The 132,968-nt window shown below is 42.0% G+C and overlaps 5 protein-coding genes and 1 pseudogene across 6 annotated transcripts; all 6 read left to right on the top strand.

The window, feature by feature from the left end:
• The first annotated feature begins 30,411 nt into the window (after window positions 1–30,411).
• Window positions 30,412–47,302, top strand: LOC106595612 (zinc finger protein OZF-like). 2 transcript variants are annotated; one of them, XR_006757830.1, is made up of 3 exons: window positions 30,412–30,966; window positions 44,892–46,674; window positions 46,795–47,302. XR_006757830.1 is itself a non-coding variant. In XM_045690525.1 (2 exons), exons 1-2 carry the CDS (start codon window positions 30,666–30,668, stop codon window positions 46,223–46,225), a joined length of 1,635 nt encoding a protein of 544 aa, XP_045546481.1. In that variant the 5' UTR covers window positions 30,412–30,665; the 3' UTR covers window positions 46,226–47,302. The 2 variants fall into 2 exon arrangements, 1 of the variants encoding a protein (XP_045546481.1); XM_045690525.1 differs by having other exon boundaries at window positions 44,892–47,302.
• Window positions 47,303–55,840: 8,538 nt separating this feature from the next.
• On the top strand, window positions 55,841–76,567 carry LOC106595703 (zinc finger protein 2-like). The gene is made up of 4 exons (XM_014187066.2): window positions 55,841–56,687; window positions 65,634–66,397; window positions 71,610–72,009; window positions 74,713–76,567. Exons 1-4 carry the CDS (start codon window positions 56,390–56,392, stop codon window positions 75,690–75,692), a joined length of 2,442 nt encoding a protein of 813 aa, XP_014042541.2. The 5' UTR covers window positions 55,841–56,389; the 3' UTR covers window positions 75,693–76,567.
• A 10,196-nt stretch (window positions 76,568–86,763) lies between these two features.
• LOC106595637 (piggyBac transposable element-derived protein 4-like) lies at window positions 86,764–93,420 on the top strand. The gene is made up of 4 exons (XM_045690521.1): window positions 86,764–87,382; window positions 88,066–88,104; window positions 89,450–89,564; window positions 90,503–93,420. The coding sequence occupies exons 1-4, from the start codon at window positions 86,968–86,970 to the stop codon at window positions 92,298–92,300; spliced, it is 2,367 nt and encodes a 788-aa protein (XP_045546477.1). The 5' UTR covers window positions 86,764–86,967; the 3' UTR covers window positions 92,301–93,420.
• Window positions 93,421–108,754: 15,334 nt separating this feature from the next.
• LOC106593092 (gastrula zinc finger protein XlCGF17.1-like) lies at window positions 108,755–111,134 on the top strand (the record flags this gene model as incomplete). The annotated part of the gene is made up of 1 exon (XM_045690524.1): window positions 108,755–111,134. A coding segment is annotated over one exon (912 nt), but the record flags the coding sequence as incomplete, so codon positions are not given.
• A 5,694-nt stretch (window positions 111,135–116,828) lies between these two features.
• On the top strand, window positions 116,829–127,468 carry LOC123725377 (zinc finger protein 239-like). Its single transcript, XM_045690522.1, has 2 exons — window positions 116,829–117,167; window positions 126,231–127,468. Exons 1-2 carry the CDS (start codon window positions 117,020–117,022, stop codon window positions 126,995–126,997), a joined length of 915 nt encoding a protein of 304 aa, XP_045546478.1. The 5' UTR covers window positions 116,829–117,019; the 3' UTR covers window positions 126,998–127,468.
• A 2,577-nt stretch (window positions 127,469–130,045) lies between these two features.
• Window positions 130,046–132,968, top strand: part of LOC106563976 (gastrula zinc finger protein XlCGF26.1-like) — a 6,685-nt pseudogene continuing 3,762 nt past the window's right edge.

Below are 132,968 nucleotides of genomic sequence, written 5' to 3'. Positions count from 1 at the left end.
GTCAGAACATCACTAGAGTTCTTCTGAGTGGGTGAATGGATGGCTGGAAGGTGGACAACACAACATGTCAGTCAGAACATCACTAGAGTTCTTCTGAGTGGGTGAATGGATGGCTGGAAGGTAGACAACACAACATGCCAGTCAGAACATCACTAGAGTTCTTCTGAGTGGGTGAATGGATGGCTGGAAGGTAGACAACACAACATGTCAGTCAGAACATCACTAGAGGTCTTCTGAGTGGGTGAATGGATGGCTGGAAGGTAGACAACACAACATGCCAGTCAGAACATCACTAGAGGTCTTCTGAGTGGGTGAATGGATGGCTGGAAGGTAGACAACACAACATGTCAGTCAGAACATCACTAGAGGTCTTCTGAGTGGGTGAATGGATGGCTGGAAGGTAGACAACACAACATGTCAGTCAGAACATCACTAGAGGTCTTCTGAGTGGGTGATTGGATGGCTGGAAGGTAGACAACACAACATGTCAGTCAGAACATCACTAGAGTTCTTCTGAGTGGGTGAATGGATGGCTGGAAGGTATATAACACAACATGTCAGTCAGAATACCAATCACTTAGATCAGGGTTTCCCAAACTCGGTCCTGTGCCCCCCCCCAACTTCGGTCAATTAGTTCTTTAAAAAAAGGTATTGAACAGACTTTGAGGAATTGTTGGTTTGCTCTGGTTGGTGGGTGTGGCTTGAAGCAATGAGTGACACATTAAGGGCAGCAGTACATTTTGAACCCAATGATTTTTCAACTAGTTGCTCAGTACAGCACCTATTTATGTTAATTGATCGTTCCACTGCTTTTTTTTGTACTGAACGCAGCTCAGTACTGTTACACCGTGTAGGAGCAGTTTGGACCTACTCAGTACTGTTACACCATGTAGGAGCAGTTTGGACCTACTCAGTACTGTTACACCGTGTAGGAGCAGTTTGGACCTACTCAGTACTGTTACACCGTGTAGGAGCAGTTTGGACCTACTCAGTACTGTTACACCGTGTAGGAGCAGTTTGGACCTACTCAGTACTGTTACACCGTGTAGGAGCAGTTTGGACCTACTCATTACTGTTACACCATGTAGGAGCAGTTTGGACCTACTCAGTACTGTTACACCGTGTAGGAGCAGTTTGGACCTACTCATTACTGTTACACCGTGTAGGAGCAGTTTGGACCTACTCAGTACTGTTACACCGTGTAGGAGCAGTTTGGACCTACTCAGTACTGTTACACCGTGTAGGAGCAGTTTGGACCTACTCAGTACTGTTACACCGTGTAGGAGCAGTTTGGACCTACTCAGTACTGTTACATGATGTAGGAGCAGTTTGGACCTACTCAGTACTGTTACACCGTGTAGGAGCAGTTTGGACCTACTCAGTACTGTTACATGATGTAGGAACAGTTTGGACCTACTCAGTACTGTTACACCGTGTAGGAACAGTTTGGACCTACTCAGTACTGTTACACTGTGAAGGAGCAGTTTGGACCTACTCAGTACTGTTACACAGTGTAGAGGCAGTTTAGACCTACTCAGTACTGTTACACAGTGTAGAGGAACAGTTTGGACCTACTCAGTACTGTTACACCGTGTAGGAGCAGTTTGGACCTACTCAGTACTGTTACACCGTGTAGGAGCAGTTTAGACCTACTCAGTACTGTTACACCGTGTAGGAGCAGTTTGGACCTAGCTGCTTATTGGGATATTATCTGTTTGTTTGACTGATTTCCTAAATGCAGATGTGCAGTAGTATAGTACGTTTTTTTTGCGTTCTCAATCATTAAACATTTTTGATTTTATTTAACTAGGCAAGTTAGTTAAGAACAAATTCTTATTTACAATGGCGGCCTACCCCAGCCAAACCCGGACGACACTGGGCCAATTGTGCGCCGCCCTATGGGACTCCCAATCACGGCCGGATGTGATACAGCCTGGATTCGAACCGGGGACTGTAGTGGCGCCTCTTGCACTGAGATGCAGTGCCTTAGACCCGCTGCGCCACTCGGGAGCCCAAATATCTGCACTGATTAACATATGCGTGTCTTTCTACGTTTCCATATAATATGATCATTTATTGATATGAATAAAAACAGAACTTTTTGTCATCAATGTTCGTGTCCAAAGGATCCTCCGCTGTCTTCCTCTTCTTGCCATGGGAGGAGCTGGGTCCTGGGAGATGTGGTGGAGGTTGATGGAGTTGCAGAGGGCACGGGTACACCTGGACATGGGTTGGGTGTTGGTGAGAAGGGACGTTGGGGAGAGGGGCCGGAGAGGTGATGAACCAGGCCCGGGGAGATGATGAATCAAGGGGCGATGAACCACTTGTGGATGGGCCCTCAAAACCCCACCCTCCAGCACCTACAAGAATAATCCTATGATAACACAGGCACTGAATATTTCACACTCACAATTTCTCCCATCCAGAAAAGAGCTGATTTCATGTGATGAACAAAAATAAACGCAACACACAACAATTTCAAAGATTTTACTGAGTTACATTTCATATAAGGAAATCAGTCAATTGAAATAAATTCATTAGGCCCTAATGTATGGATTTCACATGACTGGGAATACAGATATGCATCTGTTGGTCACAGATACCTTAAATAAAAGGTAGGGGTGTGGGTCAGAAAACCAGCCCGTATCTGGTGTGAGCACCATTTGCCTCATGCAGCGTGACACATCTCCTTCACATAGAGTTGATCAGGCTGTTGATTGTGGAATGTTGTCCCACTCCTCTTCATTGCCTGTGTGAAGTTTCTGGATATTGGTGGGAACTAGAACACACTGTTGTACACGTCGATCCAGAGCATCCCAAACGTGCTCAATGCGTGACATGTCTGGTGAGTATGCAGGCCATGGAGGAACTGGGTCATTTTCAGCTTTCAGGAATTACCAATATTTGCGACATGGGACCGTGCATTATCATACTGAAACATGAGGTAATGGCGGCCGATAAATGGCACGACAGTGGGCCTCAGGATCTCATCAGTGTATCTCTGTGCATTCAAATTGCCATTGAAAAAATGCAATTGTTGTCTGTAGCTTATGCCTGCCCATACATACTGCCAAATTCTCTAAAACGATGTTGAAGGTAGCTTATGGTAGAGAAATGGACATTAAATTATCTGGCAAAAGCTCTGGTGGACATTCCTGCAGTTAGCATGCCAATTGCACCCTCCCCCCAGAAATGTGACATCTGTAGCATTGTGTTGAGGGGCCTTTTATTGTTCCCAGAACAAGGTGCACCTGTGTAATGATCATGCTGTTTAATCAGCTTCTTGATATGCCACACCTGTCAGGTAGATGGATGATCTTGGCAAAGGAAAAATGCTCACTAACAACATTCTTCAATAGAACATCAGTTAATTCTTCAATAGAACATCACAATATTCTTCAATAGAACATCACAACATTCTTCAATAGAACAACACAACATTCTTCAATAGAACATCACAACATTCTTCAATAGAACATTACGTGTTGTGTTTATATTTTAGTTTTGTGTAGGTTAGCTAAACATCAGATCACAGTGACTGTACAAAAAGACCCGGCTGCATGATGATTACATACCGTATCTGGCATATTGGTGTCTGTCTGACGATGTTTCACGTAAACACGAAGCCTGACAGTCAGTGGGACACACACACCACTATTCCTCGTCTCCTTTACCCTTTTCGGATTGCAAACATCACCTTTCTCCATGTTTCTTTGATATCAGTATGGGTGTTCAAATGTCATATCTCCCTCCAGCTGTTGTCTTTTCCTTGTCTGAATACGTCCGCATCAAAGGGTTGTAACGGTTCTCGTATTGTCTCACCAGCTCACACAGACGCTCCTCCAAACGGGACATAATTGCGCTTAGCAAATCGCAAAATAAAATGCACAAAAAAGGAAGCTTGCAAGTAGCAGTGGTGTAAAGTACTTAAGTAAAAATACTTTCAAGTACTACTTAAGTCATTTTTTTGGCTACCTGTACCTTACTTTACTATTGATTTTTTGACAACTTTTACTCTACCGCATTCCTAAAGAAAACGATGTACTTTTTACGGCATACATTTTCCCTGACATCCAAAATAATGTACTTTTTACTGCATACATTTTCCCTGACACCCAAAATAATGTACTTTTTACTGCATACTTTTTCCCCAAAAGTACTCGTTACAAGTACTCGTTACATGATGAATGCTTAGCAGCAGGAACATTTTCCAATTCAAGCACATGAAGAGAACATCCCTGGTCATCCCTACTGCCTCTTATCTGGCAGACTCACTAAACAGAGAACATCCCTGGTCATCCCTACTGCCTCTTATCTGGCAGACTACTGATCATCCCTACTGCCTCTTATCTGGCAGACTCACTAAACAGAGAACATCCCTGGTCATCCCTACTGCCTCTTATCTGGCAGACTCACTAAACAGAGAACATCCATGGTCATCCCTACTGCCTCTTATCTGGCAGACTCACTAAACACAAATGCTTCGTTTGTCATTTTACCCCTAGCTATCCGTAAATAAAAAAATACAAAATTAAAATCGTGTTGTCTGGTTTGCTAAATATTAGGAATGTGAAATGATTTATACTTTTATTTTTGAAATTACATTTACTTTTGATACTTAAGTATATTTAAAACAACCTCTTGACGTTACCCTAGGATAGGGGGCGCCACAGCGCATTTTGGAAAAAATTTGTGCCCATTTTCAACGGCCTACTAATCAGACTCAGAAGCTAGGATATGCATATAATTAATACCTGTGGATAGAAAACACCCAAAAGTTTCTAAAACTGTTTTAATGGTGTCTGTGAGTATAACAGAACTCATATGGCAGTCAAAACCCCGAGACCGATTGAAACAGGAAGTGGAATTCTGAATTGTGGACTCAACTTCACGTCGTTGCCTATTATTCACACCGTGAACTATCGTTATTTGAGCACTTCCTATTGCTTCCACAAGATGTCGCCAGTCTTTACAAAGTGTTTTGAGCCTTTTACTGTCGAAACTCAGTGAATGAGACGCGTTGGAAATTGGTCACAGCGGGAGGGCCATCACCATTATGACGCCGGCGGCCCTGTCTACCCCCACCTTTGGAAACGTTTTGAAACACATTGAAATCGTCCCCCTCGAATCTTATTGGCTCTCTTGTTGAAACAGGCCCTGAAGATTTATGTTATACAACGTTTGACATGTTTGAACGAACCTAAATGGGAAAAAATTGTTTTTTTCCGACACGGCTGTCCCGCGGCCGGCAGAGCTTTTGGATACTGCCTTGAGACGCGCTAACAACAGCAAGCTAATGGAACATAAAGGATGGACTTTTTCGACCGAAAATACATCTGTTGTGGACCTGGGATTCCTGGAAGTGCTTTCTGATGAAGACAACTAAAGGTAAGGGATTATTGACAATATTATACAACATTAGATGTGATATGCGATTGTTCCAAGATGGCGCCGAGCTGTATTTACTAGGTCATTTTCTGAGTATCGCATCCCCTTTTATCGCTAAGTGTGATTACCCAGTAAAGTTATTTTTAAATCTGGTATGACAGGTGCTTTCAAGAGATATTCATCTATAAATCTTAGAATGACAATATTACATTTTAAACATGTTTTCGAATAGTAATTCAGTAAATTGTAGCACTGTTTCATCGGATGCTTTTGACGGGAAAATAGTTAGTCAACGTCAGACGCCGATGTAAAATGCTGTTTTCATATATAAATATGAACTTTATTGAACAAAAGAATGCATGCATTGTGTAACATGATGTCCTAGGTGTGTCATCTGATGAAGTTTGTAAAAGGTTAGTGCTGCATTTAGCTGTTTTTTGGTTATTTGTGATGCAAGTGGTTGGTCGGAAAATGGCTATGTTGCTGCTTTTTACGATGGACTCCTCTAACATAATCTAATGATTTGCTTTTCCTGTAAAACCTTTTTGAAATCGGACGACGTGGGTCGATTCAGGAGAGGTGTATCTATAAAACGATCAAATATATTATTTTTTTTGTTTCAAATTATAAAATTTTGTTATGCTAATGGCGATATGATTTTTCGCTGGATTTTGATCCCGCTGACGGGATGAGATGCTGAAGAGGTTTTAAAACAATTATTTTACTCAAGTAGTATTTTACTGGGCGACGTTCACTTTTTCTTGAGTAATTTTCTATTAAGTTATCTTTACTTTTACTCAAGTTTGACAATTGGGTACTTTTCCCACCACTGGCACGTAGTAGAAGCAAAGTAGCACAACGTCCATCTGTGTTTATACCTGAAGGGATAACGGAAAAAAATGGGACGTAGACACGGGCGGATCTTCCGTTGCAAAACTCTCTCAATACTGCCCCGCAATCTTCGCAGTGGAACGGTACGTTGCGTATCAATATCCAGGTAGAAAAAAAACTGCTTTGAATGACGGAGTTTATTACAAGGAGCCGCCCCTTTTGTAACGAAAAACGACATTGCCACACTGCGCTAAGCTCCGTCGGCCCTCTGCGTATTGTCTGTAAACCCTTTTAGTTTACGAACGAGCTCCGTCGGTCGCGGCGCGCATGACCAGAATGGTACAACGATGAACCACCAAAGGCACATCCCATTTCTGTTAGAAAATTGAGAAAGAGGCGGAGTTGGACAGTTTTTTTTGTGCCCAAAGCCAACCTTTAAAGCTACACGAGTGGGCGGGCACCAAAAAAAACGTTACTGGATGAAATACTTCCCATTATATTGTTCTGTAGTGCTTTGTTTAGTCTCTATACTCAACATCCCATGAGAGCAAAATGTGATTTTGAATCTCTGTCATTTGTTTTTAAAATCAAAATGGTGTCTTTACATCCTTCATATTTTAGCTATAAGGTAAGACAGACTGATCTGATTGAAATCTCTATGGTGTTGTTAGCTCCTTCATATTTTAGCTATAAGGTAAGACAGACTGATCTGATTTAAATATCTATGGTGTGATTAGGTCCTTCATATTTTAGCTATAAGGTAAGACAGACTGATCTGATTTAAAATATCTATGATACCACATCATATAACCTGTTATTACCACCAACTCATGTCTGATTTCGACATGAAGACATGAAGACATGGAAGGATCATTTGGATTAAGTGTTCTATAGACACCGGCCCCACAGGTTATTACAGGTTCTATAGACACCGGCCCCACAGGTTATTACAGGTTCTATAGACACCGGCCCCACAGGTTATTACAGGTTCTATAGACACCGGCCCCACAGGTTATTACAGGTTCTATAGACACCGGCCCCACAGGTTATTACAGGTTCTATAGACACAGGCCCCACAGGTTATTACAGGTTATATAGACACCGGCCCCACAGGTTATTACAGGTTCTATAGACACAGGCCCCACAGGTTATTACAGGTTATATAGACACAGGCCCCACAGGTTATTACAGGTTCTATAGACACCGGCCCCACAGGTTATTACAGGTTCTATAGACACAGGCCCCACAGGTTATTACAGGTTATATAGACACCGGCCCCACAGGTTATTACAGGTTCTATAGACACAGGCCCCACAGGTTATTACAGGTTCTATAGACACAGGCCCCACAGGTTATTACAGGTTCTATAGACACAGGCCCCACAGGTTATTACAGGTTCTATAGACACCGGCCCCACAGGTTATTACAGGTTCTATAGACACAGGCCCCACAGGTTATTACAGGTTATATAGACACAGGCCCCACAGGTTATTACAGGTTCTATAGACACAGGCCCCACAGGTTATTACAGGTTATATAGACACAGGCCCCACAGGTTATTACAGGTTCTATAGACACAGGCCCCACAGGTTATTACAGGTTATATAGACACAGGCCCCACAGGTTATTACAGGTTATATAGACACAGGCCCCACAGGTTATTACAGGTTCTATAGACACAGGCCCCACAGGTTATTACAGGTTATATAGACACAGGCCCCACAGGTTATTACAGGTTATATAGACACCGGCCCCACAGGTTATTGAATCAACAAGGCATGAGAACCTGCGGATTATCCTGAAGTGAAAACACAACTAAGTGCTGCAAGCATTTCGCTACACTCGCATTAACATCTGCTAACCATGTGTATGTGACCAATTCAAATTTGATTTGATTTGTTCTGGCATGATACAAAGTGGAGGGAAACAATGGTGTGTTATTCATAATAACTTGGGATTGACTTTCTTATTGCTTTCATAAAATAATGATTATTATATTACAAAGTTGCAGGAGGTCGGAGAGGCAGATAGCAAGGATTATACAACTCCCCTCTGTTCCAAACCAAATGTTAGGCTAGTAGCCATGGGTTAATGATGTCCCTCTGTTCCTAACCAAATGTTAGGCTAGTAGCCATGGGTTAATGATGTCCCTCTGTTCCAAACCAAATGTTAGGCTAGTAGCCATGGGTTAATGATGTCCCTCTGTTCCTAACCAAATGTTAGGCTAGTAGCCATGGGTTAATGATGTCCCTCTGTTACAAACCAAATGTTAGGCTAGTAGCCATGGGTTAATGATGTCCCTCTGTTCCTAACCAAATGTTAGGCTAGTAGCCATGGGTTAATGATGTCCCTCTGTTCCTAACCAAATGTTAGGCTAGTAGCCATGGGTTAATGATGTCCCTCTGTTCCAAACCAAATGTTAGGCTAGTAGCCATGGGTTAATGATGTCCCTCTGTTCCTAACCAAATGTTAGGCTAGTAGCCATGGGTTAATGATGTCCCTCTGTTCCAAACCAAATGTTAGGCTAGTAGCCATGGGTTAATGATGTCCCTCTGTTCCTAACCAAATGTTAGGCTAGTAGCCATGGGTTAATGATGTCCCTCTGTTCCTAACCAAATGTTAGGCTAGTAGCCATGGGTTAATGATGTCCCTCTGTTCCTAACTAAATGTTAGGCTAGTAGCCATGGGTTAATGATGTCCCTCTGTTCCTAACCAAATGTTAGGCTAGTAGCCATGGGTTAATGATGTCCCTCTGTTCCAAACCAAATGTTAGGCTAGTAGCCATGGGTTAATGATGTCCCTCTGTTCCTAACCAAATGTTAGGCTAGTAGCCATGGGTTAATGATGTCCCTCTGTTCTAAACCAAATGTTAGGCTAGTAGCCATGGGTTAATGATGTCCCTCTGTTCCTAACCAAATGTTAGGCTAGTAGCCATGGGTTAATGATGTCCCTCTGTTCCTAACCAAATGTTAGGCTAGTAGCCATGGGTTAATGATGTCCGTCTGTTCCTAACCAAATGTTAGGCTAGTAGCCATGGGTTAATGATGTCCCTCTGTTCCAAACCAAATGTTAGGCTAGTAGCCATGGGTTAATGATGTCCGTCTGTTCCTAACCAAATGTTAGGCTAGTAGCCATGGGTTAATGATGTCCGTCTGTTCCAAACCAAATGTTAGGCTAGTAGCCATGGGTTAATGATGTCCCTCTGTTCCAAACCAAATGTTAGGCTAGTAGCCATGGGTTAATGATGTCCCTCTGTTCCTAACCAAATGTTAGGCTAGTAGCCATGGGTTAATGATGTCCCTCTGTTCCTAACCAAATGTTAGGCTAGTAGCCATGGGTTAATGATGTCCCTCTGTTCCAAACCAAATGTTAGGCTAGTAGCCATGGGTTAATGATGTCCCTCTGTTCCTAACCAAATGTTAGGCTAGTAGCCATGGGTTAATGATGTCCCTCTGTTCCTAACGAAATGTTAGGCTAGTAGCCATGGGTTAATGATGTCCCTCTGTTCCAAACCAAATGTTAGGCTAGTAGCCATGGGTTAATGATGTCCCTCTGTTCCTAACCAAATGTTAGGCTAGTAGCCATGGGTTAATGATGTCCCTCTGTTCCTAACTAAATGTTAGGCTAGTAGCCATGGGTTAATGATGTCCCTCTGTTCCTAACTAAATGTTAGGCTAGTAGCCATGGGTTAATGATGTCCCTCTGTTCCTAACCAAATGTTAGGCTAGTAGCCATGGGTTAATGATGTCCCTCTGTTCCAAACCAAATGTTAGGCTAGTAGCCATGGGTTAATGATGTCCCTCTGTTACAAACCAAATGTTAGGCTAGTAGCCATGGGTTAATGATGTCCCTCTGTTACTAACCAAATGTTAGGCTAGTAGCCATGGGTTAATGATGTCCCTCTGTTACAAACCAAATGTTAGGCTAGTAGCCATGGGTTAATGATGTCCCTCTGTTCCAAACCAAATGTTAGGCTAGTAGCCATGGGTTAATGATGTCCCTCTGTTCCAAACCAAATGTTAGGCTAGTAGCCATGGGTTAATGATGTCCCTCTGTTACAAACCAAATGTTAGGCTAGTAGCCATGGGTTAATGATGTACCTCTGTTCTAAACCAAATGTTAGGCTAGTAGCCATGGGTTAATGATGTACCTCTGTTACAAACCAAATGTTAGGCTAGTAGCCATGGGTTAATGATGTCCCTCTGTTCCAAACCAAATGTTAGGCTAGTAGCCATGGGTTAATGATGTACCTCTGTTCCTAACCAAATGTTAGGCTAGTAGCCATGGGTTAATGATGTCCCTCTGTTCCTAACCAAATGTTAGGCTAGTAGCCATGGGTTAATGATGTCCCTCTGTTACAAACCAAATGTTAGGCTAGTAGCCATGGGTTAATGATGTACCTCTGTTCCTAACCAAATGTTAGGCTAGTAGCCATGGGTTAATGCTGTCCCTCTGTTCCTAACTAAATGTTAGGCTAGTAGCCATGGGTTAATGATGTCCCTCTGTTACAAACCAAATGTTAGGCTAGTAGCCATGGGTTAATGATGTCCCTCTGTTCCTAACCAAATGTTAGGCTAGTAGCCATGGGTTAATGATGTCCCTCTGTTACAAACCAAATGTTAGGCTAGTAGCCATGGGTTAATGATGTCCCTCTGTTCCTAACCAAATGTTAGGCTAGTAGCCATGGGTTAATGATGTCCCTCTGTTCCTAACTAAATGTTAGGCTAGTAGCCATGGGTTAATGATGTCCCTCTGTTACAAACCAAATGTTAGGCTAGTAGCCATGGGTTAATGATGTCCCTCTGTTCCTAACCAAATGTTAGGCTAGTAGCCATGGGTTAATGATGTCCCTCTGTTACAAACCAAATGTTAGGCTAGTAGCCATGGGTTAATGATGTCCCTCTGTTCCTAACCAAATGTTAGGCTAGTAGCCATGGGTTAATGATGTCCCTCTGTTACAAACCAAATGTTAGGCTAGTAGCCATGGGTTAATGATGTCCCTCTGTTCTAAACCAAATGTTAGGCTAGTAGCCATGGGTTAATGATGTCCCTCTGTTCCTAACTAAATGTTAGGCTAGTAGCCATGGGTTAATGATGTCCCTCTGTTCCTAACCAAATGTTAGGCTAGTAGCCATGGGTTAATGATGTCCCTCTGTTCCAAACCAAATGTTAGGCTAGTAGCCATGGGTTAATGATGTCCCTCTGTTACTAACCAAATGTTAAGCTAGTAGCCATGGGTTAATGATGTCCCTCTGTTACTAACCAAATGTTAGGCTAGTAGCCATGGGTTAATGATGTCCCTCTGTTCCAAACCAAATGTTAGGCTAGTAGCCATGGGTTAATGATGTCCCTCTGTTCTAAACCAAATGTTAGGCTAGTAGCCATGGGTTAATGATGTCCCTCTGTTACAAACCAAATGTTAGGCTAGTAGCCATGGGTTAATGATGTCCCTCTGTTACTAACCAAATGTTAGGCTAGTAGCCATGGGTTAATGATGTCCCTCTGTTCCTAACCAAATGTTAGGCTAGTAGCCATGGGTTAATGATGTCCCTCTGTTCCTAACCAAATGTTAGGCTAGTAGCCATGGGTTAATGATGTACCTCTGTTCCTAACCAAATGTTAGGCTAGTAGCCATGGGTTAATGATGTCCCTCTGTTCCAAACCAAATGTTAGGCTAGTAGCCATGGGTTAATGATGTCCCTCTGTTCCTAACCAAATGTTAGGCTAGTAGCCATGGGTTAATGATGTCCCTCTGTTCCAAACCAAATGTTAGGCTAGTAGCCATGGGTTAATGATGTACCTCTGTTACAAACCAAATGTTAGGCTAGTAGCCATGGGTTAATGATGTACCTCTGTTCCTAACCAAATGTTAGGCTAGTAGCCATGGGTTAATGATGTCCCTCTGTTCCTAACTAAATGTTAGGCTAGTAGCCATGGGTTAATGATGTCCCTCTGTTCTAAACCAAATGTTAGGCTAGTAGCCATGGGTTAATGATGTCCCTCTGTTCTAAACCAAATGTTAGGCTAGTAGCCATGGGTTAATGATGTCCGTCTGTTCCTAACCAAATGTTAGGCTAGTAGCCATGGGTTAATGATGTCCGTCTGTTCCTAACCAAATGTTAAGCTAGTAGCCATGGGTTAATGATGTCCCTCTGTTCCTAACCAAATGTTAGGCTAGTAGCCATGGGTTAATGATGTCCCTCTGTTCCAAACCAAATGTTAAGCTAGTAGCCATGGGTTAATGATGTCCCTCTGTTCCTAACTAAATGTTAGGCTAGTAGCCATGGGTTAATGATGTCCCTCTGTTCCTAACCAAATGTTAGGCTAGTAGCCATGGGTTAATGATGTCCCTCTGTTCCTAACCAAATGTTAGGCTAGTAGCCATGGGTTAATGATGTCCCTCTGTTCCTAACCAAATGTTAGGCTAGTAGCCATGGGTTAATGATGTACCTCTGTTACAAACCAAATGTTAGGCTAGTAGCCATGGGTTAATGATGTACCTCTGTTACAAACCAAATGTTAATCTAGTAGCCATGGGTTAATGATGTCCGTATGCTGATATGCTTTTTTTCCAGTGGAGATTATTTTATGAATTGCCTGGCAGGGCTGTGGGACAGTGGAGATTAGTTTATAAATGGCCTGGCAGGGCTGTGGGACAGTGGAGATTAGTTTATAAATGGCCTGGCAGGGCTGTGGGACAGTTGAGATTAGTTTATAAATGGCCTTGCTGGGCTGTGGGACAGCGGATGTTTAGGGATAATTAAAATGGAACTTAACAGGTATTACCAGTGGATTATTGTGAATAACTAACAGCTACCAACCAATCGGCATCCATGATCCAAACTACCCATTTTATAATAAGGGATCTAGACTGGATTAAAGCTCATAGGGAGACAGTTTAAAAATGTGGAGATTTTATTCATGTCTCTCTGTTTAACAAAATACTCTTGTCTTTGACAGGAGAGAGACCAGACTCTCACTCTGACAGCGAGAAGAGTCCTTCAGGGGAACCAGACCCAGAGATGCCCACACCAGCAAAACAACATCACTGCTCTCAGTGTGGAAAGAGATTTATGCAGTCATCGCATCTGAAAGATCATAAGAGAATACACACAGGAGAAAAACCTTTCCAATGCTCTCAGTGTGGAAAGAGTTTTACCCATTTAGGGTATCTGAAATCACATGCGAGGAGGCACCCAGGTGAAAAGCCTTTCCACTGCTCCCAGTGTGGAAAGAGATTCTCCATGTCAAGTAACCTGAAAAAACACGAGAGAATACACTCAGTAGAGAAGCCGTTCCCCTGTTCCCAGTGTGAAAATAGTTTTACACAGTTAGGGCAACTGGAAAAACATAAAAGAATACACACTGGAGAGAAGCCCTTCCTCTGCTCCCACTGTGGTAAGAGTTTTACCCAATCAGGTACCTTCAAATCACATGAGAGAACACACTCTGTAGAGAAGCCTTTCCAATGCTCTCAGTGTGGAAAGGCGTTTGCCCAATCAGGTACCCTGAAATCACATGAGAGAACACACTCTGTCGAAAAGCCTTTCCAATGCGCTCAGTGTGGAAAGGGTTTTACCCAGATGGGGAGCCTGAAAAAGCATGATAGGACACACACAGGGGAGAAGCCTTTCCAATGCTCTCAATGTGGAAAAGGTTTTACCCAGATAGGGAGCCTGAAAGGTCATGAAAGAACACAACACATACAGGGAAGAAGCCTTATCACTGCCCCCAGTGTGAAAATTATTCTAATTTATCCAGTTAGGGCACCTGAAAGAACATAATATAACACACACACGGGAGAAGCCTTTCCAATGCTCCCAGTGTGGGAAGGGTTTTACCCAGAGAGGCTTGCTGAAAAGCCATGAAATACATACAGGGCAGTAGTGACTGGGAAGCGAAGCGTTTCGGTTTTCCAGCCAATCGTGTCAAAAATAGGTACATTACTCAACGCTTTGATCAACACAGTGTACACTATTGGCACCTGCTGGTCAAAATAATTTAGAGCAGGCATATTATTGTAGAGGACGTCCCACGCCCCAAACGTGCGCAGCGTTTTTTGTCTTCTACCAAACCAATCAGGTGGAAACTAAGCTTCAGACTGTTTTTGTTTGTCACATGAAATCAAATTAGTACAAAGCAGGACTCAAATATAAATGTTTTATTTCAAAACATGAGCTGAATATGGAATCAGTTTCAATGTATACACACTGTTAATAAATTGTCATTTTCTAACTCTGGCTCTGTGTTTCCTGTGTGTGTGTCATTCCTCAAAGACTACAGAATATTGAGTGCCGTTTCAACATGATGCATTTGCTCCAATTGCTGGTCCTCTGATGATTTATATCTAACAGAGTGGCTTTAATAGTCTGGTCACATCTAACAGAGTGGCTTTAATAGTCTGGTCACATCTAACAGAGTGGCTTTAATAGTCTGGTCACATCTAACAGAGTGGCTTTAATAGTCTGGTCACATCTAACAGAGTGGCTTTAATAGTCTGGTCACATCTAACAGAGTGGCTTTAATAGTCTGGCTTTAATAGTCTGGTCACATCTAACAGAGTGGCTTTAATAGTCTGGTCACATCTAACAGAGTGGCTTTAATAGTCTGGTCACATCTAACAGAGTGTCTTTAATAGTCTGGTCACATCTAACAGAGTGGCTTTAATAGTCTGGTCACATCTAACAGAGTGTCTTTAATAGTCTGGTCACATCTAACAGAGTGGCTTTAATAGTCTGGTCACATCTAACAGAGTGGCTTTAATAGTCTGGTCACATCTAACAGAGTGGCTTTAATAGTCTGGTCACATCTAACAGAGTGGCTTTAATAGTCTGGTCACATCTAACAGAGTGGCTTTAATAGTCTGGTCACATCTAACAGAGTGGCTTTAATAGTCTGGTCACATCTAACAGAGTGTCTTTAATAGTCTGGTCACATCTAACAGAGTGTCTTTAATAGTCTGGTCACATCTAACAGAGTGGCTTTAATAGTCTGGTCACATCTAACAGAGTGGCTTTAATAGTCTGGTCACATCTAACAGAGTGTCTTTAATAGTCTGGTCACATCTAACAGAGTGTCTTTAATAGTCTGGTCACATCTAACAGAGTGGCTTTAATAGTCTGGTCACATCTAACAGAGTGGCTTTAATAGTCTGGTCACATCTAACAGAGTGGCTTTAATAGTCTGGTCACATCTAACAGAGTGTCTTTAATAGTCTGGTCACATCTAACAGAGTGGCTTTAATAGTCTGGTCACATCTAACAGAGTGTCTTTAATAGTCTGGTCACATCTAACAGAGTGGCTTTAATAGCCTGGTCACATCTAACAGAGTGTCTTTAATAGTCTGGTCACATCTAACAGAGTGTCTTTAATAGTCTGGTCACATCTAACAGAGTGGCTTTAATAGTCTGGTCACATCTAACAGAGTGTCTTTAATAGTCTGGTCACATCTAACAGAGTGTCTTTAATAGTCTGGTCACATCTAACAGAGTGTCTTTAATAGTCTGGTCACATCTAACAGAGTGGCTTTAATAGTCTGGTCACATCTAACAGAGTGGCTTTAATAGTCTGGTCACATCTAACAGAGTGGCTTTAATAGTCTGGTCACATCTAACAGAGTGTCTTTAATAGTCTGGTCACATCTAACAGAGTGGCTTTAATAGTCTGGTCACATCTAACAGAGTGGCTTTAATAGTCTGGTCACATCTAACAGAGTGGCTTTAATAGTCTGGTCACATCTAACAGAGTGTCTTTAATAGTCTGGTCACATCTAACAGAGTGGCTTTAATAGTCTGGTCACATCTAACAGAGTGGCTTTAATAGTCTGGTCACATCTAACAGAGTGGCTTTAATAGTCTGGTCACATCTAACAGAGTGGCTTTAATAGTCTCGTCACATCTAACAGAGTGGCTTTAATAGTCTGGTCACATCTAACAGAGTGGCTTTAATAGTCTGGTCACATCTAACAGAGTGGCTTTAATAGTCTGGTCACATCTAACAGAGTGTCTTTAATAGTCTGGTCACATCTAACAGAGTGGCTTTAATAGTCTGGTCACATCTAACAGAGTGTCTTTAATAGTCTGGTCACATCTAACAGAGTGGCTTTAATAGTCTGGTCACATCTAACAGAGTGGCTTTAATAGTCTGGTCACATCTAACAGAGTGTCTTTAATAGTCTGGTCACATCTAACAGAGTGGCTTTAATAGTCTGGTCACATCTAACAGAGTGTCTTTAATAGTCTGGTCACATCTAACAGAGTGGCTTTAATAGTCTGGTCACATCTAACAGAGTGGCTTTAATAGTCTGGTCACATCTAACAGAGTGGCTTTAATAGTCTGGTCACATCTAACAGAGTGTCTTTAATAGTCTGGTCACATCTAACAGAGTGGCTTTAATAGTCTGGTCACATCTAACAGAGTGGCTTTAATAGTCTGGTCACATCTAACAGAGTGGCTTTAATAGTCTGGTCACATCTAACAGAGTGGCTTTAATAGTCTGGCTTTAATAGTCTGGTCACATCTAACAGAGTGGCTTTAATAGTCTGGTCACATCTGACAGAGTGTCTTTAATAGTCTGGTCACATCTAACAGAGTGGCTTTAATAGTCTGGTCACATCTAACAGAGTGGCTTTAATAGTCTGGCTTTAATAGTCTGGTCGTTAGAAATACACCGGTTCCAACATGACTACAAAGTATCTAATAAGTTACCTTGGTCCAAACATTTCAAACAACGTTCCTAATCCAACCTCAGGTATCCTAAAATGTAAATAATCAATAAAATTTAAGACGGGATAATCTGTTTCCAATACCGAAGAAAAATAACACGAGGTGTGCTCCTGTTCACGCGCAACAAAAGATGGGGGACATTCAGAGTGACACGTACAACGAACAGCACTACTTCTTCTTTTCTCAAAAGAAAAACATCGACCAATTTCTAAGACTGTTGACATCTAGTGGAAGCCATAGGAACTGCAACCAGGTTCCTAATAATTAGGGTATCCCATAGAAAACCATTGGAAAATCCTATGACCTCCATTTTTTTCCCCTAGATGGTTTGTCCTCATGGGTTCGCCTGCCAAATCAGTTCTGTTATATTCAGCCGGTCTTCCCTGTGGCTCAGTTGGTAGAGCATGGTGTTTGCAACGCAAGCATGTTGTGTGCAACGCCAGGGTTGTGGGTTCGAGTCCCACAGGGGGCCAGTACAACAACAAAAAAAATGCATGAAATGTATGTATTCACTACTGTAAGTTGCTCTGGATAAGAGCATCTGCTAAATGACTCAAATGTAAATTCACAGGCATTATTTTAACAGTTTTAGAAACTTTAGAGTGTTTTCTATTCAAATCCTAGCTTCTGGGCCTGAGTAACAGGCAGTTTACTATGGGCCCGCTTTTCATCCAGACATCAAAATACTGACACCTAGCCTTAAGAAGTTTTTAAACCTTAGTCACTGTTCTAACCAGCTATCAGCATTACTGTTGGAGCTAGGAACATCAGCATTGGGTTTTGCAGTTTAAAATAAATCTCAAACATTTTACATTTTTACATTTAAGTCATTTAGCAGACGCTCTTATCCAGAGCGACTTACAAATTGGTGCATTCACCTTATAATATTCAGTGGAACAACCACTATACAATAGTGCATCTAAATCTTTTAAGGGGTGGTTAGAAGGATTACTTTATCCTATCCCAGGTATTCCTTAAAGAGGTGGGGTTTCAGGTGTCTCCGGAAGGTGGTGATTGACTCCGCTGTCCTGGCGTCGTGAGGGAGCTTGTTCCACCATTGGGGTGCCAGAGCAGCGAACAGTTTTGACTGGGCTGAGCGGGAACTGTGCTTCCTCAGAGGTAGGGAGGCGAGCAGGCCAGAGGTGGATGAACGCAGTGCCCTTGTTTGGGTGTAGGGCCTGATCAGAGCCTGAAGGTACGGAGGTGCCGTTCCCCTCACAGCTCCGTAGGCAAGCACCATGGTCTTGTAGCGGATGCGAGCTTCAACTGGAAGCCAGTGGAGAGAGCGGAGGAGCGGGGTGACGTGAGAGAACTCAAAGTGCCATGGTAAAGAGTGTCAATCGATCTCAAACACTGAGCGGAAGCATTCATATATAAAATATCCCCATAGTCTAGTAAAGGCATAAATGTAGCTGATACTAGCCTCCTTCTGGCTTCAAAAGAAAAACAGGCCTTATTCCTAAAATAAAATCCCAATTTCAGTTTAAAATTTTTTGTAAGTTGTTGAATATGCAATTTAAAAGAGAGGCCGTCATCAATTAAAATTACAAGATATTTATATGAGGTTGCAACCTCAATCTCCTTGCCCTGACAGGTAGTAATAGGTGAAAGGTTCAGAGGTCTATTTCTTGCTTTATAAAACACCATTAGCTTAGTTTTGTCAGTATTGAGGATAAGCTTCAATTGACACAAGGTATGTTGAACAGTATAAAAAGCAGTTTGCAAGTTCTGGAAAGCTTTTGTAAGAGACGAGGCACAACAGTAAATAACAGTATCATCAGCATAAAAATGAAATTGTGCATTTTGGACATTTTTGTCTAAATCATTTATATAAATAGTGAATAAGAGAGGACCAAGTACAGAGCCTTGGGGCACACCATTAAAGACAGACAATTTAACAGACATAAGCCCATCAAATTGAGTGCACTGAGTTCTATCAGACAGATAGTTAGCAAACCATGCAACTGCATGCTCTGAAAAACCTACACTCGACAATCTCTGCCTCAGTATAGCATGATCAACTGTATCAAAAGCCTTAGAGAGATCAATAAAAAGTGAGACACAGTGCTGTTTTTTGTCAAGCGCTTCAGTGATATCATTTAAAACCCTCATGGCTGCTTTAATTGTGCTATGCTTCTTCCTGAAGCCTGATTGGTACATTGATAAAATAGAGTTAGTAAATAAAAACTCTTTTAGCTGTTCACTCACAAGGGTTTCAAGTATTTTCACCAGGGGTGACAGCTTTGAGATTGGCCTCTAATTATTTAAAAGAGTTGGATCTCCCCCTTTTAAAAGTGGTAGGACAAATACTGATTTCCAGATCTTTAGAATTTCATTACATTCCAGGGTTAGATTGAACAGATATGTAAGTGGTTCAGCTATGAAATCAGCTGCCAGATTTAAAAAGCAGGGATCCAAAAGATCAGGACCTGCAGGCTTTCTCTTTTCAAAAGAGCAGGACCTGCACTGAGAATGGCAAAAAGCTAAAAGTTTGACCAGCTCTCACTGGTTCATCCACACAGGGTTGTACAGAGACAGAGGACACTGAATCAAACAGCCTACCAGATGATACAAAGTGCTCATTGAAACAATTCAGCATTTCAGTTTTGTCATATACAGCAAGAGTAATAACATACAACACAAGGCAAGGCCAAATCTTCACTGGAGTTGCTTACCAAGAAGCCAGTGAATGTTCCTGAGTAGTCGAGTTACAGTTTTGACTTAAAGGGATACCTGGGGATTTTGACAATGAGGCCCTTTATGTACTTCCCCAGAGTCAGATGAACTTGTGGATACCATTTTTTTGTCCAGTATGAAGGAAGTTAAAGGTAGATTCTCAAGCCAATGCTAACTACCATTAGCGGAATGACTGGAAGTCTATTGGTATCTACTAGCATGCTATCGAGAAAATTGAAATACTGCCAGTTTTAAATTATACTGCCTTTTCTGTCAGCATTCTAGGCTATCTAATGCTAAAGCAGCACATTGTATTCAATGAAAATGTGATGCCTAGCATTGGGGTAGCTTACCGGAAATGTTGTGGAATCCAATGTGTTGCTTTAGCATTAGCTAGCCTAGCATGCTAATGAAAAAGCAATGGCTAGACTAGCATGCTGACGGAAAAAGGGATCTGATTCTGATTAAACCTCATAAAAATATAGTTTTATCATGTGGATGCTTGATAACTAAATACTCTGTCTTTGTCAGGAGAGAGACCAGACTTAGGAACAACAGCCAGAGACATCCAAACCAGTGAGACCAGAACAGCGTTCCCACTGTGGAATGAGTTTGTCGGTTATATGACCTGAAAATACACGAGAGAACGCACATTGGAGAGACCCCTTACCACTGCTCCCAGTGTGGGAAGACTTTTACCCCATTTAGGAAACCAGAAAAAGCACGAGAATACACACAGAAAGGAGGGAGATCTTCCACTGCTCTCAGAGTGGAAAGACATTTACTATGTTATGGTCCCTGAAAATGCATGAGAGAATAAACACAGGAGAGAAGCCTTACCACTGTTCTTGTTGTGACATGAGTTTAATGTGGTTAGGGAGCCTGAAAAAGCATGAGAGGACACACAGAGGACAAAAGCCCTACCAATGCTCCCTGTGCTAAAATAGTTTTACACAGTTGGGAAACCTTAACCATCATGAGAGGACACTAAAAGGGTTAGCGTTAAGGGAAGGGTTTAGCTAACCCTTCCCCTAACCCCTTTAGCTAACCCTTTCCCTAACCCCTTTAGCTAACCCTTCCCCTAACCCCTTTAGCTAACCCTTCCCCTAACCCCTTTAGCTAACCCTTCCCTTAACCCCTTTAGCTAACCCTTCCCTTAACCCCTTTAGCTAACCCTTCCCCTAACCCCTTTAGCTAACCCTTCCCCTAACCCCTTTAGCTAACCCTTCCCTTATCCCTAACCCCTTTAGCTAACCCTTCCCCTAACCCCTTTAGCTAACCCTTCCCTTATAACCCCCTAACTGTGTATTTGTATTTATTATGGATCCCCATTAGCTGCTGCCAAAGCTACTCTTCCTGGGGTCCAGCAAAATTAATGAAGGCAGATTAATACAATTTTAGAAACATTACAATACATTCACAGATTTCGCAACACATTGTGTGCCCTCGGGCCCCTACTCCACCACTACCACATATCTACAGTACTAAATCCATGTGTATGTATAGTGTGTATGTTATCGTGTGTGTGTGTGTGTGTGTGTGTGTGTGTGTTTGTGTGTGTGTGTGTGTGTGTGTATGTGCCTGTGCCAATGTTTGTGTTGCTTCACAGTCCCCGCTGTTTCATAAGGTGTTTTTAATCTGTTTTTAAAATCTAATTTTACTGCTTGCATCAGTTACTTGATGTGGAATAGAGTTCCATGTAGTCATGGCTGTATGCAGTACTGTGCACCTCCCATAGTCTGTTCTGGACTTGGGGACTGTGAAGAGACCTTTGGTGGCATGTCTTGTGGGGTGTGCATGGGTGTCCGAGCTGTGTGCCACTAGTTTAGACAGACAACTCGGTGCATTCAACATGTCAATACCTTTCATAAATAAAAGAAGTGATGAAGTCAATCTCTCCTCCACTTTGAGCCAGGAGAGATTGACATGCATATTATTAATGTTAGCTCTCTGTGTACATTTAAGGGCCGTGCTGCCCTGTTCTGAGCCAATTGCAATTTTCCTAAGTCCCTCTTTGTGCCACCTGACCACACGACTGAACAGTAGTTCAGGTGCCACAAAACTAGGACCTGTAGGACCTGCCTTGTTGAAGCTAACGCTTCCCTTAACCCGTTTAGCTAACCCTTCCCTTAACCCCTTTTGCTAACCCTTCCCTTAACCCCTTTTGCTAACCCTTCCCTTAACCCGTTTAGCTATAGTAGTTGCAAAGTAGCTAATTAGCTAAAATGCTAAAGTTGTGCGTGATGAGATTTGACCTCACAACCTCTGGGTTGCTAGACGTTCGTGTTATAGGGAAATAAACACGGACAGGTTCTTTGTGAGTATCGACTCTACCAAAAGGGACATTTTGGCTTGAAATACAACTGCTAAACATCGGTTTCAGACCGAGGTCAAATTCGTTTTATATTGGATATTCGTTTTTCTCTTATCAGTGGCTATTGAACCAAACATGTCATGTATATTCTGAATCAGGGGGTGGATGGAGAGAAATTCCCCACTTTTTCAAAGTTTTTATAATAACATTTCGTATTTAAATCTTCAATAGCTCTTAAACAATGCGTGCCATGACTATGAAAATGATATATTCTGAATGGGGGGAGGATGGACATTTTTGTTGTTGTTGGGAAATGGTGTTTATTTTTGAGATGCTTTCAATCTTAAAATAGCTCTTACACAAAGCTGACCATACAAAGACATCCAGGGTTATTACAAGTGATGTGATACAGGATTTTATACAGTACAGCATATGAGAAGTACATTACAGTATAAAATGCAAACTTATATGTCTGTTTACAACAGTTATTCTGCAGTGACGACCCTTTGGCCTGAGGATAATGAGGGCAGATGGTTGTTGACCTGAGGTGGACCTCTCAGTGACTCCCCGGTAGGGACTGTTGACCTGAGGTGGACCTCTCAGTGACTCTCCGGTAGGGACTGTTGACCTGAGGTGGGCCTCTCAGTGACTCTCCGGTAGGAAAAATAATAAATAAGCTTAATAAATAATTTATTAATAATAAATAATGAAAGAAGCTTAGTACTTTAAATCCTCAACACCGAAGGCCATGGGGCACCAAACTAATAGCATCTAATGTCTACCCAGACTAATAGCATCTAATGTCTACCCAGACTAATAGCATCTAATGTCTACCCAGACTAATAGCATCTAATGTCTACCCAGACTAATAGCATCTAATGTCTACCCAGACTAATAGCATCTAATGTCTACCCAGACTAATAGCATCTAATGTCTACCCAGACTAATAGCATCTAATGTCTACCCAGACTAATAGCATCTAATGTCTACCCAGACTAATAGCATTGACACCCAATATTTTTTGTTTAGTTTTTTTTACACCGACTCTACACACACACACACACACACACACACACACACACACACACACACACACACACACACACACACACACACACACACACACACACACACACACACACACACACACACACACACACACACACACACACTTTAGTCATTTAGCAGACGCTCTTATCCAGAGCGACTTACGCCAGGGTTGTGGGTTCGATTCCCACGGGGGGCCAGTACAATTTTTTGTTGTTGCATGAAATGAAAATGAAATGTATGTATTCATACAAAAAACATTTGTACTGGCCCCCCATGGGACTCGAACCCACAACCCTGGCATTGCACACACCATGCTGGCGTTGCTAACACCATGCTCTACCAACTGAGCCACAGGCTCACAAATGCTGCTGCTACTCTGTTTATTATCTATCCCGATTGCCTAGTCACTTTTACCCCTACCTACATGTACATATTACCTCAACTACCTCGTACTCCTGCACATTGACTTGGTACCAGTACTCCCTTGTACCACAGGAGGTTGGTGGCACCTTAATAATAGTGGAATGGTATCAAATACATCAAACACATGGTATCTATTCACTTCGTTGGGGTTATGAAGTGTTTCCTTAGCAACTTCCTGTGACAAAATAACATTTGATTAGAGATAGAGGAAAACAAACCTAACTGTGCATGCCCCAGGCCCATCGTCAGACCACAGACAAAGAGGTGCACTGAAAACTGCACACAAGTTATAACATATCCATCTCATTGCAAATGGGGAGGGGAACACCAGAATTATATTTCTGTTGTAAAGAAATTAGTTAAACCCTTCAGATAACTCCTCCTTTACCCACTCCATTGAGCAATGCATGTTTATACCCAAATCTAACTGCCTGTTGCAAGGATATGCATATTCTTGGTATCATTTATTAAACTAGGCAAGTCAGTTAAGAACAAATTCTTATTTTCAATGACAGCCTAGGAACTCTGGGTTAACTGCCTTGTTCAGGGGCAGAACAACAGATTTTTACCTTGTCAGCTCAGGGATTCGATCTTGCAACCTTTCAGTTACTAGTCCAACGCTCTAACCACTAGGCTGCCTGCCGCCCCAGGAAACACTTTGATGTTTGTGGAAATGTGAATTGAATGTAGGAGAATATAACACAATAGATCTGGAAGAAGAAAATACAAAGAATAAACCAACCGGTCTTTTTCTACCACCATCTTTGAAATGCAACAGAAAGGTCCCAGTTGAAAAAGGATTTTATCTAACAAAACAATACTTCTTGTTATCTCAGGGACCCTTTGGATGATAAATCAGAGCAAGATTTCAGAATGTAACAACACATTTCAACTTCAGAGGTGAATTTATCAAACCTATCGCAGTGAAAATAGTGTTTTGTTGTTAGGAGCTCTCCTCAAACAATAGCATGGCATTTTATCGCAGTAATAGCTCCTGTAAATTGGTCAGTACAGCTTTACTAACAAGAATTTAAAGCCTTCAGCCGATATAAGACACTTATATGTACCAACATTTGTTGTTTCTCTAAAATCTGCGATCTTGACATAACACGCTGCATGATTTACAACTGTCCTGTTGACGGAACGCCGATCCTTAAATATACCCATCTTATTGCAAATGGGGAGGGAAACACCAGAATTATATTTCTGTTGTAAAGAAATTAGTTCAACCCTCAGATAACTCATCCTTTACCCACTCCATTGAGCAATGTATATTGTCTTAACATTGTCCAATCCAAAAATCTAAAATCAAGAGCGTTTACCTCACTGTACAATCTACCCCTTGATTCAGACCTGTCCCTCTGCTTCATACTGAGCCTCCCAGCTGCAGTTTCACCACATTCTCATTGACAACCCCAACATCTGTCTCTGAAATGGTCAATTATATGAGGTCAACTACCTGCCCCTTGGACCCTGTTCCCACAGTACTCATACAATCCAGCCTCACTCTTCTCAGTCCAACTATAACCACAATCATAAATAACTGTTAATTCTGGCACTGTGCCTTATTCCCTGAAGACTGCCTCCATTAAACCAACCTTGAAAACACCTGGACTAGACCCCAACACCCTAAACAACCGATAAAACACCTGGACTAGACCCCAACACCCTAAACAACCGATAAAACACCTGGACTAGACCCCAACACCCTAAACAACCAATAAAACACCTGGACTGGACCCCAACACCCTAAACAACCAATAAAACACCTGGACTGGACCCCAACACCCTAAACAACCAATAAAACACCTGGACTGGACCCCAGCACCCTAAACAACCAATAAAACACCTGGACTGGACCCCAACACCCAATAAAACACTTGGACTGGACCCCAACACAATTACAGACCAACTTACAACCTGCCCTTTATTTTATTCACTTGTATTTTACCAGGCAGGTCAATGACAGCCTGGAACTCCTGTTCTTTATTTATTTATCTATTAATTTAACTAGGCAAGTCAGTTAAGAAGAAATTCTTATTTACGATGACGGCCTACCGGGCAACAGTGGGTTAACTGTCTTGTTCATGGGCAGAGAGAGATTTTTTTTTTACCTTGTCAGCTCGGGGATTCAATCCAGCAACCTTCAGGTTACTGGCCCAACTCTCTAACCACTAGGCTACCTGCCACGGGGCTCTGTTCCAGGTCTGCCACGGGGCTCTGTTCCAGGTCCACTCCTGTTCTGTATAATATACATGCTGCCACAGAGCTCTGTTCCAGGTCCACTCCTGTTCTGTATAATATACATGCTGCCACAGAGCTCTGTTCCAGGTCCACTCCTGTTCTGTATAATATACATGCTGCCACAGAGCTCTGTTCCAGGTCCACTCCTGTTCTTTATAATATACATGCTGCCACTGTAACGGTCGTCGTATATAGTGGACCAAGGCGCAGCGGGTTGAGTGCTCATATTAACTTTTATTAGAACTCATACGAAACAAAACAAGAAAACAAACGAACGCACAGTATTACAGGCTAAACACAGCAGTGCAAAAACAACTTCCCACAAATGACAGGGCTACCTAAGTATGACTCCCAATCAGCAACAACGATGTACAGCTGTTCCTGATTAAGAGCCATACCAGGCCAACATAAAGAAATACACAACATAGACAGAGCATAGAAATACAAAACATAGAACATACCCAAAAACCCCGGAATACTCTAAACAAACACCCCTCTACATAAACACATATCCCAACAAACCCTGAACCACATAAACCAAACACCCCTCTGCCACGTCCTGACCAAACTACAATAACAAATAACCCCTTTACTGGTCAGGACGTGACAGCCACAGACTTCTGTTCCAGGTCCACTCCTGTTCTGTATAATATACATGCTGCCACAGACTTCTGTTCCAGGTCCACTCCTGTTCTGTATAATATACATGCTGCCACAGAGCTCTGTTCCAGGTCCACTCCTGTTCTTTATAATATACATGCTGCCACAGAGCTCTGTTCCTGTTCTTTATAATAAACATGCTGCCACAGAGCTCTGTTCCTGTTCTTTATAATATACATGCTGCCACAGAGCTCTGTTGCTGTTCTTTATAATAAACATGCTGCCACAGAGCTCTGTTCCAGGTCCACTCCTGTTCTTTATAATATACATGCTGCCACAGAGCTCTGTTCTGGGTCCACTCCTGTTCTTTATAATATACATGCTGCCACAGAGCTCTGTTCTGGGTCCACTCCTGTTCTTTATAATATACATGTTGCCACAGAGCTCTGTTCCAGGTCCAGTCCTGTTCTTTATAATATACATGCTGCCACAGAGCTCTGTTCTGGGTCCACTCCTGTTCTTTATAATATACATGCTGCCACAGAGCTCTGTTCTTGTTCTTTATAATATACATGCTGCCACAGAGCTCTATTCCAGGTCCACTCCTTACCTTTATAATAAACATGCTGCCACAGAGCTCTGTTCCAGGTCCACTCCTGTTCTTTATAATATACATGCTGCCACTTGGTATGCTAATACAACTTTATGGTGATGATGCACAAATGTATGTAAGGACAAAAGGAACAACACAAACTGTAACAACCAAACGGACAGACTGTCTAGATGGGGACACAGACTGTAACAACCAAACGGACAGACTGTCTAGATGGGGACACAGACTGTAACAACCAAACGGACAGACTGTCTAGATGGGGACACAGACTGTAACAACCAAACGGACAGACTGTCTAGATGGGGACACAGACTGTAACAACCAAATGGACAGACTGTCTAGATGGGGACACAGACTGTAACAACCAAACGGACAGACTGTCTAGATGGGGACACAGACTGTAACAACCAAACGGACAGACTGTCTAGATGGGGACACAGACTGTAACAACCAAACGGACAGACTGTCTAGATGGGGACACAGACTGTAACAACCAAACGGACAGACTGTCTAGATGGGGACACAGACTGTAACAACCAAACGGACAGACTGTCTAGATGGGGACACAGACTGTAACAACCAAACGGACAGACTGTCTAGATGGGGACACAGACTGTAACAACCAAACGGACAGACTGTCTAGATGGGGACACAGACTGTAACAACCAAACGGACAGACTGTCTAGATGGGGACACAGACTGTAACAACCAAACGGACAGACTGTCTAGATGGGGACACAGACTGTAACAACCAAACGGACAGACTGTCTAGATGGGGACACAGACTGTAACAACCAAACGGACAGACTGTCTAGATGGGGACACAGACTGTAACAACCAAACGGACAGACTGTCTAGATGGGGACACAGACTGTAACAACCAAACGGACAGACTGTCTAGATGGGGACACAGACTGTAACAACCAAACGGACAGACTGTCTAGATGGGGACACAGACTGTAACAACCAAACGGACAGACTGTCTAGATGGGGACACAGACTGTAACAACCAAACGGACAGACTGTGAGCAAAAACCAAGCCATGAGGTCGAAGGATTTGTCTGTGGAGCTCCATGACAGGATTGTGTCGAGGCACAGATCTGGGGAAGGGTACCAAAACATGAAGTCACCCTTTTTTTTCCCTTTTTTCCTACAAATTAAGTCACACAAAAATGTGTGTCTTTTCACATGAATTAAGCCACACAAAAACACACGAAATCTGCTGAAATAATTTTTGTAAACGTTTACACGAATGAATGTGAGATTGTTTTGGTTGGAGTGATGCCGGCTGTGTGAACACACTGCAAATAGGCTCAGAATAACTCCTGATAAAGTTGGGTAGCTGATATTCAGAGCTTAAATAGCGAAACGGATTAGTCACCGGAATCAGGGCTAATAAAGCCAATGCAGCAACCTGCATTACAAACGTTGGACCTAATATGGATGGGCATTCATAAAATTCCACTGCAGGCCGACAAGGTAGGCTACACCCCAGTAAGCACACACGGTCCAACACTGACATCTTTTGGAAGTCTTTTTTTTTTTGTCCTGACCAGCACTCTTTATTTGGTGCAGTCCAGACAGACCTTGATTTCCACGTTCCAAGGAAGTTGGTTTTTGGTCTGGTTTGGGCCGGGCCTTGATTTTGGTCCAAACATAGACATCTATAGATGACGTCTTTTCAAATTTCATTCAGAACCGAAAATGAACCTGATTTCAACGTCCTGAAAATACTTATTTTCACCTTTCATTCAGAAGTTAAATTGAACCTAACTTCAACATCTGGGAAAATATGTAACTTAGATGTCTTTTCAACATAATTTTGATAATGTGGACTATTCTAGTTTTGCAGGGGAAGCAATATTTCTGTCTCAGAATGTCCAGGACCAGTCCTGAATACAGGAGTAGCACTACTTTTGTGAGAGAAAAATGTTTTCCTGCACTGCAGACGGCTATATCAGTCCACTAATAAAGGCCCAGTAAAGGCCCAGTGCACTAATACAGGTGTCGTAAAGGCCCAGTGCACTAATACAGGTGTCGTAAAGGCCCAGTGCACAAATACAGGTGTCGTAAAGGCCCAGTGCACTAATACAGGTGTCGTAAATGCACAGTGCACTAATACAGGTGTTGTAAAGGCCCAGTGCACTAATACAGGTGTCGTAAATGCCCAGTGCACTAATACAGGTGTTGTAAAGGCCCAGTCCACTAATACAGGTGTCGTAAAGGCCCAGTCCACTAATACAGGTGTCGTAAAGGCCCAGTGCACTAATACAGGTGTCATAAATGCCCAGTGCACTAATACAGGTGTCGTAAAGGCCCAGTCCACTAATACAGGTGTCGTAAAGGCCCAGTCCACTAATACAGGTGTCGTAAAGGCCCAGTCCACTAATACAGGTGTCGTAAAGGCCCAGTGCACTAATACAGGTGTCGTAAATGCCCAGTGCACTAATACAGGTGTTGTAAAGGCCCAGTCCACTAATGCAGGTGTCGTAAAGGCCCAGTGCACTACTTTTGTGATTATGTTTATTTAAATGTTTTATTAATATATATATATATATATATATATTTTTTTTTTTCAGGTGATGCTGCAACACCCTCAGCACCCAAACTTCCCACGGCTACGAGAGAGAAATCAGATTTCTCTGCAATGTAGGTAAACTAATGACAACACCATCTATATTGCTCCGTTACACTAATATCACCCAGTGCCTCAAACTGAGGAGAAAATAAAAGTTGATCAACTCAAACAAACCGGCCATAATGTCAACCTGTGCATGAGAGGAAGCCAAGCCTGCCAAGTAGCCTACGCTAACGTTTCTGCATAATGAAGGCTCTTTCTCATAATAAAGTGCAACTGGATGGGCCTCCTGAGTGGCGCAGTGGTCTAAGGCACTGATCAGTGCTAGAGGCATCACTACAGATCCGGGTTCGATCCCGTCGCAGCTGGCCGAGACCGGGAGACCCATGAGGTGGTCAAGAAGCAGTGCGGCTTGGCGGGTCGTGTTTTGGAGGACGCATGGCTTTCGACCTTCGCCTCTCTCTCTGCACAGGAGTTGCAGCGATGGGACAAGACTGTAACTACCATTTCGAAGTAAAAAAGAAAAAAGTCTAATAGAAAAAACTGGAACTGAATTATTTCTTGTTATAACATGATCTTTCTCGTAATAACAACATTTCTTGTTATAACATGATCTTTCTCGTAATAATGACATATTTCTTGTTATAACATGATCTTTCTCGTAATAACGACATATTTCTTGTTGTAACATGATCTTTCTTATAATAACGAGATCATGGATTATTTCATTATAACAAATTATTGAATTATTAACTAATAACGTGATCTTATCTCGTCATTATATATTTTTTTTATTGGAGTGGCGGCATACGCCATCGTACTTCTCTTTGTATGTCGCAATATAATAATACTATTTAATAAAAATAAACATTTTTAATTCTCTCAACTGCTTTATCCAGTCAGCAGATGGCGATGTGTGTATTTCAGGTGAAGCTTCCAGCATGACGTATAATCTAGTGGACGCTTCTTCTTCAACAACAACAACAACAACAGCAGCAAGTCATCCACCTCGGTAGCTTGCTAGCTAACAGCCGAAACACTAACATTCTTTAGCCACTGTCGGTGTATATTAGCCAATGTGTTTTAAACACAAGTCTGTCGTATAGCTGGTTGCTGCATTTAATTTCATTTTACGTTGCTAGTAGTCAGCTAGCTGACTGGTTAAATCAGAAGTAGCACTCGGCTAATCATTAATGCTAACCAGCTAACTAACATCCCCGACCATGAGTTCACTAAGCTACTCTCCTCCTGCTAAAGAAGAGGAGGTCTGTTGGACGGAGAAAGAAGCTCCCGTGAAAGAGGAGAAGGAAGAAGAGGATGTCACAGTAAAACAAGAAGTAGAGGGTGAGGCTGTTACAGTGAAAGAAGAAGAGAAAGACGTTACAGTGAAAGAAGAAGAATCGTTCAGAGTGAAGGAGGAGAAAGAGCAGGATGCAGTATTTGGAGTGAAAGAGGAGGAGGGGGAGATTACTGTCACATTGGATGAGGGAGAATTAGAGAAGACTGGAAATCTGATTACCACCGGTGAGTACCATCTTAAAAACAGGGCCACAAATTCTGCAGTTGTTGAACTAATGTCTGCTTTTTAAAAGAGCATTCTACACTTGAATATGTTGTTCTGTATTGTAGGAACTGTTTAAAGGTACAAAGAGTGGTGGTCAACCAACCAAACGTTAATGGATTAAAAGGCTTCCCATTATATTACCTATGCATACACAATTCATAAAACCCATATCAACAATCCTTCCCCATTCCTGTAAAAAATGTGTCTAGACAGGACAACCCCATAGATCTAGTCAAGTATATGGTTTCCAACAGAGGGCATTTGTATAAACCTTGCTACAGTGACTAATGAAAGTCTGCATTTTGCTGCCCTAAAATTAAAACAAAAAAAGAGATAACATTTGATATTTGTCCCTACTTACCTACACAATCGGCTCCACATTTCCAAAGTGAAAGAAACATTATATATATAACACTTAATTACAAATTCACCCCAGAGTGAATACTTACAGCTGTGGAATCATTATAAAGACAATTCTACCAACTTTCATAACTCTTAGGTTAATATACTGTTACAGTGCATTCAGGAAGTACTCTTAGGTCAATATACTGTTACAGTGCATTCAGGAAGTACTCTTAGGTCAATATACTGTTACAGTGCATTCAGGAAGTACTCTTAGGTCAATATACTGTTACAGTGCATTCGGGAAGTACTCTTAGGTCAATATACTGTTACAGTGCATTCAGGAAGTATTCAGACCGCTTGACTATTTCTACATTTTGTTACGTTACAGCCATATTCTAAAATGGATTAAATAAATACAAATTCTCATCAATCTACACGCAATACCCCATAATGACTAAATGAAAACAGGTTTTTAGAAATGTTTGCAAATGTATTAAAAATAAAAAACACATACCTTATTTATATAAGTATTCAGACCCTTTTCTGTGAGACTCAATTGAGCTCAGGTGCATCCTGTTTCCATTGATCATCCTTGAGATGTTTCTACAACTTGATTGGAGTCCACCTGCGGTAAATTCAATTGATTGGACATGATTTGGAAAGGCACAGACCTGTCGATATAAGGTCCCACAGTTGACAGTGCATATCAGAGTAAAAAACCAAGCCATGAGGTCGAAGGAATTGTCCGTAGAGCTCAGAGACAGGATTGTGTTGAGGCACAGATCTGGAAAAGGGTACCAAAAAATGTCTGCACCACTGAAGGTCCCCAAGAACACAGTGGTCTCCATCATTCTTAAATAGAAGAAGTTTGGAACCACCACGGCCAAACTGAGAATCAGGGGAGAAGGGCCTTGGTCAGGGAGGTGACCAAGAACCCGATATGTCACTCTGACAGAAATCCAGAGTTCCTCTGTGGAGATGGGAGAACCTTCCAGAAGGACAACCATCTCTGCAGCACTCCACCAATAAGGCCTTTATGGTAGACGGAAGCCACTCTTTAGTTAAAGTGGCCCATGACAGCCCGGTTGGAGTTTGCCAAAAGGCACTGAATGATTCTCAGACCATGACAATCAAGATTCTCTGGTCTGATGAAACCAAGATTGAACTCTTTGGCCTGAATGCCAAGTGTCACGTCTGGAGGAAACCTGGCACCATCCCTACGGTGAAGCGTCATGAGGTGACGCTCCCCATCCAACCTGACAGAGCTTGAGAGGATCTGCAGAGAAGAATGGGAGAAACACCCCAAATACAGGTGTGCCAAGCTTGTAGGGTCATTCCCAAGAAGACCAGAGGCTGTAATTGCTGCCAAAGGTGCTTCAACAAAGTACTGAAAAGGGTCTGAATACTTATGTAAGTGTGATATTTCAGTTTCTTTGTGCAAAAATGTCTAAAAACCTGTTTTTGCTTTGTCATTATTGGGTATTGTGATGTCATTATGGGTATTGTGATGTCATTATGGGGTATTGTGTTGTCATTATGGGGTATTGTGTTGTCATTATGGGGTATTGTGTATAGATTGATGAGGGGAGAAAAAAAAACAATTTAATCCATTTTAGAATAAAGCTGTAACGTAACAAAAAAGTGAAGGGGTCTGAATACTTTCCGAATGCATTGTGTGTCCGCACTATATCCTCTGCTGGAAAGATGAAATCAAACTAATTTAGGGGAGACCGGGGTTAATTATAAAACTTTGAATTTCTCCAAACAGAAACAAGACAGACTGATGAAACTCATCCAGTACATGTCCATTTAGATTCGCTCCCTGCTTGAAAGTTTTAAAATGTTTGTTTTTTAGGGGTGAAAGTCGTTTTTTCCCCCACCGGCTTTATTTTCCTTATACTGTCCTGAACATTAATGTCCAAGAATTCAAACTAGCATGATTGACATGTTCCGCTATTGTTGTCTCTTGCTAGGCACACGAGGTGTTGTCATGACAGCCGGGTTGGTTAACACCTTGTTACAATTGCCCCCAGCGCAGTGTTAACATTGCCCTAAGCCAAGCAGCCAAATTATGAAAACAACTAGTGATTTAACTTTAGGATAGTATAAATTATACATGAATGATCATATACTCACTTTAACCAGCCTTGGGGTCCTGAAGAAGCCAAACAAGTTGAACAATCATATACTCACTTTAACCAGCCTTGGGGTCCTGTAGAAGCCAAACAAGTTGAATGATCATATACTCACTTTAACCAGCCTTGGGGTCCTGTAGAAGCCAAACAAGTTGAATTATCATATACTGACTTTAACCAGCCTTGGGGTCCTGTAGAAGCCAAACAAGTTGAATTATCATATACTCACTTTAACCAGCCTTGGGGTCCTGTAGCAGCCAAACAAGTTGAATTATCATATACTCACTTTAACCAGCCTTGGGGTCCTGTAGAAGCCAAACAAGTTGAATTATCATATACTCACTTTAACCAGCCTTGGGGTCCTGTAGCAGCCAAACAAGTTGAATGATCATATACTCACTTTAACCAGCCTTGGGGTCCTGTAGCAGCCAAACAAGTTGAATTATCATATACTCACTTTAACCAGCCTTGGGGTCCTGAAGAAGCCAAACAAGTTGAATGATCATATACTCACTTTAACCAGCCTTGGGGTCCTGTAGAAGCCAAACAAGTTGAATTATCATATACTCACTTTAACCAGCCTTGGGGTCCTGTAGAAGCCAAACAAGTTGAATTATCATATAGTCACTTTAACCAGCCTTGGGGTCCTGTAGCAGCCAAACAAGTTGAATTATCATATACTCACTTTAACCAGCCTTGGGGTCCTGAAGAAGCCAAACAAGTTGAATTATCATATACTCACTTTAACCAGCCTTGGGGTCCTGTAGAAGCCAAACAAGTTGAATTATCATATACTCACTTTAACCAGCCTTGGGGTCCTGTAGAAGCCAAACAAGTTGAATTATCATATACTCACTTTAACCAGCCTTGGGGTCCTGTAGAAGCCAAACAAGTTGAATTATCATATACTCACTTTAACCAGCCTTGGGGTCCTGTAGAAGCCAAACAAGTTGAATTATCATATACTCACTTTAACCAGCCTTGGGGTCCTGTAGCAGCCAAACAAGTTGAATTATCATATACTCACTTTAACGAGCCTTGGGGTCCTGTAGCAGCCAAACAAGTTGAATTATCATATACTCACTTTAACCAGCCTTGGGGTCCTGTAGAAGCCAAACAAGTTGAATTATCATATACTCACTTTAACCAGCCTTGGGGTCCTGAAGAAGCCAAACAAGTTGAATGATCATATACTCACTTTAACCAGCCTTGGGGTCCTGTAGAAGCCAAACAAGTTGAATGATCATATACTCACTTTAACCAGCCTTGGGGTCCTGTAGAAGCCAAACAAGTTGAATTATCATATACTCACTTTAACCAGCCTTGGGGTCCTGTAGCAGCCAAACAAGTTGAATTATCATATACTCACTTTAACCAGCCTTGGGGTCCTGAAGAAGCCAAACAAGTTGAATTATCATATACTCACTTTAACCAGCCTTGGGGTCCTGTAGAAGCCAAACAAGTTGAATTATCATATACTCACTTTAACCAGCCTTGGGGTCCTGTAGAAGCCAAACAAGTTGAATGATCATATACTCACTTTAACCAGCCTTGGGGTCCTGTAGAAGCCAAACAAGTTGAATTATCATATACTCACTTTAACCAGCCTTGGGGTCCTGTAGCAGCCAAACAAGTTGAATTATCATATACTCACTTTAACCAGCCTTGGGGTCCTGAAGAAGCCAAACAAGTTGAATTATCATATACTCACTTTAACCAGCCTTGGGGTCCTGTAGCAGCCAAACAAGTTGAATTATCATATACTCACTTTAACCAGCCTTGGGGTCCTGAAGAAGCCAAACAAGTTGAATTATCATATACTCACTTTAACCAGCCTTGGGGTCCTGTAGAAGCCAAACAAGTTGAATTATCATATACTCACTTTAACCAGCCTTGGGGTCCTGTAGCAGCCAAACAAGTTGAATTATCATATACTCACTTTAACCAGCCTTGGGGTCCTGTAGCAGCCAAACAAGTTGAATTATCATATACTCACTTTAACCAGCCTTGGGGTCCTGAAGAAGCCAAACAAGTTGAATGATCATATACTCACTTTAACCAGCCTTGGGGTCCTGTAGAAGCCAAACAAGTTGAATGATCATATACTCACTTTAACCAGCCTTGGGGTCCTGTAGAAGCCAAACAAGTTGAATTATCATATACTCACTTTAACCAGCCTTGGGGTCCTGTAGCAGCCAAACAAGTTGAATTATCATATACTCACTTTAACCAGCCTTGGGGTCCTGAAGAAGCCAAACAAGTTGAATTATCATATACTCACTTTAACCAGCCTTGGGGTCCTGTAGAAGCCAAACAAGTTGAATTATCATATACTCACTTTAACCAGCCTTGGGGTCCTGTAGCAGCCAAACAAGTTGAATTATCATATACTCACTTTAACCAGCCTTGGGGTCCTGTAGAAGCCAAACAAGTTGAATTATCATATACTCACTTTAACCAGCCTTGGGGTCCTGTAGAAGCCAAACAAGTTGAATTATCATATACTCACTTTAACCAGCCTTGGGGTCCTGTAGAAGCCAAACAAGTTGAATTATCATATACTCACTTTAACCAGCCTTGGGGTCCTGTAGAAGCCAAACAAGTTGAATGATCATATACTCACTTTAACCAGCCTTGGGGTCCTGTAGCAGCCAAACAAGTTGAATTATCATATACTCACTTTAACCAGCCTTGGGGTCCTGTAGCAGCCAAACAAGTTGAATTATCATATACTCACTTTAACCAGCCTTGGGGTCCTGTAGAAGCCAAACAAGTTGAATTATCATATACTCACTTTAACCAGCCTTGGGGTCCTGTAGCAGCCAAACAAGTTGAATTATCATATACTCACTTTAACCAGCCTTGGGGTCCTGTAGAAGCCAAACAAGTTGAATTATCATATACTCACTTTAACCAGCCTTGGGGTCCTGAAGAAGCCAAACAAGTTGAATGATCATATACTCACTTTAACCAGCCTTGGGGTCCTGTAGAAGCCAAACAAGTTGAATGATCATATACTCACTTTAACCAGCCTTGGGGTCCTGTAGAAGCCAAACAAGTTGAATTATCATATACTCACTTTAACCAGCCTTGGGGTCCTGTAGCAGCCAAACAAGTTGAATTATCATATACTCACTTTAACCAGCCTTGGGGTCCTGAAGAAGCCAAACAAGTTGAATTATCATATACTCACTTTAACCAGCCTTGGGGTCCTGTAGAAGCCAAACAAGTTGAATTATCATATACTCACTTTAACCAGCCTTGGGGTCCTGTAGAAGCCAAACAAGTTGAATGATCATATACTCACTTTAACCAGCCTTGGGGTCCTGTAGAAGCCAAACAAGTTGAATTATCATATACTCACTTTAACCAGCCTTGGGGTCCTGTAGCAGCCAAACAAGTTGAATTATCATATACTCACTTTAACCAGCCTTGGGGTCCTGAAGAAGCCAAACAAGTTGAATTATCATATACTCACTTTAACCAGCCTTGGGGTCCTGTAGCAGCCAAACAAGTTGAATTATCATATACTCACTTTAACCAGCCTTGGGGTCCTGAAGAAGCCAAACAAGTTGAATTATCATATACTCACTTTAACCAGCCTTGGGGTCCTGTAGAAGCCAAACAAGTTGAATTATCATATACTCACTTTAACCAGCCTTGGGGTCCTGTAGCAGCCAAACAAGTTGAATTATCATATACTCACTTTAACCAGCCTTGGGGTCCTGTAGCAGCCAAACAAGTTGAATTATCATATACTCACTTTAACCAGCCTTGGGGTCCTGAAGAAGCCAAACAAGTTGAATGATCATATACTCACTTTAACCAGCCTTGGGGTCCTGTAGAAGCCAAACAAGTTGAATGATCATATACTCACTTTAACCAGCCTTGGGGTCCTGTAGAAGCCAAACAAGTTGAATTATCATATACTCACTTTAACCAGCCTTGGGGTCCTGTAGCAGCCAAACAAGTTGAATTATCATATACTCACTTTAACCAGCCTTGGGGTCCTGAAGAAGCCAAACAAGTTGAATTATCATATACTCACTTTAACCAGCCTTGGGGTCCTGTAGAAGCCAAACAAGTTGAATTATCATATACTCACTTTAACCAGCCTTGGGGTCCTGTAGCAGCCAAACAAGTTGAATTATCATATACTCACTTTAACCAGCCTTGGGGTCCTGTAGAAGCCAAACAAGTTGAATTATCATATACTCACTTTAACCAGCCTTGGGGTCCTGTAGAAGCCAAACAAGTTGAATTATCATATACTCACTTTAACCAGCCTTGGGGTCCTGTAGAAGCCAAACAAGTTGAATTATCATATACTCACTTTAACCAGCCTTGGGGTCCTGTAGAAGCCAAACAAGTTGAATGATCATATACTCACTTTAACCAGCCTTGGGGTCCTGTAGCAGCCAAACAAGTTGAATTATCATATACTCACTTTAACCAGCCTTGGGGTCCTGTAGCAGCCAAACAAGTTGAATTATCATATACTCACTTTAACCAGCCTTGGGGTCCTGTAGAAGCCAAACAAGTTGAATTATCATATACTCACTTTAACCAGCCTTGGGGTCCTGTAGCAGCCAAACAAGTTGAATTATCATATACTCACTTTAACCAGCCTTGGGGTCCTGTAGAAGCCAAACAAGTTGAATTATCATATACTCACTTTAACCAGCCTTGGGGTCCTGTAGAAGCCAAACAAGTTGAATGATCATATACTCACTTTAACCAGCCTTGGGGTCCTGTAGCAGCCAAACAAGTTGAATTATCATATACTCACTTTAACCAGCCTTGGGGTCCTGTAGAAGCCAAACAAGTTGAATTATCATATACTCACTTTAACCAGCCTTGGGGTCCTGTAGCAGCCAAACAAGTTCTAAAGAGATATGGGCACCATGATGGCCATCAGACAGATGTTTTGAGAGGAAATGAATGGCAATGCAAAAACAGGGCTGTTACCGTAAATATTGGTTACGTACATAAAAATACTTATATTTCTAGCAAAATCATTACATACGTCTATGATAATTCATAAACATGAATGGTTTTGAAGTTAAGTACATTTATTTAGTACCATTTTTCGGTGTTACATCGACTGTTACAATTGGCCCTGGCACGGGGGGCAAATGTAAAGTCCAGACTTCTCAGATTAAAATCAATATTATGATCTGACCATTTTATGCACAGACCTATAAATGGTATGAATGATTATGAGACAGATGTGCGTTTGTTATTTCAAACAATGAATTTGCCTAGTTCAAGTGTTTCTGAGAAATTGAGTAAAACACCCCAAAAAAGTACAATTGCCCGTGAGCTCCCCTACTCATTAAAATAATGTTTTTAATGAAAACATGTAGTTCCTCTTTTTAAAATGTTTTCTAAATGCAATAAGGCACTCAAACCTGTGGATTATGGTGAATAACACACTAACAACAGCCCTTGTGTTATTCATGATAATTCACAAATTCACCTGCCTTATTGTGTAAATTAAATGACCTGAGGCATAGATAGATGACACAACGCCACAGATGATGTCATAGATAGATGACACAACACAACGCCACAGATGATTATTATATATATATATATATATATATATATTTAACCTGAGGCATTTAATCCAGATCAAAATTATTCTTCCTTGTCTTGGTTCTGTCCTCTTCATGACCTAAACATCTAAGGACTTAAAGACACCATTGAGATTTTAAAAACAAATGATGTAGAGCTTCAAATCACGTTTAAAAAATCTATATTTATTTTGCCCTCTAGTGGGATGTTGAGTATAGACTCATTGAGGGGTTGATGATTAGTTGACAAGTAGAATCAGGTGTCCCGGGCCACAACAAAATGTGTGCTGTTGGGGGTACTGGAGGACTGGAGTTGGGAACCACTGTCATAGAGGATGATGTCATCCTCCTGAGAAGGATGAGCTGTCCAATCAGCAGTCTACTTGCATGAATATTTTTTTGTGACCATTATACGCCCACACCATTCCAACACAGAAAAGCTGCTTTTTAACTTAATTACAATTTTGTTGGAAGGAAAACTATTTAACTCCTATTGTACTTATACAGTGAGCACCATAATTCATTGGACACTGACCATTTATTTGTTATTTTGCTCCTGTACTCTAGCACTTTGAGTTTGAAAGGATACAATGACAATGAGGGTGAAGTGCAGACTGTCAGCTTTAATTTGAGGGTATTTTCATACATATCGGATGAACCGTTTATAAATTATAGAAGCTTTTGTACATAGCCTCCCCCCCCATTTTCGTGCATCAAAAAACATTGGACAGTTTAACATAATTTAGAATGAAGTAATCATTGTTAATATTTGGTCGCATATCCTTTGCATGCAATGACTGCTTGAAATCTGCGATGCATCGACATCACCAGACGCTGGGTATCTTCCCTGGTGATGCTCTGCCAGGCCTGTACTGCAGCCATCTTCAGTTCCTGCTTGTTTCGGGGACTTATTGCCTTCAGTCTCCTCTTCAGCATGTAAAATGCATTTTCAATTGGATTCAGATCCGGTGATTGACTCGGCCAGTCAAGGATTTTCCACTTTTGGCCATCAAAAACCCCTTCGTTGCTCTAGCAGTATGTTTAGGGTCATTGTCTTGTTGCATGATGAAGTTCCATCCAATGAGTTCGGAGGCATTTGGTTTTATCTGAGCAGATAAAATACACTGCTCAAAAAAATAAAGGCAACACTTAAACAACACAATGTAACTCCAAGTCAATCACACTTCTGTGAAATCATACTGTCCACTTAGGAAGCAACACTGATTGACAATAAATTTCACATGCTGTTGTGCAAATGGAATAGACAACAGGTGGAAATTATAGGCAATTAGCAAGACACACCCAATAAAGGAGTGGTTCTGCAGGTGGGGACCACAGACAACTTCTCAGTTCCTATGCTTCCTGGCTGATGTTTTGGTCACTTTTGAATGCTGGCGGTGCTTTCACTCTAGTGGTAGCATGAGACGGAGTCTACAACCCACACAAGTGGCTCAGGTAGTGCAGCTCATCCAGGATGGCACATCAATGCGGTGTAGTGTCATTGTATCCTTTCAAACTCAAAGTGCTAGAGTATAGAACCAAAATAACAAAAAAATGGTCACTGTCCAATGAATTATGGTGCTCACTGTATATCGGTCAGTGTAGTGTCCAGAGCATGGAGGCGCTACCAGGAGACAGGCCAGTACATCAGGAGACGTGGAGGAGGCCGTAGGAGGGCAATAACCCAGCAGCAGGACCGCTACCTCCGCCTTTGTGCAAGGAGGAGCAGGAGAAGCACTGCCAGAGCCCTGCAAAATGACCTCCAGCAGGCCACAAATGTGCATGTGTCTGCTCAAACGGTCAGAAACAGACTCCATGAGGGTGGTATGAGGGCCCGACGTCCACAGGTGGGGGTTGTGCTTACAGCCCAACACCGTGCAGGACGTTTGGCATTTGCCATAGAACACCAAGATTGGCAAACTCGCCACTGGCGCCCTGTGCTCTTCACAGATGAAAGCAGGTTCACACTGAGCACATGACAGACGTGACAGAGTCTGGAGACGCCGTGGAGAACGTTCTGCTGCCTGCAACATCCTCCAGCATGACCGGTTTGGCGGTGGGTCAGTCATGGTGTGGAGTGGCATTTCTTTGGGGGGCCGCACAGCCCTCCATGTGCTCGCCAGAGGTAGCCTGACTGCCATTAGGTACCGAGATGAGATCCTCAGACCCCTTGTGAGACCATATGCTGGTGCGGTTGGCCCTGAGTTCCTCCTAATGCAAGACAATGCTAGACCTCATGTGGCTGGAGTGTGTCAGCAGTTCCTGCAAGAGGAAGGCATTGATGCTATGGACTGGCCCGCCCGTTCCCCAGACCTGAATCCCATTGAGCACATCTGGGACATCATGTCTCGCTCCATCCACCAACGCCACGTTGCACCACAGACTGTCCAGGAGTTGGCGGATGCTTTAGTCCAGGTCTGGGAGGAGATCCCTCAGGAGACCATCCGCCACCTCATCAGGAGCATGCCCAGGCGTTGTTGGGAGGTCATACAGGCACGTGGAGGCCACACACACTACTGAACCTCATTTTGACTTGTTTTAAGGACATTTCATCAAAGTTGGATCAGCCTGTAGTGTGGTTTTCCACTTTAATTTTGAGTGTGACTCCAAATCCAGACCTCCATGGGTTGATAAATTGTATTTCCATTGATTATTTTTGTGTGATTTTGTTGTCAGCACATTCAACTATGTAAAGAAAAAAGTATTTAATGAGATTATTTCTTTCATTCAGATCTAGGATGTGTTGTTTAAGTGTTCCCTTTATTTTTTTTGAGCAGTATATTTCTCTAGACTTCAGAATTCCTTGTTCTACTTCCGTCTGCAATCACATCATCGATGAAGACAAGTGAGCCTTTTCCACTGGCAGCCATACAGGCCCAAGCCATAACACCCCCTCCACCATGTTTCACGGATGACGTGGTATGCTTTGGATCATGGGCATGTCTTTTTTTTCTCCACGCTTTCCTCTTTCCATCACTCTTGTACATGTTATCTTTGTTTCATCTGTCCACAATACTTTTTTTTTCAGAACTCTTGGGGCTCTTTTAGGTGCTTTTTAGCAAACTGTAATCTCGCCTTTCTGTTCTTCAGGTTTATCAGTGGTTTGCATCTTGTAGTGTACCTTCTGTAGTCCTGCTGGTGTAGTCTTCTACGTATGGTAGACTTTGACACATCTACACCTGCATCCAGGAGAGTGTTTTTGATCTGTTGGGCTGTTGTCAGGGGGGTTTTCTTCACCATAGAGAGTATTCTCCGGTCATCCACTACAGTGGTCTTCCTCAGTCTACCGGGTCTTTTGACATAATTGAGTTCACCGGTTGTTTTTTTTCTTGTTAATGATGAACCAAACTGTTGACTTGGGCGTGCCCAGTGTTTTTGCAATGTTCCTGATTGATTGATTGATTTTCTTTTCTGAGCCTTATGACGGCCAGCTTCATTTGCATCGACACTGCTGTCTTCCTCATGTTGTCACACCCCAACAACAACCTCCAAAGGCAATAGCAAAGTCTTGAATCAATACTGTTCATCAACAGCGCTCCTGCATTCACTAACGACACAAATGAACACACCTGTGAAGCCAATTCAACGAATACTTGTAGTGCCTTAAAATAGGGGGGACCATGTACAAAAGGTGCTGTCATTTCTAAACGGTTCATCCGATATGTATGAAAATACCCTCAAATTAAAGCTGACAGTCTGCACTTCACCCTCGTTGTCATTGTATCCTTTCAAACTCAAAGTGCTAGAGTATAGAACCAAAATAACAAAAAAATGGTCACTGTCCAATGAATTATGGTGCTCACTGTATATCGGTCATATTTCGTAGAAATCTGGAAACAGTGGACAGTTACTTTAAATAAGATAAGCTAACATTGCTAATAATAAAGTTACCTATCTTATCAAGCTAGCTAAAATCGTATTAGTTGAAGAATTGGTCCGACTTAAAAAGCACTTGAACCAGTTTCCCACTTCCAAGGAGTACATGAATGCCCCGTAGTTCCACCATGTCATAGAAACAAACACAGGTGCTGATTGTAAAAAGATTTGATTAATGCAACAGAATAATTAAAATGTGGAACGACACTAGTAGATGTTCATTATATACATCTACATGATGTATTGTTACACCATGTAGGAGCAGTATAGACCTAGTCTGTTCATTATATACATCTACATGATGTATTGTTACACCATGTAGGAGCAGTATAGACCTAGTCTGTTCATTATATACATCTACATGATGTATTGTTACACCATGTAGGAGCAGTATAGACCTAGTCTGTTCATTATATACATCTACATGATGTATTGTTGTTACACCATGTAGGAGCAGTATAGACCTAGTCTGTTCATTTTATACATCTACATGATGTATTGTTACACCATGTAGGAGCAGTATAGACCTAGTCTGTTCATTATATACATCTATATGATGTATTGTTACACCATGTAGCAGCAGTATAGACCTAGTCTGTTCATTATATACATCTACATGATGTATTGTTACACCATGTAGGAGCAGTATAGACCTAGTCTGTTCATTATATACATCTATATGATGTATTGTTACACCATGTAGCAGCAGTATAGACCTAGTCTGTTCATTATATACATCTATATGATGTATTGTTACACCATGTAGGAGCAGTATAGACCTAGTCTGTTCATTATATACATCTACATGATGTATTGTTACACCATGTAGGAGCAGTATAGACCTAGTCTGTTCATTATATACATCTACATGATGTATTGTTACACCATGTAGGAGCAGTATAGACCTAGTCTGTTCATTATATACATCTACATGATGTATTGTTACACCATGTAGGAGCAGTATAGACCTAGTCTGTTCATTATATACATCTACATGATGTATTGTTACACCATGTAGGAGCAGTATAGACCTAGTCTGTTCATTATATACATCTACATGATGTATTGTTACACCATGTAGGAGCAGTATAGACCTAGTCTGTTCATTATATACATCTACATGATGTATTGTTACACCATGTAGGAGCAGTATAGACCTAGTCTGTTCATTATATACATCTACATGATGTATTGTTACACCATGTAGGAGCAGTATAGACCTAGTCTGTTCATTATATACATCTACATGATGTATTGTTACACCATGTAGGAGCAGTATAGACCTAGTCTGTTCGTTATATACATCTACATGATGTATTGTTACACCATGTAGTAGCAGTATAGACCTAGTCTGTTCATTATATACATCTACATGATGTATTGTTACACCATGTAGCAGCAGTATAGACCAAGTCTGTTCATTATATACATCTACATGATGTATTGTTACACCATGTAGGAGCAGTATAGACCTAGTCTGTTCATTATATACATCTACATGATGTATTGTTACACCATGTAGGAGCAGTATAGACCTAGTCTGTTCATTATATACATCTACATGATGTATTGTTACACCGTGTAGGAGCAGTATAGACCTTGTCTGTTCATTATATACATCTACATGATGTATTGTTACACCATGTAGGAGCAGTATGGACCTAGTCTGTTCATTATATACATCTACATGATGTATTGTTACACCATGTAGGAGCAGTATAGACCTAGTCTGTTCATTATATACATCTACATGATGTATTGTTACACCGTGTAGGAGCAGTATAGACCTCGTCCGTTTTATTTTTTCTGTAGTGAGGCAGCTTGATGTACCAGTACACCCCCTAGACAGGACACTAGTCCAGGGCCTTATTCCCAATCTATCTCCTAAATGCTGAGTGCCAAACAGATACATTAGTGTTAAACTAAATAGTCTCCTATTTTTGTCTTTGGCAGGAGAGAGACCAGACTCTCACTCTGACAGCAGCAAGACTCCTTCAGGCGAACCAGAGCCAGAGCTGTCCAAACCAGCGAGACAACACCACTGCTCTCAGTGTGGAAAGAAATATACCAGGTTATGGAACCTGAAAAGGCATGAGAGAACACACACAGGAGAAAATCCTTTCCAATGCTGCCAGTGTGGAATGTGTTTTACCCAGTTAGGGTACCTTAAAGACCATAAGAGAACACACACTGGAGAGAAGCCTTACCACTGCTCTCAGTGTGGGAAGAGTTGCTCCCAGTTAGGGAATTTGAGAACGCATGAGAGAATACACATAGGAGAGAAGCTTAACCAATGCACTAAATGTAGAAAGAGATTTTCCTCTTCCGAATACTTGAGAATACACTCAGGCGAGACACCTTATAACTGTTCTCAGTGTGCAAAGAGTTTTACCCGATTAGGGTCCCTGAAACGACATGAGAGAACACACACAGGGAAAAAGTATTTCCTCTGCTCCCTGTGTGGAAAGTGTTTTACTGAGTTAGGCAACCTGAAAAAACATGAGAGGACACACTCAGGAGAAAAGTCTAGTTTTTCCTCATTGGATTATCTGAAAAAACATAAAATAATTCACTCTGGAGTACCACCTTACCAGTGCTCAGACTGTGGGAAGAGATTTAGCCGATTAAACCACCTGAGACGGCATGAGAGAACACACTCAGGAGAGAAGCCCTACCAATGCTCCCAGTGTGGAAAGCGTTTTACCCAAGCTGCACACTTAAAATATCATAAAAGAACACACACAGGAGAAAAACCTTACCTTTGCTCCCAGTGTGGAAAGAATTTCACCATGTCATGTAACCTGAAAAAACATGAGAGAATACACTCAGGAGACAAGCCCTATCAATGCGCCCAGTGTGGAAAAATGTTTACCCAGCTAGGGGACATGAAAAAACATAAGAGAATACACACAGGAGAAAAACCCTACCACTGCTCCCACTGTGGGAAAAGATTTACCTCATCAGGGGACTTGAAAAAGCATAAGAGGACACACACAGGAGAAAAACCTTATCATTGCTCCCAGTGTGGAAAGAGTTTCTCAGAGTCAAGTAACATGAAACAACACGAGAGAAAACACTCAGGAGAGAAGCCCTACCACTGTTCCCACTGTGAAAAGAGTTTTACCTCATCAGGGACCCTGAAATATCATGAGCTAACACACTCTGTAATGAAGCGTTTCCAGGGTTCCCATTGTGAAAGGAGTTTTAAGAAGTTAGGGAAACTGAAGCAGCATGAGAAAATACACACTAGGGAGAAGCCTTTTGGAACTGTTCCCACTGTGGAATGATATGTGCCTGGTTAAGGCAACTGAAATTACATGAAAGAAGCCACACTGGAGAGAAACCTTACCAATGCTTTCAGTGTGGAAAGATATTTACCCAGTTAGGGAAAGACCATGAGGTAACACACAAGGGAGATTTCTTACCACTGCTCATAATGTGGAAACAAATTCTTCACATCACATGGACTCAAAGTGCATCAGGGAGCACACATACGGCTCCCACACTCTGCTCACAACATTGACATAGATACAATGGCACTGCCTGTACACTGACAGACTCCATAATGAGACTGATACAATGTTGCGATCTCTATGCGACAACGAGACAGAGAATGAGGAAGTGGATAGAATCTCCTTATGATTATCAGTAAAATGAACAAACTTCAAAAATATTGATGACTAAAGACCACCAAGCTTTAGAGTAGTTAGAAGGGAGACATTTTGGTTCTTAGAAGGTCTCTCTGCTTCTGAGAGGAGCTGGCTACAGTACCGGGAGACATCTTGGGTCTTAGAAGGTCTCTCTGCTTCTGAGAGGAGCTGGCTACAGTACCGGGAGACATTTTGGGTCTTAGAAGGTCTCTCTGCTTCTGAGAGGAGCTGGCTACAGTACCGGGAGACATTTGGGGTCTTAGAAGGTCTCTCTGCTTCTGAGAGGAGCTGGCTACAGTACCGGGAGACATTTTGGGTCTTAGAAGGTTTCTCTGCTTCTGAGAGGAGCTGGCTACAGTACCGGGAGACATTTTGGGTCTTAGAAGGTCTCTCTGCTTCTTAGAGGAGCTGGCTACAGTACCGGGAGACATTTTGGGTCTTAGAAGGTCTCTCTGCTTCTGAGAGGAGCTGGCTACAGTACCGGGAGACATTTTTTATATTTTTGGCAGAGACATAAAAATGCTTATCATGAGTTTGTGTGACTCTAGGTAAGTAGAAAAATAACAAATCTCAATCTCGCAGTATCCCTTTTTAAGCCATGTCAGTGTCTGGAATAATATTCACCATTCTTTCTGCCATGAGTCATTTATAACCAGTGGTGTACAGTACTTAAGTAAAAATACTTGAAGTACTACTTAAGTTGTATTTGGGAGGGGGGGGATCTGTACTTTTACTTCACTACATTCCTAAAGAAAATAATGTACTTTTTACTCCATACATGTTCCCTGACACCCGAAAGTACTCGTAACATTTTGAATGCTTAGCAGGACAGGAAAATATTGTAATTCACACACTTATCAAGAGAGCATCCCTGGTCATCCCTACCACCTCTGATCTGGTGGACTCTCTAAACACATGCTTCGTTTGTAAATGCTGTCTGAGAGTATTAATTTAAGAAACAATCAAATCGTGCCGTCCAGTTTTCTTAATATAAGGAATTTGAAATTATTTATACTTTAACTTTTGATACTTAAGAATATTTTAGCAATTACATTTACTGTTGACACTTAAGTATATACCAAATACTTTTACTCAAGTAGAATTTTACTGGGTGACTTTTGCTTGAGTGTCACGTTCTGACCTGTAAAGGTGTTATTTGTTAGTGTTTAGTTTGGTCAGGACATGGCAGGGGGTATTTGTTTTATGTGGTTCAGGGTGGTTGTGTGTATGTGTCCATGTAGAGAGGGGTATTTGATTTATTAGTCCAGGGTTTTGGTTATTGTTCTATGTTAGTTTATTTCTATGTTCTGTCTAGTCGTTTGTATTTCTATGTTTAGTTAATTGGTGTTGGGGCCTTCAGTTGGAGGCAGCTGTCTATCGTTGCCTCTGATTGAAGGTCCTATAATTAGGGGTGTGTTTGGATTGTGGGTAGTTGTATTCTGTTTTGTGGTCTTCACCTGACAGAACTGTTTGTGCCATTTTCGTAATTGTATACGTGTTTCATTTTGTTTCACCTTCTTCAATATTAAAAAAAGAAGATGAGTATACACTTCCCTGTTGCGTCTTGGTCTCTAACCTACGACAACCGTTACATTGAGTCATTTTCTATTAAAGTATCTTTACTTTTACTCTAGTATAACAATTGGGTACTTTTTCCACCACTGTTTCATAATTCATATTATTTTTATAAACAATATCATGACACCCGCACACTGTTAAATACTAATTTGCCATCGATAAACAAACAAAAACCTACTCACCAGTTATTGCGGTCAATTTTTCAGGATCCAATCTGTCTTTTATTCTATCCCTATTTTCTTCTCCATGTTTAGCTTTGAAACCTATAATTGTTCAAAATGAAATACGTTCAATGTGTCAAATAATTCTCCAAAGTCATAATGACACAGCCAGATATTTAAATGTGTTGTGTCTGAAGATGACTCGGGCTTAGCTGTACAACGCTACAAATAATACATACATATACATACTGTACCACAGCCATCGACAAACAGAACGGACATTCCCATCTGAAACAGGACTGTACCACAGCCATCGACAAACAGAATGGACATTTCCATCTGAAACAGGACTGTACCACAGCCATCGACAAACAGAACGGACATTCCCATCTGTAACAGTACTCTACCTCAGCCATCGACAAATAGAACGGACATTCCCATCTGTAAGATTATACTGTACCACAGCCATCGACAAACAGAACGGACATTCCCATCTGAAACAGTACTCTACCTCAGCCATCGACAAATAGAATGGACATTCCCATCTGTAACAGTACTCTACCTCAGCCATCGACAAACAGAACGGACATTCCCATCTGTAACAGTATACTGTACCACAGCCATCGACAAATAGAATGGACATTCCCATCTGTAACAGTATACTGTGCCACAGCCATCGACAAACAGAACGGACATTCCCATCTGAAACAGTATACTCTACCACAGCCATCGACAAACAGAACAGACATCCCCATCTGTAACAGTATACTGTACCACAGCCATCGACAAACAGAACGGACATTCCCATCTGAAACAGTACTGTACCACAGCCATCGACAAACAGAACGGACATTCCCATCTGTAACAGTATACTGTACCACAGCCATCGACAAACAGAACGGACATTCCCATCTGAAACAGTATACTGTACCACAGCCATCGACAAACAGAACGGACATTCCCATCTGTAACAGTACTGTACCACAGCCATCGACAAACAGAACAGACATCCCCATCTGAAACAGTACTGTACCACAGCCATCGACAAACAGAACAGACATTCCCATCTGAAACAGTACTCTACCACAGCCATCGACAAACAGAACGGACATTCCCATCTGAAACAGTATACTCTACCACAGCCATCGACAAACAGAACGGACATTCCCATCTGAAACAGTACTCTACCACAGCCATCGACAAACAGAACGGACATTCCCATCTGAAAGTGTTGTTTTGGGTGAACAGCAACTAGCCTCTTTTCACAGGCGATGTACATTGCCTTCAGAAAGTATTCACACCACTTGACTTTTTCCACATTTTGTTGTGTTACAGCCTGAATTTAAAATGGTTTAAATGTACTTTTTTGTGTGTGTCTCTGGCACACAATATCCCATAATGTCAAAGTGGAAAAGTCTTGACTCAAGTATTCAATCCCTTTATTATGGCAAGCCTAAATAAGTTCTAGAGTAGAAATGTGCCACAGCCATCGACAAGTCACATAAGTTGCATGGACTCTGTGTGCAATAATAGTGTTTATCATGATTTTTGAATGACTGCCTCATCTCTGTACCTCACACATACAATTATCTGTAAGGTCCCTCAGTCAAACAGTGAATTTCAAACAGATTCAACCACAAAGATCTGGGAGGTTTTCCAATGCATCGCAAAGAAGGGTAGATGGGTAAAAATAAAAAAAGCAGACATTGAATATCCCTTTGAGCATGGTGAAGTTAATTACACTTTGGATGGTGTATTAATAGTCACTACAAAAATACAGGTATGCTTCCTAATTCGGTTGCCGGGGAGGAAGGAAACCGCTCAGGGATTTCACCATGAGGCCAATTCTATTTTATGTATTTTATTTCACCTTTATTTAACCAGGTAGGCCAGTTGAAAACAAGTTCTCATTTACATGATGGGTTGCCAATGCAGTGGCAACCCATCATTCAGGGAAGGTGGGGCTTGCCTTTAAATAACAAAAAAGTTGGGGGGGCATGCCTGTTTTGCATTTTATTTTTGCATTAATACGTGTCATATATCAGTTTGCAAACAATGTAAAAAATAAAATAAAAAAATATATATATACAGTCGTGGCCAAAAGTTTGGAGAATGACACATTAATTTCCACAAAGTTGGCTGCTTCAGTGTCTTTAGATATTTTTGTCAGATGTTACTATGGAATACTGAAGTATAATTACAAGCATTTCATAAGTGTCAAAGGCTTTTATTGACAATGACATGAAGTTGATGCAAAGTGCTTGGAGTTTGTCAGAATTTGTGGGTTTTTGTTTGTCCACCCGCCTCTTGAGGATTGACCACAAGTTCTCAATGGGATTAAAGTCTGGGGACTTTCCTGGCTATGGACCCAAAATATTGATGTTTTGTTCCCCGGGCCACTTAGTTATCACTTTTGCCTTATGGCAAGGTGTTCCATAATGCTGGAAAAGGCATTGTTTGTCACCAAACTGTTCCTGGATGGCTGGGAGAAGTTGCTCTCTGAGGATGTGTTGGTACCATTCTTCATTCATGGCTGTGTTCTTAGGCAAAATTGTGAGTGAGCCCACTCCCTTGGCTGAGAAGCAACCCCACACATGAATAGTCTCAGGATGCTTTACTGTTGGCATGACACAGGACTAATGGTAGCGCTCACCTTGTCTTCTCTGGACAAGCTTTTTTCCGGATGCCCCAAACAATCGGAAAGGGGATTCATCAGAGAAAATGACTTTACCCCAGTCCTCAGCAGTCTAATCCCTGTACCTTTTGCAGAATATTAGTCTGTCCCTGATGTTTTTACTGAAGAGAAGTGGCTTCTTTGCTGCCCTTCTTGACACCAGGCCATCCTCCAAAAGTCTTCGCCTCACTGTGCGTGCAGATGCACTCACACCTGTCTGCTGCCATTCCTGAGCAAGCTCTGTACTGGTGGTGCCCCGATCCCGCAGCTGAATCAACTTTAGGAGACAGTCCTGGCGCTTGCTGGACTTTCTTGGGCGCCCTGAAGCCTTCTTCACAACAATTTAACCGCTCTCCTTGAAGTTCTTGATGATCCGATAAATGGTTGATTTAGGTGCAATCTTACTGGCAGCAATATCCTTGCCTGTGAAGCCCTTTTTGTGCAAAGCAATGATGACGGCACGTGTTTCCTTGCAGGTAACCATGTTTGACAGAGGAAGAACAATGATTCCAAGCACCACCCTCCTTTTGAAGCTTCCACTCTGTTATTCAAACTCAATCAGCATGACAGGGTGATCTCCAGCCTTGTCCTCGTCAACACTCACACCTGTGTTAACAAAATAATCACTGACATGATGTCAGCTGGTCCTTTTGTGGCAGGGCTGAAATGCAGTGGAAATGTTTTTGGGGGATTCAGTTCATTTGCATGGCGAAGAGGGACTTTGCAATGAATTGCAATTCATCTGATCACTCTTCATAACATTCTGGAGTATATGCAAATTGCCATCATACAAACTGAGGCAGCAGACTTTGTGAAAATTAATATTTGTGTCATTCTCAAAACTTTTGGCCACGACTGTGTGTGTGTGTGTGTGTGTATATATATATATATATATCATTGAGTTAATATGATCTCATTTTTTGTTTTCTTGAGTAAGTTAACTCTAAATTGCAGGTGTTTCAACCTTGCTCAGTGCTTTCTGTGGTGGTGGGGCAAGCCAGCAGAAAATATGTAGCGTTGTGCCGTGATTGGCTCAGTTTTCTGTCACTCATGGGGACACTACGTCACCGCCAAGTCTAAGGATAGACATGGAAAATTCAAGCCCCTTGGTTGCTGCCATAGAGTTACATTAGACGTGCCCATCCAAGAAGGCTCAAGGTCATTGGCCACAGATAAAATGACGTCAAATTACGTTACATCTACAGTATATTCACATCATCATTTCAAAATCTTAGCGAGCAGTCATCATCATGAATCATGTCGACAATCTACTGGCAAATTATTTTTAATCCTTGTCATATGAAGAGAAATAATGAAGAGAAATGATAGATAAAATGTATTGGTGGCCATTGGACATAAACATTACACAACAAGTCGCAAATTCAACAATGAGTGGTGAGTCCAAAAATCTATTGTATGCACCTGCATAAATGATTTAGTATGCCTGGGAGATATGGAAACTGTAGCTAAGAAAGTAATACTAAGTGTATGTTGTGTAGTAAGCTGTTAGTAGCCCATGTGCCTCACCCTAATAATTTGGTCTATTTTCCCCTCTTAATTTCACCTACTGTTCTGACTTGGTGGTGCACATGTAGCCTATAGCCTGTTTTAGAGAAATTGAATCATTGAATATTGTAAGAGCTTTCATTGTCTGCTCATATGCCCCCTTATCAGTTCTGACTTGGTCTACAGGGAGAATACTGTAAGAATGGCCCATGTTCTGAATTCTGTCACTGTACATTTCAAAAGTGCTGAACAAATAGTTATATTGACAACATCTGTCCTAGCTCGCTCATTAATGTCTTAATCGAAATTATGGATTGCCTCTTATGCGCTTGTCGTCCCCTTATGCCATAGTTTGTACATCTCACTTGTCAGTAGAAACCACATTTGTTTAAGCAAGTCAGCCATATCAGCTATGTTTTTTTAAAAGGCAGTAAATGAGGCTGAATTAACTGTTTTGCTTAGTGTTGTGTAGTGGCTTTGCTACCATGCATCCCACATTTTCTTTATATTTGCCCCACCAAGATTTACATGCTAAAATCGCCACTGGGCCACTGGAGACTTTAAAACGGTTAGAGTTTAATGGCTGGGATAGGTGTAAACTGATGACGGATCAACATTGTAGTTACTCTGCAATACTAACCTAATTGACAGAGTGAAAATGTGACCGAAAGGCTCGATTCGGTCTTATGTAGCAAAATTTGAAATTGTGTGTTTTTTTTTTTACATTGGATAAAAGTAGAGACTCAGAGCTAGAAAATGGTATATAATACACTGCATTTGAGGAACAATGGGAAAGTAATTCTGCTTTGAAAGTTGATAAACTTGTAACCTCACTTTTGAGAAAATGCCCTTGAATGTTTTGGTACACCTACTGGAGAACTCTTCTTTGTCAGCACCCATTCAGCATCGTTCACACCCTCTTAAGCCTTAGCCCCACCCATCTCTTTAAGGATTCACATGTGAGGCTATGTACTAAACAACCAAAGATTTGAAGACTAAAGGCTGGCTTATACTACGGGTGTGTTCGTAAATTTAATATGGAGTGCCAGATCTGAGATACGAATAATATTACTACACAGATCATACACGTAACGTTAGCTAGCTAGCTAGCTAGCCAGCTAGCGTTAGCTAGCTAACAGTACACTTTAACTTGAAAACGACTGACAAAATTAGAAACATGTAATATCTGAAAATGTAGCTAGCTAGACTCTCTTACCTGTATACATGGATGGACGCTTCTCTCTCTCTGTCACGGATGCCATGGTTGCCCTTAGTTTGAAGATGTAATCCGGAAACAGGTGTTTTATACAACAGCCTTCTGTGTGTTCTCTTTTCGACTCTGTCTGCATATTTGCAACACACGCCAGAATTTTCTCCATCTCCTTAGCTATCATACTCTAATTTCACTGATTTCAAAACTCGGTCCTCCAGAAAGTGGAGAGCAACACTTATGCAGTTCTACTACAACCATGCCACTCATTATCTCAGCCAATCATGGCTAGCAGGAAGGTTTGCTTGTCTTTTTCTGTGGCTAAACCAACTAGGTTCACAATTAAAAATGTAATTCGTATTTACAGATGGCATACAAGTTTGTTATTAAGGCACATGAAAGTTCACATGTACCAGATTGCATTTATGCCACAAAAAAAAAACTTTTGATATTTTGTTTTTAAGTTTAGGTTCAAATGGCTCTCCTCTGAAGCATTGACGCTTGACATACGCCTAGTTTCCAGAAACGAGTCACAAATAAGGAAGACTGTACAGAATATTCCAAAACATCCATCCTGTTTGCAACAAGGAACAAAAGTAATACTGCAAAAAATGTGGCAAAGCAATTTACTTTTTTTTTCTGAATACAAAGTATTATGTTTGGGGCAAATCCAATGCAACACATTACTGAGTACCACTCTCCATATTTTCAAGCATAGTGGTGGCTGCAGCAGGTTATGGGTATGCTTGTAATCGTTATGGACTGGGGAGTTTTTCAGGATAAAAAATAAACGGAATAGAGCTAAGCACAGGCAAAATCCTAAAGGAAAACCTGGTTCAGTCTGCTTTCCACCAGATACTGGGAGATGAATTCACCTTTCAGCAGGACAATAACCTAAAACACAAGGCCAAATATATGTTGGAGTTGCTTACCAAGAAGACAGTGAATGTTCCTGAGTGGTCGAGTTACAGTTTTGACTTAAATCTGCTTGAAAATCTATGGCAAGACCTGAAAATAGTTGTCTAGAAATGATCAATAACCAATTTGACAGAGCTTGAAGATTTTTTTAAAGAATAATGGGCACATGTTGTACAGTCCAGTTGTGAGACTCACCCAGAAAGACTCACAGCTGTAATCGCTTTTTCTTTTTCTAATATTCTATTTTTTACAAATTCATTTTAATCCCACTTTTTAACAACAAACTGTAGTAGCAGTATAGACCTAGTCTGTTCATTATATACATCTACATGATGTATTGTTAGACTGTGTAGGAGCGGTATCGACCTAGTCTGTTCATTATATACATCTACATGACGTTTTATACACTGAACAAAAATATAAATATAAAAAAATATATAAAAGTTTCATGAGCTGAAATATAAGATCCCTGAAATTTTCCATATGCAAAAAAAGCTTATTTCTCTCAAATGTCTCAATGTTTGAGAGAAAATATTTGGCATGGGTCCTCAGATCCTCAAAAGGTTTTACAGCTGCACCATTGAGAGCATCCTGACGGGTTGCATCACTGCCTGGTATGGCAACTGCTCGGCCTCCGACCGCAGGGCACTGCAGAGGGTAGTGCGCACGGCCCAGTACATCACCAGGGTCAAGCTTCCTGCCATCCAAGCCCTCTATACCAGGCGGTGTCAGAGGAAGGCCCTAAAAAAGACTCCAGCCACCCTAGTCAAAGACTGTCCTCTCTGCTACCGCACGGCAAGCGGTACTGGAGCGCCAAGTCTAGGAGCAATAGACTTCCAAACAGCTTTTACCCCCAACCCATAAGACTCCTAAACATCTAATCGAATGGCTACCCAGACTATTTGCATTGCCCCCCCCCCACGCTGCTACTACTCTGTTATTATCTATGCATTGTCACTTTGATAACTCTACCTACATGTAAATATTACCTCAATTACTTCGACACCGGTGCCCCCACACATTGACTCTGTACCCCCTGTATATAGCCTCGCAATTGTTATTTTACTGCTGCTCTTTAATTATTTGTTACTTTTATCTCTTACTTTTTTTGTATTTTCTTAAAACTGCATTGTTGGTTAAGGGATTGTAAGTATGCATTTCACTGTAAGGTCTACACCTGTTGTATTCTGACATATACAATTTGATTTGATGTGCACAAATTTGTTTACATCCCTGTTAGTGAGCAAGTGGGTGGGCCTATGCCTGATCCACTATCCCAGGTCCACCCATGGATGAGCCCCTGCTCAGTCATGTGAAATCCATAGATTTGGGCCAAATTAATTTATTTCAATTGACTGATTTCCTTATATTAACAGTTTTTTGCATGTTGCGTTTAAATACAACATGCAAATATAAAAATACACGTTCTTCTCAACTGCGTTACCCACTCCAGTCAGCAGTTGGCGATGTGTCTTTCAGGCGATGCTTTCAGTGTGACGCGTAATCTAGTGGACGGGACGCTTCCTCGATAACAACAGCTAGTTATCCACCTCGTAATCTTGCTAGCCAAAATACCCGAAACAGTTAAGCTCTTTAGACACTTTCGGTGCATCAACCACTCTGCTTTGAATACACTTCTGTCGTATCTAGTTGCCCCATTTAATTTCATATTTACGTTGTTAGTCAGCTGGCTGGTTAAATTAGGCTAATCGCTCATGCGAACTAGTTACGTTAGCTAGCTAACATCTCCGACCATGAGTTCACTAAGTTACTCTGCTCCTGCTAAAGGAGAGGAGGTCTGCTGGACGGAGAAAGAAGGCATGTGGTTGAACATTGTCGTGAAAGAGGAGAAGGAAGAAGAGGATGTCACCGTAAAAGTAGAGGGTGAGGCTGTTACAGTGAAAGGAGAGGAAGACACGATCAGAGTGAAAGAGGAGGAGGAGGATGTTACAGTAAAAGAAGAGGAGGATGCCGTTTTTGGAGGAATGAACGAGGGAGAGATAAATGGCACATCGAAAGAGGAGAAGGAGACGGGAGAGCTGATTAACGCCAGTGAGTAGTACTATCTTAAACGGGCAGAACTCTGCAGTTGTTGAACTAATGTGTGGTTTTCAAGGGGCGTTCTATTGACGTTTTATACTTGAATAAGTTGTTCTTTACTGTAGGAATTGTTAAAGCTACAATGTAAGGTTTGTATACCATTAAAGAGCGGGCCACCAACAAAAGGTTAACGATGGATCAAATGCATTAAAATTAATGACATGGATTTAAATACTGTAGTCCTAATGATCTATTATAGAGCTCTGTTCAGCCTGTAAACATGACATTATCTATTATTATAGAGCTCTGATCAGCCTGTAAACATGACATTATCTATCTATAATAGAGCTCTGCTCAGCTTGTAACATGACATTATCTATTATTATAGAGCTCTGTTCAGCCTATAAACATGACATTATCTATTATTATAGAGCTCTGCTCAGCCTCTAACCATGACATTATCTATCTATAATAGAGCTCTGCTCAGCTTGTAACATGACATTATCTATTATTATAGAGCTCTGTTCAGCCTATAAACATGACATTATCTATTATTATAGAGCTCTGTTCAGCCTATAAACATGACATTATCTATTATTATAGAGCTCTGTTCAGCCTGTAAACATGACATTATCTATTATTATAGAGCTCTGCTCAGCCTAAAGACATGACATTATCTATTATTATAGAGCTTTGCTCAGTCTGTAACATGACATTATCTATTATTATAGAGCTCTGCTCAGCCTAAAGACATGACATTATCTATTATTATAGAGCTCTGTTCAGCCTGTAAACATGACATTATCTATTATTATAGAGCTTTGCTCAGTCTGTAACATGACATTATCTATTATTATAGAGCTTTGCTCAGTAATAGTCTGTTAATCATGTCTGTCTCTAGTAGTAGTAAACTCAGCAAACAAAGAAACGCCCCTTTTTCAGGACCCTGTCTTTCAAAGATAATTGGTAAAAATCCAAATAACTTCACAGATCTTCATTGTAAAGGGTTTAAACACTGTTTCCCATGTTTGTTCAATGAACCATAAACAATTAATGAACATGCACCTGTGGAACGGTCGTTAAGACACTAACAGCTTACAGACGGTAGGCAATTAAGGTCACAGTTCTGAAAACATAGGACGCTAAAGAGGCCTTTAAACTGACTCTGAAAAACACCAAAAGAAAGATGCCCAGGGTCCCTGCTCATCTGCGTGAACGTGCCTTAGGCATGCTGCAAGGAGGCATGAGGACTGCAGATGTGGCCAGGGCAATAAATTGCAATGTCTGTACTGTGAGACGCCTAAGACAGCGCTACAAGGAGACAGGACGGACAGCTGATCGTCCTCGCAGTGGCAGACCACGTGTAACAACACCTGCACAGGATCGGTACATCCGAACATCACACCTGGGGGACAGGTACAGGATGGCAACAACAACTGCCCGAGTTACACCAGGAACGCACAATCCCTCCATCAGTGCTCAGACTGTCCGCAATAGGCTGAGAGAGGCTGGACTGAGGGCTTGTAGGCCTTTTGTAAGGAAGGTCCTCACCCCAGATATCACTGGCAACAACGTCGCCTATGGGCACAAACCCACCGTCGCTGGACCAGACAGGACTGGCAAAAACTGCTCTTCACTGACGAGTTGCGGTTTTGTCTCACCAGGGGTGATGGTTGGATTCGCGTTTATCGTCAAAGGAATGAGTGTAACACCGAGGACTGTACTCTGGAGCGGGATCGATTTGGATGTGGAGAGTCTGTCATGGTCTTGGGTGGTGTGTCACAGCATCATCGGACTGAGCTCGTTGTCATTGCAGGCAATCTCAACGCTGTGCGTTACAGGGAAGACATCCTCCTCCCTCATGTGGTACCCTTCCTGCAGGCTCATCCTGACATGACCCTCCAGCATGACAATGCCACCAGCCATACTGCTCGTTCTGTGCGTGATTTGTTATGTTCATACAAATATTTGCTGAAAATGAACGCAGTTGACAGTGAGAGGACGTTTATTTTTGGTGGTGGTAGTGGTAGTAGTCTGTTAATCATACATGTCTGTAATAGTAGTAGTAGTGGTAGTAGCAGTAGTAGTAGTAGTAGTGGTAGTAGCAGCAGCAGTAGTAGTAGTAGTGGTAGTAGCAGTAGTGGTAGTAGTAGTGCACCATCATTAAGTTTGCTGATGACAACCGGGGTAGGCCTGATCAATGATGAGACAGCATATAGGGAGGAGGTCAGTGACCTGACCGTGTGGTGCAAGGACAACGACCTCTCTCTCAACGTGATCAAGACAAAGGAGATTATTGTGGACTACTGGAAAAGGAGGACCGAGCACGCCACCATTCTCATAAATGGGGCTGTAGTGGAGCAGGTTGAGAGCTTCAAGTTCTTTGGCGTCCACATCACCAACAAACTAACATGGTCCAAGCACACCAAGACAGTTGTGAGGAGGGCACAACAAAACCTATTCACTCTCAAGAGACTGGAAAGATTTGGCATGGATCCTCAAAAGGTATTACAGCTGCACCATCGAGAGCATCCTGATGGGTTGCATCACTGCCTGGTATGGCAACTGCTCAGCCTCCGACCGCAAGGCACTACAGAGGGTAGTGTGTACGGCCCAGTACATCACCGGGGCCACACTTCCTGTCATCCAGGACCTCAATACCAGGCAGTGTAAGAGGAAGGCCCTAAAAATGGTCATAGACTACAGCCACCCTAGTCATAGTGGTACTGCACGGCAAGCGGTACCGGACAGCCAGCTTCTACCCCCAAACCATAAGACTCCTGAACAGCTAATCAAATGGCTACCCAGACTATTTACACTCCCCCCCCCTCCCCCATACGCTGCTGCTACTGTCTGTTATTATCTATGCATGGCCACTTTAATAACTCTACCTACGTGTACATAATTACCTCGACGCCGGTGCCCCCTGCACATTGACTCTGTACTGGTACCCCATGTATATAGCCTCCACATTAACTCTGTACCGGTACCCCCTGTATATAGTCTCCACATTGACTCTGTACCGGTACCCCCTGTATATAGTCTCCACATTGACTCTGTACCGGTACCCCCTGTATATAGCCTCCACATTGACTCTGTACCAGTACCCCCTGTATATAGTCTCCACATTGACTCTGTACCAGTACCCCCTGTATATAGCCTCCACATTGACTCTGTACCGGTACCCCCTGTATATAGCCTCCACATTGACTCTGTACCGGTACCCCCTGTATATAGCCTCCACATTGACTCTGTACCGGTACCCCCTGTATATAGCCTCCACATTGACTCTGTACCGGTACCCCCCTGTATATAGCCTCCACATTGACTCTGTACTGGTACCCCCTGTATATAGCCTCCACATTGACTCTGTACCGGTACCCCCCTGTATATAGCCTCCACATTGACTCCGTACCGGTACCCCCTGTATATAGCCTCCACATTGACTCTGTACCAGTACCTCCTGTATATAGTCTCCACATTGACTCTGTACTGGTACCCCCTGTATATAGTCTCCACATTGACTCTGTACCGGTACCCCCTGTATATAGCCTCCACATTGACTCTGTACTGGTACCCCCTGTATATAGTCTCCACATTGACTCTGTACCGGTACCCCCTGTATATAGCCTCCACATTGACTCTGTACCGGTACCCCCTGTATATAGCCTCCACATTGACTCTGTACCGGTACCCCCTGTATATAGCCTCCACATTGACTCTGTACCGGTACCCCCTGTATATAGCCTCCACATTGACTCTGTACCGGTACCTCCTGTATATAGCCTCCACATTGACTCTGTACCGGTACCCCCTGTATATAGCCTCCACATTGACTCTGTACCGGTACCCCCTGTATATAGCCTCCACATTGACTCTGTACCGGTACCCCCTGTATATAGCCTCCACATTGACTCTGTACCAGCTCCCCCTGTATATAGCCTCCACATTGACTCTGTACCGGTACCCCCTGTATATAGCCTCCACATTGACTCTGTACCAGTACCCCCTGTATATAGCCTCCACATTGACTCTGTACCAGTACCCCCTGTACATAGCCTCCACATTGACTCTGTACCAGTACCCCCTGTACATAGCCTCCACATTGACTCTGTACCGGTACCCCCTGTATATAGCCTCCACATTGACTCTGTACCAGTACCCCCTGTACATAGCCTCCACATTGACTCTGTACCAGTACCCCCTGTACATAGCCTCCACATTGACTCTGTACCGGTACCTCCTGTATATAGCCTCCACATTGACTCTGTACCAGTACCCCCTGTACATAGCCTCCACATTGACTCTGTACCAGTACCCCCTGTACATAGCCTCCACATTGACTCTGTACCAGTACCCCCTGTACATAGCCTCCACATTGACTCTGTACCGGTACCTCCTGTATATAGCCTCCACATTGACTCTGTACCAGTACCCCCTGTACATAGCCTCCACATTGACTCTGTACCAGTACCCCCTGTACATAGCCTCCACATTGACTCTGTACCGGTACCTCCTGTATATAGCCTCCACATTGACTCTGTACCAGTACCCCCTGTATATAGTCTCCACATTGACTCTGTACCAGTACCCCCTGTATATAGTCTCCACATTGACTCTGTACCGGTACCCCCTGTATATAGTCTCCACATTGACTCTGTACTGGTACCCCCTGTACATAGCCTCCACATTGACTCTGTACCAGTACCCCCTGTACATAGCCTCCACATTGACTCTGTACCGGTACCTCCTGTATATAGCCCTGCTATTATTATTTACTGCTGCTCTTTATTTGTTATTCTTATCTCTTACTTTTAAAAATATATTATCTTAACTGCATTGTTGGTTCTTCAGACCTCTTCAGCGTCTGATCCCGTTAGCGGGATCAAAATCCAGCGAAAAATCATATCGCCAATTAGCATTAAAAAAAAATCATAATTAAAAAAAAAATATATATATATATATATATATATATTTTTTTATAGATACACCTCTCCTGAATCGACCCACGTCGTCCGATTTCAAAAAGGTTTTACAGGAAAAGCAAATCATTAGATTATATTAGATGAGTCCATCGTAAAAAGCAGCTTCATAGCCATTTTCCGACCAACCACTTGCATCACATATAATCAAAAAACAGCTAAATGCAGCACTAACCTTTTACAAACTTCATCAGATGGCACCCCTAGGACATCATGTTATACAATGCATGCATTCTTTTGTTCAATAAAGGTCATATTTATATATAAAAACAGCATTTTACATCTCTGTCTGATGTTGACTACATAATTTCCCCTCAAAAGCGTCCCGGTAAACAATGCTACATTTCCCTAAATTACTATCCTATAACGATTTTTTAAATGTATATTGTCAATCTAACATTTATAGATGAATATCTCTTGAGAACACCTGTCATACCAGATTTTAAATTAACTTTACTGGGTAATCACACTTTGCAATAAAAGGAGATGCGATACTCAGAAAATGAGCTAATATACAGAGCTCGGCGCCATCTTGGAAGCAATCGCATGTACCATCTCATCTTGTATAATATTGTCAATAATCGCCTACCTTTAGTTGTCTTCATCAGAAAGCATCCCAGGTCCACAACAGATGTATTTTCGGTCAAAAAGTCCATACTTCACGTTCCATTAACCTGATGTTGGTAGCGCGTCCTATGGCTCTCTCGAAGCGCAGCTCTGAAGTTCAGAATAAATGCAATGCTCGCGCATGTAGGTTCGTTCAAACATGTCAAACGTTGTATAAAATAAATCTTCAGGGCCTCTAACACCAAGAGAGCCAATAAGATTCGAGGGGGATGATGTCATGGCCTTTAAAACCGTATCCAAAGGTGGGGGCAGACATGGCCGCCGGCGTCATAATGGTGATGGCCCATCCCCTGTGACCAATTTCAAACTCGTGTCATTCACTGAGTTTTGACTCTATAAGGCTCAAACCACTGTGAAAGGACTGGCGACATCTAGTGGAAGCAATAGGAAGTGCTCACTGAACCATGGTTAACGGTGTGATTAATAAGGAAAGATGAGAAGTCAAGTCCACAATTCAGAATTCCACTTCCTGTTTCAATCGGTCTCGGGGTTTTGACTGCCATTTGAGTTCTGTTATACTCACAGACACCATTCAAACAGTTTTAGAAACTTTAGAGTGTTTTCTATCCATATATAATAAGTATATGCATGCCCTATCTTCTGAGTTTGATTAGTAGGCCGTTGAAAATGGGAACGATTTTTTTTCAAAATGCGCTGTGGCGCCCCCTATCCTACGGTATCCTCAAGAGGTTTTAAGGCTTGTAAGTAAGCATTTCACTGTAAGGTCTACACGTGTTGTATTTAGCACATGTGACAAATGACATTTTATTTGAGCAGTAGTAGATGTAGTAGTGGTGGTGGTAGTAGTAGTAGCAGTATTGGTAGTAGCAGTAGTAGATATAATAGTAGTGGTGGTGGTAGTAGTAGCAGTATTGGTAGTAGCAGTAGTAGATATAATAGTAGTGGTGGTGGTAGTAGTAGCAGTAACGGTAGTAGTAGTAGTAGTAGTAGTAGTAGTAGTACTGCTAGGGGTAGTAGTAGTACTGCTAGGGGTAGTAGTAGTACTGCTAGGGGTAGTAGTAGTACTGCTAGGGGTAGCAGTAGTACTGGTAGTAGTGGTAGCAGTGGTAGCGGTAGCAGTGGTAGCAGTAGTAATGGTAGTAGTAGTAGTACTGGTAGTGGTAGCAGTGGTAGCAGCTGCAGTAGTAGTAGTAGTGGTGGTAGTAGTAGTGGTAGCAGTAGGTGTAGTAGTAGCAGCAGTAATGGTAGTAGCAGCAGCAGTAGTAGCAGAAGTAGTGGTAGTAGTAGTAGCAGCAGTAGTTGTAGTAGCGGTAGTAGTAGTGATAGCAGTAGCGGTAGTAGTGGTAGCAGCAGTAATGGTGGTAGTAGTAGTGGTAGTAATAGTAGTAGCAGTAACGGTAGGAGCAGTGGTAGTAGCAGTAGCGGTGGTAGTAGCAGTAGCGGTGGTAGTATTAGCGGTGGTAGTAGTAGTAGTAGCAGCACAGTAGTGGTAGTAGTAGCAGCACAGTAGTAGTAGTAGTAGTAGCAGCGATAGCGGTTGTAGTAGCAGTAGTAGTAGTAGCAGTAGCGGCAGCAGTAGCGGTAGTAGTGGTAGCAGCAGTAATGGTGGTAGTAGTAGTGGTAGTAATAGTAGCAGCAGTAACGGTAGGAGCGGTGGTAGTAGCAGTAGCGGTGGTAGTAGCAGTAGCGGTGGTAGTAGCAGTAGCGGTGGTAGTAGTAGTAGTAGTAGTAGTAGTAGCAGCACAGTAGTGGTAGTAGTAGCAGCGATAGCGGTTGTAGTAGCAGTGGTAGTAGTAGTAGCAGCAGTAATAGTAGTAGCGATAGTAGTAGTGTTGGTAGTAGTAGTAGCGGTAGTAGTAGCAGCAATAGTAGTAGCAGTAGCGGCAGCAGTAGCGGTAGTAGTGGTAGCAGCAGTAATGGTGGTAGTAGTAGTGGTAGTAATAGTAGCAGCAGTAACGGTAGGAGCGGTGGTAGTAGCAGTAGCGGTGGTAGTAGCAGTAGCGGTGGTAGTAGCAGTAGTAGTATTAGCGGTGGTAGTAGTAGTAGTAGCAGCACAGTAGTAGTAGCAGCACAGTAGTGGTAGTAGTAGTAGTAGCAGCACAGTAGTAGTAGCAGCACAGTAGTGGTAGTAGTAGTAGTAGCAGCACAGTAGTGGTAGTAGTAGCAGCGATAGCGGTTGTAGTAGCAGTAGTAGTAGTAATAGTGGTGGTAGTAGTAGTAGTAGTAGCAGCAGTAATAGTAGTAGCAGTAGCGATAGTAGTAGTAGTGTTGGTAGTAGTAGTAGCGGTGGTAGTAGTGGCATTAGTAGTAGTAGTAGTAGTAGTAGCAGCAATAGTGGTAGTAGTAGCAGTAGTAGTAGTAGCAGTAGCGGTAGTAGTAGTGGTAGTAGCAGCAGTAGTGGTAGTAGTAGTAGTTGTAGTAGCAGTAGTGGTAGCAGCAGTAATGGTAGTAGTAGTAGTAGTAGCGGTGGTAGTAGTAGTAGCAGCAATAATGGTAATAGCCGTAGTGGTAGTAGTGGCATTAGTAGTGGTAGTAGTAGTAGTAGCAGTAATGGTAGTAGTGGTGGTAGTAGTAGCAGCAATAGTGGTAGTAGTAGTAGTAGCAATAGTAGTAGTTGTTGTAGCAGTAGTAATGGTAGTAGTATTAGTAGTAGTAGTAGTAGTAGGAGCAGCAGCAGTAGTAGTAGTATTAGCGGTGGTAGTAGTAGCAGCAGTGGTGGTAGTAGTAGTAGTAGTTGTGGTAGTAGTAGCGGTTGTAGTAGTATCAGAGGTAGTGGTTGTAGCAGTAGTACTGGTAGTGGTAGTGGTGGTGGTAGTAGTAGTAGTAGTAGTAGTATTAGCAGTGGTAGCGGTGGTGGTGGTGGTAGTAGTAAAATGCATCTTTGTAAAACATAAAAAGTGTTTTCTATTAAACCCTAATAACTCCACTTCTCTTCTCTTAATCAACTTGAACCTTGACCCATTTAAGTGTTTTGAATTGTTAGGAGTCCACAAGGGAGGATGTTTAATGCTTCCATGCAACGGTCTCTTTCAGCCCGCTCATAAGACAGCATCCTGTTACAATGCTGCTTGCAGCTATATTTATTATGACGGAAATTGGAAATGTTCTGAAAACCTGACCTCAAATGTTCTGACCTTTTAGATTATTGAGGGATCTAGTCTGGATTAAACCTCATGGGCATTAGGATTATAAATACCTGGTCACTTTCCCCAATTTTCCTGGTTTTCCAAGATGCCCAGAATCATTAAGCAGGAAATCCGAAATCCACCAAACCAGGATTTCTGAAAAGCCTGGGAATTCTGGGTATTCAACCCTAATAGGAAGACAGTTTTACCATGTGGAGGTATCATTCAGGTCTCTGTTTAACTACATACTTTGTCTTTGGCAGGAGAGAGACCAGACTCTCACTCTGACAGCGGGAAGAGTCCTTCAGGGGAACCAGACCCAGAGACGACCAAACCAGCAAGACCGCATCACTGTTCCCACTGTGGAAAGAGTTTTACCTGGTTAGGGTACCTAAAACAGCATGAGAGAACACACACAGGAGAAAAGCCTTTCCAATGTTCCAAGTGTGGAAAGAGTTTTACTGTGTTAGTCAACCTGAAAAGGCATGAGAAACTACACTCTGGAGAAAAGCCATTCCAGTGTTCCCAGTGTGGAAAAAGTTTTACCCGGTTAGGGCACTTAAAAGAGCATGAGAGGACACACACAGGAGAAAAGCCTTACCACTGCTCCCAATGTGAAAAGAGATTTTCAAGATCAGGGGACCTAAAAAGTCATGAGAGGACACACACAGGAGAAAAGCCTTACCAATGTTCTCAGTGTGAGAAGAGTTTCACCCAGGTAGGGAACCTGAAAATACATAATAGAATACACTCTGGAGAGAAGCCTTACCATTGCTCCCAATGTGGAAAGAGTTTTACCTGGTTAGGGAGTCTGAATTCGCATGAGTGGACACACAGAGGAGAGATGCCTTACCACTGCTCCCAATGTGAAAAGCGTTTCAACCAGTTGGAGCACCTGAAATCACATGAAAGAACACATTCAGGAGAGAAGCCTTTCCGCTGCTCTTATTGTGGAAAAACGTTTTCCCAGTCAGAAGACTTGAAATCACATGAGAGAATAGAGAGGCTGTGCTCTGACTTATGTTTTTGATCGGAAATGTGTGTGTTTTGAAATCATATTGTTTATATGAAACCTGGCTCACAAATATAAATTATATTGTTTATATGAAACCTGACTGACATTGTTTATATGAAACCAAATAGGCCTACTCTTGTTTTTTTCATCCTGAGACATGGTCAATTAAAAATATCTCTAAGTCTGGGTAGGCTGGGTGGGAGGTAACCCAATGGGTATGTCTGGGTAGCCTTTTGACCTTTTATTAAAACAGGTTTGGCTTCATTGGTGGATAGATGATTGTAGATGCAAGGATGGCTTTCTTAGGTTATTGAAAGGAAACTGAAACGGTGTCAAACAAGGCATATCTACATGGGCAGTAAATGAAATACACTTCAACAAAGTTCCAAATCTACAGTCTTGGCCAAAGGTTTTGAGAATGACACAAATATTAATTTTCACAAAGTCTGCTGCTTCGGTTTGTATGATGGCAATTTGCATATACTCCAGAATGTTATGAAGAGTGATCAGATGAATTGCAAAGTCCCTCTTTGCCATGCAAATGAACTGAATCCCCCAAAAACATTTCCACTGCATTTCAGCCCTGCCACAAAAGGAACAGCTGATATCATGTCAGTGATTCTCTCGTTAACACAGGTGTGAGTGTTGATGAGGACAGGGCTGGAGATCACTCTGTCATGCTGATTGAGTTCGAATAACAGACTGGAAGCTTCAAAAGGAGGGTGGTGCTTGGAATCATTGTTCTTCCTCTGTCAATCATGGTTACCTGCAAGGAAACACGTGCTGTCATCATTGCTTTGCACAAAAAGGGCTTCACAGGCAAGGATATTGCTGCCAGTAAGATTGCACCTAAATCAACCATTTTTATTGGATCATCAAGAACTTCAAGGAGAGCGGTTCAATTGTTGTGAAGAAGGCTTCAGGGTGCCCAAGAAAGTCCAGCAAGCGCCAGGACCGTCTCCTAAAGTTGATTCAGCTGCGGGATCGGGGCACCACCAGTACAGAGCTTGCTCAGGAATGGCAGAAGGCAGGTGTGAGTGCATCTGCAAGCACAGTGAGGCGAAGACTTTTGGAGGATGGCCTGGTGTCAAGAAGGGCAGCAAAGAAGCCACTTCTCTCCAGGAAAAACATCAGGGACAGACTGATATTCTGCAAAAGGTACAGGGATTGGACTGCTGAGGACTGGAGTAAAGTCATTTTCTCTGATGAATCCCCTTTCCGATTGTTTGGGGCATCTGGAAAAAAAGCTTGTCCGGAGAAGACAAGGTGAGCGCTACCATCAGTCCTGTGTCATGCCAACAGTAAAGCATTCATGTGTGGGGTTGCTTCTCAGCCAAGGGAGTGGGCTCACTCACGATTTTGCCTAAGAACACAGCCATGAATAAAGAATGGTACCAACACATCTTCCGAGAGCAACTTCTTCCAACCATCCAGGAACAGTTTGGTGACAAACAATGCCTTTTCCAGCATGATGGAGCACCTTGCCATAAGGCAAAAGTGATAACTAAGTGGCTCGAGGAACAAAACATCAATATTTTGGGTCCATAGCCAGGAAAGTCCCCAGACCTTAATCCCATTGAGAACTTGTGGTCAATCCGCAAGAGGCGGGTGGACAAACAAATCCACAAATTCTGAAAAGCTCCAAGCATTGATTATGCAAGAATGGGCTGCCATCAGTCAGGATGTGGCCCAGAAGTTAATTGGCAGCATGCCAGGGCGGATTGCAGAGGTCATGAAAAAGAAGGGTCAACACTGCAAATATTGACTCTTTGCATCAACTTCATGTAATTGTCAATAAAAGCCTTTGACACTTATGAAATGCTTGTAATTATACTTCAGTATTCCATAGTAACATCTGACAAAAATATCTAAAGACACTGAAGCAGCAAACTTTGTGAAAATTAATATTTGTGTCATTCTCAAAACTTTTGGCCACGACTGTATATATACAATATAAATCAACACTTGTTAAGGTTTCTAGCAGTAAACAGGCTTTGAATATTATGTAGAACTCTTAATCAGAGGCGATAACAATACTAAAGAGTTACACTACATGACCAAAAGTATGTGGACACCTGTTGTCAAAGATCTTATTCCAAAATCATGGGCATTAATATGGAGTTGGTACCCCCCTTTTGCTGCTATAACAGCCTCCACTCTTCTGGGAATGCTTTCCACTAGATGTTTGAACATTGCTGCAGGGACTTGCTTCCATTCAGCCACAAGAGCATTAGTGAGGTCAGGCACCGATGTTGGTCGATTAGGCCTGGCTCGCAGTCAGCGTTCCAATTCATCCCAACGGTGTTCCATGGGGTTGAGGTCAGGGCTCTGTGCAGGCCAGTCAAGTTTTCCCACACTGATCTCGACAAACCATTTCTGTATGGACCTCGCTTTGTGCACCAAGCATTGTCATGCTGAAACAGGAAAGGGCCTTCCACAAACTGTTGCTACAAAGGTGGAAGCATAGAATCATCTAGAATGTCATTGCTGTAGCATTAAGATTTCCCTTCACTGGAACTAAGGGGCCTAGCCCGAACCATTAAAAACAGCCCCAGACCATTATTCCTCCTCCACCAAACTTTGGCTCTATGCATTGGGACAGGTAGCATTCTACTGGCATCCGCCAAACCCAGACTCATCCGTCGGTCTGCCAGATGTTGAAGCATGATTCATCACTCCAGAGAATGTGTCTCCACTGCTCCAGAGTCCAATGGAGGCGAGCTTTACACCACTCCAGCCGATGCTTGGCATTGCACATGGTGATTTTAGGCTTGTGTGCGGCTACTCGTCCAAGGAAACCCATTTCATGAAACTCCCGAAGAACAGTTCTTGTGTTGACGTTGCAGATGATTTTTACGCGCTACGTGCTTCAGTACACTCCTACTACTTCGCGTCTGAGCCGTTGTTGATACAAGAAGTTTCCACTTCACAATAACAGCACTTACGGTTGACCGGGGCAGAAATTTGACAAACTGACTTTATGGAAAGGTGGCATTCTATGACGGTGCCACATTGAAAGTCACTGAGCTCTTCAGTAAGGGCCAATGTTTGTCTATGGAGATTGCAAGGCTGTGTGCTTGATTTTATACACCTGTCAACAGCGCGTCTGGCTGAAAATAGCAGAATCCACTAATTTGAAGGGGTGTCCACATACTTTTTTTTATTATATAGTGTACCTTGGCCACCACACACCACATTCATGTGATACACTCAGTCAATAAACACATCTCTAGGGTTCCATGCTGGTCCATAGTCACAGTCAATAACACATCTCTAGGGTTCCATGCTGGTCCATACTCAGTCAATAAACACATCTCTAGGGTTCCATGCTGGTCCATACTCACAGTCAATAACACATCTCTAGGGTTCCATGCTGGTCCATACTCACAGTCAAAAACACATCTCTAGGGTTCCATGCTGGTCCATACTCACAGTCAATAACACATCTCTAGGGTTCCATGCTGGTCCATACTCACAGTCAATAACACATATCTAGGGTTCCATGCTGGTCCATACTCACAGTCAATAACACATCTCTAGGGTTCCATGCTGGTCCATACTCACAGTCAATAACACATCTCTAGGGTTCCATGCTGGTCCATACTCACAGTCAATAACACATCTCTAGTGTTCCATGCTGGTCCATACTCACAGTCAATAACACATCTCTAGTGTTCCATGCTGGTCCATACTCACAGTCAATAACACATCTCTAGGGTTCCATGCTGGTCCATACTCAGTCAATAACACATCTCTAGGGTTCCATGCTGGTCCATACTCACAGTCAATAACACATCTCTAGGGTTCCATGCTGGTCCATACTCACAGTCAATAACACATCTCTAGGGTTCCATGCTGGTCCATACTCACAGTCAATAACACATCTCTAGGGTTCCATGCTGGTCCATACTCAGTCAATAACACATCTCTAGGGTTCCATGCTGGTCCATACTCACAGTCAATAACACATCTCTAGGGTTCCATGCTGGTCCATACTCACAGGCAATAACACATCTCTAGTGTTCCATGCTGGTCCATACTCACAGTCAATAACACATCTCTAGGGTTCCATGCTGGTCCATACTCACAGTCAATAACACATCTCTAGGGTTCCATGCTGGTCCATACTCACAGTCAATAACACATCTCTAGGGTTCCATGCTGGTCCATACTCACAGGCAATAACACATCTCTAGTGTTCCATGCTGGTCCATACTCACAGTCAATAACACATCTCTAGGGTTCCGTGCTGGTCCATACTCACAGTCAATAACACATCTCTAGGGTTCCATGCTGGTCCATACTCCCAGTCAATAAACACATCTCTAGGGTTCCATGCTGGTCCATACTCAGTCAAAAGGTTTAGCCCCAGCCTTTTCAGGTTGATGAGGTGTCATAGCAGTGTGTTAAAAAGAAATCTGCCATCAAGGTTAAGGGTGGCTACTTTGAAGAATCTTTGAAGAAAATATATTTTGATTTGTTTAACACTTTTTTTGGTTACTACATGATTCCATATGTGTTATTTTATAGTTTTGATGTTTTCACTATTTTTATACAATGTATAAAATAGTAAAAAGAAAGAAAAATCCTTGAATGATTAGGTGCATCCAAACGTTTGACTGGTAGTGTACATCTACATGATGTATTGTTGTTACACCATGTAGGAGCAGTATAGACCTAGTCTGTTCATTATATACATCTACATGATGTATTGTTACACCATGTAGGAGCAGTATAGACATAGTTGTTAATTGTAATATATGTTTAGGTGAATTAATATGAAATTATCTTAAATGCAGATGTGCAGTAGTATTGCATTTAAATATTCACTCAATAAAAATCTGCACCAATGGATGAAAACATGCTTCTCTTTGTACGTTTCCATATAATATTGACTTCTATAATAAACTTTTTGTCTGAAAATAAAATATTTTCCTTAACTGTGTTACCTACTCTAGTCGGCAGTTAGCGATGTTCGTATTTCTCGCGATACTACTGGCGTGACCTATAATCTAGTGGACGGGACACTTCAACAACAACAGTTTGCCACCTCGCCGAAATGTTCAAGGTCTTTATAATGTTTCGGTGTATATTAGCCATTGTGTGTAAAACACACGTCTACCAGTTACCCAATTTAATTTCATATGTACGTTGTTAGCTAGCTGGCTGGTTAAATTAGCCTGTCACTAGTCTAATCGATAATGCTAGCTAGCTATTTAGCTAGCTAACGTCCTCGACCATGAGCTCACTAAGATACTGTCCCCATACTAAAGAGGAGGCCTGCTGGACGGAGAAAGAAACTCTCGTCAAAGAGGAGAAGGAAGAGGAGGCTGTTACAATACAAAAACAAGTAGAGGGTGAAGCTGTTACAGTGAAAGAAGAAGGGACTGTTAAAATAGAAGTAGAGGGTGAGGCTGTTACAGTGAAAGAAGAAGAGATGGACCGTAGAGTGAATGAAGACAAAGGAGAGTTCAGAGTGAAAGAGGAGGGAGATGTTACCAAAGATGTTTATATCTGTGATGTAAAAAAAGAGGAAGAGGATGCAGTTTTTGGAGTGGAGGGAGAGATTACTGTCACATTGGAAGAAGAAGAAGAGGAGGAGACAGGGGATCTGATTAACACCAGTAAGTAACCGAAGTACAGTTGTTTTTATATCCAACATGAAAATGTTAACATTATATTAAATTATTCAAAACAAGCCTTGCCTACTTTTACAACCTTTGATTTGCATCTAAGTGTTGATTTGACAAACACATCAAGACATAAAAAATGCATTTAAATCTCTGATCTGCAATAACTTTTTTCATGGATTGTCAACATCAAGCTAAAAATACGAATTACTCTAAAAACATCTGGCCTATTTTTTTAAATCTTTGATTTGCATCAAAAGTAAAGTTACATACACATGGTTAGCAGATGTTATTGGTGACATACACATGGTTAGCAGATGTTATTGGTCACATACACATGGTTAGTAGATGTTATTGGTGACATACACATGGGTAACAGATGTTATTGGTCATATACACATGGTTACAGATGTTATTGCGAGTGTAGCGAAATGCTTATGCTTCTAGATCTGACAGTGCAGCAGTATCTAACAGGTAATATCTAACAATTCCACAACAAACCCTAATACACACAATCTAGTAAAGGAATGAGATGAGAATATATAAATATAAATATATGGATGAGCAGTGACAGAGTGGCTAAGATGCAATAGATATTAAAGAATAGATAGTGAAGGATACAGTATATACATAAGAGATAAGTAATGTGAGATATGTAAACATTCTTAAAGTGCAATTATTAAAGTGACTAGTGTTCCATTTATTAAAGTGGCCAATGATATCAAGTCTGTAGGTAGGCAGCCGCCTCTCTGTGCTAGTGATGGCTGTTTAACAGTCTGATGGCCTTGAGATAGAAGCTGTTTTTCAGTCTCTTGGTCCCAGCTTTGATGCACCTGTACTGACCTCGCCTTCTGGATGTTAGCGGGGTGAACAGGCAGTGGGTCGGATGGTTGTTGCTTATCCATTTTGGCAATATAATAAGCATTCAAATGACGCCCACCTGACGCAGATTCCGATTTATAATGTAATGTTTTTTAGATTGTGTAAACAACAACAGTAATTGTGTGTTGGTGGGGAAGCAGGGCTGTGTTCCAAACAAAAAACGACAATTGGGCTTCAGTTCCTCAACTGCAAAGCTAGGAGAGCTAAAAAAAAAACACCTTATAGTTGAAGGCTCTTCTCTTGAATCATAAAAGTGCATTGAAATTACACTATATATGCAAAAGTATGTGGACACCCCTTCAAATGAGTGGATTCGGCTATTTCAGCTACACCCGTTGCTGACAGGTGTACAAAATCGAGCACACAGCCATGCAATCTCCATAGACAACCATTGGTAGTAGAATGGCCTTACTGAAGAGCTCAGTGACTTTCAACGTGACTCAGTCATAGGATCCCACCTTTCCAACAAGTCAGCTTGTAAAATTTCTGCCCTGCTAGAGCTACCTGGGTCAACTGTACATTTTGTTATTGTGATGTGGAAACATTTAGGATCAACAACGGCTTAGCCGCAAAGTGGTAGGCCACGCAAGCACACAGAACGGGACCGCCAAGTGCTGATGCGCTTAGCGTGTAAAAATCGTCTGTCCTTGGTTGCAACACTCACTACCGAGTTCCAAACTGCCTCCGGAAGCTTCATGAAATGGGTTTCCATGGCTGAGCAGCCACACACAAGGCTAAGATCACCATGCTCACTGCCAAGCGTCGGCTGGAGTGGTGTTAAGCTCGCCGCCATTGGACTCTGGAGCAGTGGAAACGCGTTCTCTGGAGTGATGAATCACGCTACACCATCTGGAAGTCCGACGGAAGAATCTGGGTTTGGCGGGTTTCAGGAGAACGTTACCTGCCCCAATGCATAGTGCCAACGGTAAAGTTTGGTGGAGGAGGAATAATGGTCTCGGGCTGTTTTTCATGGTTTAGGCTAGGCCCCTTATCTTATCTAGGCGATTCTGTGATTGCATCTTTGTGGCAACAGTTATGGGAAGGCCCTTTCCTGTTTCAGCATGAACATGCCCCCCAGTACACAAAGCCAGGTCCATACAGAAATGGTTTGTCGAGATCGGTGTGATAATATGAAAATGAATCCAACTAAAGGAATCCAATTAAATGATTCACTCAATTCCAGATGATGTTCAGGAAATGTCTGACTAAGTTTGGATGCTGCAGGGTTTACAGGCCCTGCGTGTTATATCTCAGCATAGCACTCTGGCTGAGCTCCTGGGATTCTCTCAGCTGACTGTTCTGGAGCTCTGTTGTAGTTCTGTTGGATTGGACCTGTGTGTGTTCCCCTGAATGCTACTGCAGCGTAACGGTCTCTCTGGGTAGACGGTTGGGCTAATGGTTATCTTGGCCAAAGGCTGTGCAACCAAATACTAGCTCCAGGGTTCCAATAGTTTTATCTATGCCATTTGTCTTTTTTTAATAAAAAATAAATAAATACTATTATAAAACTTCAGTTTAGATGATACAGACATGTCGTTATGCTCCTTATAGCTCTAACATATGGAGTATTTCTATATTCTGAAATACACATTTTTTTCACATTAATTTATAGATTACATTAATATAAAGATTAAATATTAAGATAAAATAAGATTATAAATTAAAATTATTATTAGAAATATCTCTTTCTAAATTACCCTTCATTGGGGGGGATCTAGTCTGGATTAAACCACATAGGAAGATAGTTTTATCATGTGGAGGTTTCATTCAGGGCTCTGTTTAGTATTTAACTAAATCATTTGTTGTCTTTGACAGGAGAGAGACCAGACTCTCACTCTGACAGCGGGAAATGTCCAGCCAGACGACACCACTGCTCCCAGTGTGGAAAGCATTTTACCAAGTTACAGAACCTAAAACAGCATGAGAGGACACACAAAGAAGAAAAGCCTTTTCAATGCTTTCAGTGTGAAAAAGGATTTTCATGTTCACAGGATTTTAAAGAGCATGAGAGGACACACGCAGGAGAAAAGCCCTTCCAATGCTCCCAGTGTGGAAAGGGTTTTAACCGGTTAGGGAACCTGAAAGAACATACAATAATACACACAGGAAAGAAGCCCCACCACTGCTCCCAGTGTGGAAAGAGTTTTAACCGGTTAGGGAATCTGAAAAAGCATGAGAGAATACACTCTGGAGTGAAGCCTTACCAATGTTCCTATTGTGGAAAGAATTTTACTCAGTTAGAGAACCTGAAGGAACATGAAAGGACACATACAGGGGAGAAACCCCACCATTGTTCTCAGTGTGGAAAGGCTTTTACCACGTCACGAAACCTTAAAGAGCATAAGACGAAACACACAGGAGAAAAGCCTTTCCACTGCTCCCTGTGTGGAAAGAATTTTACCCATTTAGGGAACCTGAAGAAACATGAGAGAATACACTCTGGAGATAAGCCATACCCCTGTTCCCACTGTGGAAGGAGTTTTAGGTGGTTAGGGACCTTAAAGCAACATGAGAGAACACACACAGGAGAGAAGCCTTTCCAATGTTCCCAGTGTGGAAAGGGTTTTACCCAGATAGGTAACCTAAAAGTTCATGAGAGGACACACTCAGGAGAAAAGCCTTTCCAATGTTCCCAGTGTGGAAAGAGTTTTACTGTGTTAGAGAGCCTAAAAGAACACAAGAGAATACACACAGGAGAGAAGCCCTACCAATGCTCCCACTGTGGAAAGAGTTTTAGGGGGTTAGGGAACCAGAAAAAACATGAGAGGACACACACAGGAGAAAAGCCTTACTAATGTTCTCAATGTGGAAAGAGTTTTAACCAGTTAAGCACCTGAAATCACATGAAATAAAACATTTAGGAGAGAAGCCTTTCCACTGCTCTCATTGCGTAAAGACATTTTAGTTCCAGGTGTATGATTTCCGCATATGGCCTCTAGACTTGCCTGTAACTTGGAGAGGGTGGAGCTTTTGGTTCCGGTTCCGATCCCAGTTCTATCTCGTCACGTATGGATCCAGAACTTCATCAAGTGTTACCAACCCAGTAACTAACCCACGGATGTTGTTGCACTCGCTTTGTCTAGGGGTGCTAAGCCTAGTTACATGGTCTGTAACCTGAATGAATGTATGCATTTATGTGAGAAATCAGTTCATGGACCTAGTGTTGAATTCCCAGGGAGACGGCAACCTTACCTTGGTCCAGGGGCAGCTCGCTTGACCTCTTGGTCGGCCAGTCCAAGCGGACTATTATTTGTTTAGATGGTGACGAAACATAAATATGCTGACCAAAATCATCATCAGCAAAGTCTTCACCACCATGTTATGACAACCAAGGACAATGCTAGCAGTTCCAGTCCAGACGAGCCTACCTCCTCCTCTTCCCTGTACTCAAAGGGCAATGGCCGTAAGGTTAAAGAAGTGTTTGTACCAGTTGGTCTGGACAGTGGGAAGTCCATCCTGTCTGACTGTGCCCACCCTTTACACCAGGGGTTCTTAAACCTTTTTCAGCCTGGGACCCAAATTAAAAATTCAGTGTTTTCCTGGGACCCAAGCTTATTGAAATATGCAACTTTGTGTAAATATTGGTTGATTTCATTGCCCTTATGCCTAAAACAAATGCAATATAAACAAAAACAAATAACATTGAAAATAAATACACATATAAAGCCTATTCATGTTTATTTTTCCCCATAAAAAAAAAAACTTTTGCTGTTAAAATACAATGTCATTTTCATTCTGAACTGGAATAAACTGATTGATCACATCACACAGATGTATAACAGAACACACACACAGGCTCAGTTTTTGATAGTGCAACCCTAAGTAACAGTACAGATGAAAAATGGTCAGGCCTACTGTACATCTTACTGTAGAAAGTATTGTTGAATAAAAATCTAAGTAGGAACTGTTTCTGTTAAAGTACAATAACTATTTGTATTATTCTGAACTGGAATAAATTGATCAAACCACACAGGTTGAAGTTTTCAACAAGCATGTCTATTCTGGACTCCGGTTTTGACAGAGCAACACGGAGGTCATGCTCAGCATTGAGTCTGTTTCTGTACTTGTTTTAAAAAAAATTTTTAAGTATGCCAGAGTTGAGAACCCTGACTCGCATAGGTATGTGGTGCCAAACTGTGTCAGAACATCTCCTGATTTCTCAGTCAGGCAGGAGACCACTTCCTGCTGTAGACGAGCAACCCGGAACTATGCGAGTGTGTTTGCATCAAAAAGCATCTAGCTTCAATCTGTTTATTCCAGTTCAGAATAAAAAAGTATTACTTGTATTTTAACAGCAACAGTTCCAATCTGGATTTGTTTCCAATCTATGTACAGTAGTTCTGTACAGTCGTTCTGATCATTTTTCATCTTCATCTGTATTTACTTTTACTTACGGTAGCACTATCAGTAGCTAGCTAGCTTGCTTTAGCTAACGTTAGCTATTAGCTGTGTACAAGGCCAGGGGATTGTTTAAAAGAGAAACTCACATCTACTACTATGAGAGATAGTACTCCCTTATTTCTGCTTATCATCACCTGTTATAAAATGACAATAATGCCTTGCTAGCTGAATTACTGTTCTGAACTAACTCCCTGGGTTCACCGTCATGCTCTGGATGTTTGTTCAGGATGTGTCATTATATTCATTTGTTCGTGTTGAGAGACTCGTTACTAAGCACTTCCCCGCACAAAACACATTGTGGTCGCTCCTCGTTATTTCTCAAAGTTTGTGTGAAACCAAGAGAGAGAAACTCATCGCTGTATTTGCGTTTCATGATGATTGAGCTTGACACCGTTAGATACAGCGGCTAGTGGGAATGACAAGTCAGTGGCTGACGGCGCATCATCTGCTGCTGAACGACCGCGCTGCAGCGTGTGGGTCGAGAAGTGATCTTCGAGAAAACTGCAGAAAAAAAGATCAGGTTAACCGCGAAGAACACGGGCATCTCCCTCTCGCGAAGCTGCCAAACTGAGCAGAGAGCGCTGCTAAGCATAGAGTGCAGATGCATTTGGCAAAATCAATTCCGGTAATCAATTAAATAATTATACATTTACAATGATGACACGTTGCGACCAACCATTAACATGTCCGCGACCCACTTCACGACCCATACTTTAAGAAAGGCTGCTTTACACAATGAGAAAAACATCCCTGAAACCACACTATTGACATCTTACCTTATTCTTTAGGTCAGCGTTTCCAAAACTCGGATCTGAAGACCCCAAGGGGTGCATATTTAGTTTTAGTTTTACTTCATTACACAGCCGATTCAAATAAACAAAGCTTGATTATGAGTTAAATTCAGTACTGGCTTAACTGTTTAAGTAACAGAGACAGAATGCAATATGTAATTTAGGTAAATAGTTTAGGGTATGGCCTTGTCTGCAAGGAATGCTCCTCGAAGTCAGATGCTGATGACAAGTAGCACTTTGCTGTGCAGATGACATCGAAACCGCCCTGCTGGGGGAAAGGCGTTCCAAATGTCTTAAGGTTATTATAGATGGTGGTGGTGGTGGTGGGGATGGTGGTGGGGTTGTCGACAACTGTTGCTGAAATACATGGGTAAGTTGACATATAAATACATCCCAGGGGGCTCTCTAAGGATTGGAGTGTCTGACAGGGGGCTCCCTAAGGATAGGAGTGTCTGACAGGGGGCTCCCTAAGGATAGGAGTGTCTGGCAGGGGGCTCCCTAAGGATAGGAGTGTCTGGCAGGGGGCTCCCTAAGGATAGGAGTGTCTGGCAGGGGGCTCCCTAAGCATAGGAGTGTCTGACAGGGGGCTCCCTAAGGATAGGAGTGTCTTGCAGGGGGCTCGCTAAGGATAGGAGTGTCTGGCAGGGGGCTCCTTAAGGATAGGAGTGTTTGGCAGGGGGCTCCCTAAGGATAGGAGTGTCAGTTGCAGGGGGCTCCTTAAGAATAGGAGTGTGTGGCAGGGGGCTCCTTAAGGATAGGCAGTGTCTGGCAGGGGGCTCCTTAAGGATAGGAGTGTCTTGCAGGGGGCTCCTTAAGGATAGGAGTGTCTGGCAGGGGGCTCCTTAAGAATAGGAGTGTCTGGCAGGGGGCTCCCTAAGGATAGGAGTGTCTGGCAGGGGGCTCCCTAAGGATAGGAGTGTCTGGCAGGGGGCTCCTTAAGGATAGGAGTGTTTGGCAGGGGGCTCCTTAAGGATAGGAGTGTCTGGCAGGGGGCTCCTTAAGGATAGGAGTGTCTGGCAGGGGGCTCCCTAAGGATAGGAGTGTCTGGCAGGGTGCTCGCTAAGGATAGGAGTGTCTGGCAGGGGGCTCCCTAAGGATAGGAGTGTCTGGCAGGGGGCTCCCTAAGTATAGGAGTGTCTGGCAGGGGTCTCGCTAAAGATAGGAGTGTCTTGCAGGGGGCTCGCTAATGATAGGAGTGTCTGGCAGGGGGCTCTGGGATAACTCTGGAATGACTCTGGGATGACTCTGGAATGACTCTAGAATGACTCTGGGATGACTCTAGAATGACTTTAGGATGACTCTAGAATGACTCTAGAATGACTCTGGGATGACTGGGGTGACTCTAGAATGACTCTGGGATGACTCTAGAAAGACTCAGGGATGACTCTAGAATGACTCTAGGATGACTCTAGAATGACTCTAGAATGACTCTGGGATGACTCTAGAATGACTCTAGAATGACTCTGGGATGACTCTAGAAGGACTCTAGAATCACTCTGGGATAACTCTAGAATGACTCTAGAATGACTCTGGGATGACTCTAGAATGACTCTGGGATGACTCTAGAAGGACTCTAGAATGACTCTGGGATGACTCTGGGATGACTCTAGAAGGACTCTAGAATCACTCTGGGATAACTCTAGAATGACTCTAGAATGACTCTGGGATGACTCTAGAATGACTCTGGGATGACTCTAGAAGGACTCTAGAATGACTCTGGGATGACTCTGGGATGACTCTAGAAGCTCGCCCGTGGCAGCACAATTAAACACCTTAATAAAGGCCACTATGGAAAATGCTGTGGTAGCGTGTGCATGCAAAATACTATGTTTACCATTTCTGCAAAAGTACTTGTTGAACAAATGCAATAACACTTCTGTCAGTACCGAATAATACTACATAGGACAAATAATAGACAAAACAGTGTTGACAATAGCTTTTGTCGTGCCCTCTTCGTTCATTCCTTAACGAAAATATGCAAAAAAATTCTAGAACGCATCAATAGGAGCGCTTGCTCGCGCTTTGCTCTGCCCACTTCCTCGCTTGTTCTGCCCACTATGATTATTTGTATTTATACATAAAAATATATATTTTATAAATTATTAACAACAAATCAATACAGAAAGTACATGGGGAACACAAGTATATATAATGAATATACAAAGGACATTTGGGCTGGGGGCGGGGCTGGGGGCGGGGTTATGGGCTACAATATCACATTACACAAGGACCTTACGGGATTGGGTCCCGCGCATGAGGTTGTACTGTAAGTAACAACATCAACAAAAATCCCAGGACATAGACATATCTGATATGGGCAGAAAGCTTAAATTATTGTTAATCTAACTGCACTGTCAAATTTACAGTAGCTATTACAGTGAAAGAATAGCATGCTATTGTTTGAGGAGAGTGCACAATTATGAATTTGAAAATGTATTAAACCAATTAGGCACATTTGGGCAGTCTTGATACAACATTTTGAACAGATATGAAATGGTTCATTGGATCAGTCTAAAACTTTGCACATACACTGTTGCCATCTAGTCTTATCTTTTACCAGATCTAATGTGTTATATTCTCCTACATTAATTTTAGGCAAACATTTAAAAAAAAGGGTCAGATCCTTTTAAGGGACAAACACAGTTATAATTCTAACAGGGGCAGGGCTGGGGGCGGGGCTAGGGGGTTTCATATCACATTCCACAAGGACCTTTTAAGGAACACACACACAGTTATAATTCTAACAGCTTTTTTTTGTTGGCAGAGTATTTCATTGTCTTAAAATATAGTTATATTTCTTTTTGTAAGGTAATAAAATGTGGTGTTTTGTTTGTAAATTTACATTTGTGAATATGACATTTGGCCAAAATAATAATTTAATTAATTACATATAAATGTTCAACTTATTTCTATCATAAGTACAGAATTCAAGCAGTACGTCTCTCCACAATAGTGTACAATCGTCATAAATGTGTTCAATTATAAATCTATTGATGCCTTCCCACAGATTCCTTACATGAATACAAGGCAAAAAAAGATGCAACACTGTTTCTGGGTGGTCGTTACAAAAGGTACAATTTCAATTTATGTTTTTTTTTAACTTCATATAGTGGTTGGCAGGATAATATTTATGAATAATTTTAAAAGAAACTTCCTTCATTTTATTAATAAGTAGATATGTTATTGCAACATCCAAACTTTTTTACAACAGAGATTATCAATAAAACAGAGATTATCAATAAATTATCAATAAATAAAACCATTCCAATAAGACATGACAAGGTATAGACATGACAAGGTATAGACACAACATCCTGTTGAAACAAGGCTCCTATAGATCTATTGTTGTTGAATAGACCAACATGACATAAGGAATAGACACAACATCCTGTTGAAACAAGGCTCCTATAGATCTATTGTTGTTGAATAGACCAACATGACATAAGGAATAGACACAACATCCTGTTGAAACAAGGCTCCTATAGATCTATTGTTGTTGAATAGACCAACATGACATAAGGAATAGACACAACATCCTGTTGAAACAAGGTTCCTATAGAGCTATTGTTGTTGAATAGACCAACATGACATAAGGAATAGATACAACATCCTGTTGAAACAAGGCTCCTATAGAGCTATTGTTGTTGAATAGACCAACATGACATAAGGAATAGACACAACATCCTGTTGAAACAAGGTTCCTATAGATCTATTGTTGTTGAATAGACCAACATGACATAAGGAATAGATACAACATCCTGTTGAAACAAGGCTCCTATAGATCTATTGTTGTTGAATAGACCAACATGACATAAGGAATAGATACAACATCCTGTTGAAACAAGGTTCCTATAGAGCTATTGTTGTTGAATAGACCAACATGACATAAGGAATAGATACAACATCCTGTTGAAACAAGGTTCCTATAGATCTATTGTTGTTGAATGGACTAAAAGAAAAACAAATCTTTCCTACTGATGAGTCAACAGGGGTAATCGTAGGTAGGTTCTGAGGTTCAGGTCTTAACACGTTCCTGAATAATAAAGCAACACCTGAGGGAATGGCAGCTAAAACAATGGAAACATTTTTAGGTATTACAGGGACCTTGTAAAGTGATAACTAAGTAAAAGACCCTCTGCATTTACTAGTTGGCTCACCAATAGGATATTATTTAGGAAACAATATTCTAAAAACAAAGAAGTATTTTTATATAATATGTCCCGATTATTCCATATGTGATATCTGTGTGGAGAAAAATGATGCATATAAATGAAGGAGCACGAAAAGAATACCTGCTGATATAAAGCAGAGAGTTTCACTGGAACTTTCTCAATATTATACAGATGAAGTCGGACGTTTACATACACCTTAGCCAAATACATTTAAACTCCGTTTTTCACAATTCCTGACATTTAATCATAGTAAACATTCCCTGTCTTAGGTCAGTTAGGATCACCACTTTATTTTAAGAATGTGAAATGTCAGAATAATAGTAGAGAGAATTATTTATTTCAGCTTTTATTTCTTTCATCACATTCCCAGTGGGGCAGAAGGTTACATACACTCAATTAGTATTTGGTAAAATTGCCTTTAAATAGTATAACTTGGGCCAAATATTTTGGGTAGCCTTCCACAAGCTTCCCACCTTAATTTGTGTGAATTTTGAACCATTCCTCCTGACAGAGCTGGTGTAACTGAGTCAGGTTTGTAGGCCTCCTTGCTCGCACACGCTTTTTCAGTTCTGCCCACAAATTTCCTATGGGATTGAGGTCAGGGCTTTGTGATGGGCACTCCAATACCTTGACTTTGTTGTCCTTAGGCCATTTTGCCACAACTTTGGAAGTATGCTTGGGGTCATTGTCCATTTGGAAGACCCACTTGTGACCAAGCTTTAACTTCCTTACTGATGTCTTGAGATGTTGCTTCAATATATCCACACTTTTCATCCTCATGATGCCATCTATTTTGTGAAGTGCACCAGTCCCTCCTGCAGCAAAGCACCCCCACAACATGATGCTGCCACCCCCATGCTTCACGGTTGGGATGGTGTTCTTCGGCTTGCAAGCCTCCCCTTTTTCCTCCAAACATAATGGTGGTCATTATGGCCAAACAGCTCTATTTTTGTTTCATCAGACCAGAGGACATTTCTCCAAAAAGTACAGTCTTTGTCCACATGTGCAGTTGCAAAATGTAGTCTGGCTTTTTTATGGCGGTTTTGGAGCAGTGGCTTCTTCCTTGCTGAGTAGCCTTTCAGGTTATGTCGATATAGGACTCGTTTTACTGTGGATATAGATACTTGTGTACCTGTTTCCTCCAGAATCTTCACAAGGTCCTTTGCTGTTGTTTTTGGATTGATTTGCACTTTTCGCACCAAAGTACGTTCATCTCTAGGAGACAGAACGCGTCTCCTTCCTGAGCGGTATGACGGCTGCGTGGTCCCATGATGTTTACACTTGCGTACTATTGTTTGTACAGATGAACGTGGTACCTTCAGGCGTTTGGAAATTGCTCACAAGGATGAATCAGACTTGTGGAGGTCTACAATTTTTAGATTGTGGAGGTCTACAAATTTTTCTTGGCTGATTTATTTTGATTTTGCCATGATGTCAAGCAAAGAGGCACTGAGGTTGAAGGTAGGCCTTGAAATACATACACAGGCACTCCTCCAATTGACTCAAATTATGTCAATTAGCCTATCAGAAGCTTTTAAAGCCATGACATCATTTTATGGAATTTTCCAAGCTGTTTAAAGGCACAGTCAACTTAGTGTATGTAAACTTCTGACCCACTGGAATTGTGATACAGTGAATTATAAGTGAAATAATCTGTCTGTAAACAATTGTTGGAAAAATTACTTATGTCATGCACAAAGTAGATGTCCTAACCGACTTGCCAAAACTATAGTTTGTTAACAAGAAATTGATGGAGTCGTTGAAAATCTAGTTTTAATGACTCCAACCTAAGTGTATGTAAACTTCCGACTTCAACTGTAATTGCAAACCAACATGAAGCATACGGACTTGGTAGTACAGAGTAGATCAATATTCCTGGGTATCCTGGAAGGATATTGAGCTCATCCCGTCAGTAGAGGATGCCTGGTTGCTCTTTAAAAGTGCTTTCCTCACCATCTTAAATAAGTATGCCCCATTCAAACAATGTAGAACTAAGAACAGAAGGTTCACCCCAGACTTGACTGCCCTTGACCAGCACAAAAACATCCTGTGGAGTACTACATTAGCATCGAATAGCCCCCGCGATATGCAACTTTTCAGAGAAGTCAGGAACCAACATACACAGTCAGTTAGGAAAGCTAAGGCTAGCTTTTTCAAACAGAAATTTGCATCCTGTAGCATAAACTCCAAAAGGTTCTGGGACACTGTAAAGTCCATGGAGAATAAAAGCACCTCCTCCCAGCTGCCCACTGCACTGAGGCTAGGAAACACTGTCACCACCGATAAATCTACGATAATCGAGAATTTCAATAAGCATTTTTCTACGGCTGGCCATGCTTTCCACCTGGCTACCCTACCCCGGCCAACAGCTCTGTACCCCCTGCAGCAACTTGCCCAAGCCCACTCCCGCTTCTCCTCCGTGTGGCTCAGTTGGAAAGCTGCAGCGGTCATCCCTCTCTTCAAAGGGGGAGACACTCTAGACACAAACTGTTATAGACCTATATCCATCCTGCCCTGCCTTTCTAAAATCTTCAAAAGCCAAGTTAACAAACAGATCACCGACCATGTCGAATCCCACTGTACCTTCTCCACTATGCAATCTGGTTTCAGAGCTGGTCATGGGTGCAGCTCAGCCATGCTCAAGGTTCTAAACGATATCATAACAGCCATCGATAAAAGACAGTACTGTGCAGCCGTCTTCATCTACCTGGCCAAGGCTTTCGACTCTGTCAATCACCGCATTCTTATCAGCAGACTTAATAGCCTTGGTTTCTCAAATGACTGCCACGCCTGTTTCACCAACTACTTCTCAGATAGAGTTAAGTGTGTCAAATCGCAGGGCCTGTTGTCCAGACCTCTGGCAGTCTCTATGGGGGTGCCACAGGGTTCAATTCTCGGGCCGACTCTTTTCTCTGTATATATCAATAATGTCGCTCTTGCTGCTGGTGATTCTCTGATCCCACCTCTACGCAGATGACACCATTCTGTATACATCTGACCCTTCTTTGGACACTGTGTTAACAAACCTCCAAAAGAGCTTCAATGCCATACAACACTCCTTCCGTGGCCTCCAACTGCTTTTAAATGCTAGTAAAACTAAATGCATGCTCTTCAACCGATTGCTGCCCACACCCGCCCGCCCGACTAGCATCACTACTCTGGACAGTTCTGACATAGAATATGTGGACAACTACAAATACCTAGGTGTCTGGTTAGACTGTCAACTCTCCTTCCAGACTCACATTAAGCATCTCCAATCCAAAATTAAATCTATAATCGGCTTCCTATTTTGCAACAAAGCCTCCTTCACTCGTGCTGCCAATCATACCCTCGTAAAACTGACAATCCTACCGATCCTTGACTTCGGCGATGTCATTTACAAAATAGCCTCCAACACTCTACTCAGCAAACTGGATGTAGTCTATTGCTGTGCCATCCGTTTTGTCACCAAAACCCCATATACTACCCACCACTGCGACCTGTATGCTGTCGTTGGCTGGCCCTCGCTACATATTCGTTGCCAAACCCACTGGCTCCAGGTCATCTATAAGTCTATGCTAGCTAAAGCCCCGCCTTATCTCAGCTCATGCGTCACCATAGCAACACCCACCCGTAGCATGCGCTCCAGCAGGTATATTTCACTGGTCATCCCCAAATGCCACCTTTCCTTACAGTTCTCTGCTGCCAATGACTGGAACGAATTGCAAAAATCACTGAAACTGGAGACTTATATCTCCCTCTCTAACTGTAAGCATCAGTTGTCAGAGCAGCTTACCGATCACTGTACCTGTACACAGCCCATCTGTAAATAGCCCACCCAACTACCTCATCCCATATTGTTATTTATTTTTTTGGTCTTTTGCACCCCAGTGTCTCTACTTGCATATCATCATCTATCACTCCAGTGTTTATGCTACATTGTAATTATTTCGCCTCTATGGCCTATTTATTGCCTTACCTCCCTAATCTTACTACATTTGCACACACTGTACATAGATTTTTCTATTGTGTTATTGACTGTAGGTTTGTTTATCCCATGTGTACCTCTGTGTTGTTGTTTTTGTTGCAATGCTTTGCTTTATCTTGGCCAGGTCACAGTTGTAAATGAGAACTTGTTCTCAACTGGCCTACCTGGTTAAATAAAGGTGAAATAAAAAATAAATAAAATAATATGACGTTGCGAAATATTGCATTGTGGGTAGTGTAGAAGATAGCCGGAAATAAGTTAATAAATAGGTAATAACGCAAAAACATAACTGTTTGTACTTATAAGTAACCAGATCGTGACTACAACTCCGTTACTAAGTCTTTAACCACACTGTGTTGTTACACTGGTGAGTAAAAACTCATGCTTCCTACCCTTTAACTGAAAATAAAATATACATTTTACTCAACTGCGTTACCCACTCCAGTCAGCAGATGGCGATGTGAGGGTTTAAGGTAACGCTGCTAGTGTGACGTATAATCTAGTGGACGGAACGCTTCTTTCAACAACAGCAACAGTTAGTAAGACACCTCGGTAGCTTGCTAGACAAAATAGCCGAACAAATTAGACGCTTTCGTGTATATTAGCCACTGTGTTTTAAACCCACTTCTGACGTCTAGTTAGTTATCAGATTTAATTTCATATTTACGGTGTTGTTGTTATTATTCAGCTCGCTGACTTGTTAAGATAGCATTAGCCTAGCTAGCTAACATCTCCGACCATGAGTTCACTAAGATACTCTCCTCCTGCTAAAGAGGAAGTCTGCTGGACGGCGAAAGAGGGTCTGTGGCTGAACATTGCCGTAAAAGAGGAGAAGGAAGAGGAGGATGTCACTATACAAAAACAAGTTGAGGTTGAGGCTGTTATCGTGGAAGAAGAAGAGAAATACATTTCAGTGAAAGAAGAGGAAGACGCGTTCAGAGTGAAAGAGGAGGAGGAAGAGAAAGAGGAGGATGCTGTTTTTGGAATGAAAGAGGAGGGGGAGATGATTGTTACATCGAAAAAGGAGGTGGAAGAAGAGGAGGAAACTGGATATCTGGGCCCGGTTTCCCAAACGCATCTAAAGGCGTCCAATGGTTCTAACGATGAACTTAGCCATAAGATGGTTTTGAGAAACCGTTCCCTGATTAACACTAGTAAGTACTGTCTTAAAAACAGAGGCACAAACTCTGCAGTTGTTGAACTGATGTGTGTTAAAAGGGGAAATATGCAGTTGCTACATCCATAATTTGACTTTTAAATGATTTCTATATAACCATTGATTCTTCTTCAGACTGTATACCACACGGGTATGGCAAAACATTTATTTTTACTGCTCTAATTATGTTGGTAACCAGTTTATAATAGCAATAAGGCACCTCGTGTGTTTGTAGTAAATGGCCAATATACCACGGCTAAGGGCTTTGTCCGCGATGCAGCGTGCCTAAGAATAGCCCTTAGCCGTGGTATATTGGCAATATACCACACCCCCCTCGTACCTTATTGCTTAAATATAACACATGCCTATAACACATGTCTCATGAGCTTAGTTAAACTGTCGTACCCCTTCAGAACCCCATATAAGCATTTGTTTTGTCCAATGTTTAGAAACAATGTAAATGTAAACCAACACTGTATAGCCTCAACATGGTTAAAACTGTAATGTTGATATCATGGATAGTCAGTCCTTGCATCCATAGGTTGTCTATGAATTTGAGAGTAGTTACATTTCTCCAGCCCCATCCATCTTATTACCAAAACAGTGGTGTAATGACAGTTTTGTTATTGTTTGAACTGCAGATTGGTTGGTTGATTGATGTGGCATTTTTTACTTCTACAGGATCAGTGTCTCGAAATCTGGACAGTTGCTGCTCTGACGGTAAATAATGTACTTACATTCATTAATCTTGTTCTGATTTGTCGTCCTAAGGGTCTTGTTTTGTTTGATAAAATCCATTTTTACCGTAATTTCCGGACTATTAAGCACACCTGAATATAAGCCGCAAACACTAAAATATATATATATTTATTTTTTAACATAAATAAGCCGCACATGTCTATAAGCCGCAGGTGCCTACCGGTACATTGAAACAAATGAACTGTACACAGGCTTTAACGAAACACGGCTTGTAACAAAAATAAATAGGCTTTAACGAAACACGGCTTGTAACAAAAATAAATAGGCTTTAACGAAACACGGCTTGTAACAAAAAATAAAAAATGAGCAGTAAGCTTTAGTTGTCTTTTCCTCACGCTGCTGTTTCCAACGTCTTATCATCGACTCATTAAGACCAAGCTCCCGTGCAGCAGCTCTATTTCCTTTTCCAACAGCCAGATCAATCGCCTTCAACTTGAAAGCTGCATCATATGCATTTCTCCGTGTCTTTGCCATGATGAGGGTGACAAATGACTACCGTAATCAGAATGATGGGAAGTTTGAGAGCGCTCGATAAACAGTAAACAAAAAAGTTGTTTGACCGTAACCCGTTCGGCAATTTCATTGGTCTAATGAAAGCTTCATGCCGCCAAAAAACTGAGCACATCACAGAATGTGTTTTTTTGGAGAAAACAAAATTGAAAGCGGGAAAAATCCATTGTTTAAGCCGCGAGGTTCAAAGCCTGGGAAAAAAGTTGCGGCTTATAGTCCGGAATTTACGGTATATCCTAACCGTTCCATGATGTATACAGCATTTTGTATGAATTCCAACTCTTTGAACTTGCAACAAAACAATTTATGAAATCTAATCAGCAAAACGTTGTTTAACCCGGTCAAGTTTGGTTCCTGTGCAATCCTCAGACTCTCAAGAAGGCAACCAAACTTGCTTCATCATTCTACATTACGTATTGGCTACACAAGATGTCAATTATCCCATGAAGGTCAGCCATCATTACGCACCAATGACACGAGCAGTGTTCACTTGATTGACAGTGTCTCGGTCCAATGACCACCTATCATTTTGAAACCTAGCTAGATAGCCAATGAGCTGGGCTTTCCAGCAGTATGTGAATGCCGTTTGTAGGACAAACAGCCATCATGCTAGAGCTGTGCGCAACAGAGTTCATTCTCTGTTGAAAGGAAACAGGACGCACGGTAGTTTACCTTACCCAGCGGTTCGTTCTCTTCTTCAAACTTTTCTCAAAGTTGAAAAAGTTAAACATGGCTACTAAGAGTGGAAAAACTAAATGGAAATCCAAGTATACACATTTTGATGATATTATTGCAGAAATTGACCGTGAGAGAGACACAGATGGAATGGATGGCGAATCTGTCAGTGACCACAGTTTTGATTCCAGCGCAGAAGAAATGTTTTTGGAAGGAAAAGATCCACTTTTAGATCAGTAAGTAAAATAGGTTTTTGCTTCTCATGCTAATGCAGTTGTTTAAATGGTTGCATATTCCTTTCAGATATTTGTATTGATTTATATATGTCTATATACACAGAGTACCAGTCAAAAGTTTGGACACACCTACTCATTCCAGGGTTTTTCTGTAGTTGTACTATTTTCTACATTGTAGAAAAATTGTGAAGACATCAAAATTATGAAATAACACATATGGAAGTATGTGGTAACCAAAAAAAGTGTTAAACAAAATATATGTCATATTTGAGATTCTTCAAAGTAGCCACCCTTTGCCTTGATGAGAGCTTTGCATACTCTTGGCATTCTCTCAACCAGCTTCATGAGGTAGTCACCCGGAATGCATTTCAATTAACAGGCGTACCTTGTTCAACCTTGTTGAGGTATACACATAGGCTATGCTAATACATTGTATGTTATGTTGGCTATGACATGCTGTGGCTTTTTGACTGTCTTATTGATCCACATATTTCATTATAGTGATTGTGTTCCTTATACTCTATATAATATATATGTTTATAGATATGTGTATTTGATGTATTGATGCAGGGCTCACCCGTAATGTATTGATGCAGGGCTCACCCGTAATGTATTGATGCAGGGCTCACCCGTAATGTATTGATGCAGAGCTCACCCGTAATGTATTGATGCAGGGCTCACCCGTAATGTATTGATGCAGGGCTCACCCGTAATGTATTGATGCAGGGCTCACCCGTAATGTATTGATGCAGGGCTCACCCGTAATGTATTGATGCAGAGCTCACACGTAATGTATTGATGCAGGGCTCACCCGTAATGTATTGATGCAGAGCTCACACGTAATGTATTGATGCAGGGCTCACCTCTACTAAAATAAAGGTTAAATAAAATAACAGTAAACTTGAGATCTAACTGAATGTTTTTTTAATCCTCAATAGTGGTAGAGACTCTGACTCTGATGACCTCTGGGTGCCACTCCAAAGAGACCACAGTCCTCCATCCCCAACTCGTTCAAACGTAGGAACTGGTTCCTCCAGTCTGACCCCTGCTGCTGCTGTCTCTGGCTCCACACCCACCCCGGCCCGGCCATCTAGAGGTGTGAAGAGGCCAGCCCAGAAGCGGAGGAGGGCCAGTGAACCAGCGGCAACTACCACCGAGGCAGAGGACCGTTGGCACACTGTGCTAGAAGATGATGTGGAGCCACTTCCACCAACATTTAGACCGAAAAGACAGCCAGGACCTCAGCTGGACATGACTGCAAAGTACAGCCCCCTTCATCTTTTCCAGATGTTTTTCTCCTTGTCAGTTCTGGATTCGCTGGTGTCTAACACCAACAAGTATGGGGCTAAGAAACAAGCAGGCAAGAAAGAGGCATGGAAGCCCATTTACGTCCAAGACCTGTACTGTTACATCTCACTGGTTATTTACATGGGGCTTGTGAAGTTGAAAAACCTGAAGGACTACTGGAGAACGTCAACACTCTACCGACTGCCTTTCCCCACAACTGTCATGTCTTGTAACAGGTTTCTGACTATCTCACGGGCGCTTCATATCAGTGACCCACAAGCTGACGACGACAATGACAAGAAGAGAGGCACAGCAAGCGTTGATAGGCTCTGCAAAATCAAACCTCTCTACCCCAGCATGGTTGAGGCCTGCAAGACCCATTTTCAGCCTAACCAGAACCTGTCCATAGATGAGAGGATGGTAGCCTCAAAGGCTAGGATTGGCCTCAAACAATATATGCGTAACAAGCCAACAAAATGGGCTTACAAACTGTTTGTTTTGACCGATTCTGTGTGTGCCTACACTTGGAATTGTTTTGTTTACGAGGGTAAATCCATCTCAGCCACTGGTAAGGGACTTAGTTATGATTCCGTTATGGAATTATTGGATTTTCCATTGCTTGGGACGGGCTACAAACTGTTTGTGGACAACTTCTACACAAGCCCTACCCTGTTCACAGACCTGAGGAAGCTGGATGTGTGGGCTTGTGGGACCATTCGTACCAACAGGCAGGGCTTTCCAAAAACTAAAGTGAACGACATGCCTAAGAGGGCTGATAGGGGTACCATGAGATGGATTCGTAAAGATGACCTGCTCTTTGTAAAGTGGATGGATACCAGAGAGGTGGTCATGTGCACCACTATCCACAAATCCTTCAGTGGCAATCACGTCGTCAGGCGTGTGAAGGACGCTAATGGGGCATGGACCACAAAGAATGTCCCCATTCCTGCTGCTGTAAAGGACTACAACAAGAGCATGGGAGGTGTGGACCTGTCAGACGCTCTGATAGGCTACAACAATGTTCTCCACAAGACAATGAAATGGTACAGGACAGTGTTCTATCACTTCATTGACATTGCTGTGGTGAATGCATTCGTCCTCCAGAAGGAAATGGCTAAGAGCTCTGGACAGACCTCCATGACACAGCTAGCCTTCAGAGAGCTGCTCATCCGGGAGCTTGCTGACTACGGCACAAAGTCCACAGCAGCACCTTCTGTCTGCTCTACATCTGTCCCCTCTACTCCTGTCACCAGAGGTGTTCACCTGCCAAAATACATCACTGCAGACCTGAATGTGCCTCTGGGCAAAAAGAGCACAGCAGGGAGGCGTCGTTGTGTTCTGTGCCACAAGAAATCTCCCATCACCTGCACTACTTGTGCTGTTACCCTCTGCTTCACACCAAAAAGAGACTGCTATGGGACTTGGCATCAGGAGCACAATCTGGTGTAGAGGACTGTGGGTGTTCTAAATCCTCTAATTGTAAATAAAACATGTTTTTCACTTTGTGTATGGTTTGCCTCACAAGTCCTCAATTGGCAGCTTCATTAAATAGTACCCGCAAAACACCAGTCTCAACGTCAACAGTGAAGAGGCGACTCTGGGATGCTGGCCATCTAGCCAGAGTTGCAAAGAAAAAGCCCTATCTCAGACTGGCCAATAAAAATAAAAGATTAAGATGGGCAAAAGAACACAGACACTGGACAGAGGAACTCAGCCTAAAAGGCTAGCATCCCAGAGCTAATAAATGTACTGTCAGAGCAAATATTATTCATTGTTTTTATGACATTTTTTTGTGTATTTCATTTTTTACTTTAGTTTATTTTGTAAATATTTTCTTAACTATATTTTCTTAACTGTGTTGTTGGTTAATTGCTGTAAGTAAGCATTTCACGGTAAGCTCTACACCTGTTTGTATTCGGCGCATTTAACAAATAAACTTTGATTTGATTTAGCTATACAGCCTGATAATCCAGTAATGGTGTATACCTAAATCAGCATGTTGTTTGTGCAACAGTATCTTCTAAATCAAAGAGGAATACACGAAGCAAGAATATGTTAGCTACATGAAGTAGCTAAGAGAAAATATGTAGCCAAAAATTAAACGGTGCTTTAGGAAACACTTATCAACACTTTGGTTCCTACCCTTTCACAATACAGTTGAAGTCGGAAGTTTACATACACCTTACCCAAATACATTTAAACTCAGTTTTTCACAATTCCTGACATTTAATCCTAGTACAATTCCCTGTCATAGGTCAGTTAGGATCACCACCAGGAAATGCAGAAGTTGATGATAATGCAGAATATTATTTTAGGTTGAAGTTGAGTTGAACAGTATAAAACAATCAGAATGGAGAAAGACCCATTGAAATCACTTAGAATGTATGTGTTGTCACCCCAGGGTCACAATACTACTCATAAAGAACATTTAGAATGTGTGTGTTGTCACCCCAGGGTCACAATACTACTCATAAAGAACATTTAGAATGTATTTGTTGTCACCCCAGGGTCACTATACTACTCATAAAGAACATTTAGAATTTGTATTATTAAAAAACATCAAATACCATCTTTTTGTTTTCTACGGTTCTATGATATTTTGGCCATATTGCCCAGCCCGACTTGGGATTTGGTGTAGAATGCTCTGTGTGAGGCCGCCTTTTGAAACTCTCTGGATTCTGTGGATCTGAAGATCCTCTCCTATAAAATCTCCTTGCTTGTGGCTTTGTCCTCAGGTAAATGTGCTGGGGACCTCCACGTGTTATCCATACACCCTTCCTGTACTCAGTTCGCCTCGGGCGTCTCTTAAGGTGACATTTTCGTCCAAATGCAGCCTTTGCCCACGAAAGTCATGGCTAAATCAAATCAAATATTGTATTGGTCACATACACGTGTTTAGTAGATGTTATTGCGGGTGTAGCGAAATGCTTGTGCTTCTAGCTCCAACAGTGGAGTAGTATCTAAACGTAATATCTAACAATTACACAACATACACCCAATACACACATCTAGTAAAGGAGTGGAATTAAGACTCTACAAATATATGGACGAGCAATGTCAGAGAGGCAAGAATAAGATACAGTAGAATAGGATAGAATACAGTATATACATATATGAGTAATGCGAGATATGTAAACATTATTAAAGTGACATTATTAAAGTGACAAGTGATCCATTTATTAAAGTGGCCAATGACTTCAAGTCTATGTAGACAGCCGCCTCTCTGTGCTAGTGATGGCTGTTTAACAGTCTGATGGCCTTGAGATAGAAGCTGTTTTTCAGTCTCTCGGTCCCAGCTTTGATGCCCCTGTACTGACCTCACCTTCTGGATGATAGCGTGGAGAACAGGCAGTGGCTCGGGTGGTTGTTGTCCTTAATGATATGTTTGGCCTTCCCGTGACATCGGGTGGTGTAGGTGTCATGGAGGGCAGGTAGTTTGCCCCCGGTGATGCGTTGTGCAGACCGCACCACCCTCTGGAGAGCCCTGCGGTTGCGGGCGGTGCAGTTGCCGTGCCAAGCTGCAAACTTGATGGTTAAGTTGGAGGCGTGCTTTGGCCACGCAGTCATGGGTGAACAGGGAGTACAGGAGGGGACTGAGTAGGCAGCTCTGAGGGGGTTCTGTTTTGAGGATCAGCGTAGTGGTGTTATTTCCTACCTTCACCACCTGGGGGCGGCCCGTCAGGAAGTCCAGGACCCAGTTTCACAGGGTGGGGGTCAGACACAGGGCCTCGAGCTTAATGATGAGCTTGGAGGGTACTATGGTGGTGAATGCTGAGCTATAGTCAAAGAACATTATTCTTACATATGTATTCCTCTTGTCTAGATGGAATAGGGCAGTGTGATGGCGATTGCATCGTCTGTCGATCTATTGGGGCGGTAAGCAAATTGAAGTGGGTCTAGGGTGACGGGTAAGGTGGAGGGGATATGATCCTTAACTAGCCTCTCAAAGCACTTCATGATGACAGAAGTGAGTGCTACGGGGCGGGAGTCATTTAGTTCAGTTACCTTTGCTTACTTGGGTACAGGAACAATGGTGGACATCTTGAAGCATGTGGAGACAGCAGACTGGCATAGGGAGAGATTGGAAATGTCTGTAAACACACCAGCCAGCTGGTCTGCTCATGCTCTGAGGACGCGGGTAGGGATGCCTACTGGGCCGGGAGCCTTGCAAGGGTTAACACGCTTAAATGTCTTACTCACATCGGCCACGGAGAAGGAGAGGCCACAGTCCTTGGTAGCGGGCCGTGCCGGTTGCTCTGTGTTGTCCTCAAAGCGGGCAGAGAAGGTTTAGCTTGTCTGGAAGCAAGACGTCGGTATCCGCGACATGGCTGGTTTTCCTTTTGTAGTCCGTGATTGTCTGTAGACCCTGCCACGTACGTCTTGTGTCTGAGCCGTTGAATTGCAACTCCACTTTGTCTCTATACTGACGTTTTGCTTGTTTGATTGCCTTGCGGAGGGAATAACTACACTGTTTGTATTCGGCCATATTCCCAGTCACCTTGCCATGGTAAAATGCGGTGGTTCACACTTTCAGTTTTGCGTGAATGCTGCCATCTATTCAAGGTTTCTGGTTAGAGTAGGTTTTAATAGTCACAGTGGGTACAACATCGTCTATACACTTCCTGATAAACTCATTCACGGAATCAGTGTATTCGTCAATGTCATTCTTGGAAGCTACCTGGAACAGTCCGCGTGATCAAAACAATCTTGAAACGTGGATCCCGATTGGTCAGACAAGCATTGAATAGGACTTAGAGTTTCTGCCTATAGGAAGAGAGGAGTAAAATGGAGTCATGGTCAGAGTTGCCGAAGGAGGGCGGGGGATGGTCTTATAGCCATCCCGGGAAGTTGGAGTAACAGTGGTCGAGTGTTTTGGCAGCAAGAGTACTAGAGTCAATATGTTGATAGAACTTCAGCATTCCTTTTCTCAAATTTGCTTTGTTAAAATCCCCAGCTACAATAAATGCAGCCTCAGGATATGTGGTTTCCAGTTTGCATAAAGTCCAGTGGAGTTCTTTGAGGGCCGTTGTGGTATCAGTTTGAGGGCCGTTGTGGTATCAGTTTGAGGGCCGTTGTGGTATCAGTTTGAGGGCCGTTATGCTATCAGTTTGAGGGCCGTCGTGGTATCAGCTTGAGGGCCGTCGTGGTATCAGCTTGAGGGCCGTCGTGGTATCAGCTTGAGGGGGGATATACACGGCCGTGGCTATAACCGATGAGAATTCTCTCTGCAGATAATACGGTCGGCATTTGATTGTGTCCTTAGCTTTTGAGCAAATTCCCTTTTTGACTCTTTTTTTTTGGGGGGGCGCAACAGAGGTCACATGCCCTGTATCCGATCCGAGCTTTTCGACCCGCGATATCCGGTTATGTGACCAGCTTTTGGCAGCGTCTCTCCCACTGGCATATAGCAGCAAGGGGCAAAGGTTACCTAGAGGTGTACACGCCCACTCCACCAGGGGTCTGGCAGCTTCTTGGGCAATATTTAAAGGTTTGACTGTAGGAGATATTTGTGCTGCGGTGAGTTGGGCATCACCACCCATTTGTGTGAGGTTTTATTACTCAGCTGTGCTTACAGCCGGGAAAGGGGAAAGTCACTAGGCAGCGCACCATGTGCGCAATACCCAGACTGCCGCATCTTGCGGGGCCGTTTCATTTAGTGTCCGTTGGGGTTGGCTTGGGATGGGATTCTATTCCCCCATAGTATGTTGTACCGATGTTGACTGACTGAAACGGAACCTAATGTCATGACTTTAACTACTATTCCCTGAAGGAGGGAAACGAGGAACAACATCTGTTTGGCCTCGCACCACCCGTTTCTGAGCTCAATGAAGAGTGGTATTAAATTGAAGGAATGAATCCGAGCCTCACACTTATCACCGGTGGAAGGCTGGACAGCCAGCCAGACGCAGATTTAATAGTATGTTGTGCCTCGTTTCCCTCCTTCAGGGAACAGTAGTTATAGTCATAATGTTACACTTGTCATATGATGTATTAAGCGCTTAACAGTTAAATTAGGCCTCGGCATTGAACTTCAACTTAAATACTGGATCTTGCTTTCGGACAGTTTTTTGTATTCATATCTCTGAAATGGACTCAAACTACGTAACATTTAGTGTCTCCTTACATTACGCGGGGAAAAACAGTTTGTGCACAGAAATCCTAAATTATTTTGAAAAATCCAATGGTATAATGGTTGATATAAGTTGACAAATGACCAGTGGTGGAAGAAGTACTCAATTATCATAATTGAGTAAAGGTAAAGATACCTTAATAGAAAATGACTGAAAGTCACCCAGTAAAGTCACCCAGTAAAATAGTTATTGAGTTGAAGTCGAAAAGTATTTTGGTTTTAAAATACTTAAGTATCAAAAGTAATTAGATTTGGTAAAACATACTTACCAAAAGTAAAAATAATTTCAAATTCTTTATATCAAGCAATCCCGACGGCACAATTTAAAATTTATTTTTATTGATGGATAGCCAGGGGCTCACTCCCAACACTCAAATGAAGCATTTTATGTTTAGTGAGTCTGCCAGATCAGAGGCAGTAGGGATGACCAGGGATGTTATCTGTTTAGTGAGTCTGCCAGAGCAGAGGCAGTAGGGATGTTCTCTTGATAGGTGTGTGAATTGGACCATTTTCCTGTCGAAATGTAACAAGTACTTTTGGGTGTCAGGAGTAAAAAGTACATTATTTTCTTTGGGAATGTAGTGGAGTAAAAGTTGGTAAAAATATAAATAGTTGTAACGGCTGTCTGAGGAAGAAGTGGACCAAAATGCGGCGGAGTTAGGGTTCGTCATATTTAATTACACGAACACTATGCAATTTACAAAAACAACAAAACTGACAGCCAACACAGTCCTGTCAGGTGCAACCACAATGACAAGCACAATTACCCACACCACGGAAACGTAGGCAACTTATGTGTGACTCCCAATCAACCACAACCCTCTACAGCTGTGCTTGATTGGAAGTCACACGGCCAAAATTAAATGAAACAATAAAACACTCACTCCCTTCTGCCACGTCGTGACCCAACTACACCCTCTACTGGTCAGGACGTGACAGTACCCCCCCCTCAAGGTGCAGACCCCGGGATGCACCTAAAAAAAGGAAAACACACAAAAAAATCCCCAACAAAAAGGAACACCTAAACAATAGGGAGGGAAGGGAGGGTGGCTGCCGTCACCGACGGCACTGTGCTACACCCTCCCTCCCCAACCCACCTATCCTGGAGGTGGCTCAGGTGCAGGACGTGGACCTCGCTCCACCTTCGGCGTCGCCCACTCTGTTGGCGCCGATCGCTGCGCCCGGCAGACGGGCCACTCGGGCTGACCCTGGCAGACGGACCACTCGGGCCGGAAGGCATGCGGGCCACTCGGGCCGCCCCGGCAGAACAGGGCAGTCCGGCCGCCCCGGCAGAACAGGGCAGTCCGGCCGCCCCGGCAGAACAGGGCAGTCCGGCCGCCCCGGCAGAACAGGGCAGTCCGGCCGCCCCGGCAGAACAGGGCAGTCCGGCCGCCCCGACGACTGTTGACTGGCGGGCCGCCCCGACGACTGTTGACTGGCGGGCCGCCCCGACGACTGTTGACTGGCGGGCCGCCCCGACGACTGTTGACTGGCGGGCCGCCCCGACGACTGTTGACTGGCGGGCCGCCCCGACGACTGTTGACTGGTGGGCCGCCCCGACGACTGTTGACTGGCGGGCAGCTCCGACTCTGGATTCACCAGGCTGGGGAGACATAACGGAGGCCTGGCTCTGGGCGCAGGCCCTGGACTCACCAGTCTGGGAAGGCCCGCTGGAGGCCTGGTTTGAGGAGGTGGCACAGGAGAGACCAGGGTGGAGAGACCCACTGGAGGACCGGTCCGTGGAGGAGACACGGGCTTGACCAGGATAGGGAGATCCACTGGAGGACTGGTCCGTGGAGGAGACACGGGCTTGACCCGGATAGGGAGACCCACTGGAGTACTGGTCCGTGGAGGAGGCACGGGCTTGACCAGTATAGGGAGATCCACTGGAGGACTGGTCCGTGGAGGAGACACGGGCTTGACCAGGATGGGAAGACATGCAGGAGGCTTGGTTCTGGGCGTAGGTACAGGATGTGCAGGGCTGGGAAGACATGCAGGAGGCCTGTTTCTGGGCGCAGGCACAGTCTTTACCAGACAACCAGCACGCACCTCAGGACGAGTATGGAGAGCTGCCTCAGGTGACATCATACCCACGACACGCTCATTAGGGCGAATGCCGTACTTTATGCACCACACTAGCAGCTCTCTCATCTCTCTCTCTCCTAATTTTCCCATTAACCCCGTCACAGTCTCTGTCTCATATCCCTCGCTCACCTCCAATGTCATCCCGACTGGCTCTGGTTCCGACCTCAGCTCCACCGACTGTCCCGTGTGCCCCCCCCAAAAAAATTCTTGGGGCTGCCTCTCGCGCTCGTTGCGCTCTCTCTCCTCGTAGTATCGCCTCTCCGCTCTCGCCGCTTCAATCTCCCACTGCGGGAGGCGATAATCCCCAGCCTGAGTCCATGGTCCCTCTCCGTCCAGGATCTGTTCCCATGTCCATTTGTTCATAACGCAGTAGTCCTGCTGCTCCTTCCTCTTCCGCCGCTTGGTCCTGGTTTGGTGGGTAATTCTGTAACGGCTGTCTGAGGAAGAAGTGGACCAAAATGCGGCGGAGTTAGGGTTCGTCATATTTAATTACACGAACACTGTGCAATTTACAAAAACAACAAAACTGACAGCCAACACAGTCCTGTCAGGTGCAACCACAATGACAAGCACAATTACCCACACCACGGAAACGTAGGCAACTTATGTGTGACTCCCAATCAACCACAACCCTCTACAGCTGTGCTTGATTGGAAGTCACACGGCCAAAATTAAATGAAACAATAAAACACTCACTCCCTTCTGCCACGTCGTGACCCAACTACACCCTCTACTGGTCAGGACGTGACAGTACCCCCCCCTCAAGGTGCAGACCCCGGGATGCACCTAAAAAAAGGAAAACACACAAAAAAATCCCCAACAAAAAGGAACACCTAAACAATAGGGAGGGAGGGAGGGTGGCTGCCGTCACCGACGGCACTGTGCTACACCCTCCCTCCCCAACCCACCTATCCTGGAGGTGGCTCAGGTGCAGGACGTGGACCTCGCTCCACCTTCGGCGTCGCCCACTCTGTTGGCGCCCGATCGCTGCGCCCGGCAGACGGGCCACTCGGGCTGACCCTGGCAGACGGACCACTCGGGCCGGAAGGCATGCGGGCCACTCGGGCCGCCCCCCGGCAGTCCGCGCAGGGTCCGGCCGCCCCGGCAGAACAGGGCAGTCCGGCCGCCCCGGCAGAACAGGGCAGTCCGGCCGCCCCGGCAGAACAGGGCAGTCCGGCCGCCCGGCAGAACAGGCAGTCCGGCCGCCCGACGACTGTTGACTGGCGGGCCGCCCGACGACTGTTAACTGGCGGGCCGCCCGACGACTGTTGACTGGCGGGCCGCCCGACGACTGTTGACTGGCGGGCCGCCCGACGACTGTTGACTGGCGGGCCGCCCCGACGACTGTTGACTGGCGGGCCGCTCCGACGACTGTTGACTGGCGGGCCGCTCCGACGACTGTTGACTGGCGGGCAGCTCCGACTCTGGATTCACCAGGCTGGGGAGACATAACGGAGGCCTGGCTCTGGGCGCAGGCCCTGGACTCACCAGTCTGGGAAGGCCCGCTGGAGGCCTGGTTTGAGGAGGTGGCACAGGAGAGACCAGGGTGGAGAGACCCACTGGAGGACCGGTCCGTGGAGGAGACACGGGCTTGACCAGGATAGGGAGATCCACTGGAGGACTGGTCCGTGGAGGAGACACGGGCTTGACCCGGATAGGGAGACCCACTGGAGTACTGGTCCGTGGAGGAGGCACGGGCTTGACCAGTATAGGGAGATCCACTGGAGGACTGGTCCGTGGAGGAGACACGGGCTTGACCAGGATGGGAAGACATGCAGGAGGCTTGGTTCTGGGCGTAGGTACAGGATGTGCAGGGCTGGGAAGACATGCAGGAGGCCTGTTTCTGGGCGCAGGCACAGTCTTTACCAGACAACCAGCACGCACCTCAGGACGAGTATGGAGAGCTGCCTCAGGTGACATCATACCCACGACACGCTCATTAGGGCGAATGCCGTACTTTATGCACCACACTAGCAGCTCTCTCATCTCTCTCTCTCCTAATTTTCCCATTAACCCCGTCACAGTCTCTGTCTCATATCCCTCGCTCACCTCCAATGTCATCCCGACTGGCTCTGGTTCCGACCTCAACTCCACCGACTGTCCCGTGTGCCCCCCCAAAAAAATTCTTGGGGCTGCCTCTCGCGCTCGTTGCGCTCTCTCTCCTCGTAGTATCGCCTCTCCGCTCTCGCCACTTCAATCTCCCACTGCGGGAGGCGATAATCCCCAGCCTGAGTCCATGGTCCCTCTCCGTCCAGGATCTGTTCCCACGTCCATTTGTTCATAACGCAGTAGTCCTGCTGCTCCTTCCTCTTCCGCCGCTTGGTCCTGGTTTGGTGGGTAATTCTGTAACGGCTGTCTGAGGAAGAAGTGGACCAAAATGCGGCGGAGTTAGGGTTCGTCATATTTAATTACACGAACACTGTGCAATTTACAAAACTGACAGCCAACACGGTCCTGTCAGGTGCAACCACAATGACAAGCACAATTACCCACACCACACAACGGAAACGTAGGCAACTTATGTGTGACTCCCAATCAACCACAACCCTCTACAGCTGTGCTTGATTGGAAGTCACACGGCCAAAATTAAATGAAACAATAAAACACTCACTCCCTTCTGCCACGTCGTGACCCAACTACACCCTCTACTGGTCAGGACGTGACAATAGTAAAGTACGGATACCCCAAAAACCTACTTTAGTAGTACTTTAAAGTATTTTTACTTAAGTACTTTACACCACTGCAAATGACAAACTGCATGCGATGCAACAGCCAAAGTGCGGGGAAAATGTTGTTTAGAAGGAATGTCTAGAATATCTATCAGGGAACAATACTGTTCTCCACATTGGATCCAATATCCCTAACAAATGTATGTTCATAACATTTACAGTAGGTTCTAGTCTGATTGATTTACAGCAGAGTTTGATTGATTTACAGTAGAGTCTAGTCTGATTGATTTACAGTAGGGTCTGATTAGATCTAACAAAGCATCAAGGTAATGTGATAAGGTTTTATGGGTTTCTGTGTGTCAGTTTGGACACAGAGATACTTTCCACATAATGTGTAGAGATCTGTTCCTTGATTGATAGGCTATTGTACAACACACAGAGCTATTTTCCTTTATTCAGGACATTTAGAATGACAACTCATTACAGAGTATCCTAGTGGGATTATTCACAAAGTATTATTGGGTCCTACAGTAGGTCATTGTTATTGTTAGGTGAAATTATGGGTCCTAGGTCTATGTTAAACATTAGGAACACCCTCCTAATATTGAGTTGAACAGCCTCAATTCGTCGGTACATGGACTCTACAAGGTGTCGAAAGCGTACCATAGGGGGTTTGGCCCATGTTGAATCCAATGCTTCCCACAGCTGTGTCAAGTTTGCTGGATGTCCTTTGGGTGGTGGACCATTCTTGATACACCCCGGGAAACTGTTGATCGTGAAAGCCCAGCAGCGTTGGGGGTTCTACTAAGCTAACATATGGAATTGTTTTAAGGTGGATCATTTAGCTATTTAGAATTTTAGGACCCCTTTTAGGTTTCAAAATATATATATACAAAAAAAATATTTGATGAAACATTGAATTTCGCCTCACTGCTATTAGCCCATAGAAATGCACTGAATAACAGATCCATACATGGAATAATAGATCCATATATGGAATAACAGATCCATACATGGAATAACAGATCCATATATGGAATAACAGATCAATACATGGAATAACAGATCCATATATGGAATAACAGATCCATACATGGAATAACAGATCCATACATGGAATAACAGATCAATACATGGAATAACAGATCCATATATGGAATAACAGATCCATACATGGAATAACAGATCCATACATGGAATAACAGATCAATACATGGAATAACAGATAGTAAAAATTCGAATCTAATCTAAAAACAAATTTAATTAACACATGTTATACCCCTTTCTTTTGCCACCAAATGATATACTGTAGACTAACATTCATTTATTAAACTGGTACCGGACTACGTTCAGACCAGTCTTGTCAGGCTTCTGTGTGTACACATGTACGTGTTTGTGAGAGACTTACCTTTCCACAGAGGGATCATATTATTGTGTTGCCAAAAACTGTTCAGATGTTTTTGTGAGAAGACTGATTTTCGGAATGTCTCATGGTCTGACAAACACCGATATATCTCTACCACCTTTCACCGCATCTTAAACAGACAAATTTTTATGGCATTGGTTTGTATTATGCTAATTAGATTACAGTGGGGGGTGAACACATCAACTCAAGGGGGTTAACCTGTCTCCTCCCATTCATCTACACTGATTGAAGTGAATTTAACAAGTGACATCAATAAGGATCATATCTTTCACCTGGATTCACCTGGTCAGTCTGTCGTGGAAAGAGCAAGTGTTCATAATGTTTTGTACACTCAGTGTAAATAGACTTTTATTCCTGTAAGTTCACATGTGGAACTGCATGAAATGTGTTTTTGTTTCCAGTCATTTAGAAATGTGATCCCAATGTCCCACATTGTCCTCTTTATTAATAGAAAGACTCATATACAGTATAGTATTAGTTTAAAACTAAAATGGACCAATCCTGGATCGCCACCTGTATTATCAGCCACTGAAATAGGACAGACTTTGTCCCCTCTCTGTTTGTCTGCTCAACCCAGAGTGAAATCAAAACACCCCATGTAGCCCATGGCAACCTGATGACTCAGAGTCACGTCATAAACAAGTAGAATGACCACCGTGGGGGAAAACAACTGATGTTCACCATCTGGGACCATTCAACAGCCTAGATTTACCAGGTTATTACTAAATAAACTGTTAACCATCTGGGACCATTCAACAGTCTAGATTTACCAGGTTATTACTAAATAAACTGTTCACCATCTGGGACCATTCAACAGCCTAGATTTACCAGGTTATTACTAAATAAACTGTTCACCATCTGGGACCATTCAACAGCCTAGATTTACCAGGTTATTACTAAATAAACTGTTCACCATCTGGGACCATTCAGCAGTCTAGATTTACCAGGTTATTACTAAATAAACTGTTCACCATCTGGGACCATTCAACAGCCTAGATTTACCATGTTATTACTAAATAAACTGTTCACCATCTGGGACCATTCAACAGCCTAGATTTACCAGGTTATTACTAAATAAACTGTTCACCATCTGGGACCATTCAACAGTCTAGATTTACCAGGTTATTACTAAATAAACTGTTCACCATCTGGGACCATTCAAAAGTCTAGATTTACCAGGTTATTACTAAATAAACTGTTCACCATCTGGGACCATTCAACAGTCTAGATTTACCAGGTTATTACTAAATAAACTGTTCACCATCTGGGACCATTCAACAGTCTAGATTTACCAGGTTATTACTAAATAAACTGTTCACCATCTGGGACCATTCAACAGTCTAGATTTACCAGGTTATTAGTAAATAAACTGTTCACCATCTGGGACCATTCAACAGTCTAGATTTACCAGGTTATTACTAAATAAACTGTTCACCATCTGGGACCATTCAACAGTCTAGATTTACCAGGTTATTATTAAATAAACTGTTAACCATCTGGGACCATTCAACAGTCTAGATTTACCAGGTTATTACTAAATAAACTGTTCACCATCTGGGACCATTCAACAGTCTAGATTTACCAGGTTATTACTAAATAAACTGTTCACCATCTGAGACCATTCAAAAGTCTAGATTTACCAGGTTATTACTAAATAAACTGTTCACCATCTGGGACCATTCAACAGTCTAGATTTACCACCAGGTTATTACTAAATAAACTGTTCACCATCTGGGACCATTCAACAGCCTAGATTTACCAGGTTATTACTAAATAAACTGTTCACCATCTGGGACCATTCAACAGCCTAGATTTACCAGGTTATTACTAAATAAACTGTTCACCATCTGGGACCATTCAACAGTCTAGATTTACCAGGTTATTACTAAATAAACTCTTCACCATCTGGGACCATTCAACAGTCTAGATTTACCAGGTTATTACTAAATAAACTGTTCACCATCTGGGACCATTCAACAGTCTAGATTTACCAGGTTATTACTAAATAAACTGTTCGTCATCTGGGACCATTCAACAGTCTAGATTTATCATGTTATTACTAAATAAACTGTTCACCATCTGGGACCATTCAACAGTCTAGATTTACCATGTTATTACTAAATAAACTGTTCACCATCTGGGACCATTCAACAGTCTAGATTTACCAGGTTATTACTAAATAAACTGTTCACCATCTGGGACCATTCAACAGTCTAGATTTACCAGGTTATTACTAAATAAACTGTTCACCATCTGGGACCATTCAACAGCCTAGATTTACCAGGTTATTACTAAATAAACTGTTCACCATCTGGGACCATTCAACAGTCTAGATTTACCAGGTTATTACTAAATAAACTGTTCACCATCTGGGACCATTCAACAGTCTAGATTTACCAGGTTATGACTAAATAAACTGGTCACCATCTGGGACCATTCAACAGCCTAGATTTACCATGTTATTACTAAATAAACTGTTCACCATCTGGGACCATTCAACAGTCTAGATTTACCAGGTTAATACTAAATAAACTGTTCACCATCTGGGACCATTCAACAGTCTAGATTTACCAGGTTATTACTAAATAAACTGTTCACCATCTGGGACCATTCAACAGTCTAGATTTACCAGGTTATTACTGCTAAATAAACTGTTCACCATCTGGGACCATTCAACAGTCTAGATTTACCATGTTATTACTAAATAAACTGTTCACCATCTGAGACCATTCAACAGCCTAGATTTACCAGGTTATTACTAAATAAACTGTTCACCATCTGGGACCATTCAACAGTCTAGATTTACCAGGTTATTACAAAATAAACTGTTCACCATCTGGGACCATTCAACAGCCTATATTTACCATGTTATTACTAAATAAACTGTTCACCATCTGGGACCATTCAACAGCCTAGATTTACCAGGTTATTACTAAATAAACTGTTCACCATCTGGGACCATTCAACAGTCTAGATTTACCAGGTTATTACTAAATAAACTGTTCACCATCTGGGACCATTCAACAGTCTAGATTTACCATGTTATTACTAAATAAACTGTTCACCATCTGGGACCATTCAACAGCCTAGATTTACCAGGTTATTACTAAATAAACTGTTCGTCATCTGGGACCATTCAACAGCCTAGATTTACCAGGTTATTAGTAAATAAACTGTTCACCATCTGGGACCATTCAACAGCCTAGATTTACCACCAGGTTATTACTAAATAAACTGTTCCCCATCTGGGACCATTCAACAGCCTAGATTTACCAGGTTATTACTAAATAAACTGTTCACCATCTGGGACCATTCAACAGTCTAGATTTACCAGGTTATTACTAAATAAACTGTTCACCATCTGGGACCATTCAACAGTCTAGATTTACCAGGTTATTACTGCTAAATAAACTGTTCACCATCTGGGACCATTCAACAGCCTAGATTTACCAGGTTATTATTGCTAAATAAACTGTTCACCATCTGGGACCATTCAACAGTCTAGATTTACCAGGTTATTACTAAATAAACTGTTCACCATCTGGGACCATTCAACAGTCTAGTTTTACCAGGTTATTACTAAATAAACTGTTCACCATCTGGGACCATTCAACAGTCTAGATTTACCAGGTTATTACTAAATAAACTGTTCACCATCTGGGACCATTCAACAGCCTAGATTTACCAGGTTATTACTAAATAAACTGTTCAACATCTGGAACCATTCAACAGTCTAGATTTACCAGGTTATTACTTCTAAATAAACTGTTCACCATCTGGGGCCATTCAACAGTCTAGATTTACCAGGTTATTACTAAATAAACTGTTCACCATCTGGGACCATTCAACAGTCTAGATTTACCAGGTTATTACTAAATAAACTGTTCAACATCTGGAACCATTCAACAGTCTAGATTTACCAGGTTATTACTTCTAAATAAACTGTTCACCATCTGGAACCATTCAACAGCCTAGATTTACCAGGTTATTACTTCTAAATAAACTGTTCACCATCTGGGGCCATTCAACAGTCTAGATTTACCAGGTTGTTACTTCTAAATAAAAACACTTTTTAGGGTTCTCAGGATTTCACAATTGTTGTTTTGATTATTGCTTGAACAGTCGCTAAGATAATATGTGATCTGTTACAGAAAACTGTGTGTGTCGCACATCACCACTTCACAGGAGAGGCATTTGAACGAAACCATTTTTTTCTCCAGAAATGTCTTCTGGAACATGTGAACTTTCATGTGCCTTAATAACAAACTTGTATGCCATCTGTAAATCCCAATAAAATTATTACAATTTAGTTGGTTTAGCCACGGAAAAAGTCAGGAACCTTCCCTCTAGCCACGATTGGCTGAGATAATTGATGGGCTGGACATGCCAAGAGATGAGTTCGGATTGGTCTGCCATGTAGCAAGCTTCTGTCTATAACATGAGCTGCTCAGTATCTTTCTAATGTTTCCTCTTTTCTCTCATGTTATTCCATTGATACCAGGCACCTGCAACAAAAAGATCAGCTCAGATGTGCGAGTGCCTTTTTCGAAGTTGTGATGGTGGCAAAATACCTCATTTTGGATGCAGCGGTTGTTAGCTTGAATGCTAACGCTCATTGACATAGGCTGTCAGCAAAGCTAGCCAAAGAGCAAGTGTTTTTTAAGTTGTGATAGTATGTATTTTGGATCAAACAGTTGTTAGCCTGAATGCTAATGCTCATTGACAGGCTGGTAGCAAAGCTAGCCAAAGAGCAAGTGCTTTTTAAGTATAAAGCAATTGATTTGCGATGATGACACAAACATTATACTTTCAAATGAGCCTTACAATTGTAATTTAAAAGTAGTGTGAAATGGACTCATAAGCAACCTGTAAATGGGGGATATTTTTGCTGGCAGCCTATGAGAACTCCCCTGAGTTTTCCCCCAATGAGAGTGAATTAGTGAATAGCGACACAGATCTTTAATTCTGCAATTTTTGTAATCACAAGAAAGGGGCCTATATTGGTGACCAAGAGTCGTCTGGCACACTGCTTAGGGTTTCAGCAACTTTAATAACTTATTTATAGCGTAGAACCATCCACTTTACTTCTAATATATAAAAAAAACAAGACAGAATGTGAATGTTGTTGCTCACTTGACTGTTTTATTAATACTATTTTCAAATAAGTTTATAAAACCATTTAAACATTCATTACAGATGTAAGTTGTTGTACAACATCATTGGCATCACCTTTTAGCTCAAAATCAACTGTAGATTTCTACTGTAGATTTCTACTTAACCATCTGTCTGACTTTGTTGTTCAGACAGGAGAGAGACGTGACTATTGTGGATCCACTGGTGAGCCTCAACAACATCATGAAGCTGACGAGGCAGAGAAGAGTCTCTCCACATCAGAACGTCTCAAACACCAACAGAGACCCAGGGGGAAGAAACCTCACCACTGCTCTGACTGTGGGAAGAGTTACTCAAGATTAGATTCACTAAAGGTACACCAGAGAATTCACACTGAAGAAAAAACGAATAGTTTTATCAATGTGGGAAGAGTTTCACTACATCTAGCCAGCTGACTATACACCAGAGAAAACACACATGAGAGAAGCCTTACCATTGCTCTGACTGTGGAAAGAGTTTAGCTGTCTCAGGATATTTACAATCACACCAGAGAACACACACAGGAGAGAAGCCTTATAGCTGTCATCAATGTGGGAAGAGCTTTGCTCACTCAAACACACTGATATCACACTTGAGAATACACACTGGAGAGAAATCTCACAGCTGCTCTCATTGTGGGAAGAGATGCACATCTCTAGCAACCCTTAAAATACATCAGAGAATCCATACAGGAGAGAAACCTTATAGCTGTGCTGACTGTGGGAAGTGTTTTGGTTTGTCAGGACATTTAAAATTACACCAGAGAACACACACAGGAGATAAACCTTATAGGTGTGATCAATGTGGGAAGAGTTTTAGTCACTCAGGCGGCCTGATAGTACATCAGAGAATCCATACAGGAGAGAAACCTTATAGCTGTGATCAATGTGGGAAGAGATTTGTTACATCTAATAGTCGTAATATACACCAGAGAACACACACAGGAGAGAAACCTTACCACTGCTCTGACTGCGGAAAGAGTTTTGTTTCGACAGGACATTTAAAAGTACACCAGACAACACACACAGGAGAGAAGCCTTATAGCTGTAATCATTGTGGGAAGAGTTTTGTTACATCTGGCAGCCTGAAAAGACACCAGAGAACACACACAGGAGAGAAGCCTTATAGCTGTGATCAATGTGGGAAGAGTTTTGTTACATCTAGCTGTTGTACTATACACAAAAGAACACACACAGGAGAGAAACCGTATCACTGCTCTGACTGTGGAAAGAGTTTTGTTTCATCAGGATGTTTAAAATCCCACCAGAGAACACACACAGGAGAGAAGTGTCATAGCTGTGATCAATGTGACAAGAGATACTCTGATAAAATATCTCTGATAAAAGATCTCTGATTAAACATCAGAAAATTCATACATGAAGGAGTTTATCAATTAAATAATGTCACAATTTAGAATGTTTAACATTGTAGTAGGAGTATTTTCATTAATAATGTCACAATGTAGAACCCTAAACGTTTTCCCCCGTTTCTATTGATTTCAGCACAATATTAGCCTCATCAGGGGAAAAATCCAGGCTCTGAATTAACAAAAAGTACTATTTATGTCATTAACAAAAAGTGATTGACAAATAAAGTGTTGCGTTACACTTACGTTGGCAACCCACTTAAATCAAAATGCATCACTTCAAACTTTAGCTGGCTGTTTTCTACTAATTGTCCTCTAACCAGTGATGTACACATTATTCCCAGACTCCATGTGTTTTTTTAACTGTTCTAACCCTACGTGCAATCTCATCTCCCCCTTTCGCGCAATTGATTTCATATCGATATGAGTGATGACAAATAAGTGTTGCGTTTCTCTTCGTTTTAGGGACCCCTACATTTAAATGCATCAGTCCAAAATGTAGCCGACTGTCTTCTACAGGTTGTCGTCTAACCAGTGAGGTAAAATATATCTCCCATCTCCTTGTGTTTTTTGTTGTTGTGTTAGTTTCAACAGCACGTACAACCTGATTTCCCCCCTAATCGATATCAGTGGTTTCTTGCCAGTTGTTAAAACAGTGTTTTTGGTGCATGTGCAGTTTAGAAGGTGTTCGTTTCCATTTTTTTTTTTTAAGTAATATGATTACTATTGTGTTTGTGTAGATAGTACATTTCATGTTTAAGTTGTCAATATATCACAAACTGTTTCTGCATATTGGTTATTGATTAGGACACGTTAAAACTGTTTTGACATTGGGCTCTCCCACCTAGCAAAATGACATTGAAAAGACAACAAGACTATACCCGAGGTCCAAACTACGTTCGGTTTTGGTTGAAAGTTGAAAATATGTATTTTTCAGGTCCTTGTTTCAACGACTTGAAAACAACTTAATTCAACGTACTTGCAGCCTATACACATGGACGCAGTATTAAAAAAAATGGGTCTATGAACAATCCATCATCACTCCAGTATTTCTTTACAACATTCAGGTTGTAGTTGTCTTCTTTCCACTGAAGAAGTATGACTCAAATCACCTACTATATTTTATTCATATAATATAAATATTATTTTTATTTCAAACATTCAGCCTGAAAAAATATAAATGTTTAATAATTCCATTCCTCACCATTAATTAAGTGAATTATTGCCAATACATATTAACATTCTGTTTTGATATTTCATCATATTTGCATTTCATGTAACATTTAGTCATCTTAATTATTTATGCAACCGACTGACCATTTTTGGGTTCAAATTATATTGTTTACAAAGAATGGAATAAAACAAGCTTTTCCTTAGAATGCTCATTAGTCTTTCAGTTTTTGTTATTCTTTAGTTTTTTTATCCTTATGATTGTTGTGTAGTAAATATTTCAGTTTTTATTGTTATTGCTTTTATTCGTCCATGTCTGAAATGTGCTGTATAAATAAAGCTTGATTTGAACATATTGTAAAACAAATGAACCCAATGACCGACCAATCAACAGACTTGCAAAACCAATGAACAAATATGTGCAAAAGCAACACGTATCTTGGTCCATTCTAGTATGAAAAACAGATTAAATTCAGTATATCTTCCACTGTCAAAATAGTACATTGTATGTAAGTTTAGTATCTTTTTTCAACCAATCCAGTAAATTTTTTTGGTTGAAAATGATTTTTTTTTAAATAAATAAGTCAAAGGATTCAACTACTGAAAACTGAAACAAATGGATCAAACAGTATCAATCCCACTTTTCCAGCCTGCTGAAGGCGTGGTGGAGTGGTAAACACCACCCCCAGCTCTACCAGGGGCTTGAGGTGGTCTCCCACAGCTCTGCTTATGTCATGTTCTGTGGCCTTGCTGTTCCATTTCTTGACTGCCCCTGTAACACAGAAACACATTTAGTCATATTATATAAAACACTCAAAGTAATGGATATGGAGCATCTACAGCCTCAGTTACACCTGGCACCTAAATGTGACTTCCGTCATCCGATCAAGCTGGTCTGGATGCACAAAAGTCACAATGTGCTCGCATTAGATTTAGATTTGCCGGGATGGGCATTGTGTTCGGAATTTGACAGTCTGGACGCAATCAGGCCACCGAATATGCATAAGAAATGTAAAGAGACGGGGTGAATGAGTGGGGAAAGTACATTCTACACTGAAGAAAAATGTAAACGTAACATGTAAGGTGCTGGTCCCATGTTTCATGAGCTGAAATAAAAGATCCCAGAAATGTTCCATACGCACAAAAACCTTATTTCCCTCACATTTTGTGCACAAATTTGTTTACATCCATGTTAGTGAGCATTTCTCCTTTACCAAGATAATCCATCCACCTGACAGGAGTGGCATATCAAGAAGCTGATTAAACAGCATGATCAACAGATGCATATCTGTATTCCCAGTCATTTGAAATCCATAGATTAGGGCCCAATTTATTTATTTCAATTGACTGATTTCCTTATATGAACTTTAACTCAGTAAAATCTTTGAAATTGTTGCATTTATATTTTTGTTCAGTATAGACAAATTACATTCATACTAACAAAGAACAAATGTGTGTGCCTGAGGGGAAATTGACTTACATACAGACAAAAGGGGTGAGAAATTACACCAATATCAGTGGACAAGTTGCACTAATGTAAATAAACATAGATGATGGAACATATTCCCTTTTGCTGATGTTATGAACCGCTAAGGGAACATAAATATTTACCATCTAAACCATGTGTGACCTCTCACCTCTCTGGCTGTAGAAGTGTTCTTCCTAACCAGTCCCTCAACAGCTCTCTGACTGAGCTCCACCCTCACTGGGTCTTCAGATGAGAGGAAGGCTGAGGAGGGATGGAAGGATGAATGGATCAATCAGTCAACAAGTCAGTAATATAAAGAGAGTGTTGATCATCTTAAATGTCCATCTCCCACCCATGGAGAGACCTATATACTGTATCCAGGGTTGGGTAGGTTACGTTCTAAATGTAATCTGTTAGTTACTAGTTACCTGTCTAAACGTGTCAACAGTAACGTAACTGTTGGATTCCCCAAACTCAGTAATGTAATCTGATTACTTTCAGTTATTTTTTAACTTTCAGTTATTACTTTCCCCTTAAGAGGCAAAGGTTAGTACCACAGTCATAAAATCTGATTTAAAACCTAACCTTTACCATACTGCTAACCCTAATGCCTAACCCTTACCTTAACCACACTGCTAACCCTAATGCCTAAACCTTACCTTAACCACACTGCTAACCGTAATGCCTAACCCTTACCTTAAATAACCCCAACCTTTTCCACACTGCTAACCCTAACACCATGCCCAAAACGGACACATCGCATGTGCGAGAGCGATGCAAAATACATTTACACATGCATGTTATTCAATCATTGCACCCATTCTGCTCGCTCGCGCCAACGAGCGTCTGCGTTGCCAGGCGCTAAAATAGAAGTTGATTCTATTTGTGATGCAGAACCCGCTGCAAGTCCTGCCTCTCCCATCTCCTCATTGGTTTTTAGAAGCATATACCCAGTTAGTTGGTTGCCAATCGCCATATAAAGTCCAAAGAAGAAAAAGAAGCCTGGAAGGAGGAGATATTACTAGAAACGATTCAGGTTGATCGTTTTATGTGTGGATTAATTGTGGAGTAGAGGACCTTGTTTATATCCTAGGACAAATTAGCTCGCAACAGCAAGCTAGCAAGCTAAATATGACAAATTAGCTAGCAACTGCAAGCCAGCTAGCTAAATTGCCATAAATGTTTAATGCTTTTCGACCTGTCCCCAAAGTAATATAATTGGTTCAGAGTTTGTTTTGATATTTCAACCTGTATGTCGTGATCGCGTTTGGTGTGGGGGGACAAAATCAATTTGCGCGTCCAGTTTGGGCATGGTGTAATGCCTAAACCTTACCTTAAATAACCCTAACCTTAACCATACTGCTAACCCTAATTCTAACCCTAACCTTAACCATACTGCTAAGCCTAATGCTACCCCTAACCTCAAATAACCCTAACCTTAACCATACTGTTAACCCTAATGCCTAACTCTAAGCTTACATTGTTGTGCTTTCATGAATTGAATGCCAAGAGAGTCTGCACAGCTGTCATCAAGGCAAAGAGGTCCTTGAAGAATATAAAATATCTGTTGATTTGTTTAACACTTTTTTGGGTGATTACATGGTATTACATTACATGATTCCATGTGTTATTTCATAGTTTGTCTTCACTATTATTCTACAATGTAGAAAATAGTAAATATAAATTAAAACCCTTGAATGAGTAGGAGTGTCCACACTTTTGACTGGTGCTGTATGTCTGAAAGCTATCAAAGTAACAGTAAGTCATTAGTGGTAATTACCTATTATTACACAGCATGTAAAAGCACTGACAAACCCAACTTACATTTCGATGGACTGACAACATTCAGACATTCGTGTTACAGTCGACAACAAAAAGTCCTCAGAAACAGGACAACGACAACACTCTGACCTGCGTGGGCAGGTGCAGTGTCCAGATGCGCATTTCCAAGCGTTCTGATTGGTTGGGAATGGCAGGGCTATGGTTGGTGAGGGATAATTTAGGTAGGCTGAGCAGAACACTAACAGGAATTAAGGGAAATTGAAGGGACTAGTCGTGAGGGGACGTTTGGTAGAGAGGTAGAGAGCAGAGGAGCAGGACGGCCTTTATTACACCCTCACTATCAAATATAGTTATGAGAGGAAGCCCAGTTGTTGAAGATAGAGCGAGCTGGATTTCGGCTGATATTCTGCTAATGTTCTCATCGATGAAACGTTTGATCTCGTTTGATCTTTTTCCATAACTAGAATCTGTAACAAATAGAGTGGAGTACGTTTGTAGACTTTACCATTTGCCAAAGTTTGTTTACAAGGAGGGCAAGTTGAGTATTGAGTTGTTACACACGCACACTTCACACAGTAGGCGTTTCCTAACGAAAATATGCAAATAAATTCTAGAACGCACCAATAGGATCTCTCTAGCTCCTGCTTGGCTCTGCCCACCTCTCTTGTTCTGTCCACTATGGTTAATTTGCTCCCATTGGAAACGATAAGCTCTGGTCTATCATTGGGTTAGTTATACAAATATTTAGCCACACAGTCTGTGAAGAGCATGAGGTGTGGTTGACGTTAGCCAGCTTGAATAAAACATATACAAAGGACGTTTGGGCTGGGGGCGGGGGGCGGGGCAAGGGGCGGGGCTAGGGGCTATCATATCACATGACAGAAGGATTAAGGGGCATACACACAGCTTTTTAATGACATTTGGCCAAAATAATAATTTGGTTAATTACATAAAATTGTTTCAACTTATTTCTATCATAAGTAAAGAATTCAAGCAGTACATCTCTCCGCAATAGTGTAACATCTTCATAAATGTGTTCAATTATAAATCTACTGATGTCTTTCCACAGATTCCTTACATGAATACAAGGTGGTCGTTACAAAAGGTACAACTTGAATGTAGTTTTATTTTTTTATTTTTTTAACTTGGCAGGATAATATTTATGAATAATTTTAAATGAAACTTCCTTAATTTTGTTAATAAGTAAGTATGTGTGTAGCAACATCCAAACTTTTTCCCAACAGATGTTATCAATGAAACCATACCAATTAGGCATTAGATAAGGTATAGATACAACATCCTGTTGAAAGAAGGCTTGTATAGCTCTATTGTTGTTGAATTGACTGAAATAAAAGCAAATCTTTCCTACTGATGAGTCAACAGGGTTAATCGTAGGTAATATTCTAAAAACAAAGAAGTATTTTTATATAATATGTCCCGATTCCATATGTAATATCTGTGTGGAGAAAAATGATGCTTATAAATGAAGGTCCATAACAAGAATAGCTGCCGATATAAAGCAGATAGGATCCTCCCTCACCAGCTGTCAGAGCATCTCACAGATCACTGCACCTGTACATAGTCCATCTGTAAACAGCCTATCTACCTACCTCATCCCCATACTGTATTTATTTATCTTGCTCCTTTGCACCCCAGTATCTCTACTTGCACATTCATCTTCTGCACATTCTACCATTCCAGTGTTTAATCGCTATATTGTAATTACTTCGCCACCATGGCCTATTTATTGCCTTACCTCCCTTATCCTACCTCATTTGCACATGCTGTATATATACTTTTCTACTGTATTATTGATTGTATGTTTGTTTATTCCATGTGTAACTCTGTGTTGTTGTATGTGTCGAACTGCTTTGCTTTATCTTGGCCAGGTCGCAGTTGTAAATGAGAACTTGTTCTCAACTAGCCTACCTGTTTAAATAAAAAAAAATAGTTTCACTGGAACTTTCTCAATATTATAATTGCAAACCAACATGAAGCATACAGACTTGGTAGTACAGAGTAGATCAATATGACGTTGCGAAATATTGCATTTTTCCCACACTGTTGTTACATTGGTGGGTAAAAAAGAATGCCTCCTAACCGTTAACTTGTTGTCTGAAAGTAAAATATACATTTTATTCAGCTGCGTTACCCACTCCAGTCAGCAGATGGCGATGTGAGGGTTTAAGGTAACGCTGCTAGTGTGACGTATAATCTAGTGGACGGAACGCTTCTTTAAACAGCTGCAACCGTTATTCAGCCACCTCGGTAGCTTGCTAGACAAAATAGCCGAACAAATTAGACGCTTTCGCGTATATCAGACACTGTGTTTTAAACACACTTCTGTCGACTTGTTCGTTATCCAATTTATACATTTTTTTTACGTTGTTATTAGTCAGCTAGCTGACTTGTTAAGATAGCATTAGCCTAGCTAGCTAACATTCCCGACCATGAGCTCACTAAGCTACTCTCCTCCTGCTAAAAAAGAGGTCGTAAAAAAGGAGGAGGAAGATGTTACAATACAAAAACAAGCAGAGGGTGAAGCTGTTACTGTGAAAGAAGAAGAGATAGACGTTACAGTGAAAGAAGAGGAAGACGCGTTCAGAGTGAAAGAGGAGGATGTTACTATAAAAGAAGAGGATGTTACTGTAAAAGAAGAGGATGTTACTGTAAAAGAAGAGGATGTTACTGTAAAAGAAGAGGAGGTTACTGTAAAAGAAGAGGAGGTTACTGTAAAAGAAGAGGAGGTTACTGTAAAAGAAGAGGAGGATGTTACTGTAAAAGAAGAGGAGGATGTTACTGTAAAAGAAGAGGAGGATGTTACTGTAAAAGAAGAGGAGGATGTTACTGTAAAAGAAGAGGATGTTACTATAAAAGAACAGGAGGAAGAGAACGTTTTTGGAGTGAAAGAGGAGGGGGAGATGACTGTCACATCGAAAAAGGAGGAAGAAGAAGGGGAAGCTGGATATCTGGGGCCGGTTACAGAAACGCATCTTAAGGCGTCCAATGGTGCTAACGATGAACTTAGCCGTAAAATGGTTTTGAGAAACCGTTCCCTGATTAACACTAGTAAGTACTGTCTTAAATACAGAGGCACAAACTCTGCAGTTGTTGAACTGATGTTTGGTTTTAAAGGGGAAATCTGTAGTTGCTACATCCATATTTTGACTCTTAAATTATTTATTTATTTATAGCCATTGATTCTTGAAGAATATAACACATGCCTCATGAGCTTAGTTCAATTGTTGTACCCCATCAGAACCCCAAATAAGCTTTTTATACTCCAATGTTTAGAAACAGTGTAAATCAACACTGTATAGCCTCAACATGGTTAAAACTATAATGTTGATATCATGGATGGTCAGTCCTTGCATCCGTAGGTCCGTCTATGAATTTGAGAGTAGTTACATTTCTTCAGCCCCATCATCATCTTATTACCAAAACAGTGGTGGAATGACAGCTTTGTTATTGTATGAACTGCAGATTAGTTGATTGATGTGTGGCTTGTTTAAAGGGACAACGTAGGTTTTAAACAGCAACAAAATGGCTGCCTAGAGACTTGGTTTGGTTAAGCAGCTGAGGGATGGGGGCTGGAGAAATACAACCACTCTCAAATTCATAGAGAAAGCTATTGTAGCAACCTTAACCCCAAACCTAGCGACCTCGTCAAGAAGTTCAGACATCTTGGCGTAACAGTTGTAAGGTGTTGGCTTGACAGTCGCTGGACCCAGGTTTGAGTTCAGCTCAGGGCTACCCCCTGAATTGACTACACTATAAATACAAGGACTGGCCATCCATGAGGTCAAAATGATAGTTTTAACCTGATTTCGAGGCTATACAGTGTTGGTTTACAAACAGTGGGGCTATACAAGCTTATGTTTTGGTTTCTGATGGGGTTCAAAACAGCTGAAACATTTGAGTCATTTCTAAGTTATATTCTTCAAGAATCAATAGCTATTATGGCTGATCCCATTTAGTCGTTTGTTCGGTCGATAGGCTGTTGGTCAACCAGATTGTTTTAGTCGAACTGTCGCAAATATGTACGTACAGTCACTGTGGCGTCGATGCACTTATTAATGAAGCCGTTGACTGATGTGGTAAACTCCTCAATGCCACCGGATGAATCCCTGAACATATTCCAGTCTGTTTTAGTGAAACAGTCCTGTAGCTTAGCATCCGCTTCATCGGACCACTTCCTTATTGAGCTGGTACTTCCTGTTTCAGGTTTTGCTTGTAAGCAGGAATCAGGAGGATAGAGTTATGTTGATATTTACCAGATGGAGGGAGAAGGAGAGCTTTGTATGTGTCTCTATGTGTGGAGTAAAAGTGACCTAATTTTTCCCTCTTGTCCCCCCTGATCTTACCAGACTCTGCTGTTCTGATCTAGTTTTCCCTCTAGTCCCCCCTGATCTTACCAGACTCTGCTGTTCTGATCTAGTTTTCCCTCTAGTCCCCCCTGATCTTACCAGACTCTGCTGTTCTGATCTAGTTTTCCCTCTAGTCCCCCCTGATCTTACCAGACTCTGATGTTCTGATCTAGTTTTCCCCTCTAGTCCCCCCTGATCTTACCAGACTCTGCTGTTCTGATCTAGTTTTCCCTCTAGTCCCCCTGATCTTACCAGACTCTGCTGTTCTGATCTAGTTTTCCCCTCTAGTCCCCCCTGATCTTACCAGACTCTGCTGTTCTGATCTAGTTTTCCCCTCTAGCCCCCCCTGATCTTACCAGACTCTGCTGTTCTGATCTACAGCTAGCTAACTAACCAATAAAATACAGCGGGTGGGAGAGAGAGAGTCAGAGAGAGAGTCAGAGACTCTGACTGAGTTTTTAAACAAAGGGGATGTGATTGGGTAAGGGAAAAGGAGCCGGTGTCTTCTGATTGGCGGCACCTGTGAATAGGGCAGAAGGAAAGAAAATACACACATGATACCTATATCCGTAACAGAATTATTATTACAGATGACATCATCACTGTCTGTGTTTCCCCAGTCATCTGTAATAATAATTCAGACTGTCTAGAGCACGTGTCAAACACAAGGACCTCCGGTCCGTGACACATTTCTATACGGCCCGCGCAGTTATTTGGCTTGTCAATTCAGTTTGGCCTGCTTCCATACCGCCCGTGATGCGCTGCACTAAAAGTCCCAGAAAGCACTGCCAACGTGCTGCACGCCTAACGTCAGTGGATTGCCACAGACACACCCCACTTCCCAGATCCACACACAGACCCACACACGAGCCAGCCAGTGTGCTGTATCATAACACTAATGCTATCTACCAGACTGAAAGTTTAAACATGTTGTAGGCTTAACAATGAATAACCTAAAAACGAAACTATTTTATTTAACACATATTAAACCCCTATTTTAGGCACCAAACAACTTCTATATTCTGTAGACTTCCATTCATTTATTAGACTGGTACCGAACGACCTTCAAACCAGTCTTGTCAGGTTTCTGGGCCTCCTAAAGCAAAACAATGTAGGTGATCATATTAGTGTTGGAGCCCAAACTGTTTGGACGCTACAAACGTTTTATTTTTTCTTCCTGTGAGAAGACTGATTTTTACAACACCACTGTAGCTCTGCCACCTTTCGGCGCTGATGAGGAAGGCTGATATCGGCAGATGCAGTGGATTGAGATGCAGCCTATATACAGATACAGATATCTGTAGATTAAACAGACAGATTCTTATGGTGATTTTAGTATTATACGAATTACGTTTCAGTGGGTGTGAACACATCAACTCTAAGGGGTTAACCTGTCTCCTCCCCCCTCATCTACACTGATTTGGACTGGATTTAACAAGTGACATCAATAAGGATGATGTTTTTCATGTGGTCAGTCTGTCGTGGAAAGAGCAGTGGATTTAACAAGTGACATCAATAAGGATCATATCTTTCACCTGGATTCACCTGGTCAGTCTGTCGTGGAAAGAGCAGGTGTTCATAATGTTTTGTACACTCAGTGTATATAGTCTTTTATTCCTGTAAGTTCACATGTGGAACTGCATGAAATGTGTTTTTGTTTCCAGTCATTTAGAAATGTGATCCCAATGTCCCACATTGTCCTCTTTATTAATAGAAAGACTCATATACAGTATAGTATTAGTTTAAAACTAAAATGGACCAATCCTGGATCGCCCCCTGTATTATCAGCCACTGAAATAGGACAGACTTTGTCCCCTCTCTGTTTGTCTGCTCAACCCAGAGTGAAACCAAAACACCCCATGTAGCCCATGGCAACCTGATGACTCAGAGTCACATCATAAACAAGTAGAATGACCACCGTGGGGGAAAACAACTGCTATTCAACATCTGGGACCATTCAACAGTCTAGATTTACCAGGTTATTACTAAATAAACTGTTAACCATCTGGGACCATTCAACAGTCTAGATTTACCAGGTTATTACTAAATAAACTGTTCACCATCTGGGACCATTCAACAGTCTAGATTTACCAGGTTATTACTAAATAAACTGTTCACCATCTGGGACCATTCAACAGTCTAGATTTACCAGGTTATTACTAAATAAACTGTTCACCATCTGGGACCATTCAACAGTCTAGATTTACCAGGTTATTACTAAATAAACTGTTCACCATCTGGGACCATTCAACAGTCTAGATTTACCAGGTTATTACTAAATAAACTGTTCACCATCTGGGACCATTCAACAGTCTAGATTTACCAGGTTATTACTAAATAAACTGTTCACCATCTGGGACCATTCAACAGTCTAGATTTACCATGTTATTACTAAATAAACTGTTCACCATCTGGGACCATTCAACAGTCTAGATTTACCAGGTTATTACTAAATAAACTGTTAACCATCTGGGACCATTCAACAGTCTAGATTTACCAGGTTATTACTAAATAAACTGTTAACCATCTGGGACCATTCAACAGTCTAGATTTACCAGGTTATTACTAAATAAACTGTTCACCATCTGGGACCATTCAACAGTCTAGATTTACCAGGTTATTACTAAATAAACTGTTCACCATCTGGGACCATTCAACAGCCTAGATTTACCAGGTTATTACTAAATAAACTGTTCACCATCTGGGACCATTCAACAGTCTAGATTTACCAGGTTATTACTAAATAAACTGTTCACCATCTGGGACCATTCAACAGTCTAGATTTACCAGGTTATAACTAAATAAACTGTTCACCATCTGGGACCATTCAACAGTCTAGATTTACCAGGTTATTACTAAATAAACTGTTCACCATCTGGGACCATTCAACAGTCTAGATTTACCAGGTTATTACTTCGAAATAAAAACACTTTTTGGGGTTCTCATAGGCTTACAATTGTTGTTTTGATTATTTCTTGAGTCGCTAAGATATTTGGTTTTGATAGTTGCAAAATACCTATTTTGGATGCAGCAGTTGTTAGCCTGAATGGTAATGCTCATTGGCGTGCTGGTAGCAAAGCTAGCCAAAGAGCATTTTACTGATTGAAGTGTTTTTTAAGTAGAAAGCAGCTGATTTGCGACGATTGCACAAACATTATATTAAGCAGGAGATTCAAGCGAGCCTTGCAATTATAATCCAAAAGTAGTGTGAAATGCACTCACAAGCAACCTGGAAATGGAGGCTATATTTGCTGTCAGCCTATGAGAACTCCCCTGAGTTTTCCCCCATGGTGGTGAATTAGTGAATAGCGACACAGAACTTAATGTGAGTTTCCTTGAGTAGCACTCCTGATCTTGTCCTGATATTGTGTGGTAATATGCAGAATACATTGTGAAAAACTAAAGTCTTCGCTCACCATTTTTGCTCCATGCAGATATACTACATCCATAACTAGTGGTTTCCTCATTACCAGATATACTACATCCATAACTAGTGGTTTCCTCATTAGCAGATATACTACATCCATAACTAGTGGTTTCCTCTTTAGCAGATATGCTACATCCATAACTAGTGGTTTCCTCATTACCAGATATACATTACATTACATTTAAGTCATTTAGCAGACGCTCTTATCCAGAGCGACTTACAAAATGGTGCATTCACCTTATGATATCCAGTGGAACAACCACTTTACAATAGTGCATCTAAATCTTTTAAGGGGGGGGGGTTAGAAGGATTACTTTATCCTATCCTAGGTATTCCTTAAAGAGGTGGGGTTTCAGGTGTCTCCGGAAGGTGGTGATTGACTCCGCTGTCCTGGCGTCGTGAGGGAGCTTGTTCCACCATTGGGGTGCCAGAGCAGCGAACAGTTTTGACTGGGCTGAGCGGGAACTGTGCTTCCTCAGAGGTAGGGGGGCCAGCAGGCCAGTGGTGGATGAACGCAGTGCCCTTGTTTGGGTGTAGGGCCTGATCAGAGCCTGAAGGTATGGAGGTGCCGTTCCCTTCACAGCTCCGTAGGCAATCACCATGGTCTTGTAGCGGATGCGAGCTTCAATTGGAAGCCAGTGGAGAGAGCGGAGGAGCGGGGTGACGTGAGAGAACTTGGGAAGGTTGAACACCAGACGGGCTGCGGCGTTCTGGATGAGTTGTAGGGGTTTAATGGCACAGGCAGGGAGCCCAGCCAACAGCGAGTTGCAGTAATCCAGACGGGAGATGACAAGTGCCTGGATTAGGACCTGCGCCGCTTCCTGTGTGAGGCAGGGTCGTACTCTGTGAATGTTGTAGAGCATGAACCTACAGGATCGGGTCACCGCCTTGATGTTAGTGGAGAACGACAGGGTGTTGTCCAGGATCACGCCAAGGTTCTTAGCACTCTGGGAGGAGGACACAAGGGAGTTGTCAACCGTGATGGCGAGATCATGGAACGGGCAGTCCTTCCCCGGGAGGAAGAGCAGCTCCGTCTTGCCGAGGTTCAGCTTGAGCTGGTGATCCGTCATCCACACTGATATGTCTGACAGACATGCAGAGATGCGATTCGCCGCCTGGTTATCAGAAGGGGGAAAGGAGAAGATTAATTGTATGTCGTCTGCATAGCAATGATAGGAGAGACCATGTGAGGATATGACAGAGCCAAGTGACTTGGTGTATAGCGAGAATAGGAGAGGGCCTAGAACAGAGCCCTGGGGGACACCAGTGGTGAGAGCGCATGGTGCGGAGACAGATTCTCGCCACGCCACCTGGTAGGAGCGACCTGTCAGGTAGGACGCAATCCAAGCGTGGGCCGCGCCGGAGATGCCCAACTCGGAGAGGGTGGAGAGGAGGATCTGATGGTTCACAGTATCAAAGGCAGCAGATAGGTCTAGAAGGATGAGAGCAGAGGAGAGAGAGTTAGCTTTAGCAGTGCGGAGAGCCTCCGTGACACAGAGAAGAGCAGTCTCAGTTGAATGCCCAGTCTTGAAACCTGACTGATTAGGATCAAGAAGGTCATTCTGAGAGAGATAGCAGGAGAGCTGGCCAAGGACGGCACGTTCAAGAGTTTTGGAGAGAAAAGAAAGAAGGGATACTGGTCTGTAGTTGTTGACATCGGAGGGATCGAGTGTAGGTTTTTTTCAGAAGGGGTGCAACTCTCGCTCTCTTGAAGACGGAAGGGACGTAGCCAGCGGTCAAGGATGAGTTGATGAGCGAGGTGAGGAAGGGGAGAAGGTCTCCGGAAATGGTCTGGAGAAGAGAGGAGGGGATAGGGTCAAGTGGGCAGGTTGTTGGGCGGCCGGCCGTCACAAGACGCGAGATTTAATCTGGAGAGAGAGGGGAGAAAGAGGTCAAAGCACAGGGTAGGGCAGTGTGAGCAGGACCAGCGGTGTCGTTTGACTTAGCAAACGAGGATCGGATATCGTCAACCTTCTTTTCAAAATGGTTGACGAAGTCATCCGCAGAGAGGGAGGGGGGGGAGGAGGATTCAGGAGGGAGGAGAAGGTAGCAAAGAGCTTCCTAGGGTTAGAGGCAGATGCTTGGAATTTAGAGTGGTAGAAAGTGGCTTTAGCAGCAGAGACAGAAGAGGAGAATGTAGAGAGGAGTGAGTGAAAGGATGCCAGGTCCGCAGGGAGGCGAGTTTTCCTCCATTTCCGCTCGACAGAACTAGTGTTCTGTGAGCTCGTAGTGAGTCGTCAAGCCACGGAGCAGGAGGGGAGGACCGAGCCGGCCTGGAGGATAGGGGACAGAGAAAATCAAAGGATGCAGAAAGGGAGGAGAGGAGGGTTGAGGAGGCAGAATCAGGAGATAGGTTGGAGAAGGTTTGAGCAGAGGGAAGAGATGATAGGATGGAAGAGGAGAGAGTAGCGGGAGAGAGAGAGCGAAGGTTGGGACGGCGCAATACCATCCGAGTAGGGGCAGAGTGAGAAGTGTTGGATGAGAGCAAGAGGGAAAAGGATACAAGGTAGTGGTCGGAGATTTGGAGGGGAGTTGCAATGAGATTAGTGGAAGAACAGCATCTAGTAAAGATGAGGTCAAGCGTATTGCCTGCCTTGTGAGTAGGGGGGGAAGGAGAGAGGGTGAGGTCAAAAGAGGAGAGGAGTGGAAAGAAGGAGGCAGAGAGGAATGAGTCAAAGGTAGACGTGGGGAGGTTAAAGTCACCCAGAACTGTGAGAGGTGAGCCATCCTCAGGAAAGGAACTTATCAAGGCGTCAAGCTCATTGATGAACTCTCCAAGGGAACCTGGAGGGCGATAAATGATAAGGATGTTAAGCTTGAAAGGGCTGGTAACTGTGACAGCATGGAATTCAAATGAGGAGATAGACTGATGGGTCAGGGGAGAAAGAGAGAATGTCCACTTGGGAGAGATGAGGATTCCAGTGCCACCACCCCGCTGGCTCGATGCTCTAGGGGTATGCGAGAACACGTGGGCAGACGAAGAGAGAGCAGTAGGAGTAGCAGTGTTATCTGTGGTAATCCATGTTTCCGTCAGCGCCAGGAAGTCTAGGGACTGGAGGGTAGCATAGGCTGAGATGAACTCAGCCTTGTTGGCTGCAGACCGGCAGTTCCAGAGGCTGCCGGAGACCTGGAACTCCACGTGGGTCGTGCGCGCTGGGACCACCAGGTTAGAGTGGCAGCGGCCACGCGGTGTGAAGCGTTTGTATGGCCTGTGCAGAGAGGAGAGAACAGGGATAGACAGACACATAGTTGACAAGCTACAGAAGTGTTGTTTCTTGTATTATTGTCTCCTGTGTCTTTAGAGAACTGTTTCACTTTGATATCCTTTTTCTTCTGTCCTGATTTTTCTCTTTCTTTTCTTCTGTTAACTAGATATTCTTTGTTGTTCTTCGTTAGCTAGCTAGCTTCTTCCAAAAGAGTCCCTAGCAACTGCTTAGCAACTGGTAAACAATTCAGCTTGCTAAGATAACTACAATTTTATGAAAAATAACTATTTTTCAAAAGCCTATCTTCTTTGTTTGTTGCTTGTTTTTTCTCCTATTCAGTCTTGCAGTTTTCTTTTGCTTTTTTCCGATGTACTTCACTCTAAAAACCATGTAAATTTCAATATTTGTAGGAGCTCATTTTTCAGCTGCTGCTGCTCAAATTGGAGTTCCGGAACTATATATATACTATATACTACATCCATAACTAGTGGTTTCCTCATTACCAGATATACTACATCCATAACTAGTGGTTTCCTCATTACCAGATATACTACATCCATAACTAGTGGTTTCCTCATTACCAGATATACTGCATCCATAACTAGTGGTTTCCTCATTAGCAGATATACTACATCCATAACTAGTGGTTTCCTCATTACCAGATATACTACATACATAACTAGTGGTTTCCTCATGACCAGATATACTACATCCATAACTAGTGGTTTCCTCATTAGCAGATATACTACATCCATAACTAGGGGTTTCCTCATTACCAGATATACTACATCCATAACTAGTGGTTTCTGTATTAGCAGGGAGGAGTTTCTGCAACATATTGCATGTGCATCGCCCTCATGCGGCAAGTTCAGCACAGAAAGGGGACTATATTCTAGCCTAGAGTCATCAACTTTACTACTCAAGTGAAAAAAATAAGACAAAATATGACTGTTGTTGATCACTGACTGTCATGTTAAGACAATTTTCAAATAAGTTTATAAAACCATTTAAACATTCATTACAGATGTAAGTTGTTGTACAACATCATGGGCATCACCTTTCAGCTAAAAGAAACAGTGGATTTCTGCTGTTGTGGTCTTTAACCATCTGTCTGACTTTGTTGTTCACACAGGAGAGAGACATGACTATCGTGGATCGTCTGGGGAGCCTCAACAACCTCATGAAGCTGACGAGGCAGAGAAGAGTCTTTCTACATCAGAACACCACAAGAAATACCAGCGGAAACACACAGGGAAGAAATCTCACCACTGCTCTGACTGTGGGAAGAGTTACTCAAGATTAGATTCACTAAAAGTACACCAGAGAATTCACACAGGCGATACAGCTCACTGCTCTGACTGTGGGAAGAGATTCACCTCTTCAGCAGACCTAAAAAGACATGAGAGAATCCATACAGGAGAGAAGCCTTATAGCTGTGATCAATGTGGGAAGAGATTTACTCACTCAAGCTGCCTGAAGGTACATCAGAGAACACACACTGGAGAGAAACCTTATAGCTGTGATCAATGTGAGAAGAGATTTGTTACATCTAGCCGTCTGACTATACACCAGAGAACACACACAGGAGAGAAACCTTATAGCTGTGATCAATGTGGGAAAGGTTTTAATGTTCGAAGTGGCCTGAAAACACACCAGACAACACACACAGGGGAGAAATCTTTTAGTTGCTCTGACTGTGGGAAGACCTTTTCAAAATTATATACATTACAATTACACCAGACAATTCACACTGGGGAGAAACTTTATAGCTGTAATCAATGTAGGAAGAGTTTTAATCACTCAAGCTTGCTGAAGGTACATCAGAGAACACACACAGGAGAGAAATCTTTTATAGCTGTGATCAATGTGGGAAGCGATGTGTTACATCTAGCAGACTGACTATACACCAGCGGACACACGAGAGAACCCTTGTAGCTGTAATCGATGTGGGAAGAGTTTTACTCAGCCAAACATCCTGATATCACACCAGAGAACACACATAGGAGAGACACCTCATAGCTGTGATCGATGTGGGAAGAGAAACGCTGGTGAAAGAAATACATGGAGTTGTTTCATGACATCAATACGATGATGTCACACTGTAGAATGTTTAAACATTGTAGTAGGAGTATTTTAATGAATAATGTCACAATGTAGAACCCTAAACGTTTGCCCCCTGTTCTATTGATTCCAGCATGATATGGATATTAGCCTCATCAGGGGAAAAAAAATACAGGTTCTGAAATGAAAGAGTACTATTTATGTGATTAAGAAAAAGTGTTGTGTTACACTTACCACGTTGGCGACCCACTTGAATCAAAATGTAACACTTCAAAATGTATCTAGCTATTTTCTACAAGTTGTCCTCTAACCAGTGATGTACACATTATTCCCAGATTCCGTGTGGTTTTTGAGCTGTTAGTTTTAACAGGACGTGCAACCTCATCTCCCTCCTCTCCACAATTGATTTCAACATGATATCGATGAGTGATGACAAATAAGTGTTGCGTTCCTTTGTTTAATGACCCCTACATTTAAATGCATCACTCCAAAATGTAGCTGACTGTCTTTTGCAGGTTGTCCTCTAATCAGTGAGGTAAAATACATCTCCCATTTCCATGTGTTATTTTAGTTGTGTTAGTTTCAACAGCACGTACAACCTGATTTCCCCCCATCAGTGATTTATTGTTACAACAGTGTTTTTGGTGGTTGGGCAGTTTTATAAGGTGGTTGTTTAAAAAAATACAAGTAATATGATTACTATTGTGTTTTTGTAGATAGTACATTTTATGTTTAGGTTTTCAATATATCACAAACAGATTCTTCATATTGGTTATTGATTTGGACACGTTAAAACTGTGTTTTGACATTGGGCTCCTCCCACATAGCAAAATGTCGTTGAAAAGAAGACTGCCCTTACATCCAATCTACGTTTTTTTTTTTACATTTATTTAAAGACGTATTTTTTCAACGATTACATTTTTTATTATTCCATGCCTCACCATTAAGTGAATTACTGCCAATACATATTAACAAAGGGGTGTACATTTTGTTTTGATATTTCGTCATATTTACATTTCATGTCACATTTAGTAATCATAATTATTATTTATGCAACCAACTGACCATTTTTTGGTACAATTATATTGTTTACAAAGAATGGAATAAACAAGCTTATATTTTTGGTCGGATATTACATCCTATTCTTACTATTTTAATCAATGGCATTTCCTTAGAATGCTCATTAGTATTTCAGTTTTTATTGCTATTCTTGAGTTTTTATCCTCTTATGTTTGTTGTGGTGTAAATATTTAGTGTAGTTTTTATTTTCATCGTTTTTATTAGTTGCATCCATGTCTGAAATGTGCTGTATAAATAAAGCTTGATTTGATTTGAACATATTGTAAAAACAATATCCCAACCACCGACCAATCAACAGACTCTATCAAAACCAATGATGAAATATGTGCAAAAGCAACACAAATCTTGGTCCATCTCAGTATATATTCAGTGTATCTTCCACTATGTCTAAATCGTGCATAGTATGTAAGTTCCTTATCACTTTTCAACTAATCCAGTACATTTTTGTTGAACATTTTGAAATTGTAGTGTAATATAGAAATACTCATCAACTGGCTGAGTCACCATATAGTTTGGAAATGATCCAACCATTATGTAGGTTGGTGGACATGATCCAACCATTATGTAGGTTGGTGGAAATGATTGATTCATCCATTATGTAGGTTGGTGGAAATTATCCAACCATTATGTTGGTTGGTGAAAATGATCCAACCATTATGTAGGTTGGTGAAAATGATCCATCCATTATGTAGGTTGGTGGAAATGATCCAACCATTATGTAGGTTGGTGGAAATGATCCAAACATTATGTAGGTTGGTGGAAATGATCCAACCATTATGTAGGTTGGTGGAAATGATCCAAACATTATGTAGGTTGGTGGAAATCCCCATCGACTGAATGAGTCACCATTTACTTTCAGTGCCCTCCACTAACATTGGCACTCTTGGTAAATATGAGCAAAACGTTTATCCTCTTGGTCTTTCATTCAAAATATTCACATAACTCTAACCTTTAATTAAAGTAACATAATTAAAAGAAAAAATACATTCTTATCATCAAATATATGTGTGGCACAATTATAGGCACCCCTTCATTCAATACTTTGTGCAACTTCCCTTTGCCAAGATAACATCTCTGACTGACTTGCTAACTGGTTGAACATGTCTAGCACGTTAACGCGGCATCCGACAATTTGATTTCCATTTGTTCTGCCAACATTGATAAGATGTTGTCATGAAAAACATTCACTACCTCGTGCATGTTCCCATCAGTATTATTCCACCATGTCAGAGAAAACACAGGTGCTGATTGTTAAAAGGATTTGATTAATGCAACATATTTTCCTCAATACAAAAAGTACTCATATTGTTTAAAAGTGTTAGCCACTAGTGGGGGGTCATTATATACATGTATAAATTGTTACAGTATGTAGAAGGAGTATAGATCTAGCTGTTCATCTGTTTAAGTGAATGAATATGAAATGGTCTTAAATGCTTGTTTATATATAATATATATATATACACACATCTTTTTTTGTCTATTAGCAGACGCTTTTATCTAGAGAGACTTACAGTAGTGAGTACATACATTTTCATTCGTACAGGTCCTCCGTGGGAATCAAACCCACAATCTTGGCATTACTGTTCGATTCCCACGGGGGACCAGTACGAAAGAAAATGCTCTACCAACTGAGCCATGCTCTACCAATAGTATTTAAATTCTCACTCTTTAAAAATCTGCACTAGTCAATCATCACATGTTTGTTTTTGTACGTTTCCATATCACACTTCAATTAAATAAAAAATAAACGTTTTGTCTGAAAATATTTTCCTCAACTGCGTTACCAACTCCAGTCAGCAGATGGCGATGTGCGTCTTTCGGGTGATGCTGCCAGAGTGTGACGTATAATCTAGTGGACAGGAGGACGCTTCTTCAACAATAACAAGTAGTCAGCTACCTTCATAGCCAAAAACAGTACATCTCTTTAGTCTGTTTTGGTGTATTCAGTGTGTTTTAAACATACTTCTGTCGTATCTAGTTGTTGGCCCATTTAATGTAATATTTACGTTGTTTGTTGGGTAGCTGGCTTGCTAAGTTAGCATTAACCTTAGGTTAGTTGCTAATACTAAATATCTAGCTAGTTAACATCCCCGACCATGAACTCACTAAACTACTCCCCCCCTACTAAAGATGAGGAGGTCTGCTGGACAGAGAAAGAAGCTCCCGTGAAAGAGGAGAAGGAAGAAGAGAATGTCACAGTAAAACAAGAAGTAGAGGGTGAGGCTGTCAAAGTTAAAGAAGAGGAAGAAGTTGCAGTGAAAGAGGAAGTTATAGTGAAAGAAGAGGAAGAAGTTACAGTGAAAGAAGAAGAAGCTTTCGGAGTGAAAGAGGAGGATGCTGTTTTTGGAGTGGAGGAGGAGGGGGAGATTACTGTCACGTTGGAGGAGGAGGAGGAGGAGGAAGAAGAAGAGGAGGAGGAGGAGGGACAAGAAGAGGAAGATACGGGAGATCTGATTAATACTAGTAAGTAATGTTACTGTCTTAAAACAGGGGCACAAACTCTTCAATCATTGAAGATTGTTAGGTCACATGGTTGAAGAGCTATAGAAAGTTTCAAATATTTATCTAAAAACATGAAAGTGCTTTATGGGAAAACCTACCCTTAAGTTGGTTTGAGGTGTTTCGGTCACATTGTGAAGGAGCTATTCAATTTTAAGTTATTTTTTAAGTATATATACGTACATATATATATAATCACTTAAATATATCTTCTACAAATGTTGCTGAAATGCTATGAGAACCAAAGAGAGAAAACCAAAGGGTGGGCAACTTGTCTACTTATATAAGGAATAATGGACAGTTGAAATAAGGCTGGTAGGTCACATGATTGAAGAGCTATAGACATATTTTAAATATTTGTATAAATTGTGTAAGTTCTTTATGGGAAAACCAAAGGGTGTGCAATATGTGTCCCTACTCTGTGATCAATCCAACGTTGGTCTGGGGTGTCTAGGTCACATGGTCAAGTAGAGACCCAGAGCACGAAAATGGTGTATCATACACTGCGGGTGAGGAACAATGGGAAATACATTTTGCTTTGAAAGTTGATAAACTTGTAACCTAACTTTAGAGAAAATGGCCTCTTGAATGTTTTGGTACAACTACTGGAGAGCTCGTCTTTGTCCATACCCATTCAGCATCGTTCACACCCTCTTAAGCCTTGAGCTCCACCCATCTCTTTAAGGATTCACATGTGAGGCCATGTGCTAAACAGAGTGAGTAAGATTGCGTAGTAAACAACCAAAGATGTCAAGACTAAAGGCTGGTTTCTACTATGTCTATCGACATGTCTATAGACCGTTGTCGCAGGGACATCATTAACATTCTATTGTCGTCTGACGTCAAACTTGTTGTCGTTTAAAAAAAAGTATAAACACAAAAATGACAGGCTGCATGACATTATCAGTCTGGTGGTCCAAAATAGCATAACTGGTGTATTTTAACACCAACACCATCTGTTTAAAAATGAATTTAGTATATTTCAATCTGTCAAACCAGGCGACTAAAACAAACTTTCTAAACAATGTTTTGGTTTGTTTCTAGTTTGTTAGTTAGCCAATAAGTTAACTGGCTATCTAACAATAAGTTAGCTGGCTATCTAACAATAAGTTAGCTGGCTATCTAACAATAAGTTAGCTGGCTATCTAACAATAAGTTAGCTGGCTATCTAACAATAAGTTAGCTGGCTATCTAACAATAAGTTAGCTGGCTATCTAACAATAAGTTTGGCTATCTAACAATAAGTTAGCTGGCTATCTAACAATAAGTTTGGCTATCTAACAATAAGTTAGCTGGCTATCTAACAATAAGTTAGCTGGCTATCTAACAATAAGTTAGCTGGCTATCTAACAATAAGTTAGCTGGCTAGCCAGTTCAAATAATGACCATATCATATAGCTGACAACGTCTTAACTTTAGCTCATTTGTATGAATTATTACAGGAAAATAAACTTGCAACAAGATCATTATTTGCAAGTTATTTAGAAGTTAATAGCATATGACTGTGAGTATGACGAAATAAAAGCGGAGTATTCTACCGGAGAATTTTAGAACTTGGACACTGTCTTGTTGGCCTAATGTTATATCTTAATTTGACTTTGGTGCAGGTCATGTTGTTGTTCGCGTTACCGCATCTGGTAAACACACACTATATAAAATAAAAGTGTATTTGTCACATGCACAGGATACAGAAGGTGTAATTGCTACAGTGAAATGGTTACTTGCATAGTGGAGTCATTTGTTTTAGATTGTGAACCATAATCCCAACTCATAACTTTACTACCCTGCATGAATCTACAAGTAACTAAAGTGTACCAACTAACTAGGTTCAATCTTAGTTAGCGGCTCTGAGATACGAATAATATTTCTACACAGATCATACACGTAACATTAGCTAGCGAGCCAGCTAGCGTTAGCCAAGGTTTCCCTCAGTTTGAAGTTGTAATCCGGAGGTGTTTTATACATCAGCCTTCTGTGTTCTCTTTTTGACTCCCTCCGCATTTACAATCAAATGTCTACATTTTCTCCATCTCCTTTCTTATGATTATCTGCTTCCACCGGGCATTCCACTGATTTTCAAAACTCGGCCTCTGTAATATTTTTCAAAAAGCGGCATTAGAAAGGATTAGCTACACATACTAAGCAGGTCATGTTATTGACAGAAGCGTGCTAGATGGCAGACCAATCCGAACTCATCTCTCGGCATGTCCAGCCCATCCATTCTCAGCCA

The sequence above is a fragment of the Salmo salar genome, chromosome ssa12 (genome assembly GCF_905237065.1).
Source record: "Salmo salar chromosome ssa12, Ssal_v3.1, whole genome shotgun sequence".
Lineage (NCBI taxonomy): Eukaryota > Metazoa > Chordata > Actinopteri > Salmoniformes > Salmonidae > Salmo > Salmo salar.
Note: the sequence above shows the minus strand (reverse complement) of the source record. Positions and strands in the feature narration are given on the sequence as shown.

What these genes read in the sequence shown, in the direction of transcription:
- LOC106595612 (XM_045690525.1), top strand. Translation starts at nt 30,666, where the DNA reads ATGAGTTCACTAAGCTACTCTCCTCCTGCTAAAGAAGAGGAGGTCTGT. An exon ending in TGGAAATCTGATTACCACCG is followed by an intron (nt 30,967 to 44,891) that starts GTGAGTACCATC and finishes TGTCTTTGGCAG; the next exon opens with GAGAGAGACCAGACTCTCAC.
- LOC106595703 (XM_014187066.2), top strand. Translation starts at nt 56,390, where the DNA reads ATGAGTTCACTAAGTTACTCTGCTCCTGCTAAAGGAGAGGAGGTCTGC. An exon ending in GGGAGAGCTGATTAACGCCA is followed by an intron (nt 56,688 to 65,633) that starts GTGAGTAGTACT and finishes TGTCTTTGGCAG; the next exon opens with GAGAGAGACCAGACTCTCAC. An exon ending in AGGGGATCTGATTAACACCA is followed by an intron (nt 72,010 to 74,712) that starts GTAAGTAACCGA and finishes TGTCTTTGACAG; the next exon opens with GAGAGAGACCAGACTCTCAC.
- LOC106595637 (XM_045690521.1), top strand. Translation starts at nt 86,968, where the DNA reads ATGAGTTCACTAAGATACTCTCCTCCTGCTAAAGAGGAAGTCTGCTGG. An exon ending in CCGTTCCCTGATTAACACTA is followed by an intron (nt 87,383 to 88,065) that starts GTAAGTACTGTC and finishes TTACTTCTACAG; the next exon opens with GATCAGTGTCTCGAAATCTG. An exon ending in AAAGATCCACTTTTAGATCA is followed by an intron (nt 89,565 to 90,502) that starts GTAAGTAAAATA and finishes AATCCTCAATAG; the next exon opens with TGGTAGAGACTCTGACTCTG.
- LOC123725377 (XM_045690522.1), top strand. Translation starts at nt 117,020, where the DNA reads ATGACTGTCACATCGAAAAAGGAGGAAGAAGAAGGGGAAGCTGGATAT. An exon ending in CCGTTCCCTGATTAACACTA is followed by an intron (nt 117,168 to 126,230) that starts GTAAGTACTGTC and finishes TTGTTCACACAG; the next exon opens with GAGAGAGACATGACTATCGT.